We start from the raw sequence: 137,500 nt of genomic DNA, 5'->3' as shown, positions 1-137,500 counted from the left end.
CTAAGATTATTCACCATTCACCAAAAACTAGATCACCATGAAAGCAACCTTTATGACCAAAAACAACCCCTAGCATCACCAACAGAACAGCCTTCAAGAGCATTTCACTAGACTTATCGAACAGGTGAATACTCAGATAAACTCAGGTACAGTCATTTCCTGTGTATAGGCCGCAGGACAGTGTTTTATGGAAGTTAAAAGAAACAAAACCATATTACTGTAATGCCATATTAACTGCCCCCATGTATCAACCTCATAGCTGAAAACATTTAGCAAAATCAATATATAAGCCACGGCTAATAGTTGGGAAATTACGGTAAATATTTCGCATCTCACCTGGCTCCTTTTTCAGATATGTCTTTGAGAGCATTTCACTAGACTTATCGAGCAGGTAAATACTCAGATAATCTCAGGTAAATATTTCGCATCTCACCTGGCTCGGACAGAGCGAGGACACCTTTTTCCGATATGTCTTTGGCGTGGCACTCCTCCTCCTCCAGCTGGTAGCTCTCGAAGCTGAAGCTCATGACCACGTTGCCCTCGGGCGTCTGCGCAGGTGTGTGGGGCTTACGCCGCTCCACGCCTTTCGAGCCCATGGCGGTGGATCAGACCCTGCTCCGGTAGGACACAGTTGCCGGCTCCGCTCCGCTCCGCACACTGGAGGCGGCCAGGTGTCAAAAGGTCACGAGGCTGCTGAAAAAAAAAAAAAAACGCCACAATCTGGGATCAATCTGTGGAGGATCAAAGATGGTGTATCCGGGTTGAGTTGAGGTGTTTTTTTTATATCTGAGCTCATATTGTGTGTGTTACTACTGTGCTGGTGAAGCTGCTATGTGCAGATTGCCCATTAGCTACCAGAACATTTGCTTGATTTGCTTAAAATGGTACAATGTTGCCCTGCATGTTCATCAGCATCTTGAGATTACCATATGCAGAAGGACACCCCACAGCAATACAAACACAGGCTGCTGGGAGACTCCATAACAGTAGAGTTGATCACAACATACTCATGTTCCAAACCATTACAAACGAGTTCATACTGACCTCACCTCACACAAGAAAATCTATACAGGCTTGGGCTAAAATGCAAGCTTCTGTTTTGAAGGAGTATCTCTCTTCATTCTGTGTGTGTGCCAAGGTCTGTCTGTGTAACGCTCGCTCTCAATCTCACTGTCTTCTAAAGGTGCTCTACTTTTCATCCAAGTGAATTTCATCATCATTAAAAATTTGCATGAATATGCACAATTTTTTTTGCAGCAGTGTAAGCACACACATATAATATGAAGCCAGCCAATAGCCCCAGAGTTCATAAATATAAATGAGGCTCCTCTGGGCATCGTTATGAATTTGGCCTCTGAACAATAGTCAGGGGAAATTCAATAAAACGTTTTCGGTGTAACAATTAGGTAATTGCATCTGCTGTGCCGGCTCCGCACGGGTTGAGAGATGGCTCGATCGCTGGGTGTCCGTCAGCAAATAGACATTAAGCCACACTGCCTGTCAGACAGGGGAAACACAATGGGCCTTTGGATGTGATGGGTTACGTCACACCGGCCTTCAATATTATAAGACTAGCCCTGTAAAGCAAGTGAAGTGTTGCCCGCAGGCCAATTTCTGCTTGGTTAGACATGTTATTTGATGTTTCACTTCTCCATCTCTCTCTTTCTCTCCCACTCTCTCTCTCTCTCTCTCTCTCTCTCTCTCTCTCTTGCTCTCATTTGTCTGGCACTAAAATAGAGACCCCTTTTACTCAGAGATTCTGTTTTAAAAAGCAGTGTCTTCTGGAGACTCTGCTGAAGTAAATCTTCGGCTATTTCAAGTATGTGCCTGAGAATAACTCCATCAGATAATTAAGACTATTGCATTCTGCTTTGACATGACTGCAGTCAAATCAATGATTATAAATCTAATATGTGGCAAAACAAATGTATTTCTGAAAGGGTAGGCTAAACAGTGATGCGAATGATGCAGATTAAAAAACAAGGTGATATAAAAAGGCCATAGAGCAGCAAGCCATGCTCACCCCGACTTCAACTTGCCCTGGCCACACACATCACTCATCTAGTGCCTTATGCTGTTTGCCTAAGCTATTGCATGTCAACAGTGTTGAGAAAAGCAAATAGGGTAACAGTCTGGCTCTGGTCCACGCCTACCTAGCAATGGTGACTGCTTGGGGCGGTCCACATTGAAAACTACAATTGCCACCAACAGCTGGTGAACATCCGAGTGCAATAAGTCAAACAGTGCACATTATTTCGGAAAATAGCGGATAGGGCATGCAATCTGACAGTATATTTTCATTTCCAAATAGGTCCCAAAAACAAACGATGACAGGTCAGAGGAGCTGAATTTCGTGCAGGCTTACTTACAGTTCCTACCATTTTCCTAGCAATTAGCAGCACAGCAACACTGAGATTAAACCAATTTCTCCTGTATCTCAGCAGTTGGAGGCGCTCACAATATCGCACGACTCAGATAATAGCTGAGGAGAATGAAATCATCATGTGGTTTAACAAACTTCACTTTTAGTTCAGAAAATGCAACTATAAAGGTAGGCTATTAGACAATTTATAAAATATACCTTTTACAAAAATGCTAAAAAATTTCCTAGAGTTTATTTGCAGAGGTTCTGAAAATAACGCGCAAACAATTATTATCGCCTAATATGGCCTGTTCGGAGACTGGCTGGCCAACAAATGCTAATACATAGTAGAAGTATAAGATGCAGACTGGAAACAATGTTTTCCATGCTATCCTGGTAGATCACCTATTGTCCATAACCAAATTTAAACATCTCAAATAATGCAATTCACCCATGAAAAAGGGGAAAACAACAGGTTAAGGCTTACCTTCGACGAAATATTTAACGTTTAAGGTAACGTAGTGTTATCCTGCATGTAGGCTGTAGTCTGCTCCATAAAGATAATGGAAATATTGCATTAACCATCAGTTGCGCTTCAGGGACGAATCCATTGACGAGCACTCCGGCAACGAGGTCTTCAAGGTGCACACACATCCAGAACTAGCCGCTCGCGTTGTCATCCTCCCTCCCACACAGCAAAACCGTATCAACAATCTCTGCTTCCAGCAAAGGCTGCCAGAAGCCCTGCTTAATGTCATTTCGGCGATTTAAAGGGGACTAGGACGCTAGCACATTTCCAGCACATTTAGCCTCTGACAAAGCAAACACAAGTCCTGTTCAAATTGTGGGGGGGAAAATAGCAGCAGTAAATGTTTAATAAAACTGTCGTCGTCACTAGCCTTTTTGTTTGTGCCTTGATGTTGACAGGTCGATGATGTTGGTTCTTTCTTGCAGAGGATGATACTTTAGAATCCTGTTAAATAGGAGGCTACATTTGGCTGTCCAAAGCACATCTGCTGAGTAAGGTAAACAGAAATGGTAAGTGTTTTGTTTCTTGCACATTAAACTGTAACTAAGGTGCATGATGATTTGAGGACTGTGTTTGCAAGTCAAAAGTTGGCTTAACCATGGGTTCCATGTCGTCTTACTGTAGTATTGCATAGCTACTTAATAGTGTGTAGCATATTGGAGATGAGAGAGTCCATTAATAGTTAATAGTGTAGCATTTAATAGTGTAGCATATTGGAGAGTCCATTTTGCAAGAAAAAATGTAATGTTTATGTGTAGGTTCTTATCTTCCAATAAAGATGTGTTATATCACCTGCTCCGATTCATGAAAGTGCTTGGAGAATTTCATTCCAGTCACAGATAGTCACAGAAATTGTAGACTTGTAGTAAGTAGACTTAGTTATGTCTCATAATTTTGTCTTCATGAAGGCTAGATTAGATAAATTTAATATAGGCCATTGCCAGGTAGGTATTGTTAGACAACCCACAATAAAGGAAAGTAGGGAGAACAGGGGTTGTCCTAAGAGATATGGTCTACCAATAAATCATTGGTGCTGGGTCAGTATGTTTTCTTACTGTTGTACAAGTAATTGCCAGCATTTGGTCCCAGACCCACCCCCAAAGCCACTGCCATTACAAAAGCTTGGCCAGAGATCAAAGCATTGCACTGTTTTTCAGTGAGGACTGACTAGACAGAAAATGAATACAGTATGACTCAATTTGCATATCAGACAATTCTCAGATGTCCACATCAGGCATCTGTTCACAGAACAGGTCCTTGCACATGCACACTGTGGACATGCTTCACCGTCTTTGATTAGATTAGATTAAAACTTTATTGTCATTGTGCAGACAACAAGTACAAAGACAATGAAATACATTTTGCAACTTACCCGAAGTGCAAAAAAGCAGAAAAGTGCAATGTGATACACAAAGTATAGACAGGTGGTGCATAGACAGGACAAGAAATATAGTACATTGTAGTTGGTTTACAGAAGGTGGTTTAGAGTAATGTAAATTAAATATAGATATGTGCAGTGTATTAGCAGTTACTTTATGAGAGCAGTGAGCAAATCAACAGAGATGTGCAACTGGAATGTATAGTATTAAGAATGATAGATATGCAGTGTATTGACAAAATATAAGAAAAACGAAAAAATATGGATAATCATATAACCAGACATATACAGCTATGTGTGTTATTGTAGGCTACACATTTGTACATAGAACACTTTGGATGTTGAGTTTATTTCCTGCTTAGAATTTGCTCTCTCTCTTTTAGATTACCAAGGTTCATTGTTTTTACTATTGTGTCTGGTTCTCTTTTTGTTGATGGTTATTGGGGGTGGGTTGTTCTTCAGAGATTATAGTTTTACCGGTAAGCATCATTCAGATCAGTTAAAAGGTGTATGTCTATGCTGATGTTTTAAACCTTCTTGCAACAGGTGTCCTTATACCACTCCCCTGCCTTCAAAATGAACATGGCAAATAGAATACCCATTTCCAATTGCATGTAAACCTTTATGGTGAATTATGGATGGAGGTTTGAACCTAATCCTTTTGGCACAGCTGTGTCTCTGTCTGTTTGTTTTACATTTCAGATAGACCCGCTATGATTCATATTATTGTCTGTGCCCATTACGATTGGTAGGCTAGTTGTTTTCAAATGTACCTCAAGGGTAGATATTTACTCAGTCCAGTGGGGGATTTCCATTATATGAATTTATAAAAAGGTCACACAACACTTTATCACTTTCCATATTCCAATCAAATGGAAAAAATGCTTTGCTTGCTACCTACTGTGATACACTTTAAAGTTCAAAAATACTGTTTTACTGGCCAATCCCCCCCCCCCCCCCCCCCCTTTATTCACAGTATGTTTCAAAGCCTCTCATGATATTGCTGTGAGTTGTATGAGTCACAAGGAGAAATGAGCACCAGTATGCATATTTTGTCTCCCCACAGTCCTGACTTATAGAGGCTAGCATCTCTTGGCATCAGAAATACAATGTGGTGTGCAGAAGACATTTCCATACAAATCCTCCGGGGGAAATGTCTTTCAGCGGATTGAGTCTGAGTGTAGCAACCTCTTACAAATGCTCTCTCCACAGTTATTCCAATTTGCTTGACTCTTTTTGTAAATAAATGCAATTGCTGCATGTCATCGCATGTGAATGGTTATTATTTGTTTGATACGTTGCTGTAAAAATGCCCAAAAATGCAAGGCTTCTGATTAGGACATCATTCCAATGCTTACATACAGGTACTCAGTAACAGCTCAATCACAAGAGTAGACCATAAACAATTGGGTTTGTCAGCAAAGGTTTTGATCTGACACCCTGAGAGCGTGATCACATGGTGACTCTTGACTGTAGCATCTTTGATTTGTGACTTGAAGCAGAGGTGTTAAGTCTTAAGATGAAAATCTGAAACATCACAGTGAGAATAGCTTCAATCACACACATCAGCTTTGTGCCAAGGTGGAAATCTCAAGTGATGCTTTCTAGTTTTCACTTCTTCGAGAGCAAAGGCTAACAATGTGGCTCTGTAGTCTGTCCCTTATTTTGTGCTCATTACAATTTTTTGTTTGGTGATTGTTCATAAAAGATATTCAGAGGTGTTTTTATTGCTCTCATCACCCAAACTTAAATGAAATAATATCTTTGGGTCACAAAATTGTAAAAGAAAGCCTGGGATTCTTGTCAAACAAATTGACAGTGACAACAGCTTGACTCTGGTTTGATATCCTTATAATGATAGCAAAGAAGAAACACACCAACGTTTTAAAAGTAGCTTCTGTCTACCCCAGTTACACAAAAGGATTTTTCTCCATGGCCAGATAGATAGATAGATAGATAGATAGATAGATAGATATTGATCCCCAAGGGGAAATTCAAGATAGCATAGGCCATTAAAGGAATAGACAATTGACTTTAAATCTTACCTGAATATGTCTTATAGTGGTCTATTGTCCTGATTAATGACAATTTAGCAATAAGAGGGGTGCTACAAAGAACTTGGTTCCCTACCAGAATGCAGTAGCCTATGTGATTGACAAAGTTGCAACAGTTGATGCACCATACCATGTCAAAACCTCAGTCTGCTACGCTATAACATGAAATGGAATCAGGAAAAGGAACTGCACAGTGGCCTTGATCTGCAGAGGTGAAGATTTGTCGGTCTGTTCGCCTGGACTTGAAAGTGCTGAGACACACTCTGATCTATATTTATCCTGCGGGAGCTCGGACATGGGGAGTGTGGCATCCAACTGTGGCTATGCATACTGATGGTTACCTGTTTCTCCCTCAGCACTGGACTGTGAAATGAAAAATCTGTCAATAACATGTTTACCAGAGCAAACCAGGTGTAGCTCACAAGTTGATAGTTGGCACACATCAGAACCATTGCTGTTGTTAACCACATCACACATCAAATACTTTGACTGTGTAGTGCAGATTCCTTTATGACAAGCATGCATGACTGATTTGCTTAGAAGCTATTTAGCACATTGGAGGCGTGTGTTGTTTTGTTGATGTTTACAAAAAAACTATGAATTTCACAAACTACACTATAAGCTCAGGAACACTTTCAAAAGCATACCACATCCACTAAGCCAGAGTGAATGCAGACTATATAAAAACTTACAGACCCCCCCCCCCCACACACACACACACACAGTTTGTTACTTGTTAGAAGCAAAGTGATGGCAAGGGAGCTTGAGACAGAGAAAAAAAACACAATGCTTTTACATGGCTGAGATTATTCTATTCTTGGTTTGGTAGTTTCTTTCATCCAGGAGGAATCTAATTTGTTCTCCGGTATGCCTCTCCCAAGAGATTGCTTTTCCTGGTGTGCTCACTCTGAGCACACTGGGCTTGTGTCATTAAATATTCCATCCTGAGAGCCACACACAGATGGAGAGCTCTGATTCTACCAAAACATAAAAAAATATTTTAAAAAAAGGTCTCACAAAAGACTCACTGTGCTGCTCCGTCAAGGAGACAGCTTTCCTAATTAACCCTCCCCTGAAGAGGGCCTTCCGCCCCATCGAAATGACAGATCTAACGGTCATGTCTTGAGTTGTCTAAAATGCTCTGAGTCGAAGAAGATTGCTCATTGGTGGAGCTGCAGCTTGTTATGATTTTATGGGGTGGTGCTGGCGCTGTGGAAAAAAAGGAAATTCTTTGACATCTAGGTAAGATGGGAAAAGACTGTTCTTCTTACTTTAGAGGGTAGCCAGGCGTTTACGAATACATTTGGTAACACAATAATCCCAATGATTTTTCAAATTAAGAATGCAGAGGTTGAAGAGCCACACATTTTTCAGCAGTTGCCGTTTACTTTATTATCATGGACTGAAGTTAAGAAAAATTGATGGGGGATACACTGCTGTAAAAATTGCTGATATAATATTAAATAGACTGAATAGCTAATTAATAATACTTGGACAATATTCCTTTCTGGCTTGCGAATACTTGGCTACCTGGTATGTCAATAAATATGTGCAAAGTGTGCCTTGAAAGCCCATTCTGTCTATCCGTTGTGTTGCTGTGCTGTGGTATAGCCTCCACTCATATATGTATTATCTAAAATACTGTATATGAGAGATGATATTTTATGAGAGAGGCTCAAGATTCTCCACTTGAAAATAATAAACAGGGCTTCAGTATTCCAAGATCAGGTCACACACCAGATACTTTCCTGAATCGTACAGTATATACTTACAGTATATGACACAAGTGGGAGTGGGGTTGGTAAAGGATATCCCCATGCTGTAATTTGGCCATAGGTATGAGGCCAAAGGCTGCGTGCCGGGATATTGAGGTTATGCTGGGTTACTGCCACTCGTGATGACTCATGGAATGCCTCTTGTCCAATCAGAAATGAATAAAGAGTTCTACCGGATCTAAGTGTTGTATGGCTACATTCTGATACATTTCTGAAATATAATATATTTATGGATATAATATGGATTATTCCGTGCTTCACCTGAATAATCTGATTATGATAACGTGAATTGGGTACCTTTAATCAAGCTTTGATTCATGTGTGGCAGACGGGGATACTCAAAGAATAGGGAATTCATGAAACACCTGAGCAAGTTGTTCAAAGTAAAATGATTTCTGTCTCTTATAGGCAGCATTCTCCCCACTGACGTCAAACTAAAAACAGTGAATAGTCATGTGGTACTTGATATATTATGATAGTCTGCTATCACCATCCTAAATTCAATCTTTTAAGATTGAACATTAGAGTCTGCACTTTATTTCTACTGCACAAGAGGCGTGATCAGTGGATCGTTCAAATGACTAGATATTCCTTCAACCAATCAGACCAACGATCCGATGTGTCTTTTGGATATAGTTTGTGATTGGACCCAAAGGTTGTGGATAGGAAGAGGCAGGGGAGATGTGCAGGTTTCCAGTCTGAGCTGTCTGGCGAAATCCAAATTTGCCGGCAGGTCAGGCAGGGTTCACCCAGCCTATGACAGGGCTTTAGTTTGTAGTCTGTCCAGATAGTAAAAAAAGATTTGTGTTGGTAGGACATTTTAGCCTGCATTAAAAAGAGGAAAGAGCATGGCTGGGGCCTAAAAGCGCAATCAAAGATTACAGCCCAGTTCATTCCAATCCACTGTGCACCTGTACTTGAAAAGTTATGTATGGGAGACAGACAATTTCAGACAATTGGCACGTTGCTTCAAAAACACAGACTCGAAACGATGAGGCATTCCAGGGGTTTGTTTCAGCATCTCTTTGTATCATCTTGGTTCAGCACCTATGAACCACGGTGGTCCTTGACACTGATGTGCATCGGTTTCTCTCAATACGGAGAGTAAAATCTGTCACTGTGTTCATTGGTTATCATAGGTTCTACCTCATTTGTCTTCAAAGATCAGTCGCCAAGCAACCCCATCATAAAACATGAGCTAGAGCGAGAGGGTGAGGAGATGAGTTAATATTAATGAGAAATAAAACGATGCCCACTTATTAATCTGGCAGCGTTGTTTTATACTTCTTACTGTTTATGGAAAATCTTTCATGAATAAATAATACAATATGCAAAGATTAGATTAGATTAGATTCAACTTTATTGTTATTGTGCAGAGTATAGGCTATAGACAGAGAGCAGTTAGCAGTATAATATAAGACTAAAAACGTGTTATGTGCAGTATGACCACAGACAGATAAGTTGACTGGAGCATAGTCTATAGTCAGAATGCAGTATCAAGAGCAGTAGAATATGGGTATGTATAAGTTACAGTATACATTTTATATGTAAAGAGAATATATGGTTTGGAGGTAGTGCAATTGTCGGGGGGGGGGCATAGTTGAGGGGGGTTAGCTGGTTTGTTGTCAACGAGGTGCAGAGTTAGAGCTCAGTAGGGTGACGCCTGCAGAGAAGAAGAAGCTTCCTCTGACCTAACCTGCTGGTCCGGGTGCCGAGAGACCTGTAATGCCTCCCAGAGGGGAGTGGGGTGAACAGTCTGTGGTTAAGGTGGGAACAGTCTTTGACGATGCTGTGCACCTTATATGCAAGCATTGTTTGGCCGCAGTGGAGGGAAGTGAGGAAATGGTGTTGGGAAGTTTTCACCACCCTCTGCAGTGTTACCGGTCAGAGGCAGAGCAGTTGCCATATGAAATTAGTTGGTGAAGATGCTCTCGATGATGCACAGAAGTTCACCAGAATCTGAGGAGACAAGTGAACCTTCTTTAGTAGAGACACTGATAAGCCTTTTTGATCAGGGGAGCTATTGTGGGTCCAGGAGAGGTCCTCAGAGATGTGGACAGCTAGATTGAAGCTGATAGTGACATGCTCCACCTCCATCCTGTTGATGAGGATGGGGGGCGGTGTGGGCCAGCTTTTGACTTTCTCTAGTCCACAATGAGCTTTTTGATCTTCTTAGTATTGAGAGCCAGGTTGTTGTCATTGCACCACAATGTTAGGCGCTGGATCCAATAGCAGTTTTTCGCATGGGCAAAGCAGCATAAATTAGAAGGCCAAAGTCAGTCATAGGCCTACTACGAATTAAAACACTTAATTTAATTCATAACATTGTGTATATGGCTACATGTTGTTGTTCTGGGTTGTGACTAGCTAGAATAAGAGAATGTGAAATGATTCTGCACAGCAATATGAATTTGTTTTGACAATTGGTTGACAGTGTTGAGGCTGGGAGAGGTGATTTGATTCTGGAGTGGCAAATAAACACAGGACAAGAAAGAGTTGTGAGGTATAGGAGCAAAAGAGCAAAGGAGAGGAGAATCGAGCAAAAGACTAATTGAGTTATTTACATGTAATGAAATAGGCTAACATCAATAAAATGGTTGTGAGCCTCTTGCTATGTTGTTATAGCCTGGCTAGGATGGGAACACCCAGGCTAATGTTGTTAGGTAAGTTGACCAGAAATTAGGAGGGGGTCCTTAGGGTGTCCTAAGGTAGGACTGCCACTGCTGGACCTCCTCCTTATAGGCCATCTCAACATTGTTGCTGATGAGTTGAGGGTAAGGGTTGAGGAGGTGTGGTTATAAACTCGGTTGGTTGGTTAGTAGGCCTATCAGAAAAGTTTGATAAATGGCTGCTGACTTTTACTATGAAAAAAACACAGATACCCCTCCAGTTTTAATTGTTTGTCCATATCTTATTATGTGTGTGCTCATAAAATACAAAAAATAAATCCTCTATATAAACATCTCAAATAAGAATCATGCCAAAGGATATCACAGACACCTAAGTCCTTCATTCCAGAGAAATGAAACTGAATCTGATAACAGGAAGGTCATATGTTGATGTGTGATCCCTGTAAAAATGGGATATCAATGTTGGCAGACAGCAGAACAAAGAAATCTTTTATCTACTCTTCACCTGGCACTGAAGCACTTCCCTTGTCATCTCTGTCAGAGTGGGCATCTGCTCTTTGGGATGATAAGATGCTATTAAAGCAGAGGCCTTAACCTTAATCATTTTAGCATTCATCGTTACGTTAGACTGACTAACACCACAATGCTTCTCAAATCTCAATCAAGATTGAGAACGGGTCTGGGGACCTCTCATTCACTTCCAATTTCCAATCTTAAATTGGTACATTGTACTTTAACTTAGCTTTTCGGAACAACAGCAAGACTTCTTCCTTAAACAAAGGCTTTGTTTGTCTGCATTCACCCAAGCTATTGTTACATGGTCTTGTTTGCCAATTAGGGGTTTTGCTCTAATCTAATTGTGTCCACAATTTTATATGCTTTATAATTCAATGCAGTTGGAAGCTTTGGTTTATCATTATCATGTCATGAGTCAGTTATTGCTTACAATATCTCGCAGATCTTGTCTAGACCTCTTCCAGGGCTGACTGATGTTTGAGTTCTGTAAAGATGCAGAATGTTATCTGTGGTTTCTTCTCCCAAATCTTTTGATATAAAATGGTCGTTTTGTAAATGAAGTTTTCAAAAATGGCATGACTTCAGAGAACTGAGGATTTCTGGGATGAAGAAGTGGTCATCTGCGGTAAGGTTTCATCTTAATTGAAATCTCCATTTGTCCTGCGAGTTTCACTGCTTAGCAAAGTAATGAATAGCACTCGAGTCTCTGACCTCCTACATGGGACATGCAAACTATGTGAATCAGGCATGGGTGCCGCTCATACATTCTAATGAGACCCATTACTTCTTACCCAGAGCCTCTTTTCCTATTCAGTGTTTGAATAAAGCAGAAGCAAAAATGTTCGTGACTAAAGTCTAAATCCACACTTATATGATATCAGAAATGTGATGTAGCCTATGGTTATCTAAAATAAATGTATAATGTATAATCTAAAAAATGTATTCAGAATCAAAAGATTTTACTTAATGTGGTTACAATAATGTGGTTGTGCATTGTCAGAACCAGTAAACCATGTGCAAATTAATCTGATGCCAAATAAATCCATTAATACATTATTCGGCCAAAACATGCTGAGGTGCATTAAAAAACATAGATTACCCTCTCTTGCCAATATTAAAGAAGGTAAATTGTAGCTTGGGAAGAGTCCATATGTTTGTGTCTAAATAAGAGACTGGAGAATTCCCTCAATTTACCCTGATTTCTGCGTAGGCCTATCACAATGACCTTGACTATTCAAAAGAGTGAATCATGGTTCCCAAGGGGAGCAAGTGAGCAAAAAACTAAATACCAACACATTGAAATACTGGGTGATTTTCTTAAGTCAGGCTTATTTCTGGCTCTTTGCTGATAACTGAAATACACACACTGATGCAGAAATGGCTGACTGACAAAGGCTTTCATGGAAGGGCAAAAGGGCATTAAAGAATAATAGACAAAGATGGGGGGGGGGGGGGGGGGGACGACTAGGAGCGCAGTTTGCTACAGCCATGCAGACGCAGACACAGACACACAAATGACTACAACAAGGTGGTAACTCACACTACCACATGTTCCAATCGGATGTGATTGCCTTGCTGTAGCCCATATTCCACTGCATGCTCACACTGTAAGACAGCCAACGAATATTTCTGACCTGCAATCAGAAATCCATTCGGATCAGTTGTAACCTTGAAGTTGGACAGGAATTGACACCCAGTCTATGACAAAATATAGCCTGACCCAGAGACTTTGTTTGACAGCTTCAGTGAAACCCCGTTTCCCGCACAGGGCAGGAAAACATTGTTCTGTAGGTCGAAGTCTTATTACAGAGCATGGTGATAAATGCCTATGTCATCTTGTGCACCTCCTGCATCCTCAACTGAACTCATATGATCAAAATAGTCTAATCAGGATCACTCCTCTAGCACAGGAGACATTAGGCCCACAGGGTCGTTCCCATCCAAACCTTGCTTAGGGCTAATAGAGGAGGTGCACTCAATATCACTGTCGGACAAATGATCCATGTTGGTTGTTCTGCTTTTTGCCTGTCTACTGCAAGGAACAGAGGAAGATAGGGCATGCATTTTCTGCGTGTCTGTATTTCTTGCTGAACCAGGCTGTAGGCTATGCTGTCACTATGAAGAGATGCAACGGTCATTAAACATCTCCCCCATCTGGTGAGCTGATGTTTTCATTGAAAATGGATTCATGTGTCATGTTCAGTGAATATTGGAGGTGCTAATTGGCTACAGAACAGTTGACAACAATACAAAGTGCAAGAAATGATAATATAGAAATGTCATCTAGGCCTACTGTCATAGTCTAATATGACAGTAGCCTAATCTGGGTCTTTGGCCTATAACTCTTAAAAATGACCAAGATTAAATAAGAAAGCTAGGCTACATTATGTATCATTAGCCTACTTAGTGGGGCAAAATATAGACTATATAAGGCCTACTGTAATTTAGTTTAGTCCAATTCAGCATGGTGGTCAATTAGTCCTATGATCTAGGTTTCTCTGAGACCAGCCACTGCCAGTGGTACCCAAACAGGGCACTGCACTGAACTCCTCCCTCATTTTATTTTCCGTCCCATAATGCCTCCACTCCATTTTATTCCCGACATACACAGCGGTTCAAGCTGAGCAAGATGGCGGACAAAGCAGGTATGCTTGCGTATAACCTTAGAAGTCTTGGTTTTATTCTTGTATCTAGTTGATTATGAAAACCCAAACTATATAAGATATGAGCTTACCTATAATCATTGCACATTACTGTCGTGGAGGTTTTTCTCGCTGTCAGAGCTTCAGTGCGAACATTTCACTCTTAGCTGCTACAAGTCACGTCAAGGACTTTCTGTCATCCAAACTGGCTAAAGCAAATGTGTGCTAACTTGACGATTAGATAGCTTACGATGCTACCCTGAAACAACTTCCAGGGAAATCATGTTGGCTACTTTAACTGCTCCCTATCCGAATTAATACTTTTATTGTTGTCGTGAAATTATTTGAATATCTCAGTGTCGCCCTATATTCCAATTAAACATTAGTCTAAAATGTAGCTAACGATAGCGATATAGCTAACTCGCCACTCGCTAGTGCTGTCTGATGTAGACATCAGCAACCTGTCTGTAGCGGGCAGCTGCACACCACATGTTGTGCCTTTTGTAAATTAACTAGAATAATACTCACCCGTGTCTTCATAGTTCTTTAGCGTTGGTTTCTAATAGCTTTTATGTCAGTCGTAGCAGCCCAGTAGTTTTTGATACAAATATGTGAATGTGTCTATGGGAATTACGTAAGGTTAATTCGCACATGAGTCAAATTTCTAGTAAGACCACAAGGAAAGTCTGTTTTAAGCTAAAGTTGCACAATGTCAATAACATGTCAACGTCAATTGAACATGATTAACGTACTGACACACAAGCCGTTTTATGAATTACAGTATTCAATCTTTGCTTGAGAAGCCATACTGAATCAAAATGTACTGACATGGATGTTTGGATTTTTACTGCTAGGCTAGCTTTGCTATCCACAGCGTCGCATCTCTGCACATTACTGAGCTTAATACATGCATTTCTGTTTATTATAGTGGCCCTAGCTGAAAAGAGGCTTATGGACGTCAAGCTGGGAGAGTTCTTCTCCTGGCTTGGCACCAGGGACTTCACTCCCAATGGTCTACTTGGCTCAGTCCGCAAAGGTAGGTTGTTTGTCAGCTTGACGGGACAGCCATGTCAATGTGGCACATTTAATTATTGTGTTGTAAAAACAGTGTTAATTCAAGTCATTGTGCCACAGGTCAGGAAAGGTACTACAATAAATACATCAATGTGAAGAAGGGTGGCATTGGTGGTGTTGCCATGCTCCTGACTGGATATGTTGTGCTGAGCTACGTCTGGGAATACGATCACCTCAGTAAGTAGGATGTTCCATCAATAAACAGAATCCACATCTCACTCACCCCAGAACTGTCTCTAAACCTGTGTCTCCAAACATTTGCTTTCTCTGTAGAGCATGACCGTTGGAGGAAGTACCACTGAACCGCCCACATCAGGGACCACAAGGCTCTGAAGTGGCCATGTCCGCAGCAGTGTATTCACGCCACCCCTTTCAGCTTTTCGTTGTCTGTACAAAATGATAGTTGTGACCAACAATAAAACTAAAATTATTTGAATACAATGTTGTCTGTTTGGAGATTATCAATGAATCTGCCCATGGGAAAGAGGGAACTAGTCATGACTTTGGCATGCAATAATTACTTGAAGTTGGGTGTAGTAAAACGGATCATGTTTTTATTACAAATGCTGGCAATTTCATTTACAACAATGAGTTTCCTATGTTGTATTCATTTCTGGTTTCAGCCACGTTGTCTTGCATTCATGGACAACTAAAACAGCAAGTTCATGTATTGGAGGGAAGAAAAGAAAACAAATGTACAATGAATCACACCATTATGATTAGATTAGATTCCACTGAAGTTTGATTCCTCAAGTCCAGTTTGGCTAATAGTCTACACCTTAATCATATGACTTTGTTTTGTTCCTTTAAGGTAGATTCACATAGAGAATGCCTAGCTTCCTCCTGTTCTTACAACCTCCGAATGGTGACTACTAATTTGCTTTCAATTCTTTTAGTAAGGCAAAAAGGTAAAGGTTTATTTGAGCTCCAAATTGCCACAGCCCTTTCACATTACATTTCATGTTTCCAGCCCAGGAAATGAAAGGTTAGTATCACCAGTTCCATGGGTAGGAAAAGATGTGCTGTACAATATACACTTGTTCCTTGAACAAGGTGAAGTCTAAACACCTTAAGATTTTAGGCAGTTGGAAAGCCTGATCAGAGCCTTGTTTTAAAAGGCTGAATGTATCTTGACTGGCACACTGAAGGCCCTGAGATTCCAGCTCTAATTGAGATGAAAGGTGCCCATACAAAGCTACTGTCCACTGAGGAAAGCCAGATGTCCTTTTGTACACTTGTTGGCATAATGACCCTTCTCGCCACACTGAAAAAAACAAAACAATGAAAAGTGATGAGAAAGAGAAAAACATGTTGTGCATACCCAAAAGCATTAAAATACGTAAAAAGAGTAAACATTAAAATCTTCAAAAGCCGTTTACCTTGTAACAGGTGACTTGATCTAATGGACGAGGACCTCGGTTTCCCCCCATATTGTTTTGAGAGTTCATTGGTCCTATATTGTGCGGCATCCTTTGTTGGTTGTTAGAATTTATATTGGTCAGCTGAATCAATGACAGTGACGACCTGTTTGTGGACTGCATGGTCTGTTAATAGTGAAGCATAAATGATATGTTAAATGTAATTTACCAAGGTACACCATCACACACAGGCAACATAAAACAAACTTTGCTGTTATCACCACATAAGCTCTTACATATTTTTGAGTATATTTAGGAAGTTTGTAACAAACAAGACCACTGTTGCATACCTTCTGTTGAGTATGAGACTGTAGAGGCAGAGGAGGTTGTTCAGTAGCACCCATTGGCAACTCAAAACGTGGGCTGGGAAGTTAAAATGTCTACAGTTTAGTATGACACATTCGTTTCCCTGTACCCTAATGCAATTTTAAAAATCAGCAAAATTAAGACTCACTGCATGAACTTGCAGGACCTCCCCTCTGGACAGAAGCCAACAAGGTAGTTGACACAAATGACTCTTCGTGTATGTCTGTGTCTACAATCCGGGCCTAAACATAGGGCACAAAGTATAAACAAACTTGTCAGGATCTTAATTTCATATCATATCCTTGTAGTAAACAATCTGATGCCAGAAAGACATCGAGCTTACCATGTTTACAGAATCCTCGGTCATACCATGGACAGTCTTTTATCTTGGATTCAGGGTCAATGTGTAGAAAGGGACATTCTTTGTTGCTGCACTCTCCTGTTCATAGAAAATGTCACATAATAGTCGTGAAACAGTGGGCGATAAGCCATAATAAACAAGAATGAAAAGATACGGATACTAACCGAATTTGGAATAAAAATAGCACTCAGGCATCTTGGTCATGTCATACTCATGAAGGAACTCGCACTGGTCCCCCTTTTTGCATAACCCTCGAAGCCAATGTTTGCAAACCACTGTTTTTTCTCCACTGATGTGGCGGAAGGGACACATGCCACCTGTTCAAAACACCACAATAAGCATTGTTACCTCTGACACCAATATTTACATTTGGTTTATAGAACCAGTCTGCTTTTTCTACTGTTGACAACTTACCCTTCATGCAAGATGCCCTCATGAAGAATTCACATACAGCAGCACCAGATTCTGTATAAGTAACCGAAATTAATTGTTAGAGACGGCGTGCAAGACACGGGTGATGTGTAGCTCACAGAGTAAATCAGTTGGTGACATAAATCCTTAATACAGCAATTCACAATAAGCTTGCAAACGTTTTAAACACACGTACAATACAAATACAGTGGTTGTTGCCATTGCAAAATCGGTCAACTTGTAGCACTACAGTGCACAATTCTTGGATCTTTGTTATGGCTAGCCGAGGAGGCGCTATGGTTATCTGCTGCTAGGCTAATAGCGCTAATTTTAGCTAACGTTTGATACCAGGTAACTGCAAACAGGGATGAAGTTTCATACTTACTGTCCATTCCAGGAAAAGGCAACGGTTGGGCACCCAGCTGTTGCTCTACAGCAATCTCCAGATCAAATTTAAGGTGGTCAACAGTCGCTATCAGCTCCTGCATTTTGGCTGTTTTCGTTTGTTAGCTTGCTTCACTAACCAGTTAGCTTGTGATGGTGTTATTTACTGTGTTGTACTATTTGGCTAACCAATTATGCCATTAAATCTCAGAAACAACTCGCCTTTCAATGATAATTAAGATTACTTTGTTTCCAACTTTTTAATATAGCTCAACGCAATATAATAAGTACACAGCAACGACACCTATCCCAACCGATCTTCCACAGGCTTCTCTAATGTTGGGGTGAACTCTGAACTCTGAACCTCACGCTTCAAAGACAACTTAATCGAACTCTGAGCTGTCGATTGCAATTATTAACTAGAGAAAGCAATTCCAGGGAATTACGAGTGCATGAAAATTGAGACAAAGATAGAGGTGAAGTAGAGAAAAGGTTGAGGGGAGTCATAGTTATTGACAATTAACAGTTGGAATGAGCAACAAGTTAAACAGTTGAGTAGTTCAAATAGTTGAGCTATTTAATAGAGAATAATTGTGTGAGGACTTTTACTTTGAAACAGTTGTGGGCAGAGGAAACTGTTGGTGGAATACATAGCTGATGACAACTGTCGGAATGGCTAAAGAGTTAAATAGTTGCATAGTTTAAATAGTTACATTATGAAATACGGAATTATGACACTGATGACTTATTTTGAAACAGTTGTGGGCAGAGGAAACAGTTGGAGGGAGTCAAAGTTGATGACAACTGACAGTTAGAATGGCTGAACAGTTAAATAGTTGAATAGTTTTAATAGTTGAATTAAGTAATAGTGAATTATTTTAGTGAAGACTTATTTTGAAACAGTTTCAGGCAGTAGAAACAGTTGAAGGGAGTCATAGTTGATGCAAACTGACAGTTGGAATAGCCAAACAGTTAAATAGTTAAGTAGTTTAAATAGTTGAATTAATTAATAGTGAATTTAGTTTCAGGCAGTAGAAACAGTTGGAGGGAGTCCTAGTTGATGAAAACTGACAGTTGAAATAGCCAAACAGTTAAATAGTTGAGTAGTTTAAACAGTTGATGACAACTGACAGTTAAAATGGCTGAACATTTAAATAGTTGAGTAGTTTAAATGGTTAAACGATTTGATAGTGAATTATGGTAGTGAGGATTTTTATTTTGAAACAGTTTTAGGCACAGGGAACAGTTGAACAAGATCTGTAGTCTTATTATTTTGAAACAGTTGGAGGGAGTCATAGTTGATGAAAACTGACAGATGGAATAGCCAAACAGTTAAATAGTTGAGTAGTTTAAATAGTTGAATCAATTAATAGTGAATTTAGTTTGAGGGAGTCATAGTTGATGAAACTGACAGAGGGAATAGCGAAACAGTTAAATAGTTTAGTAGTTTAAATAGTTGAATTACTTAATAGTGCATTTAGTTTCAGGCAGCAGAAAAAGTTGGAGGGAGTCATAGTTGATGAAAACGGACAGTTGGAATAGCCAAACAGTTAAATAGTTGAGTAGTTTAAACAGTTGAATTAATTAATAGTGAATTTAGTTTCAGGCAGTAGAAACAGTTGGAGGGAGTCAAAGTTGATGAAAACGGACAGTTGGAATAGCAACAGTTAAACTGTTGAGCATAAATAGTTGAGTAGTTTAAATAGTTGATGACAACTGACAGTTAAAATGGCTGAACAGTTAAATAGTTGAGTAGTTTAAATGGTTGAACGATTTGATAGTGAATTATGGTAGTGAGGATTTTTATTTTGAAACAGTTTTGGGCACAGGGAACCGTTGAACAGGACCTGTAGTCTTATCAGAGCCAGCCTGAGAGAGAGAGAGAGTTCTGGCATACAGTAGGATTCTAGAAGCCTGAGAGTTCTGGCATAGGATTCTAAAAGCCTGGGAGAGAGTGTGGGTACCTGATCTGCATGGGTTACCAGATCTGCATGGCGCGTCATAATAGATGATTTGTCGCCACCTCATTGGTCTAAAGCCGAGAGTAGAATTCGGCGGGGTTAGAAGCGTAGCTGCTCAGGCGATGCCTGAAGTTAAAGTTTTAATATTTTAATATTTATAGAGGACCCTTTCACAACATGGCAAGTTCAATGTCTGTTCATTCGACGACGAAGACGAAGGTGACAACCGCGATGGAGTTATCTGACTCGAGAACGGACAATTATTATTACAAGGTAAGACATTATTGGTTGTAAAAGTATGTGCTACAGCGAAAGTGTAGTTTTATTGAGAAAAGAATCAGTTAGCAGTGAAATAGACATCCAAGTTTAGCATTATCGTGGTAAAGGTTAGCATGTCACATTCAAACCTCATCGCGGTGAAACGTGTTTGAAATAGTATTCCAACTATTGGGTTTATTTTTTGAGACTTAAGGTATCGTAGCCTACTGCTAATTGTGTGGACTCGAAATGTAAAGTGTAACTGTGCTTTAGATGCGTTAGCGTAAATCGCTATTAGCATCCTAAACATAGAAAATAAATTAGCTTGCCACTGCTGTGTAATGACATGGTATCCCTGGAAATGCTTTAAAAACCTGACCAGCCAACATACACTTATTAAGACCCCATGCATGGTGTTTCAACTATGTTGAGTCGAAATTTGAAGTATAAACATGCTTTAGGCGTGTAAACAAACCTGTCGTGATTTTTGCAAGTTAAATACAAGGAGGTGAATGGACATTTTAGTTACGTCTTTTCCAAGGGCTAGGGATCTCTCAAAATGTATTTAGTCTTTGATCAGACTTCTCATAGATATAGTTGCTACAGTTTGGAGTTGAAAATTCAAAGTGTAAATATGGTTTACATGTGTAAACAGGACACCTGATGTGTAATGTATGTTAATGAATAAGTATTATTGTGTACAGTAATGGGCTATTAGTAGGATCTAAACAGTTGATGTGTATTAGATGGATAGTGATTGAAATCTTATCTCTTTTAGAAAATGGAGCCCATTTTCCGCTTTGAGAAGGACTCAACGTCAGAGTTGACCCCTCCATAAAGGTAGTGGTCTCTGCCACTGCCCTGGTAAAGAACCCCGAACTGGTGCGCTCTGAGGCGAGGGCTAGAAGAAGGGAGGTGACCCCACCAACCACCGGCCTGCGAGCTGCAGCTCGGCCAGTACAGGGGTCAGACATTCCAGTGGCTACTCGGCAACGACGTGGGATACGCTGTGACCATCATTGTATCCCACAAGGGAGAGGGAGAAGCAGGGGACAAACCTGAAAAAGTATGTGCTGACCAGGGATGTGGAGAAGGCAGCACAACCGCCCCTGGGCACTGTCGGTCCACCTGTTGACGAGGGTCCATCGGATGCCACTCTTCTCGCTGCCGCCATGGAGGTCGACTCGTGCAGGCATGCCCCACCAGCCGTGACCCCCTTCTCCCTCTCCCAACCACCAGAACGTCCCCTTCTGGACACACCAGCCTCTGGCGCTCAGGTATGCTCAGTGATGACTTATTGTACTGTAGTGTGTGTGTGTGTCTGTGTTACCTTCAGTGCAGTACACTAAGGCCCTGTTTACCCGTCAATGTTTTTTTGCAAACGGTGATTTATTTCATCGGTTAGAAAACGTAGCAATTCTGCATGATTTTGACGACCAGCCAGCGACAGCGCAATAACCTGCGCCAAATAGTCTAGGCTACTTTTAAATCCACCACCTCCCCCTGCTAGAATAGCTAATGAACACGTACTGTAGCCTAATCAACTTAATGCAGAACTATATCCATGCGCATACATTTTGATTGAGCAGGAGAGATGGTCTGATACGCACACAGGCATACAACTAGGCTACATTCTATCCCATAAAAAAATAACTAAATTTAGGCCACTTGTGCTACACAGTAAGCAATAATACAGCACAGCGCACGTTCAATGCATGAATGACAGCGTGCTCTCTCCTGTCTCTCTTTCATAGTTCATTGCTTTATTAAGAATGTAGTTGTCCCCCGAAAAGGGGGGGTGGTGGTGGGCCAAAAAAAAATGGGTGTGTGTCACCATGCTGTACGTACTAACTAATATCTTCAGAGTTTGTCTTCCACAGATTTTTTTTTCTAGCAAGACCACCCTTGTCAGTCACTCCGCATTACTCCCGGCAGAAACAGGTGTCTTGTCCTACTTACACCCCACCCGTGGCCTGCACCTTGACGTGGTGAGTGGGCTTTTCAACTACACAGGTTTTACTTTCATGTTCCCACTGATAAGTTGAACACTATTCCCAAGATTGTTGTTATTTCATGGCAGGCCTCAACGAAAAGGACACCTACGGCTTTCACTCTGCATTACCCGGTAGAGACAGGTGTAATTACAATCTAGAGTACAATGTCTACCCAACTATTTGTGGATGATGTTACATGGCTTAAAATTCCAGACATGATAAAGTCATTAGAGAAAAAAATGGGTTAGTTTAGGCTCCTCCGACTCACTACCATTTGAAATTATTGACTGGGAGAGCCCCCACCCCCTTGCCCTTCTCAAAATGGTACTGGCAGGAACACAGTATTAACCCTATGAGCCCGACTGACGCAAAGTGCGTCAAAAAACGCACACATTCTTCTTTGTTACATTGCTCCGCGATTATTAGTCACAGCGAGATGAGACTTATTGCACGAAAGAGCAGAACCGGGGCTTTCCAACGAGACTAGACACTTGTCTGTACGATCAAGTATGAAAATGAAATAAAATCATGAAGTTAAATCAAAGTATATGATATTTACAGTCTACATTGCTTTACGTTCACCCACGCATCCAGAACTCTCGCTTGAATTACTCGCGGACCCCTTATCGCACAGACATGACACGCATATCAAATGAAAGAGGAGAAGCAGAGCTTTCCATTGATATCAAATACATCGATCATTTCGTATTATAAAATCAGACGAAGTGACAAACAAATAATAATGTCATATAGCTTCGGCTACCATTACTCTCGTTTGATTTACTCGTGAAACCGCCATCAGAAAGATATGGCACGCATGTCAAATGAAAGAGGAGAGCTAGTGCTATCCACAGATGCCATATACAACCTTCTAGGCCATACAACAGACGAAGTGACAGCAAAATAATAACTTCATTTAGCTCCACTTACCCCATGTTTTTGTGTGGCATAATAGCCTATGTTCATAATCTAATGTTATCATGTGTTTCTCTATGGCAAGTCACGTTCATAATACGGTTTTGAGAAAACTCCTGTATGGTATCCAATTCAAGACTCATACTGCATCCAAATTTGTTTGACAAATAAACACTTTTTTACATTGAGAAGACACAAAAGGGCTTAGGGCGCTCAGGAGTCTATTAATCTACTCAGGTGCTCTTCTGCTACGGGTGAGGTTAGAATCCAAAGGAAAAAAGGGTTAGCCGAGATTTTTATAAATATAAAAAGCCTTTAATGGTTCATGGCAAGGATAATTTAAAAGCACATGGGCCTACGCGTTACGCCCATATTGGCCTTCATCAGGCCAATCAGGCTTTTTTACATTTACTTTGTTCATTGCAATGCAGTAAAATATATTATAGAGAATCATCATCTGTGCACGTCATGTGTGCTACCACGCAAACAAGTCAGGTCAGATCAGCTAGTGTCACAAATATGAAGCGCAAAAAGTGTCAAAAAGTCATTTCTCAGCACTAAATCTGGAAGGCACACACCACATATTTCAGTAAATTGCTCAGCCCCAAAGTATACCTCCACCATGGTTCTTATATTGCCATTTTCGGGACAGTCAGGCCTACATAACCATGCAAGTCATGTCGAGCTGTTAGCTTGCGGTGATGAGATACACGTCAAAATGTAAGAATTTGTACAGTACCCTTTTCAAATTTGTATTATTTAAAAATCTAAATCAAATCAATGCAAGTATTTATACATGATATTGTGGCAGATCTGGGTAGCCTAGACTGTGCTGAAAAAAACAACATGTAGCATGTGTGAATGGCACTTACAATGACCAGAAAAAATGCTTCTAACTAGAGGTAGTGAAAATGCCCTTAAAACAGCTTAGGGCTCATAGGGTTAAGTCAATTAACTTGAATGTGTAGATAGGCTATAGCATTCAGACTGGATACCTAAACATTAAATGCATGCTATTTTTTTTCTTTCTAATTAATAGTTTGTCTGAAACGGTTAGCCTATAGCCTTATAATGTAACCAGCTAATCGACAGGACATAGTGTGCTAAACTATCTTTTCTCCATTTTAATTTAATTTTACAGACAGAGGTGAGGCAGAGGAGTGCAGAGAGAGGAGACATATTGTGGAGGGAAATGGAGAGAGGAGATCAGGAAAGAGGAGGGAAAGAGGTAAGACAACAGAGAATGAAGGAACAGAGATGGGCTAATTTGTGTGAGAGGGAACAGAGAGATTTCAACCATATTATTCCTTGAGTCTATTTAGCAAAGAACTTAAATCAATGTATGCATTGATTAGTGATTGCGTGACCTAGGGTGACCAGATTTGAGTTGGCAAAAAAGAGGACACTTCACTTTCTTTTGGAAAAGAACTCTTCATATGTATCCTGATTGCCTGATGCTTATGAGACCTCTTCCCGCAGAGATTAATAACCTACTAAGACAAAAACCTTATTTCAGACTCTGTTATAGACCTTTAGGCTAAATTTCTTCCACAGTTTTTAAAGCCAGTTTAAAACACTGATTGTTTGTTGGTTTTATTTTCACAGGTTGACAGGCCTCAATGAACAGTGGACAGTGAGACGGTGCTAGACAGTGGTCTACCTTTGGACTTGCACCAACGAGACATGGACACTGAAACTTGATTTCTCTTAATGAATATCTTTACAAGATGCAACACACATTGTAAAACGCTTTACATACTAATAAACATGTCAACTGTTGTTTTCTCTGGAATTGATTTGTTTGATATTGGTGGTAATGGATTTCCAGATGTATGGACAAGCTACATTTTACATGAATAGCTAACTAATCAATGCAATAATAATGTTCCCTTTGATTTCAGATTTTTAGCATGAGAAATGCAAATGATTTAAGTTTCCACTGTGGTATACCCCCATGATTAGTCATAGTCATGTTTTGGTAAATCAAACATGTAGGGTTTTTTCCACATAATTACTAGGCTGTTGCTTTATCTATCCAGTAGATGGCAGTCCAGGATAAGAAATAGAGCCTACAGACTGAAGTTAGAAGACGTGCACAAATGCTTTTTTTGTTTACATTACAAAGACGTTAGGTAACGCAGTGCATCGATGTTTTATGTTTCGAGGTTTGTCAGGTTAGAAGAAGTGTGCAATTTCATACTGCAAGAAATGCTTTTTTATTATTATTATTAAAACGGCAGTTCCTTATGGCATAAAAGGTAGGTAAACACAGTGTATCGATGTTTGTTTAAGTTACAAAAACGATAGGTAAAGCAGTGCATCAATGTTTGGTGGCTAGCTGGGTAGGCTACTTCTATGTTTCAAGCTTTGACAGGTTAGAAGCAGTTTGCAATCTAATACGGCAACAAATGCTTTCTTTGTGAAAATGTTACGTTCTCAAGACGAAAACGGTAGGTAAATAGAGCGTATCGGTGTTTGAAATTACAAAAAAGGTGTCAGTGCATCGTTGTATGGTGACTAGCTGGGTAGTTTTGACAGGCTAGACATTTGTTATTTAATACAGCAACAAATATTTTCTTAGTTTAATTCACAAATCCAGTGGGTAAAACAATAAGCTTGTCTACGTGTTGTGGTAGCTAGTAGTCGGCTAGCCGGCTAGTTTAATATTTTGAAAACGCTCGTGCGTCGCTGTACGTTGGGTCCTTCAACAGAAATCAATAAACTCAGGCGAATTATCGAACAGCAAACAACATTCTGACCAATGAAATTCTCGAAGTGTAACGGCTAATAGACCAATCAGAATGTCTTTGATGACGCGCCATGCAGATCTGGTAACCCATGCAGAACAGGTACCCACAAGAGATTTCTGGCATAGGATTCTAATCGGTGATGTCATAATCATAATGTTAAGTCTATGGGGAAATTTTGATAGTTTTAATTAAATAGTTTAAAAAGTATAAAAGTTACAAAGTTGAAAAATACAAAGCCCAAGTCACCGAAGTAAGATCTACGCGACACAGTTTGAATGAAGTTTCAAAGTTAAACCGTTGAAGCCGCATTAAAAGCACAAAAAGCGTTGAAGAATAATAATAAGAATAGTTGGAAGAACAATAGAGTGCATTTTTCATGCACTCTAATCAGCAATGGATCGTCTGTAGACAATCTTTAGGCCTACAGTCTATCATTTCAACGAGATTTTATTTTATCTATTGATGAAAAATGTTTACACTTGAATTTATATGATTACAATGTGTGGGGGGGTCGCAAAACATTGCAGGTGTATTTATTTTAGGCCTTGGCCACTCACAAACGTTAAGCCTGAAATAAAATGCGAAGATTTGGACGTAGCCTTTTATTTGCCATATTATATTTTAAACACAACAGAATATTAACACGATAACATAGAAAATGACCCGATATGAAGGAACTTTATTAGACGGGAATATATTGATTGACATTTGTCAGAGCCAAATATGGCTCTGACATTTGTCAAAGATGCCATTGATTAGTTGTAGCCGAGTCTTAAAGAGCATAGCCTATGAGCCTCAAAGTGGTGGCAAAGATTGCATCTTTGAGATTTTTTCTCATGTGAAAGATTTTTGCCCAGGTTAGGCCTACTCTGCTTTTATATAGGCCCTAGCCTAAACTAAATAGTCAATCAACAGCCTCAAACATAGGCAGGCAGAACATAAATTCTCTGGTAGGCTATAGGTTATTTACGTTGGTGAAGTAGGCTATTGTAGGCCTAGTTATTCCATGTTGAATTCCCTTGACCTTTAAGCACCCGTGTCCTGAAATAAACATGTACGTAAATTACTCATGCCTACACCCTCATGTTCTTATGTTTAACTGCTGTGTAACATCACTTACAAAGAACTGTAGAATTTGAACTGAAGCTGCCTGCACCCTCATGTCAAATTGATGATCATGCTGTTGTGGTCTTACGGCTGAACTGTTAGGCAGGAGTAAGGAGTTTTGGTCTAAAAGCAATTTAAAAAAATCTTGCAGAATCTTTGAAAACACCATTAGAAGTGCAGTTGGCGCTGGTGTCATGGCAATAGTGGGAATGACAATATTTACATGACCATGATAAAACATAATGAACAAAATTAATTTGAAGATACCCAAACTATTTCCCAAAATCACGTCTCAAAAGATGGCAAATCGATGCATTCTTTTTGTCTTATGGAGAAAGAAAATAGAAGTGTCTGCACATAAAGTTCTGTTTTGAGGAGACTGTTGGAGAAGAACAGATAAACAATAGGCTACTGATATATTTGAAGCTAGATATATTCTAATTAAACAAATAATTAAACATCAAATCATATCATCATATCATATCATTATCATAACCTAACATACATAATGGACTGGAAATGTTATAGGCTACTGTGTAAAATATTTCATGAGCATGCATGAGTGAATTGCAGAAGTGCTTCAAAAATGTCTTGAACAAAGTTTCGGTAAAGATGTTGCACCTGTTTTGTGCTGCAAGAATCTGACATGCAAACATGTGAGTAAGTGATCATGATGTTCCAGACATGATGTTGCAGACAGACACTATTTAGCAAGTGCTTCAGACAGACAACCGCTTTATGCTTATCATGTAGCCATTGTGGACAGACAACCGCTTTATGCTTATCATGTAGCCTAGTCAAATAGGTTTCAATAGTTCCCAAAACTTAGTGGTGAACCATGTCAGTTTAGTTAATTTACGCCAAAACGTATCTGACACCTATTGCTTACATGTTTTGAACATCAGCAATATTCTCAGGGAATGTTAGGTTAACAATAGCCTATAGCTTAGGCTACTGTAACGAAAATGTGTCTTTAATACTGAGGTAAACACTGAATTGTGATTTTTGTATATGTTAAACCCCTAGTGGAACTGGGATGGCAGACGCCAGGAAATGATGGGCCCCTGTAATGCACTTAACCTTTAGGGGACAGTCCCTGCAATTCTGTAAGTCGCTTTGACCAAAAGCGTTATTAGTTAAACACATACATTGCATAAGATAGGAAGAGATAGAGAGAGTAAAAGAAAATTGATTTTGTTTTTCAAAAATGTCTTTTCTTTGTCTCACCATAAATCAGGTCTGACTGAGATCTCACCTGAAAAACAGGGTTGATTATGCGGGCTATCTGGGGAGGCTGAAGTTAGCACGATATGAGACGTCCTATTGGCAGCTAGCTTCCTTTCAAAAGAAGGACGCTATATGTCACAATATATAACATTCAAAGCTATTTTAGTCTGGGATGTGTTTACTGGGTGGTAGACAAACCTCATCTCTGTGCCTTGTACCACTGACTTATACAATGTTGTCACTGTTCCTTCCAGGCCCCATCGGACAGAAGTTATGGCTTGAGAACCGCGATACCAAGACACTTCTCTAACAAGAGTGCAGTAATTCCCCACACACTTCCCTTCTGCACGGGGCTGCGAATGGTCTGTCTAGATGTAGTGAGAATGACAAGAAGCAGATGGGGTTGGATACAGAAGAGACAGATGAGGTTGGACCAAGAGATAAGCAAGTCATCAAACTCAGGTCCCCTTGGGCGCTTATACCTGTATGTGGGATGCTGCCACCAAAGCTACAGCTACCCCTACCCCATGAATCCATCATTTATTTTTGTTACACTGTTGGTATTTAGGTTTTGTGCAGCAAGAAACTGACATGCAAACGTGAGAAAGTCAACATGAAACACTTGTTGAATGTGTGAATAGTATAGGCCTATAACATTTCTTGTCAAGCAGACAGACACTGTTTAGCAAGTGCTTCAGACAGACAAACACCTTCTGCTTATCATGTAGCCTAGTCATTGTGGGAATGACAGTATGGTTTCAAATTGAAGTTCCCACACAAACATAGTGGATCATTATGTGAGTTTAGTTAATCAACAACTGACACCTATTCCTGCTTATAAGTTTTGAGCATCAGCAATATTGTCAGGGAATGTTAGGTTAGCAATACCTACAAGCTTGCACCGAAAATGAGCCAAACTGTGACTTCAATACTGAGGTAGGCTACTGTATGTAGGCTACTGTAATTGTGATTATACTGTTACACCCTAATGGCTATGGAACTGGGCAGCCAGGACATTATAATTACAACTACGCTATAGCGGCGGTCATAAATATTTGTTATTTATGCATGTACACACACACATGCAAATTATATGCATGTGTGTGTGTACATGTGTGGATGTGTGTGTGCATGTGAGTAAGGTGAGTTTAAATATTCCTAATATAAATGATGACTTTATATAAACTATAACGATGTCATTTGGGGATCACTTTCAGAGTGATTTAAGAATGCTAATGAGAATCCATTGGATTTTAGGCATCACATTCTTCAACACGAGTAAAGACTTTCTGTTGGTCAGTGTGGATGCTTCGTTTGTTATCTTAGTTATCGTTCCTGGTGTGAACAGCCCTTTATTTGGACAACCATAAAAAATAATACAAAGTAATACAATATTACAATATTGACCAAATATGCCATGCCTATTACCCAATACAAACAGGTCACACCATATGATTATGGCCATGGTGAAAGAGTTGCCAGGTATAAAAGTTTTGAAATTCCCCAAGCAGAACAGACCCTGAATATTTTTTTTTGTATATTTTCACGATTTCCATCTATCTAAGAATATTTAAACAGTCATCCACAGTTGTGAATGAGTCCATGGGTCATCAGTCTATCATTTCTCGTGGATGGGTTATGAGCCACTAGGCCTCGACAGACATGAAAATGCCCCCCCGGCCCTTACAAATATGACATAACCATCAACATATTCAAGGCACCATGTTGTGAAAGGAGATGGTAAAACAAACTAAAAAAATAAATAATGCACTGCAAAAAATGTGTATGCTATTAATCTATCAAGATTAAAAAATATTTTATGAGTTATTATTCTTTTCAGCATAAAGAGACTACCTACTGCTTTTTTGTGAAATCATTTGACTCATTTAAGAAGAGTTTGACTCTTCTGAAATTAACAAAGCAAATTTGTCCTAAAACAAGCCAATTTGGCTGCCAGTTCTGTCTTGATAAGACTCCTTAAGATAGCTCCTCATACTAAAACAGTTAATAATAATTTAATGATATTAATATAAGATTAATAAAACGTATTTTTTGCACACATAGTGTTATTTGACTGAGGGGCCCCATTCAAATACAGCATGGGTGAATGATAACATGACATATGATTGAGGGGGCCTATATCTTGTCCATACATAACATAACCTGTGTTATTTGACTGAGTTATCCTATTCAGATATCAGGGGCGGAGAACATAATGATTACACACAGGGCCTGCATGGACCTGGTAAGCCCGTTCAGTAATACATCCCTGTCGTTTCTCCATATAAGGCAAACCCTTGAGATTTGCCTTGTCATCAACATTGAAATAAGTAATCTAAGAGAACCAACCAGCTTCCTATAAAAAGGACTGATTCTGTCTTGTCAAGCTCAGAGATCAGAGGCTTCATCCAAGACTGCAGCAACCTCCAGACCCAAGCACAAGTAGCCATTCAGCCTTCAGCATCATCCACCTGGAGAGTCCCCGCGCCAGACTCTTTGCAGGTCTTCAGGTCTGTACTCAATGTCTGCTTGCTCTGCTGATTTTTTAAAGGAGAAATCTAACAAATTTTCACATATCTCTGTTTCCCAACGTCGCCAAATACTATTGGTATGAAAAAAAAGCTAAAGCAGCAAGGCAGCTATACAGTGCTCATGAACATGCCCCCAGAGTGTAGCGCTGTAGCTGTGTGACTGCTTTAGCTGCTGGTTGCAGCAACTCAAGCTATAGGTAAAACCCATTGTTTACCTTTTTTCCGTTCCGTTCCCACTGGATTTCTCCTTTAACTAACATTTATTGCTTATTTATTATTAAGAATATTGAGATCGATGTTATTACAGTGTACACTGTACACAGCAATGTGACTTCTAACCCATGGCATCAAAGCAAAGTTAGTTTGCAGACCCGTCTTGGATAAGCTTTTGGACAGATAAAACTGTGATTATGTGTTTATGCATGTCTGCTCTATGCATCTTTACTGCAGGGTGTGCATTGAAATGCACAAGATTAGGGATGTGACAATGTACCATGAATTGGCTTAAACCCCATACCAATGTGTGAAGATTTCAACCGGTTGAGAAAAAAAAGAGAAAAAATAAATCCCAATTTCTTCAGAGTATATACGTCAGTGATGATTGGAAATAATAGTTGGAGTTAGATTGATCAAAAAATGATTCTAATTTAGAAACAACCTCATCAGGGAGCTGGATTAGACAGAATTCATATTAACTCTCAGGTGGCAACAAGTTGAGACCTTGTGTTCCTCTTAGTTTATATAAACTAATATGCTTCAATCATGACTTATTCAGTTAAAATTGTGAGAAAATCTGTATTGTGAATTTAAAATTGTGAACCGCACTAAATTGTGAGTTGACTCATGAGGAGCCATAGCACTCAAAGAGTCTCCCAAAGAAATGTATGAGGCCGTAACACAAATATAGCAGTTGTCTACATATATCCCGTAGGCCTACCTTCCTCCGCCAAAAGTTGCATGAATATATATTGTGCCAATCATGTGGTATGCTGTGAATACATCTTGCCAATCATGTTTTGTGATCTCGCAGCTGGATGCGAGGTTCGTGTCTTGGTCTGGTAGCCTTGCGCACAATGCGTTTCTGCCAGAAATAGATACCCAAAGTGTCCAAAGTGTCAAACAATATGGCCGCCATGTGGAGAGGCTTTGATATTCTATTAAATCTGACTTGAAACCAATACAGTATATTTAATTTTTTTATAACAACATTATTTGACTGAAACCATAGCAAATATTGTTTGACACTATGATAATGAATTCTAAGTTATATTGTCCAGTGACTGAATAGCTGACAGGACATATGAAAGCATATCTGAGGTTTAGACCTAGCCTTGATCTTTCCCCTATCCGATTTGTTACTGGTTGAGCCCAACACTACGCCACAATAAAAGCAGTTTTGGTAGTGTATAGAGCATCCTGACAGTATAAGTCCATAGCAAAACCAGTATATTTTACACCTAGAAAAGACCTTGAAATATGTGGTTCACAAGATGTAATTGTACTTGCACAGCACCATAATTGTTCTCTGTTTTAGGATTCTGAATTGGTTTTATGGTAAAAAGCCCTGCACTATGAAACCTGCAATTCCCATACTCAAATAAAGATACATAAAAAAAAAGGGGGGGTAATTGTTTAACTCAATAGCATGAAGTAATTCTTATGTTATGTGTCTTGCAGTCATGATGTCGTTGAGATGGCCAGCGCCAATACTGTTGGCTTCACTGATCTGTCTTTACGGGATGCCTTCCTGTGCCTCATCACAGTATCACATCGCTGACGACCCCAACCATCACATCATCAAGAGAGACTTACCTCCTAACAGTCGAGCCCAAACTGATAAAATCCTAAGTGTTGCAACAACCTCTCTGTCTCTATTTAATGAGGTGATGGGCAAGATTGACACAGAGAAAGTGACAGGTATTATGAAGGGCCTTGCCAGTTTTGCCAGCCTGGCACCCGGTATTGGATCCGTGATCTCCTCTGTCATCGGCACAGTCTTGGTTTTTATCCCTCAAGAGGATAAGGTGCTGAATGAGATGAAGAAAGGGTTTGAGGAAGTGAACTGGAAGCTTAGCTCTATCTCGATGCAGATTTCTGATCTTGAAAAAGATTTGAAATACTACAACTACGCCACTGCCCTACTTAGACACGAGGAAAATATCATTAGTGCCTGGAAAAAGTTTGACGATTTCTTTATGAAGCATGTATTTGACAACGACAATGACAAGTTGGACAAACTCTTTATCGAGTTCTATCAGAACACACATATTGAGAACAGTGTACGCAGCCTTTACCGTTCCCTAACAGTTCCAGTCGGGCAGACGTCTCTCGCCAGCAACTTCAACGAACTGTTGAAAGAGAAGTTTAAATGTGACATTAGAAAGATAGGAAAATATCACTTACATTTAAGCACTTTGCTGTTTAAGGGGATGGTACTTCAGCAGTTTTACAATAGAAAGAGAGGTCTTAACGCACTTGATATAGAAACTAGTCTTGCCCAGCAGTTCAAGACTGTCTTTGAGGCTCAAAAGGCCACTTTGGAATACTGCGAGAATAACTATGAAAAATACCTTAGGGATGACGTGGAGCAGATTGCTAGAGAACTCCATCCTGATGAGAAGAAAGCAATAGCTGAAAATGTGAAAAAGCATCTGGATGGGAAGTATAGTTGGTATAATTGGGTGGTGTTTGTATGCACCAAAGATGACTTAAAAAAGAAAAATGTAATTCTGTTTGAAAATCCGATTGAAATCACAATAGACAATATCATAGTAGCTGTATTCTACACTCTGAAAGCAGAGATAACGAATAAAAATGAAATTACATTCATAGTCGATAAATGCTTTCAAAGCCATCGTAATTGTGAACTTCAATGCAGGCATAGCTTGGTTCCTGATGACGTTTGGATTCCTGAAGGTTGGAATGTCTGGCCTACTCATATAACCCTGGCAGATTATGCCAAAGTAACATATGCCACATATTATGATTATAATTTTGAAGAATACCCAAAACCAGATTACCAAAAGAAGTGTTATTATGATAGATATCAGTATACAATTTCTGTGTATTACTCTCGTAAGCTGCCAGTTGGCTGTAACAAATGTTCTAACAAAGGACAGTGCATGAGGGTGCTGAACTCCAACGAATGGCGTTGTGACTGTCAAGATGGCTATTATGGAGACACATGTGAAAACAAAATCGATACAACAGTGACCAAGAACATTAATAAATTGTTAACACCATTACAGGCCAATTAGCGACTTACAGCAATATCATAACATTTCAGCTATTAACATTTAAACATTTAACATTTAAGATAGCTACAGCAATAGAACATCTAAGCTATTAACATCTAAGCCTTTTAACAGAACTAGCAACAGCAGTGTAACATTTAAAAGTAATAGCGCTGAGGAGACTTGCTAGAAATCACCACAGCATCTGTCAATGCTAGTACTTTAGGATAGAAGTCTTTTTTCCCTTTCCTTCACTCTCTGGACGATGTAACAATGCAAATTTCTCCTTTGGGAGACAATTAAAGGATTATCTGACCTTAGATAGCCTACAACTTTTTTTGTCATTGCAGAGTACAAGTAGGTCTACAAAGACAGTGAAATGCAGTTTGTGTCTAACCAGAAGTGCAGAAAGTGTAATGTGATACACAAATAGACAGTATTGGTTTAGAGTAATGTAAATTAAATATAAATATGTGCAGTGTATTAAAAGAGCAGAATAAATATGGCTATGCAATATGAACAATTTGAACAACATGCACAGATACTGTATGTCCCACCTTGTGATCTCCTGATGCATTTTTTTTGTTGATATCACATAACATATCTAAAATAATTGAAAATGAATAAAATTTCTGAGAAAAAGACAAGAGGGTGTCCAAGATTATATGATATATGATCTGTATTTGCAAATGGCACACTAAGCTATTTTCAGTTTCAGCATATCTTCTGGATCCTCTGAGGGTGCACTCATTTGGGGTGATGTAATTCCAAGAATTTGTTCAGAGTTTGATAAATAAGCGGTATACACAGAATGTCGTTGCAAACGGAAGTTCGAGAGGAACTTTGCCACGCCTCCACTTCCTATAAACCCAATCCCTTAGTCAAGGCTCACCTGCCGGCGCTACTGTAGCGTTGTTCTCGCTCCCAACCCACCACCTCCCCATTCACCTCCCGTTCGCCTCCCGTCTCACTTATGACGGGGGTGCTCACAGAGATCATTCTCACCAAATGCTGCCAGCACATAGCCTGACGAGCCAGACCCACATCAAGGGGCGTCTAGATTTCTAGGCTAGCCAGCACAGCCAGTTTGGTGTGATCCAGCGGGGCACTTCAGGACCCCGGCCAGCGACCTTGCCCAACTTGCTATCTCCGCCTAACTATAATCATACTGTTCTGGGGCCGGTTTCCCGAAGCCTTCTTAACGCTACGTAGTTCGTAACCTCTATCTTAAGCTCTACCTTAAGTACCTCACGCATTTCCCGAAACCTTCTTTGCTACGAATGTCTTTCGCACGTCGTTCGTTGGTAAGAGTGGTCTGGAGCACTCTCAGACCTCTCTTAGCTGCACCAGCAATGTTTCGACTCGCGACGCTAGTCGCCGCCACTGTACCCTACAGCAATTTCCGTTACGCATGCAACTCATATGATACAAAATCACTATTTTGGTTCGCCAATGATTTTATGTAAGTATGCTAATTTAGAAAATAAACTGCTCACAAAAAGTAAGGAAACTTGACTTTGGCCCATTATATCTCCCTTTTAGTAATACCAACCAGTAAAGTGTTTCATATCATTTTTATCGTTGATTTGTCACCTTTACAATGAGGTATAGCTTGTAAGCATAGGGCAATCATGGGATGAGCAACACAAGCAAACGTGTAAGTAGTGCCAACGAAAAATGTGCCAAAATGGCCTGTTATGCTGTTGGAATTCACCTTTGTTACTTCAAGCATTGACGATTGCACTCTCCCACAGAAATGAGGAAAACAAAACATGTTAGGCATACATTTGTTCATTTTATACTCAGTGTCAGGGTCCTCAGTAGCGTGTAGAGGATCCATATGCAGCCACAACAGCTTGGCACCTTCTTCTCATGCAGGTCACCAACCTGGCTACATTCTGCTGTGGGGTGACATCTCCCTAACTCGAAAGACAGACCTTGTTATCATTGAAGGCAATCATCATGCAGTTAGATACCGGGATGAGATTCTGGAGCCAGTGGCAATTCCATATCTCCAGAATATGGGACCAATTGCCATCCTCCAGGATGACAACGCTCGCCCCCATAGAGCTGGGATCATCAGAGAGTACTTCCAGAATTTGGGAGTGGAGAGGATCTAATGGCCTGCCGTGAGCACTTGTGGGATCAGCTTGGGCATGCTGTACGTGCCAGAGTCACCAACAAAACCAGGTTGGCTGACTTACAACAGATCCTTATCGAGGAATGGAATGCCATCCCACAGCAGAATGTAGCCAGGTTGGTGACCAGCATGAGAAGAAGGTGCCAAGCTGTTGTGGCTGCATATGGATTCTCTACACGCTACTGAGGACCCTGACACTGAGTATAAAATGAACAAATGTATGCCTAACATGTTTTGTTTTCCTCATTTCTGTGGGAGAGTGCAATCGTCAATGCTTGAAGTAACAAAGGTGAATTCCAACAGCATAACAGGCCATTTTGGCACATTTTTCGTTGGCACTACTTACACGTTTGCTTGTGTTGCTCATTCCATGATTGCCCTATGCTTACAAGCTATACCTCATTGTAAAGGTGACAAATCAACGATAAAAATGATATGAAACACTTCACTGGTTGGTATTACTAAAAGGGAGATATAATGGGCCAAAGTCAAGTTTCCTTACTTTTTGTGAGCGGTTTAGTTTCTGGAAATGTTTTCATGCAAATAGGAAACGTGCACGCATTTGAAAATAGTTAAAAGCGCTTTATTCTTTGCTTCCCCCCACCGTCCTACAATGTTTAGGCCTAATGTGCGGGCTTGCTGTCATGTTTAATGTTAACCAATGGCACACAATACTGAATGAGGATGTTGGTCAATCAGCTGTGATTAAAAAATGTCTACATAGCCTATTTCAACTAGAAAAGCACAAACCTCCCCCAAGCAAACACATGTAGCCTACGCCTCCTGCATCCAGACGGTGATACGAATCACTCACAAAATTAAATAGTTTCTTCCTTGGGTCATTTCAGATCTTCCCTGGAAATTTAATCGAAATCCATCTTTAACTTTTAGAGTTAGCCTTTCTTGCAAACAAACGGACAAACAAACAAACAAACAAACAAACTAGAAAAGCACTCAGAGAGCGCAGACCTCTGCTTTCAAACATGAAGCGTTCGAATCTTTTTATCCATGCGGGAAACAAAGTAACACACCAACAAACAAACCCAGATGAAAACATAACCTACTTACCTACGTAGATCATTTAATTTCTAGACTACGTTTTTTATCATCGTGTGCTAATAAGTTCATCCACGTTGAAGTTGCGTGAATGTTGTGGGGGCGATAGGCTATTATAAGCAATGGTTTTGGTGCAAAGAACACTTTCATAAGTCTGTCAAGTCTCCGCGTGAAATAAAAAATCGATTTCTGAGCAATCGATGTCACCTAATTCAGCACCTTCATGGTGGACAGTGCCTTATACGTCGGACGTAAGGAGCTTTTCGTAAGAAGACTCCTAAGTGATAGTTCGGGAACCACGACTAGAAAGGTAAACAACTTTGGTAAGTTATACCTTTGGAGTCTTCGTAGCTCGCTAAGAGTGAACGTTATCGGGAAACCGGCCCCTGCTACTTAAATTGCAATATTCTCACAGCAGGTGCAGTTTAAGTCTGGTCCCCTTATTTCCGCCGCAATTATTTGATGTCTGGCTACTTGCCTGGCCTCCGCAGCAGGTCATGATGTCAGGTTAAGCTTCAGGGGTGCCTGACTGACTGACTGTGATGGTATTTGTCATCCACCTACAGCTTGCCTGAATGACAGGCATGAAGTGTTGGTCTGTGCTAATGCCCAGATTACGTTTGTGAATCTGATGAAAGACTGGTGATATTTTAGAGCAGCAGCCATTCAATTTAGTCTTCCTCTCCTCGCTAATTATATCAAAACATACACACAAGCCAAATATGACATAGCACTTGGAGATAAACAGCACCTACAGTTAAGGCCAAAATTATTACCCCGTCTTGTGAAATCAGATATAGCCTAATCCTTTGTTTGCCTACTTAATACATGAAAATTACCATTTCCAAAAATGTGCATAGTTTATATGATTACAAAAGAGCAAAGACAGCCCACAATGTTTGATGATATTTTTTTTTTACTCATGCTCTGATTTGTGACAAAAAAGGAAGAATTTACATGTTTACAATTAGCCTATTAGCCCCCAGGGGCCGGTTTCCCGATAACGTTCACTCTTAGCGAGCTACGAAGACTCCAAAGGTAACTTACCAAAGTTGTTTACCTTTCTAGTCGTGGTTCCCGAACTATCTCTTAGGAGTCTTCTTACGAAAAGCTCCTTACGTCTGATGTATAAGGCACTGTCCACCATGAAGGTGCTGAATTAGGTGACATCGATTGCTCAGAAATCGATTTTTTATTTCACGCGGAGGCTTGACAGACTTTATGAAAGCGTTCTTTGCACCAAAACCATTGCTTATAATAGCCTATCGCCCCCACAACATTCACGCAACTTCAACGTGGATGAACTTATTAGCACACAATGGTAAAAAAAACGTAGTCTAGAAATTAAATGATCTACGTAAGTATGTAGGTTATGTTTTCATCTGGGTTTGTTTGTTGGTGTGTTAGTTTGTTTCCCGCATGGATAAAAATTCGAACGCTTCATGTTTGAAAGCAGAGGTCTGCGCTCTATGAGTGCTTTTCTAGTTTGTTTGTTTGTTTGTTTGTTTGTCCGCTTGTTTGCAAGATAGGCTAACTCTAAAAGTTAAAGATGGATTTCGATTCAATTTCCAGGGAAGATCTGAAATGACCCAAGGAAGAAACTATTTAATTTTGTGAGTGATTCGTATCACCGTCTGGATGCAGGAGGCGTAGGCTAGGCTACATGTGTTTGCTTGGGGGAGGTTTGTGCTTTTCTAGTTGAAATAGGCTATGTAGACTTTTTTTTAATCACAGCTGATTGACCAACATCCTCATTCAGTATAGTGTGCCTTTGGTTAACATTAAACATGACAGCAAGCCCGCACATTAGGCCTAAACATTGTAGGACGGTGGGGGGAAGCAAAGAATAAAGCGCTTTTAACTATTTTCAAATGCGTGCACGTTTCATATTTGCATGAAAACATTTCCAGAAACTATTTTCTAAATTAGCATACTTACATGAAATCATTGGCGAACCAAAATAGTGATTTTGTATCATGAGTTGCATGCGTAACGGAAATTGCTGTAGGGTACAGTGGCGGCGACTAGCGTCGCGAGTCGAAACATTGCTTCTTGCATGGACTCTTGCTTTAAGCACGTGCCACAGATTCACATTATATGAAACAAACATAGACATTCGCTGGCAGCTTTTTGGAGATAGTTTGCTTGTTGTTAATCCTTCACCTCCACAACAAAAGCATTTTCATTATGTAGGCTACAGGGGGGATAAGTAGGCTACGGAAAATTAGAGGGGTCATTGCATTGCATTTTTGCCATATATCCAGAAATCATGTAGGCCTACTAATTTTACTCATATTTAGTAGTCTATATTGTGTTCTCAGTTTAGTAAATCATTCTCACAATATACATTGTTTGCACATTTTACTAAATAGTGTGCTCATTGTACTAAATTGTGCTCTCTTTTTAATGGTTGAAAATTGAGCGCACAATTCAGTGAAACGTGTGCACAATATTGTAAAATGAGCACACAATATACTAAACTGTGGACACAATAGTAGTAAAAATGAGTGCACAATTTACTAAAATGAGTGCACATTCTCTTGACATAAAAAATATCTTGCAATAAAACCTCCAGATACAGTAAGTCACAAGAGGTTTATAATAGACCTCTGAAGTTCCCCTACAAAAAAACTTCCATCTTTGCCCATATAAGGAGAATATAATAGAAGTCATTTTTGTCCACTACTGTGGAAATTCATCTTTGGCCCCACAACAAATAGCACAAAGACTACACACCAGGTAGGCCTACAACATAGCAACACATAGAAGACTTCACAGCAGGTGCATATAGCACACACAAAGTCTGCACAGATAACAGAGACATGGAAATGTGCAAAAAGATTTATCTCAATACTGTAAGTTAATCAGTGTTCAGTGGGGGCAAGGAGTATGAATGATAGAACTCATAGATTATGTTGATTTAGCAAAGTATAGTGGATAAAATATTTCTTTAAAATGTTTCTGCTTGATGCCTGTATCTTCTTCCCGAAGGGAGTCTTTCAAAAGTGTGATAGGGTGGATGTGAAAGGTCCTGAACTATCTGGCTTTCCTCTTAGTGTGAGTTGTGTACAGTTCCACTGCCTCTGGTAGTTCAGTATAATTTTACTGGACATATTTATAATCTTTGTGAGCTTACTCTTGCTCCTAGCCCCTAAATTCCCATACCAGCATGTGATGTATGAGATGACACTTTCCAGCAGACTGGAGGCCATCCTCAGGACTTCTCTACTAACGTCAAAGCTGTTGAGTTTCCTTAAGAGAAACAATCTTTGGGTTGCCGTCCTAAAAAATATGATCTATATGTTCAATAAATATAGGTTATGGTCTAGGATAGTACCTAGATATTTAAAGCTGCAGACAACCTCAACATGTTTGTCCCCAATTATAACTGGCTGACATAGGTTGTCCATTCCTAGTTGAATTTTGCTACCCTAACCCCCAGAGCTAACTTGCAACGCAACTTGCCATAGCTGGTTAGCTTCAAATAACACCGAGATCTCCTTATATGGGCAAAGATGGCAGCTTTGGTTACTTTTTGTAAGCAGAGTTCAGCAGTCTATTTAACAGCAGGGTAAAATATATATTGCAACTCTAGAGGGAGCTCTACAGGCACTAAAAATACCTACTGTAAACCTGGATCTTAACTTGCGCTGTCAATGTCTTGTACAACGGTTGCAATAGTGGAAACATGCAGGTGACAGATGACTATGGCAGTAGGCTCATTCGACTTGATGCAGATCTGTGTAGCGCTGTGCAGAGACAGGACAGACAGAGGTGTGCGTGAATAGCCTCAAAAGTAAATGTAGCCTTCCTCCTGTTAGTCCTAGCAAGAGGACAGCACAGACGCCTCCCAGAGGGCAGCATTCAAACTCTGCATACACGGGTAGAGTCTTCTAAGACGCAGTTGGCTTTTCTGTTGCCTTGTCATGCAGTGATGTCAGGGACTGAAGAGTTTGGCCAATGATTTGTGCACAACACTCTGGAGGTGTTTCTTGTTTTTGACTGAGAGGGAGTGAAACCAGCATGTTGATGAAAAGGTCAGTATACTTCCAATAAAGGAGGTGTAAAAAAATTTGAGAATCTTCCTGCTCACTCCAAAGGAGTATAGTTTCCTCAAAAATACTGCTGCTGTTGAAATTTTCTAAGAATCACCTCTGCGTTGGAGTCAAAATATATTGTAGTTTGTCATCAAGGATTTCTGCTCCTCCTCACTTTTGGCATTATTGTAATTTTATGTTAAAAATCACTTCAATTCACAAGTGTTCAGTCTGCTACAGGGCCTGCTCCTACTAGGTCACATCAGATTTCAATTTAAGACATGAATTAAGGTTGATTGTTACACATTGTTTACAGTAACTTTATAGCTTTAGAAACTCAGAGACAACATTTAAAAAAGAGAGAAGCTTGAATGTGTCAATGCTTATCAATTGTACTATGTGCAGTGATGTCTGACAAAATAGTTATCTTGCCTTCTCTAACATAACATATAGAAATTGAGTGTCGAAAGTGGGGTGCGTCACACTCATGCCGGCGATGCCTGATGTCCACAGTGCTTTATTCTCATCGCACCATCCCACATTTCTTTGCATGCACTGATCATTTCTTGGAATTAGATTCTTTAGTTTTAATAAACAGGACAAGAAACCACATTCTTATATCACTTTTATATTCATTCTATTGGTATGTGAGGATGATGGTGACATGAGCATAAAGTTCTATCACAGAGTTTAAAAGTTTAAACTGTCATGAATCAGCATCAATGGCAACTTTATCAACGGTCATCGGTTTCAACTTTCTGCTTATCATTGCATTTGCTCAACTTACCTTGCAGCTCTGCATATAGCATTGGTAGATAAAGCCACTGTGCAATTTCCCAAGACCACAATGACACAGAACTTCACTTTTTGAGTCTTTTGAAATAAGCACCAAACGGATTCATATGTATTGTGTGAAAGTGTCTCACTGAGGTCAGGGAAACTTCTAGAAGATTTAAATACAAAATCAGCTCAAAATTAAATAAGTAATAGTGGGAAAAGACTAGACTGACCAGATCGCTTCTTAATCTCAGGTTTGTGGGTTCTTCCAGGCTAGGAAAAGACTGCCACGTGAGGAAGAAATAGATTAGCAAAAAAAGGATAGTTATAGAAGGTATCTGAATATTAAATGTTAAGTATACACTCTCCCTACTCACATGCACACACAAGAGCACATCCACACATGTACACACATGCATGTTCACACTTTCAGGTGTAGGCTATAGCCTATCAGAGAAGGCTTCTATAAGATCTGCTTTAACAAAACAAGTTACCAACCTGACAGATCTTGAGCAGTTGAAGTAAAGTTGAGTAAAATTGCAGTAGCAAGTGAAGCCTCATTGAGACCTACAGTATATCCACACAGACTTTAATTAGCCTACAGCCAAAGGTGCATCTACTAAATGCTATTGAAGGGAGTGAATATATATTTGTAATGAATTAACAATACTTTTTGTAGAAATATTATAAATAAAAAGGCCAAATTCAATTGATTAAGATTCCATGTATAAAAGCAGTAAAAGGGGAAATATCCAAGGGGGTGAATACTTTCACTATAACGGCAAAAATGTATTGAAAGAAAATTGAATATAAACTAGAAATGCAATTCCAAGGAATTACCAGTGCATGAAAATGCAAAAAAATTATAGATAGATAATGTAGATATGGTTACTAAGGTGTAGCTAGGGTAAACATGGTGGTTGCATAGTTTAAAGAGAGTTGATAGTGTTAAGGTAGACATTTTAAAGCTTTAACATTCCTGTTCTAACTTAACTAATGATTTCTAACAGGTATTCTAAAATGTTAACTATGCTAACAATGCTAACCAGGTTGATAAGCTAACTTAGCTGATGATTTCTAGCAGTAATGCTAAAAATGCTAATAATGCTAACAATGCTAACCACGTTGATTAGCTAACTTAGCTTATCATTTTTAGCAGTTATGCTAAAAATACTAACTATGCTAACAATGCTAACTAGCTAACTTGCTACTGAGGACTTTTATTTTGAAACATTTGTTGATAGGGTATCCATGGCTGCCACTATCAGGAATAAAGAAGTTACTGTAGTAAAATCATGTTGGTTGCTATGGAAACGGTCATAAATGCTTAATTTTGATGGTTGCTCTGTTGGTTGCTAGGTACATGGAGGTCTCATGTAGTTGACTGGAGGCATAGTTGATGATAACTGACAGTTGGAATGGTTGAACAGTTAAATAGTTGAGTAGTTTCAATGGTTAAATGATTTAATAGTGTATTATTGCAGTGAGGACTTTTATTTTGAAACAGTTGTGGACAGAGGAAACAGTTAACAGGATATGTAGTCTTCTGAGAGACTGTATGCTTAAAGCCAGAGAAACTGACAGTTGGTGCCCAGGTGGCCGGCCACCTGGCCTAAGATTCTAATTGCTGCCGTGATGTCATAATGAGCAATGTTAAGTCTATGGGGGAAATTGTAATAGTTTTTAACTAATAGTTTAAAAAGTATAAAAGTTACAAAGTTGAAAAATACAAAGCCCACATCGCGTAAGTAAGACCTACGCGACAAAATTTGAATGGAGTTTCTACGTTAAGCGGTTGAAGCTGAATTGCGTGCGTTAGAAGAAGAATAACTAGAAATGCAATTCCAAGGAATTACCAGTGCATGAAAATGCAAAAAAATGTATAGATAGATAATGTAGATATGGTTACTAAGGTGTAGCTAGGGTAAACATGGTGGTTGCTAGCCTGGCACACCCTCCCAGTGACGCAACGCCTTCAGGCTTTTGCTGCTGGTCTGGTCAACTGCTCATTGAGAAGGATTTCTGAGTTCCCGAAATCTGCGGAACTGCCCCCTTTGGTCGAGAACCAATCAACTTTGAGCAGCTCCAACGGCTCTGGGTAGAGGCGTGTTCAAGGCAGAGGAAAGAGTGTTGTTATTGGTTTAAACTCGGCAATCCGCTTTCTGACATCTACCAGTAGCAAATCGAGGCACTTAAAGGAGGCGGGTAAACCAGCGCTGGCAAGAAACCGTGTTAGCACAGGCTGTTGGTCAGACTAAAGTCTCGCAGAGCCTTTGAAAGTCGATGGTAATCAGGCTAGGTGGTTGCATAGTTTAAAGAAAGCTGATAGTGTGAAGGTAGACAGTTTAAAGCTTAAACATTCCAGTTCTAACCTAACTAATGATTTCTAACAAATGTTAGAAACAGATGCTGTAAACAGATGTTAACTATGCTAAGAATGATAACCAGGTCGATTGGTTAACTTAGCTAATGATTTCTAGCAGTTATGGTAAAAATGCTAACAATGTTAGCATTGCTAACTATGTTAACAATGCTAACCAGGTTGATTAGCTAATTTAGCAAATGATTTCTAACAGTAATGTTAAAATGCTAACTATGCTAACAATGCTAACCATGCTAACCAGGTTGATTAGCTGACTTAGTTGATGATTTCTAGCAGTTATGCTAAAAATGCTAACAATGTTAACTATGCTAACAATGCTAACTAGGTTGATTAGCTAACTTAGCTAATCATTTCTAGCAGCTATGTAAAAAATGTTAACAATGCTAATTATGCTAACTAGCTAACTTGCTACTGAGGACTTCTATTTTGAAACATTTGTTGATAGGGTTTCCATGGCTGCCACTATCAGGAATAAAGAAGTTACTGTAGTAAAATCATGTTGGTTGCTATGGAAACGGTCATGAACGCTTAATTTTAATGGTTGCTATGTTGGTTGCTAGGTAGATGGAGGTATCATGTAGTTGACTGAGGCATAGTTGATGATAACTGACAGTTGGAATGGTTGAACAGTTAAATAGTTGAGTAGTTTCAATGGTTAAATGATTTAATAGTGTATTATTGCAGTGAGGACTTTTATTTTGAAACAGTTGTGGAAAGAGGAAACAGGATATGAAGTCTTCACAGAGAGATTGTATGCTTAAAGCCTGAGAGAGAGAGAGCTGCTGCAGGTGGGGCTGGCCACCTGGCATAAGATTCTAATTGCTTAAATGCAATTCCAAGGAATTACCAGTGCATGAAAATGCAAAAAAATGTAGATATGGTTACTAAGGTGTAGCTAGGGTAAACATGGTGGTTGCATAGTTTAAAGAGAGTTGATAGTGTTAAGGTAGACATTTTAAAGCTTAAACATTCCTGTTCTAACTTCACTAATGATTTCTAACAGGTGTTCTAAAATGTTAACTATGCTAACAATGTTAGCTGATGATTTCTAGCAGTAATGCTAAAAATGCTAACATTGCTAACTATGTTAGCAATGCTAACCACGTTGATTAGCTAACTTAGCTAATCATTTTAGCAGTTGTGCTAAAAATGCTAACAATGCTAACTATGCTAACAATGCTAACCAGGTTGATTGGCTAACTTAGATAATCATTTTTAGCAGTTATGCTAAAAATGCTAACTATGCTAACAATGCTAACAATGCTAACTTGCTAGTGAGGACTTTTATTTTGAAACAGTAGTTGCTAGGGTATCCATGGTGCCCATTATCAGGAATAAAGAAGTTACTTTAGCAAAATCATGTTGGTTGCTAACTTAGTTGATGATTTTTTGCAGTTATGCTAAAAATGCTAACAATGCTAACTACTCTAACCATGCTAACTAGCTAACTTGCTAGTGAGGACTTTTATTTTGAAACATTTGTTGCTAGGGTATCCATGGTGGCCACTATCAAGAAACAAGAAGTTACTGCAGTATAATCATGTTGGTTGCTATGGAAACGGTCATAAACACTTAATTTTAATGGTTGCTATGTTGGTTGCTAGGTACATGGAGGTTTCATGTAGTTGACTGGAGGCATAGTGGATGATAACTGACAGTTGGAATGGTTGAACAGTTCAATAGTTGAGTAGTTTCAATGGTTAAATGATTTAATAGTGTATTATTGCATTGAGGACTTTTATTTTGAAACAGTTGTGGACAGAGGAAACAGTTTAACAGGATATGTGTAGTCTTCTGAGAGACTGTATATGCTTAAAGCCAGAGAAACTGACAGTTGGTGCCCAGGTGGCCGGCCACCTGGCGTAAGATTCTAATTGCTGCCGTGATGTCATAATGAGCAATGTTAAGTCTATGGGGGAAATTGTAATAGTTTTTAACTAATAGTTTAAAAAGTATAAAAGTTACAAAGTTGAAAAATACAAAGCCCACATCGCGTAAGTAAGACCTACGCGACAAAATTTGAATGGAGTTTCTACGTTAAGCGGTTGAAGCTGAATTGCGTGCGTTAGAAGAAGAACTAGAAATGCAATTCCAAGGAATTACCAGTGCATGAAAATGCAAAAATAGATAGATAATGTAGATATGGTTACTAAGGTGTAGCTAGGGTAAACATGGTGGTTGCATAGTTTAGAGAGTTGACAGTGTGAAGGTAGACAGTTTAAAGATGAAACATTCCAGTTCTAACTTAACTAATGATTTCTATTCATGTTAAAATGTTGATTAGCTAACTTAGCTAATGATTTCTAGCAGTTACGCTAAAAATGCTAATTATGCTAGCAATGCTAACTTGACTAACAATGACTAACCAGGTTGATTAGCTAACTTAGTTGATGATTTTTTGCAGTTATCCCTTTATAGGGCACTCATTGAAATCTTTGGAAATTCTAAATTTTAACTTCAGAAAGTTAATGGGTGATGTTTCAGGACATAAATAATGTTTTTTTTTTTTTTTTTTTTTTTTCATCTTGGCATAGCAAATCATGGTCAATGAAGTTACCATATATATGTCCTTGCCCGTCTGGGGGGGGAAAAAAACAGAGGGTGAATTTGAAAAAAAAATCTCCGATTAACACCATACTTGACACAGAGCATCCTCAGCTGATGCCTCACCAACCCATTTCAGTTTTTTCTTCGGAACTTTTACCGTTCGCCCGTAACAGCCAATTTTGCCCATTTTTGCCAATTTCGCGAAGCCGCCAGACAGAAAGTGAGCTTATATCTCAGCAACCCCTGCATGTATCAAAACCAAACTTGGTACATGGACTCGTGTACCATGTATCTTTTAAATATAATTAAATGGCATGAATGGCATATACAGGTGCCTAGTACTATGAATGCTATACTCCTATGTACCAGTGTATAAAAACCGAAATACAACTATAATCACTAAATTACCACTTATATTTGCTCATAATTGTGTTTTATCACTAACCAGTATTGAGTCATTAAAATAAATGCACACAGTACTAGGTTTCACACTAACAATAAGCACCTGTGTGCCATTTAATAATATTTAAAAAAAGATACATATATCAGGCATATGTGTAAAAATGGACACTTGTGCCACTTATGTGAATAGGGCGTATGATCAAATATAGTGCATTTAGTTTTTAGCCAAACAATAAGCTCATTTTTAAAAATGCTATGCAAATAACAACAATCTCAATCTTTAACACAACTATTCAACCAAATAATGTGTGAGTTACATCAACTTACAATGTTTAGTTTTGATGCTATTATGATAGTTGTGGGATGAGCCAGGTTCAAAAACCTAAAATATGTGATTTCTGCCAGATGGTTGTGTTTGAGGTGCTGTAGTCCACTGCTGATTGGTCAGATGCTATGATGTCAATATTTGTAAGATAGCTTGATCTTCCCTAATTGGCTGAGAGAAAACCACATGACTCTACAACTTCAAATGGAGGCAGGGGGAGTGAATTTTCAGTGTGTGCGGAAGTGACTACATATGGTTATTTGCCCCATAAAGGGTTATGCTAAAAATGCTAACTATGCTAACCATGCTAACTTGCTAGTGAGGACTTTTATTTTGAAACATTTGTTGCTAGGGTATCCATGGTGGCCACTATCAGGAAACAAGAAGTTACTGCAGTATAATCATGTTGGTTGCTATGGAAACGGTCATAAACGCTTAATTTTAATGGTTGCTATGTTGGTTGCTAGGTACATGGAGGTTTCATGTAGTTGACTGGAGGCATAGTGGATGATAACTGACAGTTGGAATGGTTGAACAGTTAAATAGTTGAGTAGTTTCAATGGTTAAATGATTTAATAGTGTATTATTGCAGTGAGGACTTTTATTTTGAAACAGTTGTGGACAGAGGAAACAGTTAACAGGATATGTAGTCTTCTGAGAGACTGTATGCTTAAAGCCAGAGAAACTGACAGTTGGTGCCCAGGTGGCCGGCCACCTGGCGTAAGATTCTAATTGCTGCCGTGATGTCATAATGAGCAATGTTAAGTCTATGGGGGAAATTGTAATAGTTTTTAACTAATAGTTTAAAAAGTATAAAAGTTACAAAGTTAAAAAATACAAAGCCCACATCGCGTAAGTAAGACCTACGCGACAAAATTTGAATGGAGTTTCTACGTTAAGCGGTTGAAGCTGAATTGCGTGCGTTAGAAGAAGAATAATAAGAAGAACTAGAAATGCAATTCCAAGGAATTACCAGTGCATGAAAATGCAAAAAAATGTAGATATGGCTACTAAGGTGTAGCTAGGGTAAACATGGTGGTTGCATAGTTTAAAGAGAGTTGATAGTGTTAAGGTAGACATTTTAAAGCTGAAACATTCCTGTTCTAACTTAACTAATAATTTCTAACAGGTATTCTAAAATGTTAACTATGCTAACAATGCTAATCAGGTTGATAAGTTAACTTAGCTGATGATTTCTAGCAGTAATGCTAAGAATGCTAACTATGCTAACATTGCTAACTATGTTAACAATGCTAACCACGTTGATTAACTAACTTAGCTAATCATTTTAGCAGTTGTGCTAAAAATGCTAACTATGCTAACAATGCTAACCAGGTTGATTAGCTAACTTAGCTAATCACTTTTAGCAGTTATGCTAAAAATGCTAACTATGCTAATAATGCTAAATATGCTAACCATGCTAACTTGCTAGTGAGGACTTTTATTTTGATACATTTGTTGATAGGGTATCCAAGGCTGCCGCTATCAGGAGTAAAGAAGTTACTGTAGTAAAATCATGTTGGTTGCTATGGAAACGGTCATAAACGCTTAATTTTTATGGTTGCTAGGTACATGGAGGTTTCATGTAGTTGAATGGAAGCATAGTTGATGATAACTGACAGTTGGAATCGTTGAACAGTTCAATAGATGAGTAGTTTCAATGGTTAAATGATTTAATAGTGTATTATTTCAGTGAGGACTTTTATTTTGAAACAGTTGTGGACAGAGGAAACAGTTAACAGGATATGTAGTCTTCACAGAGAGATTGTATGCTTAAAGCCTGAGAGAGAGAGGGCTGCTGCAGGTGGCGCTGGCCACCTGGCATAAGATTCTAATTGCTCAACGACCCGATTGTGATGTCATAGAGGCCAATGTTAAGTCTATGGGGAAATTTTTAATAGTTTTTAATTTATAGTTTAAAAAGTATAAAAGTTACAAAGTTGAAAAGTCATAGCAACCCGATCCATTAGAATACCTACGTTGCAAAGTTTGAATGAAGTTGCTAAGTTAAACGGTTGAAGAGAAATTGCGGTTAGAAAAAGTGGTAAGCGGAAATATAATAATAAGAAGCCTAGGAAGAACAGTACAGTGCATTTTCATGCACTGTAACTAGAGATGTAATTCCAAGGACATTACGAGTGCATGAAAATGCAAAAATGATGAGGACTTTTATTTTGAAACAGTTGTGGGTAGAGGAAACAGTTGAACAGGATATATAGTCTTAAGAGAGCCAGAAAGCCTGAGAGAGAGTTGCTGCCAGGTGGCTTTGAACACCTGGCTTAAGATTCTAATTGCTTAACGACTTCATTGTGATGTCATAATCCAATGTTAAGTCTATGGGAGAAAAAATGTTTTAAAAAATTCATATAAATTAAAAGATAAAGTTTACAAAGTTGAAAATTACATAGCTGAAGTCACCTAAGTAAGACCTACGCAGCGCAGTTTGAATGAAGTTTCTACGTCGAACGGTTGAAGCTGAATTGAACGCACAAAAAGTGTCTGAAGAATATAATATCGATAAGAATAAACAGCATAACAGTAGAGTGCATTTTCATGCACTGTAACTAGAAATGCAATTCCAAGGAATTACCAGTGCATGAAAATGCAAAAATAGATAGATAATGTAGATATGGTTACTAAGGTGTAGCTAGGGAAAACATGGTGGTTGCATAGTTTACAGAGAGTTGATAGTGTGAAGGTAGTTTAAAGATGAAACGTTCCAGTTTTAACTTAACTAATGATTTCTATTCATGTTAAAATGTTGATTAGCTAACTTAGCTAATGATTTCTAGCAGTTACGCTAAAAATGCCTATTATGCTAGCAATGCTAACTTTACTAACAATGCTAACCAGGTTGATTAGCTAACTTAACTGATGATTTCTAGCAGTAATGCTAAAAATGCTAACTATGCTAACAATGCTAAATTTGCTAACAATGCTAACCAGGTTGATTAGCTAACTTAGTTGATGATTTTTTGCAGTTATGCTAAAAATGCTAACTATGCTAACAATGCTAACTATGCTAACTAGCTAACTTGCTAGTGAGGACTTTTATTTTGAAACATTTGTTGCTAGGGTATCCATGGTGGCCACAATCAAGAAACAAGAAGTTACTGCAGTATAATCATGTTGGTTGCTATGGAAACGGTCATAAACACTTAATTTTGATGGTTGCTATGTTGGTTGCTAGGTACATGGAGGTTTCATGTAGTTGACTGGAGGCATAGTGGATGATAACTGACAGTTGGAATGGTTGAACAGTTCAATAGTTGAGTAGTTTCAATGGTTAAATGATTGAATAGTGTATTATTGCATTGAGGACTTTTATTTTGAAACAGTTGTGGACAGAGGAAACAGTTTAACAGGATATGTGTAGTCTTCAGAGAGACTGTATGCTTAAAGCCAGAGAAACTGACAGTTGGTGCCCAGGTGGCCGGCCACCTGGCGTAAGATTCATTTTCATGCACTAAAAATAATAATAATAAGAAGCCTAGGAAGAACAGTACAGTGCATTTTCATGCACTGTAATTAAGACTTCCAAGACATAAACTATAACAATAACAACATGAAGAATGATATCATTGGAGATCACTTTCAGAGTAATTTTAAGAATGCTAAAAAACTGACAGCCAATGAGAATCCAACAAATTTTAGCCACGTATTCTTCAACACAAGGAAAGACTTTATCGTTGGTCAGTGGATGTTTCGTTATAGTTAGTTCTCTTTATAGTAAAGCAACCGTAGGTTTGAGAAAGGTGCTATATAAATTAAACTTATTATTTCTTAATTATTATTATTATTATTATATTGTCCCTGGTGTGAACAGCCCTTTATATGGACAACTCTGGGGCCCAGGCATGTGCGGCACATGTTGCAATGCGCAATATGTCGAAAGTCTGAGAGGCCAGGGCATTGGCACGGTGTGTCATCTGGCCTGGGCAAGAGTTGCTAATGTTCATTCACTTGATAAAAGTATGGACGTGCTGATGTTAAATGACAATGCACAACTAGCTATTTATTAGGGGGTTTAATGACTGTTTTGAGTTAACAGAGGGTTTTGTCTCTCAGGCCCTATTGCACTGGTACCCCTATAAGACCACTCGGATTTGAGTTTGAGACTTTAGGAATATAAAGAACAGTTAGCACTTATATCATCCCCTTCTCAATGGCCTCTTGTCTTCTCTCTCAGCATGGAAGTAGCTCATTGCAGCAATATTAAGATGAAAAGATTTCATGATTTCTCTTAATTTTCATATGAACGAGAGGTTGTGTTTATTGTGTGTGTGTCTGTGTGTGTGCATATCATTCAACCTTTAACACATTTGTAATAAAAACATGTCTAATTGCATGATTTCCATGCTTATCTTAGCCTGACAAGCCAGACCCACATCAAGATGTAGGGTCTGGACACTCATCGTAGACAGGGCGCAATCGGAGGGGTGGGATAAACAGTTGTTTTCAAATTCCCTCCCCGCAATAGGATAACGCTAAACGAATCATCTTCTTGTTTTCAAGTAGCAGGATGCGTAACCTTCCCTCTCCACGCAATAGGATAACGCTAAACGAATCATCTTCTTGTTTTCAAATAACAGGATGCGTTACCGTCGCAACTTCTGGTCGCATGTCAGTCACCATTATGTTAAGCCCACCCACCGACTCTATACACGCTGTGATTGGAACGCTGGTGCTGGGGGTTCTCAGCTCCCTGGCTCAATGGATCGTGCCTAGACTGCCCCGCCAGCCAAATTACATTTGCTGCCGCTAGGGGCGTCTAGATTTCTAGGCTATGCTTATCTATCATAAATGTCGAATGTAGAATATTTAAACATACACAGTAACGATTTTTCGCGATTGTAGCAGTATTTTACTGTAATGCACGTAGTAATATACCGTTTACTCCAATACAGTAGCCTACATTACTGCTTAATTGTAGCAAAGGATTGTGGGTAAGAAACGGATACTTCTGTACAGTATGTTTGTACTTTAAGTCAATTTACTGTACACATCACACAAGAAAATTCAACTCATATTTCAGCCGGACAATGCACAAGCAGTGCAGCTGCAAGCACAGTTATATTGTAGATCCTGTAAGTTTTTTGTATTCTTTTGTGATTGCAGATTCATTCTCAGGATCAACCCCGAAGGCTCCAAGTCTCACACCACCAAGAAGACTGGTAAAAAAGTGCAAAAGAAAATCTGCAATGTCAACCCAGTTGTGGCGTCATTTATCAGAGAAATAGTGGACTTTAATTGGCAGAATTTTTAATATGCGTCAACCTCCATCCCATTGGTGCTACTCTGTCTTCACAGCTTTCCATTTGTACCATGCCATGAGATCACAACAGTGTGTGCTCTCCCCTCTTTCTTTTTCTCTAACTCTGTCCCTCTTTCTTTCTCTCATGGGAGAATTTGTAGGCCTATATGTTGTATTTGTGTTTTCTTAAAGGTATTGCAATTAATCTGGGTTGCCCAGGATGCAAAACAACAGGATAATGATTGCCTGTAGCCAGCAATGCTGAAGCTGCCAGAGCAGATTCGAAATGTGATCCTCCATAGCGAAAACAGGCGCTTTGGTAAAATCTACAAAATTAAGTTATTGTGCTCACATGAACGGCCATAAAATAAGCCTTCCAACGATGTTGAAGGAAGGAATGACTGCTAATGTGTTGAATCTTCACCGGGTTGAACAGTAAAACATATGCTATCCGCGAAATGAGTTCACGATATGAAACTGTAGACTGTACATACTGTCGAATTATGCGAAAACGTGAAATTCAACATTTTAACCCGGAAGTTTGTTTATTGTGGACTTTCTCAAAATAGTATTGTGCGACAAGCGACTGTTTTCGCTATGGAGGGTCACAAATGAGACAAATAGTCAAGACCAGACCAATCTTCAAAATTCAGGTGTCAATCACTCTTGCATCCTAGGCAGTAGGCAACCCAGAAAAGAGGCTTAAAACGAGTATGAGTATGTTGATCTTTGTGCCTTAAGTTTTTGATTAAATCAAATATTACTGATTTTGATTGTGTATCTTTTTCACTCACATTTGTTTACCTTGTAGTGGGCACTTTGTTTAAATTTCAATTTTTAAAAGGTTCTGCTATCTGATTGTTTGCTAGACAACTTACTGAAATCAAATTGGTTGGGTAATACAAAGCCTTTGTGAAGCCTCCCTATACTGCAACAAAATGCAATATTGGTATTTATTTTTTTCAGCCTATTAAATAGATGATAATACAGCAATGGAGTAATAAACACTGTAAATATGAGTACAATAAGACCAAACTTAAGTTATTGTAAATAAGATTAGGGACAAAGTTACTGTAAATAAGATTACAATAAAATTACTGGCAGTTGGATGCCAGTAAGTTACTGAATCTGTTACAGTAGTATTGTAAACTGATACAGTAATCATACTGTAAATGATATTACAGTAATTTACTGGCATCCAGCTGCCAGTAAGTAAAAACTACAGCAACCTTTTTACAGTGTAGTCAGCACAGTTGTCAATGAATTTCTCATGGACGGATTATGAGCCACTGGGCACAGACATGAAAATGGCCTGAGGAAGTTAGAAACACAATGGTAGGGGAAAAAATGGAAAATAACACATTAAATGATGTACAGATATGACCTAACCATTAACAGATTCAAGGCATCGTGTTGTGAAAAGAGATGGTAAAACAAAACATGATTATTACCAGGGGCATCGTTAGGCCTATTTTGGGGGTGCTGAAGCCACCCTAATAGTATCAAAAGCCCCCTTTATATCCTTGTTATAAAGGCTCACATATGCAAGTATCACATCATACTTTCCTAGATATGGGTGGCCTATACTGTCTTGAAAATGATATAGATGGCCCTTACAAATATATAGGACTTACCTGGTTTAAGTGTCATAGCTTAGTCTAGGGTGCAATTGTTTTGGTTTGAATAACCTATTGATGATTGTTTGATGGATTACTGAACGATCACATAAATGAACACTAGTTTGTAATAGCTAGGCTATTAACCTATAGTTCAACTGAAAAAAGAGCCACAGGAGAGGAAGGGTGAAGAGAGAATGCAGTGTGTAATTTCTCAGTTTGTCCATCTGTTCTCCATTCTGTATTCTGCAACACATGCAGTAAGCGATGGCTCAAGAGAGGATTATTACGCAAGTCAAGTCAGTGTTATGTAATCAGGTTTCACCTTTGCACGCCCTTTCTCTGTCAGATACAGTATGTATCATCATCAAAATGCAAAATCGATACACGTGTGAAAATTACAACTGATTGAGAAAACAATTTTTCTGTGCTTTCGTTCTTCCATTTGGGTCTCTGATACTTGTACAAATACTCCAGGTGCGAAACAAAATGGATCCCCACATCATCACATACCCTTCACCATACCTATTGGCATGGTTTTGTTTCAGTTAGTCTAATAGCTAATAGTTTGATTTGCATTGAGAGATGATCTTATGGTTATGGTTATCACACTGCAAAAACTGATATAGTTCACAGAATTTGAGTGAATTAGAACAATTCTGCATGGAAGATTGGGCAAATATTCCCCAGGTGTGCAAAGCTAATAGAGACATATCCAAACAGATTGATGGCTGTAAAGCAAAAGGAAGCTCTACAAATTATTAAATCAGGGCATTTATTTTTTAAATTAATTTTCATAACTGTTGTCCTTTTTTCATTATTTTGATGTTGTACAGCTACATGTGTAAACAAAACTTGAAATATATTTTTTAAAGATTATTTTTTGGGCTTTTTATGCCTTTAATTGGATAGGACAGTAGAGAGAATGACAGGAAGTGAGTGGGAGAGAGAGTCGGGGTGGGATCCGGAAAGGACCACGGGGCGGGAATCGAACCCGGGTCGCCGGCGTACGGTGCAGGTGCCCCAGCTAGTTGCGCCACTGCCGGGGCCAAACTTGAAATATATTTTAAATGGGTTTTGATTTCAGGCTGTAAGACAAAACTGGAAATGTGCATCTCCGTGGAGGAGCTGCAAGAGTGGGCTTGCTCACCAGGGGGCAGTGATGTAAACGCCTGAACAGTCCCCCACTCATTTCAATGGGGAAACGCCTCTGGTGGAGCCTGGCGGAATTACAAGGGTCTGCAACCGGCAGCCATCCGACATTAAAGGAACCGTATGTAGGAAATGTATTTCAATTAATCATAAAATGGCCCTGCTATGTCACTAGACATTTAAAAATCATGCTAATTTCAAATACTTATATCACTGACAACAGTAGTCCGGCCAAGATATTTTCATTTAAAAGTGAAGTTGCAGCCCTCAACTGATGTTGATGTTGTTATGTTGTGTTTTGGTTTGATGCGCCGCCCTACACTTATCTACGAATCACGAAGTCAGTAGTATTTCGCCATCCGGGTTGCCAGCTATGCTAGTTACCACCATAGACAGCTGCAGCTACAAACGTGTTGGATAAAAAATGTAAATAAAACAAAAAATGTAAATAAAACAAGGATTTAGGAGATTGAGGCGGCTGAAAACGGAGAAGAATTTGAAGACAGACGTCAGTGTTGTTAATTTGCTCCTGGACAGGTAAAGATTCATCAGTTTGGCTAACTTACTTGTAGGCTACTGTAAATGGACATTTTAAATAGCCTATTCATGACAGTTGAACATATTATGCAAGTTGGTGCAAAGTATGTTGGCCATATGGAGGAGGTGGGTCATTGAATTGAAAAGGTAGGCTAAGGAATTGTTTGGGAAATAAAAGCAGCTAGTAATCATTGCTAACGTTAGCAATGCATTATCAGAGCTTGTTTCTCTGTTTTTATGCTGAGAAAAACAGCACTTGCCATTGAAAGCTAGCACACTGTGAAAAAAAAACTCTTAAAAAAACAGTAAATTTCCGGCAGCTGGGGCGCCAAAAAAATACTGTGAAGTAACAGAAAATTACTTTCTCGTAAAAATACGGTTATTTTCCATAATTAAAATACAGTTTGTAGTTGTAATTTTAAAAGGATTTTGCCTCATTTTCATGTTTTTAATGTTTAATTAGAAACATTTTCACATTTCAAAACAATGAAATTACCTACAAATATGGTTAATAAATGTTGTATTACGGATAATAATGCTTACATTTACAGAAATGTGCTGTTATTAGTTGGTTTTCATGGATATTGGTTGTATTATAATTCATATTTTATGTGATATAACAGTATATGACACACAAAATTATGTGATTCATCTTTCAAAACATGTCGCAAAAATGTGGAAAAACATGATATTGGGTTTACTATTGCAATAATTTACTGTTAATTTTAATTTCCATTTAATCCCATCAAATTCATATTTAGAGCTCCCTCCCCAATAACACCATATGTTAGAAACCCTTCCGCAATAATACTAACATTATTGTAGGGCCCGGGTTTCTCCAGCAGTGCCTCTGCAGACACATAATGCAAGTAAGCATTGAGTGCCCAACTTTGTGACACTGCCAAGGGGGTAGAGGAATGCTATTGAAAAAGTATTCAATTTCGCATTGCACCCAAGAAGAAACATACATATACTCCAAAATGTCCATGTATTTTAGTCATGGTCCTCTCTATAGTGGTAATCCTGACAAATCCCTTACACAGTCATTTTCTGTGGAATGTTCAATCAGTTGTTCTATGACATACAGTGCACATCCCAAAAAGCCACAATAAAGAGTAATGAGGAAAAATTAAACATTATAAACAAGAAACTAACACTTACCCATAATCCCTAACTGCTGTAGGCTACTGGGATTCAGCCAATGTGAGCCCTAAGGACTAAGGACTAAAGACTTAATTGATCTCAGGTGCTAAGTGTGTGAGGCCTCATAGACCTCTGAAGTTCGCCTACAAAAAAGCCACCATCTTTGCCCAAATAAGGAGATCCGGTATCAGATTTTTTCTATGGGAAAATAACATGGGGATTTTCAATTATTGCACCTGTTGAACTCTGGCGGGGATGATGACATTGGAAATGCAGATGTTTTTCACTACATAGTTTTGTCCACTGCCGTCTAGTGGATACTGTGATCTTCGGTAGGTGAAGACGGCACACTTTGATCTTTGCTACCCCAGAGCTAACTTACCATGCAACTTGCCATAGGCAGTTAGCTTCAATTAACTCCCGGATCTCCTTATATGGGCAAAGATGGCAGCTTTGGATCCTTTTTGTAGGCGAACTTCAGAGGTCTATGCAACTTGCCATAGGCAGTTAGCTTCAATTAACACCCGGAACTCCTAATATGGGCACATATAGAATCCAATGCTGCCAAATGTGCCCATATTAGGAGTTCCGGGCAGCATTGGATTCTATTTAGGCGAACTTCAGAGGTCTATGGGCTCAGATAGGTATTTGAGATTGGGACAGCACTTCACAAGATCACGTGTCAGTATAGTTGAAAATCCAATGTTGATTCAACGTAAAACAGAGGGGACACTTTCAATATCACTTCAACATTAGGCTTCAACATAGTTTCAATGTTTCAAACCATATGAAATTACGAAAGATTTTTTTAACGTTTTTCAATTAGAAATAAATGCATTTCTGATGGGTTTTTTTGTAAAAGAACATGAATATAGTGTTTTTCACTGTTACAGTGATTTCTTGTTGTTTCAAATTTGACATGTGAAATCACAGTCTATTTTTGTAAAATAAATGGCATTTCCAAAAATAATTTATTCCAGACAAAATCTGTAAAAAAACACAGTAAAATCCTGACATATCACATTTATTTTTTACAGTGCAGCCTACTGTACGTTCCTGCTGCAGCTAGCTGGCAACCGTGACTCAGGGGGGAGGGGGAGGCGATTCACCGCTCTACAGTATTTTTAAAGTAATTGCAGTACTTGTTTTGGCCAAAATCCTACATACGGTTCCTTTAAGCAACCTACACCAGATCGGGCCTGAACCGCGTCGATAGCTCAAACGCTCTAGTAGGAGAAAAGGCGTTCTTAAAAAAACGGCGAAGAAGAACTTGCTCTGCAGCAAGCCCACTAAAAAGCAACTATTTCAAGGCACTAGTGGTGATCTGTGTGATCTGTCTTACTTGACTGAGGGGCTCTATTCAAATATCAAGGGTGAATGATAACATGACCCATTTATGATTGAGGGGGCCTATCCATACACATATCATATAACATAACCTGTGCTATTTAACTGAGTGGTCCTATAGTCAAATATCAGGGGTGGAGAACATAACAATGACTTCACACAGCGGCTTGAGCTTCAGGGCCCCTTGGCCTGCATTGGCCTGGTAAGCCCGTTCAGTACACGTTGAGAGTAATACATCCCTGTCGTTTCTCCTTATAAGGCTACCTCTTTAGATTTGCCTTGTCATCGACATTGAAGAAAGTAACTTAAGGGAACCAACCAGCTTCCTATTAAAGTGACTGGTCCTGTCTTGTCGAGCTCAGAGATCAGTGGCATCCTCCAAGACTGCAGCAACCTCCAGACTGTCACAAGCAGCCATTCAGCCTTCCTGCCGAGGAGACCAGCAGCATCCTCCACCAGGGCCTCCGAGCCTCTTTGCAGCCTCTTCAGGTCTGTATCTGCTTGCTCTGCTAAAGGAAAAACCAAGCAATTTTTCACATAGATTTCTGCTTCTCAATATCATCGAGTATTGTCGGAATACTCAGTACTCAGTGACCTCCAGAAATGGAGATACGTGAAAAGCCGCTGGATTTCTCCTTTCACTAACATTTATTTGTTTATTTATTTATTAAGAACATTTAGATGTTATTACAGTGTACACTGTACCAGGGGTGGAAATTAAAATTTGAAAATGTGACAATCTATCAGCCAATAGCAGATTTCTGGTGAAATTAACCAGCCACTCAATGTTAAAATATGACTTTGTGTCTGAAATCTACCAGCCACTCTCACATTTTACCAGCATTTGGCTGGTGGCTGGTGCTAATTTCCATCCCTGCACTGTACAGATTAGCAATGTGACATGTAACCCATAGCCTATCAAAGCAAAGCTAGTTCACAGACCCCATTCTTGGATGAGCTTTAGACAGATAAAAACCGGTAAGGCTTTTGTGTGTTTATGCACGTCTATCTCCAGGGTATGCATGTGAATAAGTAAAGAGTAGGGATGCGACAATGTGTGAATTGGCTAAAACTCTATACAAATGTGTGAAGATTACAACCGATTGAAATAGAGCATAATTTGATGATTGGTTATAGGAGAAAAATTGGTCACTATGATAATTGGTAATAGTAGTAACATTGGAGTTAGAATGGTCAAAAAAATATTGTGATTGAAAACCTCATCAGTCGGAACAGACAGAATTTGCATTGTGTAACAAGTTGACACCTTGTGTTCCTCTCAATTTATATAGGCTAGATAAATGAATATTTTTCAATCATAATTTGTCTGCAGCTTATTCAGTTAAAATCTTGAGAAAATCGTACTGTGAGCAAAGTGTCATTAGATTTTCATTTCACTTCAGATGTATTTTCGTGTCACTTCATTTATTCAATATGAACTTAAAGTTGCTTGATGAATTTTGTTAAACGATGTGCCTTGAAACTCAGTTTACAGTTTGCCTCTCTCATCACTATTTTGTTAGCCTAATACAAATAAAGTTTATTGAATTAGCTATTTAAAAAACAAAACAAAAAACCCTGAAAACATCTGAATAGAGTAATTGTCAATGGTCATTGGTCTGTGATTCATTAACTTTTTAACAGGTTTTAACAATATCATAACCTGGATTGTTTGACAGGTCCCAGATTTTCGTTGTCTTTGTTGTAACTGAACTCTGCACAATGACAATAAAATTGAATGTAATCTAATAAGATGATTACACACATTATATTGATAATGTTTGTTTTTTTAAGTCAATATGACCGCGAGGTAAATTGCAGCGAGGGTGACGAGTTTTTGTAAATGTTTATTTATTAACTAATTTATTTATTATTTGTTTTATTATTTATTTATTTGTTTGTTTTCACTCATTCCGGGGGATCGGCAAGTTAAACAAAAACTGTTCACATTGTGCCAATCATGTGGTATGTTTGAGTACATCGTGCCAATCACATGTTGTGATCTTGCAGCTGGAGCGATGTTCATGTCTTGATACGAAGCCTTGCGCACATGCATTTGCGCCAGAAATAGATACCCGAAGTGTCCAAAGTAATAGCCTATGGCTGCCGAGTGGAGGGACATGCCAAAAAGGACTTTGAAAGTATATTAAACATGACATTAAATTCATTCACTTGTTTGTGTATAGAACATCCTGACAAGTATAGAACTTCATAGTAAAATCAGTATTTTTTAGACAGCAAAGACCTTGAAATATGTGTCACAAGATACAATTGTGCCTGCACAGCACCATGATTGGATCTGTTTTAGGATTCTGAATTGGTTTTATGGTTAAAGGTCTGCACTATGAAACCTGCAATTTCCATACTCAAATAAAGATAAATAAAAAAGAGGGAATTGTTTAACTCAATAACATGAAATAATTGTTATGTTATGTTTTTTTGCAGTCATGATGTCGTTGAGATGGCCAGCGCCGATTCTGTTGGTTTCACTGATCTGTCTTTACGGGATGCCTTCCTGTGCCTCGCCACCGAACCAAGTCGCTATCTACCCCAATCATCACATCATCAAGAGAGACTTACCTCCTAACAGTCGAGCCCAAGCTGATAAAATCTTAAGTGTTGCAACAACCTCTCTGTCTCTATTTAAAGAGGTGATGGGCAAGATTGACACAGAGAAAGTGACAGGTATTATGAAAGGCCTTGCCAGCTTTGCCAGCCTGGCACCCGGTATTGGATCCGTGATCTCCTCTGTCATCAGCACAGTCTTGATTTTTATCCCTCAAGAGGATAAGGTGCTGAAGGAGATGAAGAAAGGGTTTGAGGAGGTGAACTGGAAGCTTAGCTATATCTCAATGCAGATATCTGATCTTGAAAAAGATTTGAAATACTACAGCTACGCCACTGCCCTACTTAGACACGAGGAAAATATCATCAGTGCCTGGACAAAGTTTGATGATTTCTTTATGAAGCATGTATTTGACAACGACAATGACAAGTTGGACAAACTCTTTATCGAGTTCTATCTGAACACACATATTGAGAACAGTGTACGCAGCCTTTACCGTTCCCTAACAGTTCCAGCCTGGCAGACGTCTCTCGCCAGCAACTTCAACGAACTGTTGAAAGAGAAGTTTAAATGTGACATTAGAAAGATAGGAAAATATCACTTACATTTAAGCACTTTGCTGTTTAAGGGGATGGTACTTCAGCAGTTTTACAATAGAAAGAGAGGTCTTAACGCACTTGATATAGAAACTAGTCTTGCCCAGCAGTTCAAGACTGTCTTTGAGGCTCAAAAGGCCACTTTGGAATACTGCGAGAATAACTATGAAAAATACCTTAGGGATGACGTGGAGCAGATTGCTAGAGAACTCCATCTTGACGAGAAGAAAGCAATCGCTGAAAAGGTGAAAAGGAATCTGGATGAGAAGTATAGTTGGTATAATTGGGTGGTGTTTGTATGCACCAAAGATGACTTAGAAAAGAAAAATGTAATTCTGTTTAATCCGATTGCAATCACAATAGACAATATCATAGTGGCTGTATTCTACACTCTAAAAGCAGAGATAACAAATAAAAATGAAATTACACGAACAGTAGATAACTGCTTTCAAAGCGATAGTAATTGTGAACTTCCATGCAAGCATAGCTGGTGGCCCGAAGCTTGGGGTGGTGATAGCGAGACTATTCATATAACCCTTGAAGATTATGCCAAAGTAACACATGGCACATATTATGATAATTCTGATGTGGCCCCGAAACCAGATTACCAAAAGTCGTGTATATATGGCTATAGGTATATAATTTCTGTGTATTACTCTCGAATGCTACCAGTTGGTTGTAACAACTGTTCTGACAAAGGACAGTGCATAAGGGTGCTAAACTCCAACGAATGGCGTTGTGACTGTCAAGATGGCTATTATGGAGACACATGTGAAAGTGAAATCGACACAACAGTGACCAATAAGATTAATGAATTGTTGAACACCAGTGAAGGCGAACTTGAATAATTCATGAAACAAGCAGAAATTAATTTGAAGTAGCCTAATTAACTATTTTGAATTTAAATACATTTGCATACCATTTATTCATTTGATAGACGCGTTCATCCAAAGCGAGTTACAGCAACATTTAAGCTATTAACATTTAAAAACATTTAAGCTATACAGCTAGCAATTTAAGAGCATTTAAGCTACAACATGTTTAAGCTAGAGCTATACAGCAATAGGCTATAAGAGCATTTAAGCTATTAACATTTAAGCATTTTAACAGAACTACAGCTACAGCAGTGGTACAACATTTAAGTTGTGCTGAAATCAGCTAGAAATCACCTCAGCATCTGGAGGATAGATTCAACTTTATTTCCATTGTACAGAGTATAAGTACAAAGACAATGATATGCAGGCTGCGTCTAACCAGAAGTGCACAAAAGGAAAGTGCAATGTAATACAAGTACACAGGATAGTGTAGACAGTAGCATGCAAAGGGTGGTTTAGAGTAATATTAACTAAATATAAATATGTGCAGTGTATTAGCAGTTGAGAGCAGAATAAATTTGGCTATGTAATATGAACAATGAATGAAAGTATGTCCTACCTTGTGATCTCTTGATGCATTTCTGTTGTTATCACATAGGCCTCTGTCTAAAATAATTGAAAACGAATAAAATTTCTGAGAAAAAGACAAGAGTGTCTGAGTTTATTATCTGTATTTGCAAATTGCATAAGAAGCTGTATTTTCAGTTTCAGCATAGCTTGGGGATCTTCTGAGGGTGCACTCATTACATCCCAAGAATCTGCTCGAGTTTAAGACATAACTCCACACATAGGAAGTAAGCGTTATACAGATAAATACTAATTTTGTCAACATTATATGGACAGACTGTGATGGTATTAGTCATCCACCTACAGCCAACCTGAATGTCTGAATGCCCTGAATGTGAATCTGCCCTTATTAGTTTTTCTCGATTGTTAACACACATTTTCTGAAAACATGCCTCATACTCTCAGAACTCTAGTCTACACACAAATCCAAAACAAAACACACAATGGGCAAAACTCCTCAATTCTGCAAAATGAGACTTTACCTTTAAAACAATGTACTTTCTCCTCAAAATGGTCTTTTGTTCTCAAAAGACACACACAAACCATCATTATATCAAGACATTTATAAGGAGTCGAACACTGATCAGTGCGATAAATTGAAAACACTGCTTCTCCATTCATCATAATGACTTGGGCCTTTTTTGTCCAGTGCTACAAACAGGAGATAAGCTGATACAGTAAGTTGATATGCTTACCCTATCAATATTTTGAATATGATGAATATGTTTTCTATTAATTGGGGGCCAAGATGCAAAGCTGCGAGGAACCCCTAGTGATTCTACGCTTTCTTATTATTATTACACACCTCTGATTGGTCGATTTCAACCCTACAGTAAAAAGTTCTGAAATTTGGCACACATATTCTACTCACAACTCTAAGCCCTTTCACCAACTTACAGACTCCTAACCTCAAACCTCTAGCGCAACCAACAGGTCAAAAATCTTAATTTTTTTAACAACATTAAGGCAAGTAACTCTGCAATGCTTATCAAGCTGAAACTTGCTCAGTGTATTAAGGCAAAAGGTATAGCCCCACCCACCAATTAACAAGACTTTTCCACAAAAGCTGTAGCGCCACCAACAGACCAAGGTCAAAACTTTAAAAAAGTTTCACAGGTCTCAAATTTCATCCGATTCTCACCAAAATTTGCACACACCATCTTCAGACCATGCCTTCTTATTGCATTGCTTTCTGGAAGAATTGACAAAATTATTTGCCCTTATCAGCCAATCAAAATCGGCAGCGAAGCCGCCACACAGACATTAAACCTATATCTCTGGAAGCCATAGAACCATACAGCAAAAAGTTTTGAAATTTAACACACATATTCCTCTATGGCCAATGACCACTTTCCCCAATCTACAGACTCCAGACCCCAAAACTCCAGCACCACCAACAGGTCAAAATGTACACATTTTTTAACAACATTAATGCATAGCTCTACAATGCTTTGACCTATCAAGCTGAAACTTGCTCAGTGTATTAAGGCCGCGTTCAGACTGCAGACGAATCTGATTCAAATCTGATTCCTTCTCATATCCGATTTTTAGGGCTGACTGTTCACACTGCCTTTAGCAAGTGTCCAAATCGGATATGGCTCTGTTCAGACCAAAGATTCTAGAGCGGAGCGCTCTATGATCTTTGGTTCAGACTGGGTCACATTAGTAACAGATCCGATAGGTTGCTGTAGCAACGAAAACAAACATTTCTGCCATCAGGAGGAAATACTTGCTAATTTGGTGTGATTAAACATAGAACAATACAACTAGGTGAGTGTTCATTGAATGCATGCATACGTGTGCGCATTTGCGCGACAGAAACCGAAACTAATCAGTGGCAAGCGCCGCTTCAAACTGTTGGAAGGCTATTTAATTATTTAACGGCATTTAATAGAACAATGTGGATTCTTGCAACTTCCATAGAAACAGAGCAGAGACTGTATAATGCTCTATTTAGCATTGAGTATTGTTAAGTCAAAAGACATAGCCGTAACGTTGCTCCACAACTCGAAATAGGTGGGCGGTCACGCACGTAAAGTCACGTCACAGACAGTCAAATCCGATCTGAGTGTTGGGAGCTGTTCAGACTGAGACACATCTGTCCATATCCGATACGAATGCGATATGAAACTACCTCCTGGATGTGGTGTGCAACCGTTTCGCAAAAAATCGGATTTCATGTGACCTGTCACTGTTCAGACTTCAAAAGTGACATCCGATACAAATCTGAATGGGCTAAAAATCGGATTTTGGCTGGCAGTCTCAACGCAGCCTAAGGCTAAAGGTTTGGCCCCACCCACCAATTAACAAGACTTTTCCATGAACGCTGTAGCGCCACCAACAGACCAAGGTCAACACTTTCAAAAAGTTTCACAGGTCACAAATTTCATCCGATACTCACCAAAATTTGCACACTGCATCTTCAGACCATGCCTTCTTATTGCATTGCTTTATGGAACAATTGACGGAAGTGCTCGCCTCTAACAGTCAATCCAAATTCAACAACCAATCCACACAGGAAGTGAACCTACATCTCAGCAAGGCTTTCACGTGTCAAGACCAAACTCAGAACCCAATTAAGAGAAGCCTAAATAACTTTGGTGCCCTTTGACAACTGTGGGGGCGCTATAGTAACAGGAAGTAGGCTCATATCTCAGCAATGCTTTCACGTATTGAAACTAAACTTGGTATGGACTTGGGACCCCACCCTGAGGACGCACAATACATTTGGTGTACTCTGACCACTAGGGGCGCTATAATTAGCAAAACTTTCTCGTACACTAAATTTGGTGACATTTGAACACTAGGGGCGCTATAATAAACAACACTTTCACCGATCGAAACCAAACTTGGTACACGGACTCGGGACTACATCCTGGACGCACAATAAATTAAGTGACCATTGACCACAAGGGGCACTAAAATTAGCAACATTTTCTCATATTGACACCAAACTTGGTACATGGCCTTATGAGCACAACCCAAGGACACACAATAAATTTGTGTGCTTTGACCTATATGGGCATTATAATGACAGAAAGTAGGCTCATATTTCAGTAATGCTTTCATTTCTCTCTCTCTCTCAAACCCAGACACAAGCACACAAACACTCCTCTATGGTGGTCGTAGGGTGGGGGTTCCCAAGGACACACACACACACACAAAAAAAAGTAAAAGTAAATAGTAAAATACAGTAAACTGTGTAGGAATACAAAGTAGGAATACTTTCCCCAAATACTTGAAACATACTTTATTTTTACAGTCCTACAGAACAGACCACAGGCAATACTACTACTGCGCTCATTGAGCTGAATTGTATTGTACGGTACTGTACTGTATTGATACGCAGCACTGCAATGTTCTAGTGGCTCAGATCTTACCAGAGATTACGGTCCTTGGCCTCCCCATCCTCCTCCTCTTACTCTCACTCCTCTGGCTCTGCCTCTGCCTGTACTGTAATACTGATTGCTAAGACTGTGTGACAGGTGTTTGCCCATCTGATGAGTCAGTGTGCATGGTAGGGCAGTTAGCTTTAGAATTTGAATGGCAGTGCGTTCTTTGTGAAAACAAGAGATTTTCTTCATGAAAATTGTGTCTATTGCACAAAATTGTGTGTAGTGTTTTGAAAACTGCAATTTGAGTGTAAAGCAGAAATTGTGTTTAGTTCAGCAGAATCGGTTCAGGAGGTTGGTGCATGAGCTACATATGGGAATTGTGTCTCAAGTACCAAAAATTGTGTCTAAACAATTGAGAAAAACTGTAAAGTTAAATGTTTGAGCAGATTTGCAGCAAACTTGTGGATGATTTATGGGAAACAAATGAGTTCACTAGAAAATATTGCCAGAAGTTTGCCAATGTTGGCCACTATAGAGGCAAACTTCAAACAAGTTCTGGCAATGAGTTTAGTTGCAAATGTGTTTGCCAGTGATTTGCCACATAGGCCTAATTTGCGGGGGGGTTACATGGGTTATGACCCCCCCCCCCCCCCCCCCAAAAAAATCATATCCAGCTAATATAACTCCCCCAATATCATCACATAATTCTAAGAACTATATTGTGTGGCGGAATAACATTGGGAGCACTTAGACTCTGCGCAGTAATATCCTCACTCCAAAGTGAAACTGAAAGTGCAAGAGTGAGGATATTACTGCACCACAAAATATACAGTAGTTATCCCTCTTACCTACTTAGAAATGCACCATGTTTTATTTTGTCTCACCATACTTGGTCGTGTGACTAGTAACTCTATTTTAATAGGGAAAACATGGAGATGTTTAGTCACTTCTAACTTAATCTCTGTTTGGATCCTAATGAATGCATTGGGCTAGCTAAGTGCTATCAAAGTTGCGCGCGTGCCAGAGCCAGTGAGTGCACGCATGAAACGTGAGAGGTATGTATCAACTCGGGAATAACATAGTTTAATATGAAAAAACGGTGAAGTGTTCCTTTAACAGCAGGGTAAAATATTATCTCGAGGGAGCTCTACAGGCATAAAAAATACCTAAACCTGCATACAGTCCTCGGCATAAGTGAATACACCCATGCTAAAGTTGACTTCAAAGAGGAATAATAAAATAAAAAAAGATGTTTTGGAAATTAATTTCCAATTATTGCCATAATTTAAATAATGAGGAAAAATCGAACCCTTAGGACACCTATTTTCTTTGTGAATGAATAATATATTGTAAATAAATGTTCTTCCGAGGGGGCATATACGGAGGCCCTGAACCGCAAGTGAAGGTTTTTTATTTTTTAAGATGTTGTCTTGTTATTTCGAGATCATATCTCATTATTTTGAGATAATACGCATATGTTCTTTTAAAAAAAGGACAATTAAAAAAAAATCTTCCAATTTTTTTCCTTCAGATTATCTCATTATTTCGAGATAATATTTCTTAATTAAGCTACTATTTCAAGATAACACTTCTATTTTACTGTCAGATATTATCTCATTATTTCGAGATACTTAACATCTTGAAATATCGACATAATATCTCAAAATAACAAGATAATATCTCAAAATAACAACTTAGTATCTCGAAATAACGAGATGATCTGATTAAAAAATAACAAGTTAAAATCTAAATAATAATTTCTTCACCTGCGGTTCAGAGCTTCCGTACATACGTGAGGCAGGCAGATTTCTATTTTTAAAGGCCAGTTATTTCATGGATCCGGGATACTATGCATCCTGAAGTTCCCTTGGCCTTCGGAATTGAAATAGCCTCACATCATCACATACCCTTCACCATACGAGATTGGTATGGTGTTTTGTTTTTTTCAGTTAGCCTATTAGCTGGTTTGATTTGCATTGAGGAATTGAGCTCAATGAGCATGAAACCAGTTAATCCATGAAATAACTGGCCTTTAATATATATATATATGTATATATATATACAGTATATACCTGCCTCTATGAGAATTTATCATAGGGGTGTACTCACATATGCCCCTGTATTTTAAGGAGGAACATTTATTTACTTAGGATATATTATTTATTCACAAAGAAACTTGGCGTCCTGAAAGGTTGGATTTTTCCTTGTTTTTTTTTCAATTAAAGCATTAAAGGGTCACTGCACCCTAAAATAGGTTTTTTGAGCTGTTGATTGATTGAAAATACTTATAAGTGGTGAACTGTACTATTACCAGGGTTAATATTGACAAAAATCGTGTTTCTCGACAAAAGTAACATTTTGTCTGATTTTGTATTGGAGATATTGCTCTCTCACGCATACTACCGTTTGAAAACATGCCATGGCATGTTGGTCCAAAATACTACTGGGATGCTGACGTTGTCCTGCACTTCTAGTCCGACACTACGTCACCGGGTCGTTACAAATTAGGACTGAAACGCCCCAACACCTGCTGCCCTGATTAGCCTAACTGCGATAAGCCATGTCTGCAGCACTCATTCCCAGATTGACACGAAATCACCATTGTTGATTGGTTGCAGCAGTGCTGCACTCTCTCTCCAAATTTCAGAACGTCTCGCCCATTTTCAAAGCCGTTTTCAGAAATGTGAAGTGGGTGGAGTTATGGGGTGAAGTGACTCTTTAAGATCAATTTCCAGAAGATCATTTTTTATTCCTCTTTTAAGTCAACTTTAGTATGGGTGTATTCACTTATGCTGAGCACTGTGTCTTTAATTGCAGTTTTCTGTTCATCTTTACTTATCGTGCTGTCAATATCTTGTACAAGCTATGTTCTTAGTTTCTATGCCAGTGTATAAAATTCAATTGAATTGAACTGAATTTTACTCTGATTTTATCAAATATTATTACAAATATATTACAATTATTTTGTGGCGTCTTATTTTATGCGGCCCCTGAAAACCCAGTGATTTTTCTGTTCGGCCCTCTTGGTACTGAAGTTGAATAGCCCTGTTGTACATAGTCATCTCAACATCTCACTTCTTTAGGGACAGCCTCATTCGACTTGATGTAGATCTGCGTAACGCCGTGCAGAGATTTGATGTGATGCTTGGTGAGTTGAAAACAATGCATACTGGTATACTGTTCCGACTTCATCAATTCGGAGAGGAACTTACCATGGTGTCACCAGTCATCATTCTCTTTTTAATAGGGGATTCGACTTGATGTAGCCACTGGCTGCAGTCTTAAGATGACCGCATGATGTGATTATTTCTGAGACTCTGATGATACGTTTCCAAACCGGAATTGTGCTTACGTCATGGTTGAAAATGTATCAGAATAATCATGTTATGCAGTCATCTTAAGACGGCAGCAGGCGACTACATCAAGTCGAAACCCCTTATTGATTAAGGAGGAGTCACATCAAGTAGATTGCAGCTGATTCTTGGATGAACCGCTGCAGGGGACATCCATCCATTTACTATCCTGCCTGGCTGGCTGTACTAGTCTCTGCCTGTTCAGAGTTGTATATTGGATGATTTGTGGCTTCTCATCTCGGCTGTTCTCCGTGGGTTGTTTTATTCAGAGTGCTAGATTGGAGGTAACGGGTTAGATGATTTTCCACCACTCTTCTCCCGGTCAGAATTTGCAGTTAGCGTTCCCGTATGAAGTCAGCCACAGTTCATCTCGAATGAGCCTATTGTTGCTTGTCCATCCTGGTATAAAGCCCACGCAAACGATTTGATTGGCCTGATTTTGACTGGGCATATAGCTTTCTCAACGGACTGACTTCAGATCAAATTTCCTAAACTCAAACTTTGTGGACAGGGTCAATTCGGAATGACTTCCAGCCAAATGATGATGAACAAGTCAAAACGAAAGGATAATACAACAAAAAGAGTTTTATTTCAAATGACAATGCACAGTGGCATGAGAAATAATATGTAATAAAGTAAGACTTCACGAAAATGAAATTTATATATAAAAAAAACCTTGATCACAACCTCTCATGATATACACTACAGACCTACAATCTGGAATGGAAACCCAAGTGTGGGCAGGGTTTTTTATTTTAAAAACATACAAATCAAAATTGAATGAGCCCTGATGTCCCATTGAAGGCATCTTGAGTTTCATCCAGAGCAGCCTCTGCATCCACAATGTGTACATTCGATGATGCGTCCCTGAAAGAGATACAATAGAAACAAACTGTCAACTACTCTGACCAAAAGTTGCAATGACTAAAAAAAAATCACAAACAGGCTTAAAGAGGCTTACCACTTCGAGTTTGCTTTTGGGAACTCTGCAAATGCAGTTGGTTCCAAAGTTGGTGTCCCGAGTCTGAATACATCTCAAACAGCACAGGTTTTCATAACCTTGTTTCTTCCATTTCGCAATGAGGTTTTTATCCGCATATCCCTCCTTTATGCAATAATCGTACAGCTCTAGGACAATAATATTAAGAATAATTACACGTGTTTCTGAGAAATATGAGCAATATCCCGCATGTTAAGTATGCTTGTTAGAAAGTACAGCTTACCTCTACTGATTGCCTTTCTTTTATAAAACAGGTCAAAGATGTACCGACTGCGCTGGTGGTGCAATCTAAATATGGGCCAGAGGGATTCAACTTTACGTTTGCCTTCATGAGGTTCTGTTTCAGCTGCAAATGAAAACAATGGAATTATTAATCGGCAATGCTCAATATAATCAGTTAGCTCGTTAGCTATCGATTTTGAAATTAGCCATAGGCTACCTAGGCTACTGTTTATTTGTTTGCTAACCGAGGACGCATCGTTACTCACACGTTAAATCGTCTTACCTTCTCTCATTTTTTGATCGAGCTCATCCAAAGTGGGTTCAATTAGCTCCCAACCGTCCGGAGGAGGCTTTCTGCTCCTCTTCACTTTCGGCATTTTCGTAATTTTATTTTAAAAATCACTTCAATTCGCAAGTGACCAGTCTGCTACAGGGCCTGCTCCTACGTCACATCAGATTTGCGTCAGATATTTTGGGACCTTTCTGTCCTAGTGTCTCACAAAATACGTCACAGTATTGAAATAAGTAAATTCTCAAAATACACTGGGCATATACAATATGATTTGATATATGGTGCATATTTTTTAAATAAAATATGTTTTAAAATTACCATCAATTGTCTTTCGTAAAGATTCGTTTAACATCTCTGTCTTCTGGCACTGGTATATTGCATCAGTTTAGAAGTCCTTTCGAGTGCCTGAATAAAACCAAACGTTTCAACAATGTATCTGCCACTTTCTGAAATAATTTTCCACGTATATTGCAATATTTGAATTTAATTTTAAAATACAAAGACAGAACTGAGATATTGTAAACGTATGATTGTAGTGTGGCATTCTTTTCTCAAGGAGAACAGATAGGTAGCTTCACTCAAACGATCATGCTCATCAGTGTAGTAATACTGTCTATGGTAGTGACCAGGTTGCGATTAGCTTGCAACATACTATTTTGAGCGTTTTGGAAGGTGTTTTTCGTTGACGTGTTTCACAAAACGGTTGTCAAAGTATATGGTTCAGAATGCCGAAAGGAGGTAAGGAAAGAAATGTTATATTTGAACATAACGTTACTGTTTTAGTGTGTTATCCATTTTTATAACATAGTTGGCTATCTCGAGGATAACAAACTGCTGTATTGAGGAATGTGGACAGCAGTAGCTGTAGCCCAGTTCTCGTTATATAAACAAGATTGATGTATTTTAGTGTCGGTTTGCTTTGACTTAACAGCTTTCTTTTGATATCTGATTAATGTAATGTAGGCCTACCTTACTATACGTGTGTTAGTCTGTCAGGATGTTGTCAGGCTCATAATAGCCTTACTGTCATGTCACCAACTGCATTTGTTTAAAGCCCTTTCAGTTGGTGAAGATATTCTATTAATGGGTCTAAATAATGTTATTTCAGGCAAGAAAGGTGGCCATAAAGGTCGTATGAGGACGTACACAAGTCCTGAGGAGATTGATGCTCAGATGAAAGCAGAAAAAGAACGAAAGAAGGTCGACAGACATTTCTATATGATAAATGTGTCAGTGATGAATGTACATTTGATAAATGTTCACTAATACTTATCCCAATACAGAGAGAAGAAGAAGAAGGGGCATCAAATGATAACTTGGCAGAGGAGAAGCTTCAGGGGTCTGGCTCTGATGACAGTGAAGATGAAGGTAGTCAGGTTAGTTGGGCTAAATGTTCATAAACATTTTTGTTTTGTTTTGAATTTGAATGCTGTTTTTAACCTATATATATTTAATTTCTGATTGTAGAAAAAAAGGGGGTTAGAGGGGTTAATAGAAATCGAAAACCCCAATCGTGTGGCACAGAAAACGAAGAAAGTGACTGACATAGAGCTTGAAGGGCCACGACAGCTGTCAAGAAGAGAAAGGTAACCTAACAGTGTCCATAACAGTAGTTATTGAATATAGTCATTGTCTTGTTTTAATGTCAACGGCAGTGTATTGTTGTGCTAATGTCAATATATGATACTGACTGAAATGTCTTTCTTCGTTTGCCTTCTTTAGGGAAGAAATAGAGAAGCAGCAAGCCAAAGAGAGGTATATGAAAATGCATTTAGCGGGAAAGACGGATCAAGCAAAAGCAGACCTAGCTCGGCTTGCGATCATTCGGAAACAACGGGAGGAAGCTGCACGGAAAAAAGAGGAGGAGAAGAAAGGTGAGTCTCATAGGTACAATAGGCAGCTTTCAAGACACATCAGTAGAATGGTGTGAGCAACCCCGACTGTCCTCAGTGTCTGCAGTTCTGCAGAGAACACACATTCACTGATTATCAAAGACATTTCAAAGTAAAGTAACTAGCGCTTAATTAAAATATGATGCAATCGAAAGCTCCATGTCTTTTATACTTTAGAGGCTTAGTAATAGAGATGCCTGTGTGTGTGTGTGTGTGTGTGTGTGTGTGTGTGTGTGTGTGTGTGTGTGTGTGTGTGTGTATAAAGTTAACAGATTATTTATAGCCTATACATGAATCATAACAGAAAAAAAGATAACAACTCGAAAACAGCTCCCGTCTATAACTTCATGTGCTTGACATTTTGTTTCTTTTGCACTTGCATTGACTCAAACAAATACTGTTTGGGGTGTGTGTCCTCACTAGTTTTCTATGCATTATATTACATTATGGCTGACGCTTTTTAACCAAAGCGACTTACAACATGGTAAACATTTTAAGCTTTTTTAATGCTTTTCTAAGTTTTTGTTTCCTAAAGCAATTCTAACAACAATTCTAGGGGGAAAAAGTAGAGTGCAATAAGTATAAGTGCATCAATGAGTGCAATTGGCCGGAGGGGGAAGACGGCTGGAAAAGTCCGACTTACAGTATGCATTAAGCATGTCGTATAGTCAGTAGCATGTGCTAAAGTGTGTCAGGATGTATAATACAAAATTTGCTGTTGGGCAGTGTTAGTTGATATGTTATATTAGAATAACAAATCAGATGTACTGTGGTGTTAATCTCGGCAGTTTGTGCAATGAACAAGTAAGCATATGTGCATCTCTTAATTTCAAGAATGAAAAAGTCTTGAAAAGGTTCTACTCAGTTCAGTTAAATAACTATTGTAGCAGACTGACCTTAACATTTTGCTGAAGTGATTAGTAAAGATCTACAGTAACCTTTGCTTGATAGGCTGATCAATGCAATAACAGTGCAATGGTGGTTGAAACACTCCCCAAACACAAAGAAAACCAAAGCAAAATATATGTGTAACAAAAAAAGTTTATTTCATTCTAAACCATAGATACAAAGGTGTAGAAGGGCATTAGTAAGGTTAAATTTAATTATAATCAGCTAGTAATCAGTCCCTTTTCAGCCCATTGATTTGATCCCTACACGTGCCATTCACTATAAGCTATTTTGCTTTGGTGTGAAAAAGATGACGTCACATGCAAAACATCAATAGTCTCATTTACAGATACATTCTGCTTGTTTTCCTCTCCAGGTATAATATTCAGTTATAACTAAAATGCCTTTCTTCTCCATTTTCCTTGCAGCCAAAGAAGCAGCAGCTGCAGCAGCAAGAGGAATTAATTCTTTATCCTTAAAATAATGATATATGAACAGACCAATGGTCATGCACTTATGGACTGATGCTGAATCTGCGTTACATGATCTTAACTATTTTTAAAGAAAAGCAAGGATATCCACTGTAGTATATGAATGTAAAATATTTAAAGATGATGGAAAGAAAAGAACCAAAAGCGTTTGTTACAGACATCTATCTACCTTTCAGTTACTACACTTTTACTAAGGTTGCTAACATGATGCATCTATATACCCTGTTTCATTGAAACACAACATAAATATTACAGCTATTGGTGTATTGAACCAAAAGCCACTTTGCCTGTAAACGAGATTAATCTAATTACTATACTTATATTGAGGAAATCATGGTGAAATTTATTGTCGGCGCCCTCTGGAATGTTGGACGCTTAAGAACTATGTTGGCTATGTCAATGGTAAAAATATCGGGGAAGTGATCGGGGTAAATAAATGTTGCTCAGAGTTTTAATGAGTTTGTGATTCCATGACATCTGTTCATAAAAGCCAATGAACAGTTGCTAAAGATTTTCACGATCAGAGAATGTTTTTGAGATAGCTGGGGAAAGTAAAAGATTTTTGCACTTTTTTGCAAAGGTTCCTTGGTTGAACTCATGTTTGGTCACAACTGTCATGTTCACATTACCAGGCTAAAGTGATTTGAATCAGATGTTTTCCCCTTGTGACTGCATGAATGTACCAAATCTGATCCGACCAATCCGATTTGAGTCACTTTTATTATATGTGGCTCTTGACTGGATATATCTGATTTGTGGCCGAGCAGATTCTGGTTAGAGTGCCTGCATCTTTTTTGCCTATGGGCCCTGTGCACTAGCTTACTCGAAGTCAGTAAACCAGTTTCCTGTTTGTTGACATCGCTGTCAACAAGAACCTGAAGAGAAGTGCTTCAGTTACATCAAAACATGTGCTCACTGAAAATCCTTCCCTCCTTATTTTGTACAGCCACTGCATATGCTGGCCTTTTTAGGAAAAAGGTGGAAGCTAATTAAATCGCTTTTTATAACAACTTGATGCTGAGCAGATTGGCTCAAAGCAGTGCTCCTGGGAAACGCACACAGACATTATATGACTCGTGTACAATGGATTTCTTTTTTTTTTGTTTCTATTTTTTATTTATCATTATTATTGCAGTTCAACATGGATACGACAGATACTCGTGGATAAAAAAGAGGGGGAAAGGATAGATAATGATAATAAAAACAACATTCAAAAATCACACACAAAGGGGAAGGAAGTGACCACTGCCTACAGAACCATCACTGCAGTATAAGTAAGAGACCGTTTGAGAAAATAAAGGGCATCTTTGATCCACTGTGTTAATGTTGGGGGGTTGCTTTCTTTCCATTTGATAAAAATCAGCCATCTAGTGATGAGAGCAAGAAGTACATTTTGTTGTCATCACTTCTCTGTACATGTAATATAAAGATTTCACCACCATCAACTTATTTGTGAAAGGTGTACATCTATGCCCCTATGGTATGTTGCAGTCACTGTGTGATTAATTAGGTGTGCTGGTATGCTGGACATACTTTATATAATTTCCTTTGACTTTTTATTTATTGCACTATTAGGCTGTTGTAAAAAGTAATTTTCTCATGTGTGGGATTTAATACAGTCTCTGTATCTTTAAAAGCAATGCTATCAAATTGTGTGTGTAATGTCAAATGGTTATAGAGTACATTGTATCTCTTATGTTTTGGTACAAAAAGCACTCCTCTTTAGGTGTTTGTCGACAGCCAGTGCATATTCATGCTCCTTTTTTGTTTAAGGGTTTCTGATATCTCCTGTTACAACAGCAAACTCCCCGAAAACAGCAAGTGTGTGTGTGTGTGTGTCTTTTTGAAAGTTCTGTTTAAAGGTAATTTGTTTTAATGTCTCTATGGCCAAATTTGGAGATGAGAAAAAAATCAGTTTTGAAGTATGAGGGTGCTTTGGGATCATTTTATCTTGTTTGGTGGATTTGTCTGATTTTCTAGCAGCATGTAGGCCTACAAAACCTTCTAGGTGTGCTCACCTATTAGCCTACTTTAGGTGAGCACACCTAAAGTAATTTGCAGATTAGGCCTAAGATAAAACTAAATGAAAGTTGATAAGAAAATACAACCTGTTATACATCGATTTCATCAACTCTTGTGGAAAAGTCTATAAGAAAGCAACGCACTATTTATGTTCAGTCAGTAAGGTTTTGCTCCGAAGTCACTGGTCACTCCCATAGACCTAAAAGAAACGACAAAGGGGTCTGTCTGTGGCAGTGACATCTGCTGAACACGCCTTCTTATGTCATGATTGGTCCATGGTTTTCGCGGACTTCATAGTAGAATTCGGCAGACAGAACAAGTTATTGTAGTCTCTGCCGCGGGAACTGCTGAAAGGTAAGGGATACCCTAGATCACTTGATACGAATTATGTATCTTTTCAATGGTCTAGTTGCCTGTGATAAAGAGTAACCGTTGTAACGGTAGATATTATGTTTGTAAAAAAATCATTCTCTCTCTTTTGCTTGGTTGGTGTCATTTGTTGAAGTAACGTACTTCAACAACGTACATAATATACATCATCACTCGTATAGTGGACAGACAAGACGTTGGTTATGGTATCCATTCTGTTCAAAGAGTTGCATCAAAGTATTTTTAAAGCCTCCTCATATAATTAAGTGTCTGTGGTTGCATCATGTCGCATGGTGTCCACCATGTCCACTAGTTAGTCCCTAAATGGGCTCTGATAGTACGCTAACTTTTACCTTAGGTAACCTTCTCGAACAACCCAGGAAGAACTTCCGCGGGAAAGTGTTAACCGACGTGAATTTGAAGCGACTCGTTAAATAAAGAAATGTTTAAGCTTAGATCTAGCCTTGTTTTGTTATTCTCAATTTTTAATGGATATCACGAGAAGTCTGCCGCCCCGGCCAGCTGCAGTTTGGTTGCATCATGGGTGAAGGTTAAAATATGTTCATTTGATTGTGGGGGAGACTATGCTGCATGGTTTGCTGTCGTCTGACCCGAGATTTGGCAGGAAAGTTAAATCACTACTTTGTAACTACTTTGTAAACTTTTCCGAGGACAGATGTTAACGATTAACGCATTAAAGCTTGTTTCTAACGGAACGGAATTTTACTCCATGGGTCAACCACTGAATTGTTGCATAGTTATTGCCCTTATGTAGCGGTCTACAAATCAGCGAATGCAGTTCCTAGATGTATCATTGTTTGTCGCCTGACGAATTTCTCTTCTTTTACGGTGGAATTTCAGCAGCACACAACCAATCATGGATTATTCGAACGGTCACCAAATTGACAATGACACGTGGGATTCTCACAACAAAATGATGCTGGAACCGCTGTGTACCAATGATCCCGAGGTTAGGCTTTTTATGAATTGCTCCTGTGTAGTCATTTCTAGATTAAGACATGTGTGTTACATAGGATGACTACACTACACTACTATAATATACTACACTAATATATAATTTGGTCTTGACTGGTATCTTTTAATGTTACTCTCAGCAGTGACAATCAAGTTTAGTCCCAATTTGATATATTCTAAAATGTTCTCCGTCTCTGATCATCATGGCTGAAGGTGTTTGAAATAATCAAGAATGAAAAAAAAAGGCAGACGTATGGGCTGGAACTCATCGCCTCAGAGAATTTCACCAGTCGGGCGGTCTTGGAAGCTCTGGGCTCCTGCATGAACAACAAATACTCGGAGGGTTACCCTGGCCAAAGGTGATACTTTGTGTCCTGTGCACAGACACACCATGGTCTTTGGCTTGGTCTGATAACATCATTCTATTACAATTTTTTTATGTGATGTTGGCCTAGTTTGCGTCATGATGGTGCAATACTGATTGACCCAAGTAAATATTTTTCAGGTATTATGGAGGCACTGAGCATGTTGATGAGCTGGAATTGTTGTGTCAGAAGAGGGCTTTGGAAGTCTACGGCCTTGACTCTGATAAATGGGGGGTCAACGTTCAGCCATACTCAGGTATGCTACCACAGGTGACTTGGTATGACCAAGGCAACATGAGGTTAGATAAACACTGAGGGGGTAACTTGTTTGTTCCACTTTTGGTTGTGATTTAGGTTCGCCGGCAAACTTTGCTGTATACACAGCCTTAGTAGAACCCCATGGCAGAATTATGGGCCTTGACCTTCCAGACGGAGGTCACCTCACACATGGCTTCATGACTGACAAAAAGAAGATATCGGCAACCTCCATATTCTTTGAATCTATGCCATACAAGGTGAGTGTGATGTGCAGTAATTCTTAGTGCATGATTGTTCTCCCGTAACCTCATATCTTTTTACAAAATGATTAACTGTTTTTGAACACTGTTTACCTCAGGTCAACCCGGACACTGGTTACATTGACTATGATCGCCTGCAGGAAAATGCCCGCCTTTTTCATCCAAAGATGATCATTGCAGGTACTTGTAATCATGTTGTTCTTAGTTTTTTTCCCCTGCTTTTCTGCATTGTGTACACATACATCCAACATGTAATCAGATAATTAAAGAATAGTTCAAATAAGTGAAGTGAGTAATTTACATACCTTCATTAGGATTTTCACTTCTAATTTGTTTGTTTGCTATGCTTACTGTGACAATAAGATCTTTTTGTCTTTTAGTCAGTTAGAACAAATGATTGATTGTATACCTCACCAGAGTGACCAGACTCTACTATCATTTACCAACTTTAAGAGACAGGAATTATGTGTGTTTATTAGTATCTGTTGTTATGATGGTATTTCTGAATATGTGGTCACATCACTGTGCTCTACATTCTACAGGCACAAGTTGTTACTCGCGCAACCTGGATTATGCGCGCATGCGAAAGATAGCGGATGAGAACGGAGCGTATCTAATGGCGGACATGGCCCACATCAGCGGCCTGGTTGCAGCCGGAGTGGTGCCCACTCCCTTTGAGTACTGCGACATTGTGACCACAACCACACACAAGACACTCCGAGGCTGCAGATCGGGAGCCATCTTCTACAGGAAGGGTCAGTACTGCTGAAGAATGCTCCTTTTTGTGCATGATGAGGTATGCAGGATTACATGCACACATGAGTGCTTTAAGGTGAAATGGCATGCAGAGAGAGTGCAAAGAGGCTCATTGTAGTGCATGGAGTGGACATTGGAGGTACTTAAGATCCATTCATTGCAGAGAAAGCCTGACAAAGCTTAAATGAAGGGTCTCCAAAAGCTACCTGACAAACTACCAGTAGCCTTCCAAACTTTTGAGTAACTTTACAAAAGTTAAAAGAAAAATGTACATCAATCTGAAACCATTTGGTTAGCCTATTTCAGTCTCCTCAAATTAAAACATCCTGCATTCATCAAACACAAATTCCTTACTGTGTCCGTTAAGTGTCTATTATTAAATTAATTGCCCTGCTAGCTAGTAGTTAGTCTTCTCCTGAAAGTTGGTGAGGTAACTACACTGCATGATATAAGTTGGATTCAGTATTTGTGAACTAAACATTGATTAGGTCAAAAAGTCGAGTCAATAAGATCATTAGGAAACATGTTATTCAATGCAGTTTGGTGCATAATCAGTTACCTAATCGAGCCAGGGGTCACTGGCTGTCTGAGGTCTTTCACATCCCACCCTGTGGCCCTGATCTCGCAGGGCTACTAGTACCTACTAGATGTCCAAGTAGCATGAGTCATCATGTAAAGCAGCTGTTCAAATAAATTCAGTTACTGTAGCCTTATCCTCTGTCAAACTGTCTGTGCAGTCGCAAGTGTTAGTGGGTAAGCAAACTCACACCAAGGTTACGTAAGGTCATATAATTCTGTCACTGAGGGGACTCTGTCAAATCATTTGATTTCAGGGGTACGCAGTGTCGACCCAAAGACTGGCAAGGAGACCATGTTCAACCTGGAGAGCCCAATCAACCAGGCTGTATTCCCAGGGCTGCAAGGGGGTCCCCACAACCACGCCATTGCAGGTTTGAAATCTCCCACATGTCAAACATGAGAGAAATGATCTACCAGACCCCTGGTGATAAGCTGAGGCCATTTTGAACGTGTGTGTTTGTGTGGTACTTGTTTTGATGTGTTTTTGATGGTTCCTCAGGAGTTGCTGTGGCACTGAAACAGGCCCTGACCCCAGAGTTCAAAGTCTACCAGAAACAGGTGGTGGCAAACTGCAGAGCTCTGGCATCCACACTGATGAACAAGGGCTATAAGATTGTGACAGGTGAGTGCATTGTTTGTCTTTGGACAGAGGTCTCTTCTCGCATGATTCTGTACTAATGTAATATTCGGTAATCTTGTCAAACTACCCTTTTTGTTTTTAGTGAGACCTTTTTACATAAATATAATTTCAGGACATTTATTCTTCTGGAATATTGAATATATATCAAACTATTTTTATATTGGCTGTTGTCATTCACCAGTGTTGAGCCAGTCTTATACACTCGTGAGGCCAAATGATTCAGGGCAGGGCTGTACGCTAAGCTTTTTCACTAGGAGCGCAGGTGCTCCTAAATGAAAAAGTTTAGGAGCACAGAAAAAAATTTAGGAGCACTATGAAATTTCCTTGAAAACCTTCTTGCCTTAAGCAGGATACAGATCATTCACAGCAGTGGCAATCATAGTCTCTGCTCAAACCCTACACACACAGAAAATGGCTTGTCTTGTTTCTATTTCATATTTTGAATTCAGAATTTGTATACATTTTGTTATCAATTTATAGCATTTTAGGATCTGCATAATTACTTATAGCTTAAAATATTCAGTAAACTGAATACTTCATATTGATTACACTGTAATGATATTACAGGGGTGGTGTGTAGGTCTAATTGAGTGCCTGTCACTTTAAGATGTACGTGAACATAATTAGGTTTCATTCGGTTTTAGGAAAAGAGTCAAGCATAGTTCAAGGATACATCATGTTTTCATTAAATAACTTAAATGTTCAAAAAACTAACAAAGGTAAAGACAAATATTTCTGGTGTAATAGAAAAGATGAGTGTCCACAGTCCAGTAACGTTAACTTCTATGATTTAGGTAGCCTACCATGGCATGGCATCGTGAGTTGTCACTTTTTCCTTGGTCATGTTTAATTGGCTGGGTGCTTAACTTACTCTACCATGACTCGTCTTGGAGTTTGGTAGGCTATACTGTATCTGTTATATCCAATGAGTGACAACCAGAACTCAAAATAAAACGTTACGGTATTCTCCTGATAACATTAGTGGAATGGAATTAATGTGAATGTAACCTCCATACAAAGACGCAGAGTGGCTATATGATGCGCACTTTTGCAATGAAAATTTTCCGCCTTTGTAAAGCAGGTGTAGCCTACACCAAATCGTGGTTAAATCCATCATTTAGACAACAGAATCAGTCGGATTTCTCTCATAGAAGTCAACCAGGCCAATGTCAAATGCAGGCTGGGGTGAAGCTAACACGGTTTCCACACCGTGTTTATCAACCGTGATAATAATAATATTTGAAATGAACACGGTAATTGTAGGCTATATAGTCAACATTCTTATCATGGTTTGCCGTTTCAACGGTAGGCTAATCGCTACAAAGTCACCAACTGATAACAAACAGATTGAAGAAAAAGAAGAATGGTTTTGGAGTGACATTTCTTGCGTGTGTGAGAGACAGCGAGGTTGATGCTGAAAGCTTGAGTTTCCAGCCAGGAGCGTCAGAGTTGTCAACTATGAAATTTGTATACAGATGCGCGAAAATTGTACTAGCCTATACTTTGATCCACTTGGTGTGGATTTTTAGGAGCAAAATGCGAATAAAAGGGTTGAATTCAGTACTCGCACCTGTGCTCCCATTTCATATTTTCAATTAGCACAAATATATATTTCCTCGCATTTGCGACGAGGTGCTCGCAGTGTACAGCCCTGATTCAGGGGATTACTTTTTGTTTTTGTCTCCAAGTTCTCCACACCAGTTATCCAGTTAACTTTAGCATGGTCCCCACCCTTAAGCTAAAGTTCATCATGGTTGTATCCAGACAGTATATTAATCATTCATCAAGATTGATTGTGTGAACTGTTGTGTAATTGTCACACTTCTTATGGCCACACGGGGGCAGCAATCAGTAACAAAGACATACAGTGGGAATTCCTCACAGCTCATCGGTTTCTCCATGGTGCATTGCTGAGTAGAGGCGCGCAATGTCTAGTCACATGTCTGTTGATTTGAAAGCATTGGTGTGTTGCATATTAACTAGGTGGAAAGGTCTAAAACCTGTTTTCAACAATAATTTGACAATAACTCCGGGCACAGTGCAGTGCTTTGTGTTTGTCAGTGCACTAAATAAATCCTTCCTCTCCTCCAGCCCAGCTGGCTTGTTTACTATTGTTAGTCCTCTGAAATAATGATGCAGCCGGGCACTCATTTCCCTCTTTGCTTCTAGGTGGCTCTGACAATCACCTTATCTTGCTTGACCTTCGACCCAGCGGCAGCGATGGAGGAAGGGCAGAGAAGGTCCTGGAGGCGTGTGCTATTGCCTGCAACAAAAATACGTGCCCAGGTGACGACTCCGTGCAGTGAATATTTACCAAAACAATTGAGTGGATAGTGGCATATAACTGCATCATAAATGACTTGGCATCAATTTCTCCTAGCTTTCATCATGGTCAGTGCATTGCATTGTGTTTTTGAGATCTCGCCCGGCAGTGTTACTGGATCTCGCCCGGCAGTGTTACTGACTTCACTTGTTGTTTGGTTTTAATGAAGGAGACAAAAGTGCCCTGCGGCCCAGCGGCCTGCGTTTCGGCTCGCCGGCCCTCACCTCCCGGGGGCTCGTGGAGGAGGACTTCTGTCAAGTTGCCGAGTTCATCCACAGAGGTAGGCTCTTTACGGGAGGCCATTAAACATTGATGAGAGAGAGAAACTGAGGGATGAGCAGGAAGACCCCCCTCTAGCGTCATCATGCTAATGTAACATTTACAAACAGATGGATGGGACTTATATGTTTATTTTAATTCCCTCCCCCGCTACTCACAGGCATTGAGCTCACCATCGAGATCCAGACCAGCATGAACCCCAAGGCCACTCTGAAGGAGTTCAAGGAGACGCTGGCCCAAAGTGAGAAGTTCCAAATGAAAGTGAAAACGATAAAGGAGGACGTTGAGGCTTTTGGTGGCAAGTTCCCCATGCCTGGACTTCCACAGTTGTGAAAGGGCTCTCTTGTTCTGTCATTTCTGACTCTGCCTTGGTTACTGTGTCATAGCATTTAGCTTTCGTATGACATTGATACGAGGTAATAATGGGTTCTGTACACATTCCACAGATTTCTTTAATCAGAAGTTGGATGACATACATGTTACATTTGAATTGTTTCGAAGTCTATTCATTTTCCTCAGTGTTTGTTTACATTGCATAGAAGGCAAGGTGCATGGCAACAAACCAACCTGCTGATTCTCTGATAATAGTGCACTGCAAATATTTTGAACTTGACTGTTTCTGCTAAAACCCTGCATTTAATTAGCTAAATTAAATTTACACTGACATTAATTTCAAATTATGTGTCGTGTGTTCCATTGTTATATTTGTATTGCATGTTTCCTTCCTCATGTTATAAAACACAGCACTCAAGTTACAATATCAAAGAACTGGTTGTGCACAGGAAATGTAAATCGGGTTTGTTTTTAATGAAAAGTTGATAGATAGTACTGATTATTTCACAGTGGAATAGACATCCATGGACTGGGACAAAATGAGTAACTATTTAACCAGCACTGGACAAATACAAGGCTTACGTTTCACATATCAAGTATCTCCAACTCAAAATCACAATATTTCTTTATAACATCAACTTGGATACAAGGCAACAGCATGAAGGATGGGCTACATAGGGGGAAAGTTAAATTAAAGATGACAGCAAAAAATGCAACATGCTTACTAGTATGGCTTTTTAACACTTAGTGAATTTTGTTCAGTTGACTTATGCTTGTATAGTCCAATTAGTAGTCCTACAGTCATAATTGCATCAAAACAAATAGCCTAAGCCATGGTATGGTTGAAACATAACCAATGCAAACATTTACATACAGTGCCTTGAATTCTGGCCACAACTAAATTTAATACCTCACAAAATATCTTCAGCTCAAAACATCCAGCATAATGATGTACCAATAAGTCCATGTCCGTACTCATGCTGACATCACTTGCACACAATTCTTGGACAACAATGACTATCAAATTCAACAGTAAGTGCTTCATTGGATGAATATTCACGACAATAAGGTACGATGGAAACAGGAATGTACTTTTTCCCACTGAAAAAGTTGTTTCCCCAAACATGCAACATTTTGTGTAACAGATGTACCCTACTCATGTTTTTGTCTTCATGCATAACGTTCCTGTTCCTTTGTATCCTGATTACGTCACAGAGGACAAATTGGTTACTCAACCTATTTTGTTTGCCTTAAACCTCGGTCGGACTGATAGGCTAAGTAAGATAGGAGGGTCCATGTGCCTCCACAGCTTTTTGTCACTAATCCAATTCAGTCCTCGTCAAAAGCAGAACGTAATGTCGCACAGTGCCTACGAATAGTTCTACAGATCTATGGAGTTTGTAATGATAAATTTCAATAATCAATTATTGACATTTCAAGAGTCAACAATGTGTCTTGTATGATTGAACATCATATTAGGGTGTACTGCATGGCTTTGTTCTAAAAAGGAGACGCAATTACTAGAAAAATGTAGGGAAAAAATTTAAACAAAATCAGATGACAGCTAAGATGACTTAAGTTTTTCATTGTTGTTGGGCAGTAAACTATTTATTCTTAAAATTAAAATATTCATAGAAGTGCATATTCATGTATGATGACATACCATATATCTGTATGAAAAAGTAAGGCCAACTGTAATATCTTAGGCTGATCAGAAGAACGTCATTCCGGTGAGTATAGTGATCTGTAAAACATTGCTGTGCATAAATTCACTTAATGGTCATTCAAAAGAAAGAGGTGTAAAAAATATAACCTTTAAATTTAGCTTGATAAAATATCCATTACAGCAGTTAGGAGTAGTTGAAAAGGCAAAAGCTTGTGCAGACTTGGGCAGCTGTGAAAATGGTTCACCCTCCCAGAAACATACCAAATTTCTTTCCCAAAACACTTGTGGAGAGATCATAGATGACCATTACACGACTTGTGTTTCTCTCATTGGCACAAGACATCAATGTCAGTCATGACGTAAATTCCACTGATTACACACATAGATAGAGCGAAAAACTACTCTATCCACTTGTGCCTTCAACACAAGCGAGTGCATCAACAGCATAGAGGAACATTGCTCTCCTTTCCTCTCCAATGCACAGCCCTCAGAAAGCTTCATACATTAAAAGCATTAGTGTGAACCGGTCAGCAAATAACACACTTATGACAGTGTAAAAGAGATACTCAAAATCACAAGTGATTGACTGTTTAAAGCAGTCATGTCATGTTTTTTTTCTTTTCTTTTCTTTTTTTTTAGCTGGAATGCCTGTTAAGATATCTCCTTTAAAATGGGATGCAAATTAAATAAAATCACGCTCACAATTTCTTGGTCTCCTGATTTCAACAGATGGGGTAAACACAAGCATCTCGATTCAGCACAAGGACACATTCAGAATTAAATCTTGTACAAATAGCTGGTGGTGTAATTAAAACGCAGAACTGATTGGCTGGCTCCCTTGGAAGGCCCCTGAATGTAATGCTGTTTGATGAGCTCACTTAGGAAGTGTACGATTTTGCTCTCCTCCTCACTGTAGCCCAGATGATGCAAAAAGCTAGTCCTGCGCGCCACGACGGAGTCTTCATCCTCCGAGCCGACGGGGAGGTGGAGGTGGTGGCAGAACGTGAAAAGAAATGCCTTGGCGGTGAGCTGGGTCAGCATACTCTGGACGTGGAGGAAGTAAGTGCTTCCCCTCTTGATCTGGGTCCTGTGGTCGGCCATGTGGCCGAGCAGAGTGCCTTTGTACGGAGGGCACCGCATTGTCTTGTTATCAGTGTCCAGAATGCCTATGTAACGGCTGTAGCGGCTCAGAGAGTGGAGGATGCTGGATCCTGTGGGTGATGCCATCCTACAGAGACGCAGCATTCAGTTAGAGCCAAAACAAACAAAATCACATCACACCACAAAAATTCTTATTCTTGAACATGCTGCATGATATATACAGATGGGTTAAGACCCACCTGTACATAGAAACCTGTTAATAACACTGCAACCATAACAAATAAGGATCTTGATTTACAACACGGTTTCTTTTTGAATGGTCATAATGGAATTGGATCATTCAAATATAATTTTTCTCTGATTTAAGTCTCATTACATTACCTCTGAAGACCGATGAGCTTCCATCTGTGTAGGTCAGTCAGTTGAAATGGTGTCGAGAGCCAAGGCTGTACAGTTTCTCCATACTTCCCAAGGTTGGGCACAAAAATAGACAATGCGTTGACCAGCTTTCTCACCGTGCCTTCCTCGACTCCCAACACCACTAGAGTCCGTCCGCTCAGGAGGCAGAATATGGCTTGCTGCGCAAAGGGGTATTGCCGGATGAATTTCAGGGTGCTCTGCCCTGCCCTCTTCTTCTGTTTCAGGGTGACCGGGTTACCATGGCAGAATGGTGATGGTGCCCGGTCCGAACTGGTGGACGTGCTCATGTAGCTGGTAGTGTCAGAGGCGTCCTCGACATTGATCCTGGCCATCTCCTCCGAGAGCGTGTTTGAGTTGAGCTCGGGGAGAGACAGGCCTGTGGAAGGGCTTTCTAAGGCAGGCTCACCTAAAACATAGTCCCCCTGGATTGCAGGGTCCCTCTGGAGTAAAGACAGAGGTTCATGTTTCACCACTGTGTCCCCACAGCCATCGTGCGGCGGCTTGGACAAGGGCTCCTCACTGATGAAACCTTCCTGCCCCATACAGCAGGCAGTATCCACTTGAACAATGCTCCCAGTTTGGTACATGACCGCAGCATGGTTCATGGCCGTGTCATTTTCTAATAAAGGAAATGTACCGACGCCTCCATCTGTCTCAGTTTGAACAGAGGGCAGTTCATAATATGCACTGGAGAAGTCAGCTGCATCCTGGTCCAAAAATGCACTGTCAGCTATGGGAGTACATTCCTCAATGCCAGCGTTCGTACCCACTTCTACAGTATCTTGATATTGCATCTGTAGGTTGCCTGGGCTTATAGCCTCTATGCTTCGGTCACTACTGAAGCTCCCTTTTGTTTCTGTGTCCGCAGCTTCCTCAGAGGTTTCCTGAGTGAAATCGGAGGGGCTGGACTCTGGGGGGCCCTCTGCCAATTCAGGCTCCGTCTTGATTTGAATGGTGTCCAGACAGGACGAATATGATTCCAGGCTCATCGGTTCTGCACACATGTCGGACACCGAGGGTGGTTGGTTCACCACAGGGAGACCAGCTGCCTCATACTGCTTTGTGGGTCCCTCTTCTTGCCATCCCTCTTCCTCCTCAAAGAGAAAATTGGTTACTTTCTGCCGCCTGACCAGAGCTCTGTCTATCTGACTGGTGTATATGTAGCAAAGATCCCCTCTGAAAGACCGTTCAATGAGTTTCAGTTGATCCATAGTCTGATGGAAAAAAGTGGACTCGCAAAGCTCTTCCAGTGTTTTCAGACGCTTGTCAAAACATTTCGCAGATTTTGCTTTGATGAGCTGAGGTGTGTAAGACGGCTTCTGGTCAGTCTCGTCTCCTGCTGCGGTCTTGTCTTCGAGGTCAGAAGGTATGGATGAGAGTGCAAGGTCTACATCGGTCGTGTCGGTGGGCTTTTCTGGTTCAAACGCAACACATTCAGGGTCTTTCCGCTTCCTGCTGGGGTAGGACGTGATCTGCCTCAACAAGTCTTTGTGTTCATATATGGACTTTTCAACATTAGCCAATTCATTAGCTTTCTCAATGGCCTGCGTGGAGTAGCAGCCATTGTTCATCTTTTGCAACTCGGCCTCTTTGTGGACAACTGACCTGGTGTACTCCAGATCTTTCAGTTTCTTCAGCAGTTCGTTCGCAAAAGCTTTTCGGTTCCCACATTTCAAACACTCTGAGGCTCTGGAGAACTCAGAAGAGAGCTTCTGAAACTGCTGCATGATCTTTCTCTCATCTGCAGAGATGTACGCCATGCAGAATGGCCTGACAAAGCCCCGTGCTTCCAGATCATACAAGGTCAGATGATGAACATAGGCAAAGGCACCCTCCTTTGAGTCCCCCAGAACCACTTTAGAGTCCTCCACAAAATTGAGCTTTGGGTAGTTGGACCCTGGTGGGTGACCAACGAATGAGGCTTGGTAGTCCACAGACATGATGCGCAGTGAGAAATAATTAAGGTCAAATGTACCACATACTTTTGAGTCATCTGGAATGGTGAGCAAGGGTTGTGGACCCACTTGTTCAGAGAACTCGGAGATGAGGATGAAATCCTTGGAAAATTTAGCATAGGTGGTCTTCGTCCATGGATTCGTAGCATGGGTGAACAAAGGCACGGAAAACTCCTCTGGGAGCACATACGGATCCGGATAGAGCTCTCCAAAGTCATCTTCTTTGGTAAAAGCCACCACGTCTGGTGAGCCGATCATGTTTTCCCAGTGTGCGGAACGACATTAGGAGAATTGCACGTCTACAGCTCCTTCAGTGTGTATGCTGTGTGCTATAGTGTGCATCAACACAGCAGTCGGACGACGGTCACGTTGCATTATTAATTAAAACAGGGATATATCTAGACGATAAGGGGCTAAGACTGTGTTCGTAATTGCTGACATATGTGATGGGATTGAATGCCAAGCCATGTCTTCAAGTAATGTTACTCACTCAGTAACTAGCCAGCTAGCTACATACTGTCATAAGAGCTTTTCACGTCAGTAAGGTTGTCCATACGTAACATTTTTTTGCTAGTATTCAAAACTAGCCTCAATGTCTCTAACCTTTTGTAAAATCCAAGGAATTGAAGACATCACAAATCCAGCTGTAATGTTTGCTTTCCAGAGAATCAGAGCGACCTTCTCCGAAAATGTAGTCCGTGGTAATAATGAAAACTCAACATCAATTCAGCATCAAGCGACATCAGCCATATTTAAAGCGAGTGGGCAGTGGTTCATTCTCACGTGACTACATCAGGGTCTCAACAAGGAAGTATGGAAAATGTGCTTAATTGTATTCATATGTCGATACGAATATGTTCACGATTGCCGATAAACACAGAATAATTGAACTGTTTAAGTCTGAAAAATTTGTAACTACAGAATACGAGAAAATACAAACCAATTTTACGCCCCCGTTAATAGCATTACGGCAGGACATTACGACAATTGCTGACAGGCGCCGAATTTGTAAAACGGGCTAACGTTAGCGCATTGCCCAGTTAAATATACGTCCTGTCACAATCTGGCATTCAATTTTGTAGTCTGTAAGTAGTACATCAAGTGAAGTACGAATATTTGAAACTGATGATTTTGTTTCCTAACGTGGTAGCTAGATAGCTGGCTAACCCGGGTAGCTAAAGTTAAATTAGCTAACGTTAGCTCGCTGCTGCAGCTAGACCTTTTGGACACCTGTGGTAGCCTGTTAGCCGCACAACCTTGCAAGATACATGCTAGGCATTTTTATGCGATTTAAGGAAAATTGTAATAGCCTTAAAGAATGTAACTACTTGCACTGTCAGCAAGTAGATTATGGTAATCAATGTGATTAGATCACTGTTTAAAGTGAGAAGTGTGTTGTTAGTGCAGAGGCGATTTTGTCAGGAAGGGTCAGAAAACATGATCAGACGAACTCAGATTAAGAAAGTTCTGTGCGTTGCTGAGAAGAACGATGCAGCCAAGGGGATATCCGAGATCATGTCAAATGGAAGGGCAAGAAGGGTAAGCAGCCTTCGAGGCCTTCTCGTTCCGTCATCGACTCTGTATCATGGGCAGATCTGTGTGCATCTTCACTTTTATGTAGTGTCGTTCCCTTGTTTATAACGTTTTTGCTCTCTGTGTGCTTGATCACTTTTAGAAAGAAGGATTGTCCGTGTACAACAAGTTGTATGAGTATGAGTATAACTTGTTCGGACAGGTAAGGTTGTCCTCTAAATAGCAAATATTCTTTGTTCTTACACTATTTGAACTCACGGTTATATTGTACGTGGCTTGTTACAGGATGTCTCTGTGACCATGACCTCAGTGTCTGGACATCTCTTAGGTTTGGAATTCACAACTCCTTTTCAAAAATGGTGAGTTGTTTTTGTGCTAGTGCAGCTAGTGACATGGTACAGTGTAGGGATGCACCGATCCGACTTTTTCAGTCCCGATACCGATACCGATGCCTGGGCTCTGCGTATCGGTCGATATCCGATACCGATCCGATACCATTGTTAATTAATAAACTGTATACCTCACCATGTGGAAAAGACTAAAGGCATCAGGCTTGACTTCATTCTTCATTCTTTCCCTAACTAAACATTACTTTCCTAAAAAAATCTAACAAAATAACACTTAGATATAAAGGTAATGTATTATTATTATTATTATTATTATTATTATTATTATTATTATTATCATCATCATTATTGATTATATTACTAGTATTAAAAATAAACAGTTGTACACCAGCAGCAACTTGGAACAGCATTCAAATTCAAGTTCACAGTTATTACTAAAAAAATAAATCTAACAAAAAAACAATTTTGCAGATAAAAATCCCATATTAGTGACATACATTGAAACACCCCTGCCAAAATGGTGTCACCCGCGAAACCCCTCTATTTACTCATAGTGGTACGGTCCCGCAGTTTCCCCACGATAAACTAATTAGTTCACACGAAGTTTGAATGGTGGTAAACGGTAGAAGTTGTACGTTATATCTAATAAATTATACGTTTTTGACAGCCAATTTGAACATTTGTCTTTATACCAAGAACAGTTTATACAGATGAGATGAAAATGACAATGTGTTTAGTTTGAGTAGCCTATTTTGTTGACTGTTACACATTAACGTGTTGCCTAAATGCAACAAAACGCATGAAGATCGTAATTAATCTATGACAAATGGTGGTTAGTATAGATATTCTTTTGATCCTATGATATAAATGTGGTATCTGTATTTATCCCATCCATGAATTTAGACACTCAGAGCACACAGTGAGGTGAGGCACACTCTAACCCGCAGCAGTGAGCTGCTGCTACAGTGGCGCTAAATGGCTGGTTGCGCGTCATATGGCTCAGCCTTTTTTTGAGACTATATTAAATTCGGATCGGCCCATGGATCGGCTCATTTTTTCCGATCCCCGATCCAGCTATTTTGTTCATATCGGGGCCGATATCCGATCCAAATATCGGATCGGTGCATCCCTAGTACAGTGTCCTAATGACGACAGCCACAGTGAACTGTTCCATGTTGGTCTACAGGCACAGCTGTAATCCAGCTTTATTGTTTGAAGCAGAGGTTGAAAAGTATTGCCCAGAGAACTTCATACAAATAAAGGTATAAAGTCAACTCAGAACTTTTATAAAAATATAAATTGCAAGTCATCATCCGATATGCCAAATGAACTTTCTTGGATTTATTGCGTTCACATTCAGAGGACTCTAGAGAGAGAGGTTCGACAATGCCAGGCTCTAATCATATGGACAGATTGTGACAGAGAGGGAGAAAACATTGGCTTTGAGGTCATTGATGTTTGCAAAGCAGGTGAGTGTTTTTTTCCAGTGTCTAAATGTGGTCCGTAGAACTGACCTATGCTCATGCAACCTGAATGATTGAAGAAAACAACAGCTGATGGTTTGAAAATGGTTAGTGAAAACAAAGGTTTCAATATAATATGTAACTCTCTTGCAGTCAAGCCAAACCTCCAAGTTTTCAGGGCTCATTTTTCTGAAATCACACCCAACTCTATCAGGAGAGCATGTGAGACACTGACAGAACCAAATGTCAACATCAGTGATGCAGTGGATGTCAGACAAGAGCTAGACTTGCGAATTGGTAAATAATTTTTGTTCATTCAATTGTTTTGTTATTGGTCAATAAGGGCACAACACAAATGATATGTGATATTTTTAGACATGTGTTGTGTGATATATTTGACTATAAAGTATCCCAAAGTATCGCTGGAATTATTAAAACACATGTGTTGTTAATGAATTGTAACATTGACACTTACTTTTTTTCCTCCAGGGGCAGCATTTACAAGGTTTCAGACTATGCGCTTACAGAAGATCTTCCCAGGATCTCTGGCCAATCAGCTCATAAGCTATGGCAGCTGCCAGTTTCCTACACTGGGATTTGTGGTGGAGCGGTTCAAATCTATCCAAGCTTTCATCCCCGAGACCTTCTTTAAAATCAAAGGTATAGTTGCATTGTCAACAAGTTCAAATCTATCCAAGCTTTCATCCCCGAGACCTTCTTTAAAATCAAAGGTATAGTTGCATTGTCAACAGGTAGAGCAGGGTACTGTAAGTAATTGGGTTACTAATATATGCCAATGCATGGTGTAAATTGAATGCCTTTCATTTACCTGACACTCTTAAAAGAAAGAATGCGATGTAGTCATATTAACAGGGTATGTGTACTGAGAGAGGACATGTCTAACTAGAAAAGCACTCCGAGAGCGCAGACCTCCGCCTGTATTGTTCTTCCTAGGTTGTCATACATTTGAACCTAAACTATTCAGATCGCCACCACGTGGCCATACCATGCCATTACACAACTACTAAGCGAAAAAACATAAACGGCTCCGGAATCCCGACGGTGTTCCGGATCACTCCCAAAATGTAATCGTTTCTTCCTCATTTCTGACCTTCCCTGAAAATTCATTGAAATTCATTGATGACTTTTTGAGTTATCTTGCTAACAGACAGACAGACAGACAAACAGACAGACAGACAAACAGACAAACAAACCCCGGTGAAAACATAACCTCCTCGGTGGAGGTAATAAGCAGTTTATATTTATCTTGAGACCAGACACTGTGCCACTGATGAAGAACTTGTTAACAATCAATCAATATGATTCTGGGATTGCAGACAAAGGTGTATATGACTGGCTCTGCGCAGGAATGTATGCATTTTTGTTTTGTTATTGTTTACTCTGAAATAAATGAAGTTCTCCATTTTTCAGTTGCCCATGAACCAAATGAGGAGGAAACGGTGGAATTTAGTTGGAAAAGGAATCGTCTCTTCAGCCATACTGCCTGCCTAGTACTCTATCAGATTTGCATGGAGGTGGGTCTGTCTTAAGTGAAGGAGTAATGTAATCTTCCAAAAAGTCAAAGAAAAATGTACTTCAAGTTCGAACTGGAATTTACTCTAATGATTTTGGTGCCATAATCTGTTGTGGCAATATAATCTGAATGTGATATTGTCCTAGGATCCCACTGCTACAGTGGTTGCTGTCACTAGTAAACCTAAAAGTAAATGGAGACCACAGCCTCTTGACACTGTTGTAAGTATTAGTACTCAAAAACATAACATGACTCCCAAACAACTCCTTGGAGGTACATTCTTGAGATTTTCATGTATATCTTCAGGAACTTGAGAAAGCGGCCTCTCGCAAATTGAAGATCAATGCGAAAGAAACCATGAAAATAGCGGAAAAACTCTACACTCAAGGGTGAGTCTGTAGGTTGTCTGTTTTACAGAGCCGATGGCAACATGAACACATCTTGAAAGCAATAACTAATAACCCCTCTGCCCCCACCCATCAGACTTATCAGCTATCCCCGCACTGAGACCAACATCTTCCCAAAGGACCTCAACTTGACATCCCTGGTACAGCAGCAGACTCCGGACAACGAGTGGGGGGCATTTGCGCAGGGCATTCTGGACAGGGGTGGACCCACCCCTCGAAACGGAAATAAATCTGATCAAGCCCATCCCCCCATTCACCCCACTAAATACACCAACAGCCTACAGGTGACAATGTAGTGTTATGAGAGTAATGCACTTTATATGAGCAGGGCAGTGGCATTGTAGTAGTTAAGGAGCTGGGCTAGCGTGCAGTAGCCTGAAAAGTTGTGGGTTCAATTCCTGGCTTCCACCACTGTGCCCATGACAAAGGCGCTTAACCCCATGTTTCCCAAGGGTCAATGTAATATAGTTGGCATAATGTAAGTCACATTGGACAACAGTGTCTGCTAAATTGATAAATGGAAAATGGAAATATATGTGTATAATAATGTGCTTTCCGTTTGAGATGTTGCCACACTTCATATTTTTTCACAAAATAGATAGCCTTGTTTTACACTACTGTTTCTTTTTTGTTGTAACAGGGTAACGAAAAGCGTCTGTATGAGTTTATAGTCCGTCACTTCCTGGCTTGTTGCTCCCAGGATGCCCAGGGACAGGAAACCACAGTTGAGATTGATATAGCTGAGGAGAAATTCTCTGCAAGTGGCCTTATGATCATCGCCCGGAACTATCTAGATGTTTACCCCTATGATAAATGGTACACAAAGGTAGGCAAATACATTAGCAACAGACAGGTGATCTTGTGAACGACCAGCAGTATTCTGTTATAAATTACATAAAAAGTTCCTGTTAAAAAAGTTCCTGTTAGTTCCTGCACTGTGTGTGTGTAAGAGTACTTAAGATTTGAACAGAAATATTCCTTGGTTTGGGGACCATTTATGATATAGTCAAAATCTGAACAAAATCTGAGGCGGTGCAGCACCAGCCGTATCTGATTTAACATGGAATGATCTGTATGGATTTACTCATGTGTGTTTCTGTCCTAGATAATCCCAGTCTATGAACAGGGGTCTCAGTTTCAGCCGTCGGCCATAGAGATGGTTGATGGACAGACGAGCCCACCACAACTGCTGACAGAAGCTGACCTCATTTCCCTCATGGAAAAACATGGCATTGGTACGACTAAGCTCCTCTGAAATCACAAGAAAATTAAATGCAGAAAGAAACACAGACATTTGTAGTATATAGTTAAGTGGCCAATGCAGTATAGGAATAGAGGCTGTTTAACCTCGGCTAGTACAACATGTGTTCACAAACGCTTTGTACCTGCATGTGTGCATGAAGTACTTGGGGCTCCATATCAAGTGTGGATAATGAGTCAGACAAGTGTTAATGACTTTATCTTCTAGGCACCGATGCCACACATGCTGATCACATCGAGACCATTAAAAGCCGAATGTATGTTGGACTGACTCAAGACCAGAGATTTCTCCCAGGGGAGCTTGGCATGGGCCTGGTGGAAGGTCAGCCCTTTCTGTTCTACATTGTTTTGGGAAACACAAATGTAATACCAGTAAATAGGTTGGTCCTAAGGTTGTTCTGAATTTGTGCACTACTTCAACATGTACTACTAAAACAGCTACACTGGATTAAGGGTCACGTGTGCTTAAATATTGTTGTGTTATAAAACTTTGGCAAAGATTATTCACAAATGACCTCTCGTTAAAGCATGCATGTGTCTGCCAAAAGTCCCTGTGTTTAGTGCAAGCTGCATTTAGTGTAGTGGTTCTCAAAGTGTGGGGCTGTCCCCACTAGTGGGGAATAGAGACAGGTCAGGTGGGACGCGATGAACAAGATAATTTTTTTGTTGTTAATATGTTTTGTTGTTTTTTTTGACAAGATCGATTCAAAACAAAATAGCCACACACAAACATAGGAGTCATAAACAGACCAACATATGAATTAAAATAGCATAACAATTGTTGGCTTGAAAATAACTGAAAAAGTTTGAGAGCCACTGATTTAGTGTCACACAGTATCCGTAGGAAGTAGAGGAAATACTGTAAAAATCTGATATTTTTTAGTTTTGTGTGAACTACCCAGGTGGTATGTCTTTTCTCCCCCTCTCCCTGGATGGATTTATAGCATATCCTCTATAACTTGCAGGTTACAACTCCATGGGCTATGAGATGTCCAAGCCGGACTTGAGAGCAGAGCTGGAAGCGGACCTTAAACTGGTCTCCGAGGGGAGGAAAGATAAAGCCTCTGCCCTGCGACATCATGTGGCCAAATACAAGGCTGTGTTCATCGAATCTGTACAGAAGGCAAAGAAGTAAGTTCAACAGTCAACACCCCTAAAATGCCTCCTTTGATTGTTTTCTGCTGGAGGAGCAGTTGAGCAGAACAGTATATCTAAAAAGCATTAATGACATGCTAGATCTGAAGAATATTTTTAAGTTTTGATTTGTTTTCTTTGCATACATCAAGCAATTGTTAGCCAGCTCCTGGTTAGTTGAACATTGGAGCAATATGACAAACTATAACTGGCCTGACTTTCATGCTTTCAAACTTGATGAAAAGATGCTGAACAAGATGAACCCAATCAATTCTAGAGTTGGCCTAGACAGAGCAACACTGAGTTATAGCGCCTCTCTAGTTGCATATGTTTCTCATGGCTGTAACCATTCCTCTCCTGTTGCGCTGGCAGGTTGGATGAGGCTCTATCTAATTACCTGGGCGAGGCACAGGAGTACACAGAGCAACAGCAGGAGCTGGAGTTGCCCATGCCTGTGAGGAAGTGTCCCAGCTGCAATCGAGACATGGTCCTGAGACAGAAAAAGGACAGCACCACGTAAGACACACACACACACACACACACACACACACACACACACAATTAAAAAAAAAGATCAGGGGCCTCGTGTACAAAGACTTGTGTGGAATTCATACTAAAACACTGCGTATGTGCAAACCAGGAAAGTAGTGTACAGACAAAAAAAATCTGATATATATGAAACTGCATGTGTGCAGCATTCCGGGCAGCTTTGTACATCCCAAATAATGTGAAGTTAAAGGAGAATTCCGGTGTGATATTGACTTAAAGTGTGTTGAAATATGATACCGAGTGTGAGCGATTGTCTCAGAGCTGATCTCGACCTGTCAGCTGTTCTCCGAAACCCGGCGGTAGCTCAGCAATAGTAAACCAGGTTTTCAACGTTAGTGGCTCGGGCATCGGCTTATCCATGCAAATAAATCACTGTTTTACACCATTAATGAGGCTCAAAGTAGCTCCACACTTTATTGGTAGACTTCTGAGGGCCCTGACATTTAAAACGAGACATCGAGAACTTTGAAAAAGCACTGGTTGTTTACTTACATGACTGTTTATTCAGGCAGTCACTTTCGAAAGTTTAGCGGTAGCAGCCATCTTGAATTTAATCACGTGACTGATTCGTGACTGGTTCACGTAATCGCTATGTCTATAGCCGTGTTCAAGTTCAACTCCAAATGACCTTTTGCAGCAACGAGAGCTGCCGGTGGCAGCAAGGGCGGGGATGCAAACGCTGCTATGAAGTTGTACACTCTCTACTTCCCGTAGTGTAGACTTGGCTAGACTTGACCATGTGACGAATCACGAGGCACGGACCCGCACGAACTCTTGTGGATATGGGGAGGCATCTAAACACCTGCACACACGTCAGGGATGTAAAAGCCAATTAGGGCAAAGACCTGACGTCATGAAGGCAGGGTCTAGGCTCCGCTGCTCTCCGCAGTACCTCCAGACCGGCTGCTCTTTTGCGGAGCAGCCGCCTGGCCACGCCTTGCTCCCGCGATAAGTTGAGGCCATGTGATACCGACTGCCGAGTCGAAAACACGCCCATCTAGACCATCGTGGACAGATTTTTAACCACGTGCATCTTGTGCTGCGCAGTTTTTGTGCTGCGCAGCCAACTTGAACGCGCCTAATGCGTGCACTAGTCATGAATCAGTCACGTGACTAAATTCAAGATGGCTGCGACCGGTAAACTTTCGAAAGTGACTGCCTGAATAAACAGTCATGTAAGTAAACAACTAGGGATGCACCGATCCGATATTTGGATCGGATATCGGCCCCGATATGAACAAAATAGCTGGATCGGGGATCGGAAAAAATGAGCCGATCCATGGGCCGATCCGAATTTAATATAGTCTCAAAAAAAGGCTGAGCCATGACGCGCAACCAGCCATTTAGCGCAGCTCACTGCTGCGGGTTAGAGTGTGCCTCACCTCACTGTGTGCTCTGAGTGTCTAAATTCATGGATGGGATAAATACAGATACCAAATGTATGTCATAGGATCAAAAGAATATCTATACCAGTGTTTTTCAACCTTTTTTGAGCCAAGGCACACTTTTTTCATTGAAAAAATCCTGAGGCACACCACCAGCCGAAAATTTTAAATAAAATGAAATTTTATGGAAAATGAAATTAAATAAAAATCTGTAGCCTGCATTAACGATATCAAGTCATTCTTGTCAAAGTGTCTTGAATAGGAATCAAATGAACACAAAGACAATTATTTCTATTCACTCTTTTTTAGACCACTTTGGAAATTGGATAATTTCCCACGGCACACCTAACAATGTGTCACGGCACACTACTGTGCCACGGCACAGTGGTTGAAAAACACTGATCTATACTAACCACCATTTGTCATAGATTAATTACGATCTTCATGCGTTTTGTTGCATTTAGGCAACACGTTAATGTATAACAGTCAACAAAATAGGCTACTCAAACTAAACACTTGTCATTTTCATCTCATCTGTATAAACTGTTCTTGGTATAAAGACATGCAAATGTTCAAATTGGCTGTTAAAAACTTATCATTTATTAGATAAAACGTACAACTTCTACCGTTTACCATCATTCAAACTCCGTGTGAACTAATTAGTTTATCGTGGGGAAACTGCGGGACCGTACCACTATGAGTAAATAGAGGGGTTTCGCGGGTGACACCATTTTGGCAGGGGTGTTTCAATGTATGTCACTAATATGGGATTTTTATCTGCAAAATTGTTTTTTTTGTTAGATTTATTATTTAGTAATAACTGTGAACTTGAATTTGAATGCTGTTCCAAGTTGCTGCTGGTGTACAACTGTTTATTTTTAATACTAGTAATATAATCAATAATGATGATGATAATAATAATAATAATAATAATAATAATAATAATAATAATAATAATAATACATTACCTTTATATCTAAGTGTTATTTTGTTAGATTTATTTTAGGAAAGTAATGTTTAGTTAGGGAAAGAATGAAGAATGAAGTCAAGCCTGATGCCTTTAGTCTTTTCCACATGGTGAGGTATACAGTTTATTAATTAACAATGGTATCGGATCGGTATCGGATATCGACCGATACGCAGAGCCCAGGCATCGGTATCGGTATCGGGACTGAAAAAGTCGGATCGGTGCATCCCTATAAACAACCAGTGCTTTTTCAAAGTTCTCGATGTCTCGTTTTAAATGTCAGGGCCCTCAGAAGTCTACCAATAAAGTGTGGAGCTACTTTGAGCCTCATAAATCGTGTAAAACAGTGATTTATTTGCATGGATAAGCCGATGCCCGAGCCACTAACGTTGAAAACCTGGTTTACTATTGCTGAGCTACCGCCGGGTTTCGGAGAACAGCTGACAGGTCGAGATCAGCTCTGAGACAATCGCTCACACTCGGTATCATATTTCAACACACTTTAAGTCAATATCACACCGGAATTCTCCTTTAAGCACTATACTCCACCCTCTCTCCTCCCTCAATCGCAATAATTTTAGTATGCTAACTAGAAGGCCACTAAAGAGCACAGACCTCCGCGAGGACAAAATGGCCTATCCCATACAACTCGCACTTATAGTTAAGTAGGCCTACACATTTAGATGATCCTGTCCCGTAGGCTACTGCCATTTCTCACTGGAATACCCTGTTGAAAAGAAATACCCTGTGGTAAGTAGCCTACTAAGGTTATTTTCAGAAAAAATGTAAACTATCGGAGAGGGGGAAATACGCTTACAAATGTTCAAGGCATGGGCAAATGCGTGTGGCCTACCCCATTCATCACATATTTCGTGGGAAGCGCTTATCGGTTGAATGAATCTCTGACAAGGTTTCACATTCCCTTTTAATTATTCTACTAATAATTCTACAGTTGTCATTAGATGCTGTAGGTTGTTGCATAACTTAGCAGCATTTGTGCATATTGCATGTTCGTGTCCACTTGATACTCTTGATACTCTATGCAGCTTCGTACATGAGCACCCTGGTCTATTTACAGAGGCAGATGGTAAAGTAAATTGAGTTTGATTCTGACAAGTAGTCTACTATGTCACATATAGGTAGTATTGGCCTGAAATTAAAACATTACTGCTCTTTATTTAGTATCCATTGTGATGTTGAGAATGTTTATCTGTCTCCCTCACTCACTTCCCTTTGCAGGAAATTTCTGTCGTGTACGGGATACCCCGCCTGCAAGTCAGCCGTGTGGTTCCCAGACACTGTGCTGGAGGTCAGAAGAGACGACAGCGTCTGTCCAACTTGCCGGCCTCATCCTGTGCACATGTACGAGTAAACATTTATGCTTAATCATTTACCTTTCAATTACGTGTGTGTGCATGTATATATATTTACACATTTAGCTGACTTGTACGTAGTAGTATGCAAAACAAGATTATGAAGGGTACAGTTATTTTCAGTAACAATTTATCCTCATCATCACTAACATATCTGTGTGTTTTCATGGAATTTAAAAGGGCGTACAGGATAATATGTTCTGTGTATTTGTAGGTTGAAGTTGAAATTCAGGAGGGGAAGCCTTCCTCCCATGATGCCCTTAGAATTTGTGGGTTGCATCGGTGGATGTGATGAGACTTTGAGAGAGGTGCTGAATCTGAAGTACCTGAGGCCAGGTGGTGGAGGTGGAGGAGGAGGACAAGGCAGTCAATCCAGTTACAATGCCCCACGTCAGCAGTCTCAACCCAGAGCCAACCCAGGACCAAGGCCCAGTGCTGGCAGCAGTAGACCCCCCCCTTGGGCTGAGACTGGCAGGCCATCTGCTCCACCTCCCCCTGCACCTGTCTGGTCGAGCGAGCCACCTGCCGCTGTCCAAAACGACGCCACGGTGTGCAACTGTGGTCAGGACGCCCTTCTCCTCACCGTGCGCAAGGAAGGTCCCAATCAGGGTCGGCAGTTCTACAAGTGCAACTCGGGCAACTGTAATTTTTTCCTGTGGGCAGACCAGCCAAATGACCAGGGGACAAGGCAGACCACAGGGAGGAACCAGCCCCCTCGACCAACCCCTCAGCCTCCCAGGCCATCTCTTGGGTTTGGCAACACAAACACAAACCAAAGGTTTGGGAATGGCGGGTCTGGTGGTGGAAACGGAGACGTGACCATGTGTAACTGTAATGAACCGGCCGTTTCTAGAACAGTGATGAAGGATGGGGCCAATAAAGGGCGCATGTTTCACACCTGTGGGAAACCGCGAGAGCAGCAGTGTGACTTCTTCCAGTGGGCCGAGAGCGAGAACGTCCCACCACCAGGTATAATACTTGGGCACTCCACCCTTGATATAAAACAATAGTTTGTCTGGCTCGTAACTGTTTAAAACATAAATACAATTGGACAGTTCTGTAGTTCACAATGTAGACATACTGTGGCATGTATTCTAAATATGTTCCTTTCTAAATCTCTCCATCAGTCTCAAGAGGTTTCAACAGTGGAGAAACAGAAAGAAGGGGAAGAAAGACAGGACCTCCGACAAAAGCCCCGGGGGCCAAGAGACCCAGGACTTGTGGGACATGCCATCAGCCTGGACACACACGAACAACTTGCCCCCAGAACAATTAAGCAGGATTCTCTGAAACATGATGAATGTAAAAAAAAAAAATATTGGATATTGAATTCAAATCAGGTTTATAGTTGCCTTTGAATCGCTATGCCATTGACTTTTGATTTCCTTTCTTAAATTATATCAAGCTGTATTTTACATAAATATTTCTGTTGAATTGGTAAATAAATGTAAATTAATCTGTCTGTGTTTGATATTTTGCATTGCATATTTCTATAACATGGAACGATTCATTAAAGTGTCTGTAAATTCTGAAATCATGTTACATGCTAATACTGAATTTTAAGGATACGGTATACGTTAATGCAAGCAGGGGGGGGGGGGGGGGGGCATTAATGAGAATATTCAAAACAAAATTATTTAGGCAGTGTTGTTGAAGGGCCACGGGATCACATTATTAATCGAACATGGGGTGAAGCGGACTGTACCATTTTGAGTAACGGGTGTGTCTTTTCCGGCAGCTGCTGTCTGCAGGGTCTGGTCAAATTCTTGAACACTACCAGAAATAGCCTGAAAAGTCTCAACCTGAATCCGTGATGGCTGCTACAGGAGTTCTCCCCTTTATCAGGGGGGTAGACCTAAGTGGGAACGATTTTAAAGTAAGGCCCTTTTGTCCATTTGTCGACTAGAAGTTACTAGTTTGTATTTAGGTCGGGTTAGGTTTCGTGTTCTCGTGAATTTTAGTTAGCCTTCGCTAAAGGGCTTGATAACTGGCTAACGTGAGCTAGCTGTGATAGCATAATACAAGCTGATAACGTTATCATGTAGCCTAACTTAGCTCTCTAGCTAGCTGCTAGGGCGGTAGCAAGCGACTGTCAAAAATGGCATGGGAATATAAGTGTTCTCTATGTAAGGCATTTTAGTTTTTTTTCTCAGACTTTGGATATTTAAAAGTAGGAAGCTAAATATTGACACCTCTTTCTGGAATATGTATGGCTTCCCTCATAACGTTAGTGTCTGGGCGAAGACAGGCGTAGCACATCAAAAGTTGGTCGGTTAGCTGACGTTAGCTGATTGATTACCACTTCTATTGTGCCGCTGACCTGTTATAAGTTCATTCTATTATTTTAAATACGCAGATATGCTGTAAGCAATAAGTGAACGAAGAATAACAAAGTAGGTTAATATAGCTCAAGTGTTCCGCTTTCCGATAGCTGTTTCAATAGCTAACGTTATGGCGTTTCTCAACATTGTGCAAGTTGGTGTTAGCAGTCTCTGTTAGCCATCCTGTCTGTTGTGTTTATATTGTCTTTGGTGGAGGATCTTTTGTAGTTATGATACCTCACGTTATGTATGCTGTATATTTAAGGATATTCAATCACTTCGACAATACTGCCAAAGTCCTGTTGGACAAGTTGTAGGCTATTTGTCAGTGTGAGAAATAACGTTGTATTAGAGGCACACCCACAAGTGAGTCAGGAAACGGCATGACATCATTTCTTTTTTGAACGTTTCAATCCATGGGTTTGTAGTATGTCACCACCAAGCACATAAACTTCAGAAATGGTTATCCTGGCGTTTGATTTGACTCTTAACCAAGATGTCTTGATTTCAGGGGGGCTACTTTCCGGAGCATGTAAAATCTATGTCCAGCCTGCGATGGCTGAAGTTAAACAGAACAGGACTTTGCTATCTTCCAGAGGAGCTGGCCTCCCTCCAAAAGCTGGTGATTACAGTATTTTTAGCTATTTTGAATTACACTACTACTATTATTTTGATTGTTTTGTTTCCATAACTTCTTTTCTTTTTTTTCTGTCAGGAACATTTGTCAGTGAGTCACAACAGCTTGACAACCTTACATGGAGAGCTCTCCAGTCTTCCCAACCTAAGGGTAATAGAAATAATCATTGTGGCAATCTTAGGCCAACATGGACTATTCGTTTACAAGTCTGCATAGTTTAGCCTGTACCAAGACCTCATATGTGAATTGTGAGTGAGTTCTTTAAGACATAATCCAGATTTTCATAAATGTATGCCTCCTTTTTGACACCAAGGCTGTTGTGGCAAGAGCAAACAACTTGAAGAACACAGGAGTTCCAGATGATATTTTTCAGCTGGATGACCTCTCAGTACTGGTATGTAAACATTCCCCCTTTCTTGAACCACATACTGGGATTTTGTCTTGGAGTATCACTTGTTAATCTGTTAAATGAGCAACTTCTCAGTTGCCTGTTTTCATTGCCCTTGTTGCGCTCTTCGATTCTGTGACTTGTTTAATTTTATGAGGACGCTCCTGTGTGAGGAGGAACAGCCAGATCTATAACCCAGTCTATTTATAACAAAGATACTGCAGGGCTTAAACTATTTAGGCATCGTGCCTGAATTCAGGTCTTGGCTGGACCATTTACAATTTGAAAACAGGAGATTATATATGACTCCTGTTTGATAACTTCAGGTACAGACAATTATATTACATATTGCATTAAGCTATTGTATGTTCTTCTCAGGATTTGAGCTATAACCAGTTGACTGAAATTCCAAGGGACCTGGAGAATTCTAGGAATATGCTGGTTCTTAACCTCAGTCACAATGGGTGAGCAACCTCTTAGCAACCTACGTGATAGACATGGTTATCATATCAGTCATGACTACTCTGTGCTTTGATGTATGTACTATCTAATATTTAACTTAATTTCTCCCACTTTCCCTCTCTACTCTAGCATTGACAACATACCAAACCAGCTGTTCATTAACCTAACTGATCTGCTGTACTTGGACCTAAGTGACAATAAATTAGATAGCCTGCCTCCCCAGATGAGACGTTTGGTTCACTTGCAGACGTTAATACTGAACAACAATCCTCTCATGCATGCCCAGTTAAGGTAAATAATAGCCGTTGTTGACATACAGCTAGTTATTAGCATGCTACAAATGCATGTGTTATTTGTTGAAAACATGCCTTACTGATTTTCTTTTTTTGTGAACAGGCAATTGCCAGCCATGGTTGCTATTCATACCCTACATTTGAGAAACACGCAACGCACTCAAAGCAACATGCCCACCAGTTTAGAAGGCCTTACTAATTTAGCAGGTATATACACATGTTCTTTTCAGAGTGGGACACAAAACAGGCTAAAGCAGAACCCCAACCTGGTCTGCTGACAATTATGTTGAAATCGAGCCATAATTCCTCTGTGGTTATAATAGAAAGCTGATGTCATGAACAGAATGCAGAAAGACAAGATTAGTTCTAAGATGAAACTGGGCATATTTTACATGTAACAATGCCTTCACAAGCTATTCACTAGGACTAATATTTCAATACTGATCTCTAACCCTTGATCATTATGTTGGGGCAGGGGTGTGTGCGTGTGATGGGTGTAGATAGCATTGTGTTACAGCAGCATTTACTGATGGGTATTAATGGGTATTTAATGGGTGATGAATGTTTGCATACAGTACAACTGTTGGATGCATTGTATTGCATGCAATCGGGAGATCAATAGAAATCACTCACTGGAGATCATATGTACTGAAGGCTATAGCTGTGTAGTTATTAATAGCAGTGGCATACCACTTAAATTGCTAATGCTATAAAGTATGAGTATGGTACCAATCTGTGACTTATGTGTGTCCCTTATTTCCAGATGTGGATCTGTCCTGTAATGACCTTACTAGGGTACCAGAGTGCCTCTACTCCTTGGCCAGTCTGAAGCGCCTTAACCTGAGCAGCAATCAGGTCTCTGAGCTCTCCTTATGCATTGATCAGTGGACACAGCTGGAGACACTGAACCTTTCCAGAAATCAGCTCACATCACTTCCGGTAATGGCCATCCTTGCTGTTTTTCTATGTCTGAAGCGACCAGATTTTAAGATTATTATTTGTCAGTAGTACTTCGTAGTTGGCTAGATTACAGTGCTAGAAGGACTGCTATTGAATTGTAAGATCATTCAGGTTTGAGAGACTACTCTAGCCAATTTCCGGAGATGTTGAGCATTCTCCTTGTGTGGTTCATTCACAGTCTGCCATCTGCAAGTTGGCCAAGTTGAAGAAGCTGTATTTGAACTCTAATAAGCTTGACTTCGACGGATTGCCGTCTGGAGTTGGGAAGCTGTCAAACCTGGTGGAATTCATGGCTGCTAATAACAACTTGGAGCTCGTACCTGAAGGGTTATGCAGGTGTGTGTTTCTGATGCTTTGTCTTGTCTTGATGCTGTACAGTTAGCTGTGGTGTATTTACCTGTCTTGACATGTCACTTATCTCTGCAATAGGTGCGGCAAGCTGAAGAAACTTGTGCTGAACAAGAATCGCCTTGTGACATTGCCAGAGGCGATCCATTTCCTTACTGATTTGGAAGTAAGAGTGATCAAAACTGTTAAACAGCTTCTCAGGGCACTTGGAGGCTGACAGCAGTAGCCCATATCTGTGTTGTTTCTCTTGCCCAGTAATTACATCACCGCCCTCATAAATATCAAGAGATGGTGCTACATCTGTCCCCTATCTCTTGGGACGTGATTGTTATTTCTCTTTGTTTGTAGAGCTCTCTTTGTATGTTGTGTTTGCTTATGTTACTTGGAGATGTTGAGATAGATGCTCATATAACTTTGAACAAAAGCCGTTGATGATATTCCCCGAGATTAGAGCAAACAAAACGGAAAAAATGGTAGTTGTTCGGAAATGATCTATCCTCCAGGTTTTATGGAGTAGTGTGTAACTTAAATCTTGTTTATAGGTTCTGGATGTCCGAGAGAATCCTAACCTGGTGATGCCTCCAAAGCCAGTGGACCGGACAGCTGAGTGGTACAACATTGACTTCTCCCTGCAGAACCAGCTGCGTTTGGCTGGAGCCTCACCGGCCACCGTGGCTGCAGCAGGCGGAGGTATTGTTTAGGTTTTTTGAGTCTCAACTGCCATTGTTCTTTAATCAATCTAACTGTGTTCTTGAAAATTGTTCACATTTCATGACAAATAGTGTGCATTCAGTTAACTTGTGACACACACACACACACACGCACACACCTACAGATGACCTTCCATGTAGGCCAATTGGCCAACAATGTATGTAACCCCCATCCCCCAATCCTGATGAGTCTCTGACTCTGTTATGCCTGTTGGATGTATAGGAACCAGTCAGCGAGATCCACTCGCCAGGAAGATGAGACTGAGGCGACGCAAGGACTCTGCTCAGGATGACCAGGCCAAGCAGGTGCTGAAGGGCATGTCGGACGTGGCCCAGGAGAAGAACAAATCCATTGAGGTAAGAATATACAGCGCGCTCAGTCAGCACACACGCGTCGCACGCACAGGGCAGTTACCTCACTTTTGTGTGTCTTGAGATAATGAAAAATGAAGTAGAACATTGCTGATGCAAGTCCACCTTATAAGGCCTCTATTTTAGGATATTCGTCATGGTTGCTGGATGGCACGAATAGCACCAAGGTCACGTTTGGTTAAGCTCTTAGAGAGTTTAGATATCTTTTACAATTAATTCCAGGAAAGATGTCCTCGTGATTATGTTCTATGAACAATAACCACATGAAGTGAATTTCGACTAAAGTCAGACCTTGGTCTCTTGGTATCATCAGGAAAACGGGGACGCAAAATATGGGGACCTGAAGACAAAGCGCTGGGACAAGCAGCTGGAGAAGCCTCAGCTGGACTACTCTGAGTTCTTCACTGAAGATGCCGGTCAGATCCCTGGCATGCAAATATGGCAGATTGAGAACTTTATACCTATGCAGGTGGAAGAGGCCTTCCATGGAAAGTTCTACGAAGCTGACTGCTACATTGTGCTCAAGGTTGGACCCACCACCAAGTCTTTTAACATGTATTTAACATGTTCTGTTGTTCATGTAACATGTTTAACATGTTCATGTATCTCAAACATGTTTTCATGTTCTTTCTGTTTGTTTTCCAGACAAGCTTGGATGACAATGGTGCCTTGACCTGGCAGATCTTCTATTGGATTGGGCAGGAGGCTACTTTGGACAAAAAGGCCGGCTCTGCCATCCACGCTGTCAATCTGCGCAACTACCTGGGAGCGGAATGCCGGACAATCCGCGAGGAAATGGGAGATGAGAGCGAGGAGTTCAATGCAGTAAGTATAGTACAATGACCCCCTTTTTGACAACTCTGAGGATGCAAAAAAATCCAAAAACAAGGGAGTGCTTTCAGCTATTGTTTTTTAGGTTATTTGTTATCGATTGTTGCTTCAGGCAGCGGCCAATGTAAACCAAAACAAGGATACAGGATTCACAGACCATATGATTGTTGTGTTCTATGCATTTCACCATTAGGCGATATTAATGATCTAGTTGGTGTACCCTGTACACGTTACTTACTTGTTTGGTTTACACAATGGCCACAACCTGAATAAGGGGGATTCTCATCTGATTCCCCATTAATATTGTTGGTGACCAAAATGTAAAAAGAAATGTGACCAAAGTTCTCATACATTATTACAGGAAATATTGGTATGGTATGCATAATGCTGCCATATATTATTTTTGGCTGTAGAGCATTCTGAAAACACCATTTTCATTTCAAAAGGCTGACTGGAACACTCAGATAGCTTAGGATGATTATTGACCTAGTTGAGTGAACTCAATTCACATGCTTGTGTCCCGTAGGTGTTTGATAGTGAAATCTCATACATTGAGGGCGGAACTGCCAGTGGATTCTACACTGTTGAAGACACGCAGTACCCAACCAGGTGAGGGGGAGACGTTGCTTTGAAGACTTAAGATAGAACAGGTGCAGAGCACATTCCACTGTTACTCACCTTAAGCTTTGTTTTGACTACAGGCTGTACCGGGTGTATGGAAAGAAGAATATCAAATTGGAATCTGTCCCTATTAAGGCATCTTCACTCGACCCACGGTAAGCCCCTGACTATCTCTAATCCTCCCCTCTGTAAACAAGACTACCGATTGGCCCTTGCGGCTTTGAGGCCCTTGTCATGCTTATCTCTTGCCTTGTTTGTCTCAGGTTTGTCTTCTTGCTGGACGCTGGCTTGGAGCTCTTTGTGTGGAGAGGTGCAAATGCCACACTCAGTGGCACCACAAAAGCCAGGTAGGCCCCGCGCTAAGTTGTGAAAATACCTCTGTTGTGGTCTCCAGTGCTGCCACCAATAGTGACTCCCAATATACTAGTCTAAACACAAGTAAGATTTGCCATACAATCCTGTCAGCAGTCAGATTTCCATTCCCCATCAATGAAATATTATGTCTGATCCACTAATATACTGTGTTGTTTGTAATAGTTGATATTTTATTATTTTATTAACTGAACAACAGCATTATATTTGATCTTACCTAAGAAGTGAAGCCATAGCGCAATGTTAACACCATATTGTGTCATCAGCCTTGTCACCAGTTGAGTCCACCATGTTTTGTTGATCGTAAACCTAGATAGCCATGTTAAATCACAAAGAAAAATAGTTGCGCTTAGTTTTCCATGACCGTGGAACAGTTTCATCCTTGTTGTGTCCCAACAGATTATTTGCAGAGAAGATCAACAAGAATGAGAGAAAGAGCAAAGCTGAGATCACAACACTCATGCAGAATGCAGAGCCCCCTGAGTTTTGGGAGCCACTTGGAGGTCAACCCGAGGAGATCAAGAAGCATGTTCCCGACGACTTCGCTCCAATTCGGCCCAAACTTTACAAGGTCTGGAGCTCTCTGTGCTCTCTTGTGATCCACACAGGGCTCAAAGTTTGCACGCACTAGGCGTGGGCCTGGACATTTAAGATTTGAAAACAGATAAATATATATATACAGTGCCTATAGAAAGTCATCATACCCTTTTGAAATAGTTACTTTTTTTGTCTTACAGCCTGAAATCAAAACCCATTTTTAAAAAAATCTTTTCCAGTTTTATTAACAAATTTAGCTGTACAACATCAAAATAATGAAAAAAAAGTAAACAGTTCTGAAAATTAATAAAAAATGAAAAACTATAATAACAGGGTTGGAAAAGTCATCATACCCCTGACTTAATACTTTGTAAAGCTCCCTTTTGCTTTCATTACAGCCATCAATCTGTTTGGATATGTCTCTATTATAGCTTTGCACACCTAGATAGGGGAATATTTGCCCAATTTTCCGTACAGAAATGTTAAAATTTAGTCAAATTCTGTAGGGAATGGCGATGGACTGCTATCTTCAAGTCAATCCACATATTTTCTATAGGATTTAAGTCAGGGCTCTGACTTTGCCACTCAAGGATATTCACCATCCTATCCTTAAGCCACTGCTTTGTTCTTTTGGCAGTATGTTTAGGATTATTGTCGTGTTGGAAGGCGAATGACCTCCCCATCCTCAGCTGTCTAGGAGAGGGACGCAGGTTTTCCTTAAGAATGTGGGTGTACTTGGCAGCATCCATTTTCCCTTCTATCCTGACCAATTGCCCAGTTCCCGCTGAAAAGAAACATCCCCACAACATAAAGTTGCCCCCACCATGCTTCACACTAGGTATGGTGTGTTTTGGGTGGTGTGCTGTGTTGGTTTTCGCCAAACATTGCGCTTGGAGTTCAGTGCAAAAACACATCTGGAATATTCTGCTACCATGTGGAAAAAGCTTATATGGTCAGATGAGACTAAGATCGAACTTTTTGGAGACTAAGATTGAAGTTTTTGGACTGAGCTCCAGGCGCTAACCAAACACAGTATACACACCCAAACACACCCAAAACACACCATACCTACTTTGAAGCATGGTGGGGGCAACATTATGTTTTGGGGATGTTTCTCTTCAGCGGGGACTGGGCAATTGGTCAGGATAGAAGGGAAAATGGATGCTGCCAAGTACACCAAAATTCTTGAGGAAAACCTGCGTCCCTCTCCTAAACAGCTGAGGATGGGGAGGTCATTCGCCTTCCAACACGACAAAAATCCTAAACATACTGCCAAAAGAACAAAGCAGTGGCTTAAGGATAGGATGGTGAATATCCTTGAGTGGCAAAGTCAGAGCCCTGACTTAAATCCTATAGAAAATATGTGGATTGACTTGAAGAGAGCAGTCCATCGCCATTCCCTACAGAATTTGACTAAATTTTAACAATTCTGCACGGAAAATTGGGCAAATATTCCCCTATCTAGGTGTGCAAAGCTATAATAGAGACATATCCAAACAGATTGATGGCTGTAATGAAAGCAAAAGGAAGCTTGACAAAGTATTAAGTCAGGGGTATGATGACTTTTCCAACCCTGTTATTCTAGTTTTTAATTTTTTATTAATTTTCAGAACTGTTGACTTTTTTTTCATTATTTTGATGTTGTACAGCTACATTTGTAAATAAAACTGGAAAAGATTTTTTTTTTAAATGGGTTTTGATTTCAGGCTGTAAGACAAAAAAAGTAACTATTTCAAAAGGGTATGATAACTTTCTATAGGCACTGTATATAACAGCTTTGAAAGTTCTGATAAATCCAGGCACATACTGTACGCTTTCCTCACTTTGAGCCCTGTTTGCACCTTGTTTACCTCATCAAAATCAATTCAGTTCTGGTGAATTATTAGACTTGTTGTTTTAAACAATTGTTCCTTTAGGTTGGACTGGGCTTGGGATACTTGGAGCTTCCCCAGATCAACTACAAGCTCTCCGTGGAACACAAAAACAAGCTCAAACTGGATGTCATTCCTGAGCTCAGACTGGTAAACATCTTCTGACTGGTCTATACGCTCAAGTCAATGTAGTCAATAATAATAATAGTAACAAATGAAATAATAGTCCTAATCAAGATAATAAGTTAATCATGTATCTCTTGCTCTGTGTTTATGTTTGTGACCATTCTGACTCACTCTCTTGCTGTTGTTTTCAGCTGCAAAGCCTGCTGGACACCAAAGGCGTCTACATCCTGGACTGCTGGTCTGACGTGTTCATATGGATCGGACGCAAATCTCCAAGGCTGGTCAGAGCAGCTGCGCTGAAACTGGGACAGGAGTTGTGTAGCATGCTGCACCGGCCCAAACACGCTGTGGTCATCCGGAACTTGGAGGGGACAGAGAACCAGGTAAGCCCTGGGTTTAACAAGGACATGAGATTTCATAGTATTCTTTCATTCGGTACATCGCAACTATGTCATCAGTGAGACACATGAAGAAAAAAGAAACTGCAAAATACTTGTTCAAACAATAAAACTAATTACAGAAATTACAATTCAACCTAACAGGAAAAGTTTAAACCAGTTCTTTTTTTTTTTTTTTCCTTTTTTTTTTTTAATGATGCTGCAGATTTAAAACGGTTTAACATTCATATGGCTATGTGGAGGCAGTGGTTCCACTGATTGTCAACATTCATTCAATCATTATTTCTTGTCACCTCAAACCCACTTCTAAGGTGTTCAAGTCCAAATTCAAGAACTGGGATGATGTGCTGAAGGTGGACTATACTAGGAACGCTGAAAGTGTCCAACAGAAAGATAACCTGTCTGGTAAGGTGAAGAAAGATGCCGAGAAAAAGGATCAGATGAAGGCAGACCTGACGGCCCTGTTTCTTCCTCGACAGCCCCCAATGCCCCTCAATGAGGTAACCAATCAATAACCGGTATTTTGTAGTGTTCTGACATTTTACATTATTAATCACATCTTTTGCACCTCTATCAGACAGAATGTCTACCAATATATAAACGCTGTGGTGTTCACACCAAGTGTATCAGAAATGTTGCTGCAGCAGAGCAGACACTTTCCTCCTAAATAGAGTTTTCCTTTGTTAATGGCTGTAAATCATTAAAGATCAGAAAGCAGATTAGTAGTTACCAGGAAGCAGTCGCGTCATCTTGTTTACCCTTGGTTGCCATAGAGACAGAAAGCAGGGGAAACTAGGCCTACTATCTTTTCACCTAATGTTAACTCATCGACAGAATGTAGTAATAGCATTCATTCAGTTTCTGTTACTTTATGGTACGGTACATGTGTAACCTCCACTATCAACCAGTTTTTTTCAATACATATTTCGGCACAGAACCTAAAACTATAGGCGCCCCCTAGGTCGCTCATATGACTGAGGCAGTGTGGCTGCTCTGAAATGTTCACATCTGGGCATCCAAAAGAAAACATGTAACACACAGACAATGTGTTCAAGCCATTAGTCTTCAGTTTTAACTCTTATCTCTTCACTCAGGCTGAGACGATGATGGAAGAATGGAATGAAGATTTGGATGGAATGGAAGGTTTTGTTCTGGAAGGGAAGAAATTTGCACGCTTGCCAGAGGAAGAGTTTGGTCACTTTCATACCCAGGACTGTTATGTGTTCCTATGCAGGTAAACATGGCTTGCTTTTGTCCTGCAGTCCACAATTCTAATCCAATACGCAAACCAATGACTCAGACCTGGATGTGATTTAATTAGCTTTTGAGCTCTACTGGCATCAACGTTGTACCAGAATTGTGTACTGTGGATTTATTTCAAGAGTGCAGAACCATCCTCTTAAGTAGCAACTTGTATTATTTTTGTTGTCAATAGACAGTGCTAATTTGATGGGGTTTTTTTATGGTGATTGCCCAGGTACTGGGTTCCTGTTGAGTATGAGGATGATGAAGAGAAAGAAAAGAAGAGGAACAAAGGGGAAGATGATGCTGATGACGAGGAGAAGCAGCCAGAAGAGGACTTCCAGTGTGTGGTGTACTTCTGGCAGGGCAGGGAGGCCTCCAACATGGGCTGGCTCACATTCACCTTCAGCCTGCAGAAGAAGTTTGAGAGTTTGTTTCCGGGCAAGTTGGAGGTGTGTGTTCCCTTTTCAATCCCTTTTCAATTTTTTTCCTGAGCAGTGATTGTAGAGATTTAACTATGGGGTGTCTTGGGGGTTGGAGTAATATTATATTTCTGTTCCAGGTGGTCAGAATGACCCAACAGCAAGAAAACCTCAAGTTTCTTTCTCACTTCAAGAGGAAGTTCATCATCCATAAAGGGAAGAGGAAGTTAAAGGTGGACAATGTCCAGCCAAGTCTGTACCACATCAGGACTAATGGCAGTGCCCTGTGTACTAGGTAACAATAAGTTACTCCTTACTAACTGGTTAGTTACCAGTGAATGTTGGCAAAACATTTTCCTTTCTGTTATGGATGGACAGTGTTAATACCCTTTTCTTGAATTTCAGGACGATTCAAATACTCACCGATTCAAGCAACCTCAACTCCGAATTCTGCTTCATATTGAAGGTAATATTATTTGTGCCTATGCCCTGTTAGCCATTTGAGTGTCCTTGACCAGTGTCCAATAGCTGTTTGTTTGACTTTCTCCAGGTGCCATTTGAGAGCACAGACAACCAGGGAATAGTGTACACGTGGGTTGGCCGAGCCGCAGACCCAGATGAAGCAAAACTCGCTGAGGACATCATGAACTGCATGTTTGATGACACGTATAGTAAGCAGGTAAAATGAATAATGAGCAACAAAGCTGATCGAGTTAACCATCCTTTAAAGAAGACATTTGGTAGAAAATATTAAAGAGACGTGCTGACCTGTCACCATTCTAACCATTACTAGGTTATAAACGAAGGAGAAGAGCCTGAAAACTTCTTCTGGGTTGGCATTGGCTCACAAAAGCCTTATGATGAGGATGCTGACTACATGAAATACGCAAGACTCTTCAGGTTGGTATCCTATTCATTATCCTTTTTTTTTTTTTTTACAATTTTGTGGTGGTGTTTCTAAAGGCAATTTAAGGGCAAAAGAAGGGACTGGCCTTGATTATGTGTTTGTTTACTTGCATGATTAAGGTGTTCCAATGAAAAGGGATACTTTGCTGTATCTGAGAAGTGCTCAGACTTTTGTCAAGATGACCTTGCTGATGATGACATTATGCTTCTGGACAATGGAAAAGAGGTAACCATTTGTTTATTTCTCTGGGGGGTTATGTAACTGTTTCAGAATTATTTTGCATTGCACGTTTCTTTGGAAGGAGGATGTTTTGGTCCACAAGTCACTCAGTGTGTGTTTGCAGTGTCTATCTAGCTTTGTTCGTGAGTCTTTTTGTCTATGTCTATGTTCTGTCTTTCTTTCTTTGAGTGTAAATATAAAAACATGCAAGAACACTGTGTTCATTTAGATGTTTTAATGATGCCATGGTGTTTCTTATTCCCTGCCAGGTTTACATGTGGGTGGGCACTCAAACCAGCCAAGTGGAAATCAAACTAAGTCTGAAAGCTTGTCAGGTGAGATCAAGCAGTCAACATTTCAACATCAACACACCTAATAATCCTCTTTACTGTACACTGAAAACAGGTCGGCTGTTCAATACGCTTGGGAATATGACCATGCTATATCCTGTCATTTGTATCAGGTCTACATCCAGCACATGAGGTCCAAGGATTCGGAGCACCCGAGGAAGCTCAGACTGGTGCGCAAGGGCAACGAACCTCATTGCTTTACGCGCTGCTTCCATGCTTGGAGCACCTTCAAGACCGCTCCTGCATAGAGCCCTCAGGAGGTCTTTCACCGCCGACCCTACAGCCACCTTGCTCCCCAGCCCGTAGACATTTACACTGCAAGCAGCCCTCTGTTCCCATAGAACATTGCAATATATATATATATATATCATCACCTTTCTTCACAAGCTTTATATACATGTATGGTACGTTTGCTATGGATTTAAACAATAGAGTTTATTTTTACGTGTTTGGTGGTTAGCCTGCAAAGGGTTGTAGAGATCATTTCAGAGGTCAGATGCAATATCTTAGAGCTCATATATTTTTAAGTGATATCTTCAAGGGATTGTTCTTTTTTTTTTCTTACAACATATCCATTAACAAACAACAACAGAAAGAATTTATAATGAATGTGTGGAAAATGGAAATGGTGTATTGATGCTTCAGCGTCTGCAGAATAGCTTGTATAAACTGCTGTGCATATATTTCTGTTGAATGTTTTTGTATTTTTTATTATTTTAAGAGTTCCATATCAAACACGTTTTAGAGGCTTTAGTCCACATTATGGAGACATGAGAAAAGATGCCTATAATGAAAAGCACAAAGGAACCCCCCTGTCTTTGTTGGTTCATGCATTCATGTATGTGGTTTGTGCCATTAACAGCTAATAATATTATGGTTTTGGTTATTTTGCATGAAAATGCCGTCCTAGCAATTATGTGAGACCTTGCCCCACTGTATGGGAAGATGACTGTGCCAAGAATGACTGGTGGAGAAATGGCTGGGTTTGTAAGGGGCTGACTTCCCCCACATACATTGTGATACAAGGAGCATTTTGTTACGTGGTTAAAAGCCCCTTAACTGGCTCTCTCCCCAAAATGTACGGCTGCCTCAAGTCAAGTGTAACTTTTAACATTGCCATGATGTAAGAAATAAAGTTAAGTCATGTGGTCTTACCAGGAGATTACAAGTGAGAGATATTTCTGCTATCTAGAAACAAACCAGTTTTGTTGTGCATTCAATATTTCACCACTTTATATTAGGAGGCAAAATATGCTCAAAAGCCACTGTAATCTGCCTCATTTTTTGTCCCACATCCTCTTTAATCTCTAAATAATTATGTATTTTAATTGCATTTGTAAAATATTTCTTGCCTGTAGACCCACCTGCAGATGCTCTATTTATGTATTTTATATGGAAATAAAGTTTCCTCTGAAATATTTTATATCAAGTGTTTCATTTACTTTTCAATGAAAAATACTGACGTACGTGAAAATGTCGCTGTTTTGCGCATGCGCACTTTATTTCCTATACGCATAGAAGTAGCCCCTGCGACCGTTGCGGAAACCCCAAATGATACTCGACTGTGTCTGTGTGAGGTTATTTTTGTCGTTGGGTTGAAGACGAATGGCGGACTCGGTTTGGTGATTGAACGGTTGGATAGAGGAGATCATCGTTAAAGATGTTTTTGTAAATATATTTTAATAAAATCAGTTCTCTAAACGCTCGTTTTGTTTTGTATACGCGAATCAGCCCTTCTGCTAGTGTGACTACATGCTAGCCAATGTTAACTTAGTCAGCGTACGTCGTTTTTTGTTTTGGAAACGTCAAGGAAGCCAGGAGGCCATTTTGAGGCCTTGTGAAATCAACGAAGCCTTCACGTCTGTAATTTCCTTTCTTTTTTCATGGTTGTGTTCTCCGAGGAGCGTGTGACTTGGATATCTGGACTTGCGTTGACATTGGACTGGGTTGCCTAACTTGGTGGCCAATACATGGTTGCTCAATTGACCATTTGGACTTTTCGGTCACTCGTTCAAGGGACTTTAAACGAAACCTGATGCCAACTGAGATTTCTACAATTGCTTTCTTGGAACTGTTAACATTAACGTTAACTTTACGGACAGTTGAGCAACGACATTTCATTGTATCGAAAATTGGGACATTTTTATTTTGCGGTGCTTCATTCTGAAAGCATCGCATGGACTCTTGTGACGAATGCTTCTGGAAGATCATTTGTTGTCATGGCACTGATTGTGGCGAACTGAAAAAAAGAATTTATTCAAGATACAAATGACAAGGTTTCTTAACCATTGAGTTAGTTGTAGGTAGTACACATCCGTGGGGAATACACCCGCTAATATTTTCTTTATATTTGTTGATTTTACACTAGTTCTGTCTATTGTTGGGTGGGTAGAAAGCTAACTGTGGGTAGCAAGCTACCATCAACTTGCCACCCGCACAATTTTGGCCATGTTTGGGGCCGAGATTAGCAGTTAGCAAAATGGGGAACCCATAGGGTTTGTTGCTAGCGCATTAGCTCGCATAGCTAATCGACTGGTTTTGTGTGTTTTAGCATTGTATGCAGACTGTCGAACAAGTTAATAGAGCCATTCTAACATAACCCACATTCGAGATATAGTTGACATTATTTTTGTTGGTTAGCAGCTAATCGATAGCAACGAATTTTTCCAACATGTCGTGTGTTCATTACAAGTTTTCATCAAAGCTAAACTATGACACGGTCACATTTGATGGCCTTCATATCACGTTGAGTGATCTGAAAAGACAGATCATGGGCCGGGAGAAACTCAAGGCTGCTGACTGCGACCTACAGATCACCAACGCCCAGACGAAAGAGGGTAAGTTCCTAAACCACATAAATGATTAACGTTAAGGTGATTGTTGAGCTACATTTGGCATGAACAAAGTTGGCCAACACCATCGCTAGCCTTCACTAGGCCCATCAAGGCTAGCTAATAGTAACAACGTGGGCTAGCGTTTACATTTTGGTTGCCTGATCACAAAGGGTGACCGTCTTCATTTGACCAACTTCTCAGGGTTAGCCAGTCCAGTGGGTGTCGGTATGGACTAATCAGATTGTCCCTCTGTGAATTCAATAAGGGTGCTGTGCTGCATAAGGTGAATCAGCAGCAAGTCAATGTATTGGCACATGTGTGTAACGGTAGTTACATCAGCCTGCACTAGCTGTGCTAGCTAGCTCTTAGCCATCATGGCTTCTGCTAGCTTGCTAATACATGCACTGAGATAAGCCCATATCCTCTCTGACCGCCATTACAGAGTATGCCGGTTGATCACATTATTAACTTGCCCGATTTGAGTACATTAGATTGTCATCCTTACATATAAACAAAATGAATGAAGACCTTTTGAGATGGCAGCACACATTCTTTTCTGTTTGATATTAAGTAACGTCAAAAGGTGTGTGATTGCCACCTGACATACCATTAGCCAAAGCGTTCTGGGTTTGTTAAGATTAGACTGGGGAATTAATAAATAAATGCTTTGGTTGACCCTGGCACGGGTTCCTTTTGCCAATGTTACAACGTTTGTCAATACACCTAATCCTCTGCTCACAAAATGAAAGTCTGTTTTGTCGTAATTAAACGTTACTGTGTGTTAATGTACTGTGTGCTATTCTATGTTTTTCAGAATACACTGATGATGCAGCACTTATACCAAAAAATTCTTCAGTCATCATTAGACGTATCCCAATTGGTGGTGTCAAGGCAACAAGTAAAACCTTTATTATGTAAGTTGAAAGGGTTGAAATGTTAACTTTAACTTGAATAGTAAATCTTGTATAGAAAGAAGCATATGTTTGCATCTAACAGTAATTACAGTGAGATTATCATATAAGTATCAGGTTAGTAACCTTATCATATAAGTATCAGGTTAGTTACCTTTTTGTATTTTTGCATCTCCCTACAGTGATCGATCAGAAACTTCAAGTGGACCATCAAAAGCAGTATGTAAAAAAACACTCCCTTTTGTTCAATTCATAAACTACACTTTACACTCCACAGTATTTTTGTTCAACAAATAATACACTAGTTTCATTTGCAGTATAAACCTAGCCCATTTTAACCCAAAACCACAATGTGGTGTGTGGTGGTAGTGTTTTATAACATTGTAATGTTTTGAGATGATGCTTCTATCATTTTTGAGCATAATACCGTAATATGAAAAGTGTTAAAAGTGCATGTCACTGCACTGTATTTCACATTGAAAACCAGGTTATAATTGAATTCTGTTGTACAGAATTATGTATTTGATCATTCAAATTCTGATGGTTATTGAACATGGCATGTTCAGTCTGTCTGTCTTTGAAGTGTTACATCTGTAAAAGTTTTTTTTATTTTTAAATAAAAATTGTGTTTTGCCTTTAATTTCTCTTTGTATCACATAGCTCAATGTCTGACTTTCCATGTTTAAAGACTTTGGTTATGATAAGGGACAAGTATCTATGTTATATGCCTGTTTCTGTGCCCAACTGTATGTGCTAAATGGATTAGGAACAACTAGGACTCATCCTCATAAGACCTTTCATGTAGTTATCCTAATCTCAAATAGCTAGGGTGATGAGCAAGCTTTGTGTATTTAATGTTAAAGCATTGATGGAATTGATGTATTTTCACTCCTACCATGAACTCTCACTTGAAACCGGAGTAATATCTGTAGTATATTAAAGGAAAGGACCCTCATTGATTGTGCATCATAAAAAAGAAAAAGAAAAAACATAAATTAGTAATAAAAACCGTAATTAGATTTTGTAGCTTGCACCAATCGTGGTTATTAACGATAGGAAAGACTCATACTAACATGTTATGAATGATCTATATGTAAATTTATTTATACAACCAGGAAGATGCCTATTCCGATCATTTTTGGTTTGCAGTATTATTTATGTGAAGTATTGTGCATTGAAGCATGCCGCTTATAATTGCACATGGATTCTTACAATAGACTTGTGATTAGTGTTGCGGATGTTGTGAAAAAGAGTCTGTATGTCTGGTACATTGTGGAAGTGAAATGAGATGGTAGATTTCTTTTGAAAAGATTGAAACTGGGTTTTGATGTACATTACAAGCCCCTTAGTTTTTAAGTATTTCGAGATGTAGAGAAATTCTGATAATTTAAATTATTTGGTGGGGTGGGGAGGGTTAAGGGTTGTGTGTTTCTTGCTCTTGCTGTAATTTAACAAAAACATGTTATTTTTCAAAACCTGCTGCTAATATATCTGCTGCCATTGTCGCATTGTTGGTTTACTTGTGGGACGTGTACATTTGATCTCTGACAAAGGGTTGGTCTGATTTCATTACTGACATAAATCTTGCTCACGTAGCTGATGCATCGCAGTTAATAAGTTGCCGAGCTATGGATTTTTGTACCATGGGTATTTGACAAGTGTACTGTTTACACAAACTGAAAGGTTTCAGTGCTGTGTATGATGATGAACACAAACTTTTGTCAATAAAATACCTCTTGTAACTTTACTGGATACCTCTTGCAAGGCCCTGTGTGTTCACTGGTGAGAGCCTTATCTGGTCTGGCAGCATATTCACTGTTCATCTCTTGCAGACAACCGTGTTCGCTTTCTTGTAACCAGTTTAGTGGAGAGTTCTGTTTAGATACTCCATTAGTTATCGAGCAGCTCTTCCCAGTTAATACCTATGTATAACATTTTTTTCTAAATGTTGTCAGTTCTTGTATGATCGTAGGAGAGACAGATATTTTTGAAACATTTAAGTAGTTTCCCTGCCAGATGGAAATACCAGATTGTCTACAATATTAGCTGTCATTTTGTTTTCTTTTTTTCCCTCTGTTTTTCTGTAATATTCTGCAGTACATACATTCAATACCACTGTGTTAATTGTTTGGTGCTAAAGTCTTTGAAGTCCTTATAGGGTGCATTCTTTTCTGCCTCAGTTTTGGATGGCCAGTGTCTACCAGTGGGGCGACATTCCACTTTGTTCCTTATTGCAATAGTAAACTTGTTTTGTCTTCTAATTTCTCCGCAAACAGATTGATGATTCTCCTTCAACAATTTCATTGGCCCAGCTCTCAAAGGTATATCATTATTGCCCTTTGTCCGTCACTGTCTTTGAACTGTTTCAAATGCAATATTTGTGGATATGTCTGTCCATGACTTAGGTTATTTCTGGCTCGTTATTGTCTGCAATTACTGTTTTGTTGTGATAATTGAAATTATGTTAATTGCCATTTGTGAAATTTGCTTAAAGGTTTCATGGTTGGACATATCCCCCTGTAGTGTTACATAAACAATATCTGTGTGCCAGTTCACTGTGTCCCATGAGATGTTTTATGTTCTGTAAATGATCTTGTGTTGTCGTGTACATGTTATGTGGTGACACTGTAGTGACCATATCTTTGTTTTGGAAGTAGGGGGAATGTATACCTTCAGTAGACAAGTGCAACTCAAGGCCTTTGTGTAGCAGAAGAAATTATTTTGCGAAATCGGAACTCTTTACGATTAAGGCATTTTTGCCATTGGCTTATTATGTGCTTAATTAAGTTTAAAAAATGTAGAACTATTTCTTCTGCTACATGCCGCCATTCTAATCATCTGTTAAATGTTGTTCACTAACGAAATGTTTTGCAATGACTGAAAGCATATTTGAACCTTACAAAGTTTACCTCTGTAAATGTGAAAAGGGAATCTGATCAGCAAGAGTATATTATTTAATTATACACCTCCAGGTGGTTGTCGAGGTTTGCTCATTGACGGCTGAAATGCTGCTGTTGCTGATCAGTGTCCGTTGAAATGCTGTGCCCATTGTCAGTGTTTTACCCTTGTGCATGCCTTTATCCTGTAAAGAGTCAGCTTGTGTGCTTCTCTGCTGCTGTGGAGGGGAGTACACTTAAAGCCTTGCGTTTGCCAAGCCAAGTCCTTTGGCTAGAAGATGGGAGCTTTTTGTCCCTCAACTCAAAACTTTTTCCCTCTCCCCTCGCTTTTTTTTTGTCCTTTTTTAAAAAAAAAAATCATTCCTGGGCCGTGCACCCCACTGAAGAGATTATGTCCCTACAGTTCTATTTTTCGGTGTGAAACAAAGACTTTTCCTCCAGAGCTGCATCTTTTTTTCCAAGTTACCCCTTGCACAAAGGACTTACATCTGCGCTGATCATTTTTACTATATAATGATATGTGATTTATCTGAGTACTTCAGATACTACAGGCGATACAATACTGCACTTTTTTTGTGTCATGGACATTTGGAATCACTAATCACTGTCCTCTTGTCTTGGCTGCCGTTAGTGCCATTTTGAATCTGATAATCTGTATACATAATTAGACATGTGGAACAATAATTTTCCTTCTTGTGTAATTGTGGTTTTATTTATTTATTTATTTTGCATTGAGGAGAATCCCTTCATACTGAAGCACCTTTTAATATTTTATATATATATATATTTTTTGAAGTAATGTGTGTTACTGGGTGAATAAACGGCTTAACCATTTTGCTCTTTTCATGTATGCGTGGAATTCAGCAGCTAAATCTCTTAGACCCTGGGCATTACTGGGAGCGATGAGTGTAATATGTCTTTGTGGAAAATATGCAAGTTCCTGACATTCTGCGGTTTATTTTTTAATGCAACTAGTGTCAGTGCTTTGCTTTGGCACACCATAGCTAAACAAGCTGACAAGTCAAACTTAATCTCAAATCTATCTGTCAAAGAAATGTCAATTAAAACGTTGAAAGTGCTCATACTCTGCCAGTTTGAACAGGGGCTAACAGGCAAAAGAGATGTGTAATAAACAAACCAAATTTAAGGCTCAAGGTACTCCCCGACCACTTCCTATTGGAGAGCAACGTTCATGGAAAAGGCAACCCGCTACTCTTTACAGGATACGCGTGCGTTTCAGGAATTGAGTGTAGAAACTTAATGCCATGACCATTTTGTCTATGAAAACATTGCCTGTTAAACAGACCGCCAATCTTGCGGAGGCGAATGCATCTGAGGAAGATAAAATTAAAGCCATGATGTCACAGTCCAATCATGACTATGATCCCGTGCAGTAAGTATGTTTTTCTCAGTAATGCTCAAGTGATTTGACTGTGTGGGGAAAACCGAGTGTAACACAAGCCTTGTTTGAGCAGTTACATGAAGAAGCTTGTAGGACCTCCTCCTCCAAACTACACTTGCTTTCGATGTGGGAAGAATGGACACTACATCCGCAATTGTCCAACAAACGGGGTAAGTGGGTTTTCTTTATATTTTTTTTTCACCATTTTCTTCCCATTGTCTCTGTGGGTGTTTTAAGCAAAGTCTGTGTATCCATTAAATGTTGTGTTGTGTATTTACCCTCTCAGTCTAACCTGAGAAGTAATCATTTATCATGTCTTATTGGCCAGCAGGACAAAAGTTTCGAGGCTCCACAACGTATCAAAAAAAGCACAGGAATCCCTCGAAGCTTCATGATGGAGGTGGATGACCCAAGCATGAAGGGAGCGATGCTTACAAACACAGGCCGCTACGCCATCCCCACCATAGACGCGTAAGAGAATATTGAAATTGTGATCGCTAATCCTAATTTACTTAACTGTTTGTTAAGTGGTTTGTACAATTCAAAATAATTATGAGTTATGGTGTACCTGGCATAGTATATAGTTTTACTGATCATCTGTGCTAGATATATTTAGGTACCAATTTGTAGCTGTCCATACTTGATTTTAAATATCCTTCTGTCCCTGCACAATAGGGAGGCCTATGCTATCGGGAAGAAGGAGAAGCCGCCATTCCTCCCTCAGGAGCAGTCGTCATCCTCGGAGGAAGAGGACCCTGTTCCGGACGAACTGCTCTGCCTCCTCTGCAAAGACCTCATGACTGACGCAGTGGTAATCCCCTGCTGTGGGAACAGCTACTGTGACGAATGTGAGTCCTTTCAGGTCAAATTTAGCTTAATCACAAGTTAGTTAGTTTAGTTTATTTCTTACAGGGAACAGAGAATACAGAGAATATTAATCACTTAAAATAGAAAAGATGCACTGTACCACTGTACAAGGTTAAGTTCTGGGTGATCTGATCTCATAATTTGACACTCTCTATTTTCTCTTGTGTTTTTCTCTGCTGCTGCTGCTGCTGCTACAGGTATCCGTACTTCTTTGCTGGAGTCGGAGGAGCACACCTGTCCCACCTGTACCCAATCAGACGTCTCCCCAGATGCCTTAATCGCCAACAAGTTCTTACGCCAAGTAAGACCCTGAAGTGATCTCTCTGCCAAATATTTCAGATCAACTGTCTTCCTGTGTTTAGGTTGGCATGATTGAAAAATAGCATGAACTATTTAATTAATTGATCATTTGACACACATTTTCTCCCTCACTAGGCGGTGAACAACTTCAAAAATGAGACCGGGTATACCAAGCGGATCAGGAAGGCCAATCAGGCCCAGGCGATGGCGCAAGCACCCCAGCCCCGTCTTCAGCGCCCCGTCCAGGCTGTCCGGCCCCCCACCTCTCGCCAGCAGGACCCTCTGATGGCCAACATGCCGCCCCGGCCTGCGGCTGCCAACACCCCTCCTCACGTTCCAGCAGCAGCCGCCTCTGCGCCGGCACCGTCATCTGCCACCCAGCAGGCTTCCAGCACCCCCCCTCCATCCAGCACCAACCCCTTGGTGAGCAGCAGTGCCTCCCCCAGTGCAGGCAGCTACAGTCCTGCAGTGTCCTCTCCCCCGCGCCCTGTCAAGCAGGAGGACATCCCAGTCCCTAGGTGAGTGATATTCAGACTTCCATTACCCACTTCTGTCTTGCCATTTATTTTTTTTTTATTTTTTTTTTACAGTGCTTTAATTTTTTTATTTGGGAAAAGTATGTGTTTTAACATTTGTATTTTTATCCAGCAGGGAGCCTGACCCAATGGTACCAGTACCATCTGTGACTGTCTCCACTGATCAGTCTGGTCCACCTCCTCTCATTCCAAAGGTGAGTGTCCGCATTAGACCATGTCATTATATAAAATGACTTAAGTTGGATCTTTTTGGTTAACAACTCTGCATGTCTCTAGGGATTCCAGGTTCAAGTACTTGGACAGCCACACCAGCTTGGGCACTCTATGCAGAGATCAGGTGAGATAAACAGTATGCCTTTGTTGATGCCTTTGTCTTGAATAATAATGATCCAACAGTGACTAGTAAAACTGCTAGTTCTGACATTGGTGATCTTTTCAAAGGCCACCCAGGAGGACCACCACCTGTGAGATCCAGTGGCCCCAGGCAAAGTGGTCGATCCGGATGGGATCCGTAAGTGCTGACACAATGCTGTCCTGTATGATCTCTTTGCTCTTCAGTCCAGTGCTTGGGGCAGCCGTGGTGTACTGGTTAGCGCACCGGGCTTGTAACCGGAGGGTTGCCGGTTCGATCCCCGACCAGTCCACCATGGCTGAAGTGCCCTTGAGCAAGGCACCTAACCCCTCACTGCTCCCCGAGCGCCGCTGGTTGGGCAGGCAGCTCACTGCTCTGGGTTGTGTGATTCACCTCACTGTGTGTTCACTGTGTGCTGTGTGTTCACTAATTCGGTTAAATTGGGTTAAATGCAGAGAACTGAATTTCCCTCACGGGATCAAAAAAGTATATATTCTATTCTATTCTATTCTAAACTAAGCCATTATATATATATATGTGTTACAGCCCCTCTGGTAGAGGAAGGATGCACAATGACCGGCCTCCACGCTCGCAAGCACCCCCTGTGCAGCCGCCACCACAGCCACCCCAACAGCAGCCGCAGCAGCCCCCACTGCAGCCTCCTCCTGTGGCTCCCCACGTGTTTGGGGTCGCTCCTCCCGCCCTCTATGCCCCACCTCAGCTTCCCATGCCTCAGCCACCGAACATGGTGCCCCCACAGTACCCGATGCCGTTCAACCCCGGCCAGCCGCCTGCACCCAGCTACAATGTCCCCCCTCCTGGTTATCCCCCAGCCTTGCCCAATGTGCCTGCTCCTTGGGTGCCACCCGGAACCCAGCCTCCTGTAGCTACCCCTGTGCAACCAACACCGTTCCTGTCCAGGGAGGAGTTCTACCGGCAGCAGCGGAGGCTTAAAGAGGAGTGAGTGCTTTTTGAATAATTAGCCTGCCCTTTGAGGACTCACAAAAAAACAATGTGTCTCTCTTTAATGCTTTTGCGAAATTTCATCTCTATTTTGTGTTCTTGGTGATGTAGCTTGTTGACTGTTGTTTCCCTTTTCCTGTATTTTAACTATCAAGTTTTTTCCTTCTTCCTTGGTAAATAGTTCGCAATGTCGATTCGTTAACACCAGGGAGAAGTCTAAATTGGAGAAGTTTACCAATGACTTTGCCAAGGAGCTCCTGGAATATAGAAAGATTCAAAAGGAGAGGAGACGATCCTATTCTAGGTTAGTATAAGTCAATTTGAGTATTATTCTGTATGTTGTGACTGTCATATATTATAGGAAAATTGATCATGTTATTCTTTTCACAGGTCCAGGTCTCCATACAGAGGCTCATCCTACAGCGGGTCATCTTACAGCTACTCCAAGTCTCGCTCTAGGTCCCGTTCGAGGTCTCGATCATACTCCCGATCGATCAGCCGCTCTCGCTCCCGGTCACGCTCTCGCTCCTATTCTCGCTCGCCTTACTCCCGCCGTGGAAGGCCCCGCAGCCGTAGCTACCGCTCCAGGTCCCGATCGCATGGCTACCATCGCTCCCGCTCCCGTTCCCCCTCGTTCCGTGGTCGAGACAGTGGGCCAGTGAGTAGTGCGCCCTACCGGTCACGCTCAAGGTCACCACCACCATACAGGACCCACAGCCCCAACAAGAAGCTCGGCCCTCCACCACTCCTTGACCTTGACCGTGACCGCAAGTACCCAGGGCGGTATAGAGACCCAATCCCATACGACCTCAAAGCCTGCTATGGACGGGAAGTGGATATGAGCGACCCCTATGAGAGGGAAAGGTACAAGCAGTGGGAGAGGGAGTATCGCGAGTGGTATGAGAAGTACGGAAAGTCCTACCACAACGCTCCATCTGATCAGCCCAGAGGCCGGGCACCCTTAGTGTCGAGGGACCCGTACACCCCTGAGCGTTTGCCCTTGATGCGCCAAAGAGAGAATTCTCCCTATGCACGGGGGCGCAGAGATGACTACTCTCCACCTTCCCAGGGTCACTCAAGCAGTGGAAGCGGAGGACCTAGAGGTCGCAACTCAGCCGCCGCCGCCGCAGCGGCAGCGGCAGCAGCAGCAGCCGCCGCAGCAGCACTCACATACCAGGAGCGGTGTGCTAAGGAATATGGCCTCCTGCCGTTACCCACTGCTGGGCCCAGCAGAAGGAGCATTGGCAAGGAGCCCCTGAAGGGGCCCAAAGACAGAGAGCCGCTCCTCAGCAGTACAGCTGTCGACCCCAAAGGCCTGAAGCACAAGAAGCACAGAAAGAAGAGGAAGGGTGACGACGGCGATATGTTCAGCCACTCTGACTCCATGGACGACACGAGAAAAGATGAGCGCAAAGGGGATGGTCCTCTGATGGCCTCCAGTCGTGATGATGCCACGCCGGTCAGAGACGAGCCCATGGACGGCGCTGCAGTTCCTTACAAAAGCGCTTCAGACAAGGAGAGGAAAGAAAAAACAAAGGGCAAAGTAGAGAAGGTGAAGCGGAAAACTGAGAACAGTGCCTCAAAGAAAGAAACATCTGGGAAGGCTACCAAGTCCTCCCGGGATAAAGAGATGGACGCGGAGCGTGATTCTAAGACTTCTCCGTCCGAGCCTCCTTTCAAACGAACCAGAGAAGACCCTCCTCACAAAGCAGAGACCATCAAGCCATCGTCTTCGGTGAAAGAAGAGAAGGCTCCATTGTCTCGCAAAGTACCAAGACCAGCAAAACACCATCAAGACTCTAAAACGGTCAAAGATGAACCAAAGGCCAAGAAGGACCTGGTAAAAGACTCGACAACCAAACCAGAGAAAGTTCTGACCAAAGAGGTTAAGTCAAAGAGGGACATTGAGAAAGCCATCAAGACTGAGGAGAAGCCATCTGTCAAGACAGCCGAAATCAAGCAGGAGAAAAGGAGAAGGAAAGATGATCCAGGTTCAGGCAAAGAGCTTGATTTGAGCTCCGTGAAGTCTCCACGAGTAGATGTTCCTGATATGGCCAAGGGCTCACCAAAGCCCAAAGCTAAACCAGAGACTGAGAGGCCATCGGACAAGGAGAAGGAGAAGGAGAAGGTAAAGCCTGCAATCCCACCTCTGATGGACATCAAACCAGGGCCTCTGAGGAAGATCAAGATCAACCGTGAGATTGGGAAAAGGATCAGCACGGACACGGCACCTTCACCTGAAGCCGTTGACGTCCCCCCAAAGAGCCGACCCGACAAGACGAGGGGAAAGATGCGCCGGAGAGTGCAGGCTGCTGACGGTTCGGTCCTGGTGGACTACACGAGGTAAGAAATCAAAAATTCATGTCCTGTTGTATCTGAATTCTGTTATTGACTAGTTGGTCCCCAAATCATATGCTTAAAATGCCTTATCTAATGAAGTCATCGCTTTATCTGTTTGTAATTCACAGCACTAGCTCAACTGGAGGTAGTCCCATCAAACGGATGGAAGACAAGGCCGATTTGAGAAAGACCGTAGTAAAGACCCTTGAAGAATACACCAATGACCGCACTTCAGCTGCTGAGGATGAGATTGTCTTGATCCAAGTGCCACGCTCCAAGTGGGAAAAGGAGGACTTTGAGTCAGAAGATGATGAGTCAAAGGAAATGGCACTGAATCGCAATGGCAGTCGTGCTGGATCGGATGCCCCTCAAAAGCCACTCCCTACTACTTCTGCTGTGAAGGTGAATGATCAGGCAACACCCCCAGCAGAGAAGGCTCCTGCTGCTTCCAAGGAAAGCCAGATTGAAGCCAAGCCAAGTAAAGACTCCACACCTACTGACCGGGAGAGGGAGGAGAAGAAGGAGCCGGAGAGAGACAGGGAGAGGGATAAAGAAAAGGAACGGGAGCGGGAACGAGAGAAGGAGAAGGACAAGGAGAAGGACAAGGAGCGGGAAAAAGAGCGAGAGGACCGAGAGCGAGGGAGGGAGAGGGAGCGAGAGCGCCCTGCTTCTGACCGCGAGTCTTCCGAGAAGAGGAAACCCCTCGGGTCCAATGGTGACCGGGACCGGGAACGAGAACGCACCCAGGAACGAAGCAGTGACCATGGCAGCGAAAAGGGCTCCTCATCCTCGACCCAGTCTTCCTTCCGAGACCGACAGTCAGACAGACCTGATCCAGCCTCCCGCAAGCCTGTCGGCAGGGATCACACCGCTGCCTCCTCCACTGACCGCAGGGCCGACCACCGCTCGGGTGGCCGGGATCACCCCGATACCAAACCCAAAGACGGCAAGCCTAGAGAGCCCGCTAGGAGGAGGGATTCCCCACCTCCCGTTTCAAGAGGAAGGGACCGGGAGGCTCACACTGACGCGGCCAAGCGCTCCTCCGCCAGCGATGCCCACAGTACTGAGCCAACCGACAGGCGGCAGCACCAGAGCGCGCCCGAGTCAAAACGTGCTGCTCCCGAGGAGCACAGGACTGAGCGGCCGGTGAGCAGAGAGGGCCAGAGCACAAGGCATGTGGACAGTCGCCCCAACCGGGAACGGGAGCACAGCGGCCACCGCACCCCTGACAACAGGATGTCTTCACCTGAAGTTCGGGTCGACAGTGCAAGAGGGCCCCCCGCCCCTGCCCCTGCCATTGCTACATCACGGGTGGAGAGAGATCACCCCAAAGTCAAGCCCCCATCAGCCCGTTCCGCACGACTCTCGTCCGACCTGGGCCGGGAGACGGACGAGGCTGCTTTCGTGCCGGACTACAGCGAGAGCGAGAGCGAGGCCTCGGACACTGAGAGCAGGGCGGAGGCTAGAGGACGAGAGCGCGAGGGCGACAGCAGCGCCTCGCCCAGCCAGAGCCAGAGTCCCGCCGGCAGCCACGCTCGCAGCAGCAGCGCCAGCTCCACCGGGAGCCAGCCAGACAGCAAAAAGAAAAAGGACAAGAAGGAGAAAAAGGAGAAGAAGAAGCATAAGAAACACAAGAAACACAAAAAGCATAAGAAGCACGTGGGCAACGAGTCCGACGCGGAGCAGAAGGCACAGAAACACAAGCATAAGAAAAAGAAATCGAAAAAGAGCAAGGACAAAGACAAGGACGAGAAGGAGAGAGCAGATGACCAAAAGGAGGATAAAGTGTCTGTATGAGAATATTCAAGTTGAACCTCGGACATTATCCACACTTTTTCTTGTTTTGTTTTATTTTTTATTTCTTAAATGTGGATGTAGATATGCAGACTTTACTTTCTCCTCTAGCAAGGACTACTGCTCTGCTCAACATTTTCAGACTTTGGGAACTGCTCACCAACTTAATCTTTGACCATGCTCATATTGAATGCAGTTGTTATGAAGTTTACTACTTGAATGATTAAGATTGATGCGTTCTCTTAGACACCTAGGGCTCCTTACAAATGACTGTTTTAATTTTGTTTTATGTATTTATTTTTTGGTTTCCTCAAGTTTCAATGAATTTGGTTACAATTCCACATACCATTTAAAAAAAGAATAATTTGAACAATATGTTGTAGAGGAAGCACTTTAGAGATGTGAAAAATGAATGTTGCTGCCTTGTTGCAGCTGGAAATCCATGCCCTTTTCATACCTCGTATCTTACATAGTCTATTGAAAAAAGAAGAAGAAATCATATCATAATTATGCCATTATGAAAGCATTCATACTTGTGGAACTGGATAGTGATCTTTTGGCATCGGGCACATAATAAGGGTGTGGGCTGATTTTTGCACTGTGAATATTTCCTCTACTCTGAAAACAAAATAAAAATATTTTATTTTACATAGCCTTCACATTTAATTTAATTTAGCTGTTTTTTGTTTTGTTTTGTTCTTTTTTTGAGTTTTGAAGGTTAATAAAGTTTTTTTGCAGCAAATTAAAAAAAATCTGCTTGTCTGTTTATTTATGTACTGTACAACTAAGTCTCCAGTTGGTTGAATTAGTCTTAAATGCTACCAGGGGAGAAGTTTGAAGTAAAAATGGTCAAGTTTCAAGTTAAAAAGAAGTGTCGAAATATTGACAGTGGTCGGCAACTATAGCCTACTTTTGTGGATATTGTTGATATATATTTATAGGTTATTGGTTTTTAGCTGTATGAATTTGCGAACACCGTCGTGGGCTGCTGTCTTCAAACTTAGAAGTCCATGGTATAGTCATTGCAACACCAACAGTATTCACCCTTTTGGTAACTAGCCGAATTACCCTTACACGTTTTCTACTCGTTGCTCTTAAAGAGTTAATGTGTGTAAAGATTACAGATCTTAACAGGAGAGGTTTAGAACATTACGTTCACAAGTGTTCACGTGCCTGGCAATTTCTCATCTTACCACGAGGTGGCGGGCGACGACCACATCGATCCTGTGTTGAGGTCATGCGTTCCATTAGTGAGATGGCAACCTGCAGCGTAGTCAATGTGGGACGAAGCTCGACGTTGAGCAAGTGGTTCAGATAAGTTTTCAATTTCGTTGTATTTTAACATAACATAAACTAATTCTCCCTTCTTCCATATCCATGCAGCCATATCGACCTCATATCATCAGTGCGATACCACAGCCTCTTGACATTCTAGCTAAAATATCATACCATGATAAGTGGAACTCCGGCATGATGAAGCACGTCAGAGCACAATGTATGTTGGAAGCCATTGATATACGCTCAGCCTAAAAAGCACTACCTCAACCCTCATCCTACCCCTGAACTGAGGGGAGTAGTGCCTTGAAGGCACCATTGAGGGCATATAATACCAAAGACCCTAGAGCTACTATGGCTCTATGGACATCTGAGACGAATGCGTTTTTTTGCCATTAGTTTAAGGTTAAATACAAATAGGCCTACAGTGCACATGACTGTTGTGTTAGTTCATTTAAATTGAACTGTAGGCTAAATTGCATCATCATCATCTATTCTAACGCCTACTTTTAATGAGCATATTTACAAAAGCAAAAATGTAGGGGTTATGGGCTAGCCTACTATTTATCAGTTACTTAGCTCGATGCATAATACTAATGAATAGGCCTACTTGACCTTTCCACAAGGTCAACTTTCTAAACTCAAATACCTTCCATACAAAAATACCCTGTGTGTAGCCTACCAGTTTTCTGTTGACCACTAAATGTTGAATTATATGATTGAAGCTGAAGTCCTGTAGTTCTAAAATGAAACATTGGAGGATGCAAATGACAGAAAGGTTTTGTAGTAGGCTAACAATTAGTGTTGTTTCAGTGCTGGTAAGTCTGGTCAGTAATAATAACATTTTGTTATCCTGCATATGTTTAAGTTATACTGTACAGACTGTATGTGGATTAAGTCAACAACAAGAGAAGAAAATGAAGGGCTCCACTTTAAAGGAGAGAAGGCTCTGTTGTTAGGATCTGGCACCCGAAGAGTTTACTCTCCATCAATCGGCATTTTCATTCGTCTCCAGCCACCCCCCCTGCAACCATATCGGGCGCTTGCTGACAGAGTGTGCTAGTCTGCTGCTGAAGCCTGCCTTCTCACGGCTCCCAATCTGCCAGTCTTGTCTGCCCTGCTGCCAGGTAAGGACTTTTATGCACGCACTGTGGGAACATGTCGCTGAAATAGGACAAAGGGGTGGTGTTGTAGATGCCCCCCCTCCCCTCCACCGCCATCCCCACCTCCACCCCATGTTAGATTCTGCCATCTCTTCAGGTTTAGTGTTTCGCTGTTAACATGGCTGGGGCTTGACTGTAGGCGAACGTAGGTGTTGTGGTGTGGTCACATGGATTAATAATGGGCAAGAGGGATGCAAATGCTGTGTTGTCTGTGTTGGTGCTTGAAAACCTGTCCACAGAGCTGTTGCACAAGGCTGCAATCCAGCAACTCGTATAACCCCAGCAACCTTTTATGACCCCCACCCCCCGGGGTAGTTGTTTGTTTGTTTTTGTTTAGTTTATAACAGATGACTGTCTGAAATGTTCAACTAGGTAGGACCACGAATGGAGAGTGGTCTGAAGGTTGTGTCATCACTGTTTATGGTCAGCTCCCTTGGTGCTTTTGTTATTGTGGTCGTGTTTATGCTTGCCACCCATCAGTAGAGAGAACAAGTTGCGAGAGCTTTGCCACTTGCATGACTGTGGTCAGCACATACACACACACACACACAATCAATTTATACAATCTTGTCAAAATAGCTTGCTCTCTCTCTCTGTGTGTCTGTGTGTGTGTGTGTGTGTGTGTGTGTGTGTGTGTCTGCGTGTGCGTATGTGTCTGCACTCTGATTATGTCGTACACACTAATCCATCATAAAATTAAAAAAAAACATAACATGAATTTGTTCCTATCTCTGTATGCCTGCCCTACAATCATATCATTTGTGCAAACCCACAGCCTCTCTTGATAGGATATCAAAAATACCATATATAGACATGTTATGTTGCACAAATGAGGATTAATCATTCTGTAGAACATCAGGGTGTACAACGGTCTAATGACTGGCATGAGTTTTTGTGTTCTTTTTGAGGCTATTCAGTACTGTTAGTCTGGTCGTATTCCAACACAGCGTCTGTCTGTCTCTCTGTCTGTCTCTCTGTCTGTCTGTCTGTCTGTCTGTCTGTCTTTCTGTGTATCTGGCCCCATTCTCTCTTGTGCCTGATGTGTTTGTAGCTCACAGATCAGGAGGACCTGCCCACCACACCACATAGCACAGCGGTGAAGAAATCTCAGCGTGCTTGCACCGATATCGCCAGAGCCTCCCGAAGAACGCCAGCTGAATGGTTTGCTTCACTCACTGTTTCTATGTCATCATCCGACTGTCTGTGGTGTTATTGTCACTCAGATTTAGCAGGCTCTTTATTGTTTGTTGTTGTTTCGTGGAGTTTTATTTTGTCAGGATGTCTCAAGTTCTCCTCGTGCCCATATCGGTCGGTGTGCTTCCTTTGTGTTAGGGATGTGTTTTGGTGCTGCTGTCTCCAGGCTTGGTGCCAAGTCTGCCTAATTAAGATTAAGCATATGCAGATCGGCCTTGTTTTGGCTAATAACAGCTGCAAATGCGTATTTGTCTTGCGTGCGGTCTGTTGATTGGCAAAAGGTGTGGGTGCGGGTGGGGGGTGGGAGTTGCTATTTCATTTATTTTTGTGAGTGCCTGTGCTGATTGAGGGGATCTTTGAGCTCATTCTTGGGATCTCGGATTCACTGATGAAATTTTGTCTCACATTTGATTATGAATATATACAGTCTGATGTTATTTGTTAAAATGAAGCATTCAGACGTCTCCTTCCTGTGACTCAATTGCCTCCACTTGGGGGATTTCTGATCATAAACTGTTCATAAGGAACGACAAATTGCTTTTGTCATTTGTGCTCGTTAAGACCCATAATCCTGATTTGACACTCCATCCTCTGTGGTTTTTATCTACCTCAGCCAGTAACGGCTCCCCTGGGCACAGAGCGAACCTGTAATGGGTTGGGAAGGAGCTCTGTGAGCGGATGGGTGTCTGGCTGTAGTTCACATGTTAGGAGCCCTAAATCTCCTCCAGCCTGTTTTAGTGCCCTGTTGTGTTGTCTGAGTCCTTGGCATGTGGCCAAGTCTGTCACGTCCTTGAAGAAGCTCAGCCTAGTCGTTGGAGGCTCGTCTCGTCACCGCGCGCGTGAAGCAATGGCTACAGAGAGCCATATGCCTTCATCATAACACCCAGAGAAAGAGTGTCATTGTCTTCATATACCTCCCAGTGTGTTTTTAATTCAGTCCCGCTTGAGCATTTAATCGGCAGCAGTGTGCCACAGTGCTATTTTCCTCATTCCATTCACAATGTATACAACTAAAGTCACACCAGACAATGGAACTCAAACAGTGTTGAGAGTCAAGTCAGAGTCACAGAAGGTCTGTTTCTGAACTCTGTAAACCTTTATAGCAATCAACTGTCTCTGCCAATGGGTTATAGTTTGTCGGATAATTGAAAAAAAAAAAATCAATTACCAAGTGTGTTCACTCTTCACATGGACTAAGAATGCACGTTAAGGGTGCATGCCTGCAGCAGCGTACACACACTTGTGTTACACGTTTGTGTTCGGTCGAACTCTACCAGTTTGAGTGTGTGCCAGGGTAACCTCATTCCCTGGCTCCGTCATGCTCCGAAACTGTGGGAGGCTGAAGGGTCCCCCACCTCCCTCAGGGCAAGAGCTCGATGCCAGGGAGACTGGGCAGGCTTGTTGGCCCGATGGTGGAAGTCCTGTCACAGTGTGCTCTCTGTGAGTTGGACGTAGCACCTCATACTGCCTGGCACACCTGAGCACTCTTCACAGAGGGAAAAAAAAGCCTGCCACCCCTACACTGTAAACTTCCCCGAGGCCGTGAATCACTTTCTCCCCGACAACAAGCAAGCCATCTCTGTCAGCCAGTACAGGCAGGCTGATAGGTTGCTACGGTGTACAGTAGGGAGGAGGAGACAGGGGGAAAAAAGAGGGAAATCGATAGGAGAGTCTAACAAAATGATTCAGCTATGATTTAAGAACTGCCTGGCTCTGTTGATTGGTGTTGTGTGTGAAGATCTTTCTAAACATTTCATGAGCAAACTGTTTGAAACTCAAAAGATGTTATGGTAATTTCTTCCAAAATGGGATACTTAGGTGAATCACGATAGTTCCCATCCATTTTCATAGCTAAGTATTCAGTTACATATCGGCATACTTTTGTGGTAAGCCAGCATTCACTTTAAGCTTTGAAATAAAATGCCATGTCTCCTCTCACTGCAGTTTGTTTGATACCCTGTAGGGAAATACCAGACAGCAGCATTCAGTTGTTTGGGTTTCTCTAATTGACAACACTGGCCTCAGAGTGTTGCCTGTAGCAAACAGATGTCTTTTTTTATCAACTCCCCAAGCTCCCCTGACTTCTTGTTTTGCACAGTGAGTGTGAGTGTGCAGCTTGGAGCAGTCATAACAACCTCGCGCGAAGGCAGAAGAAGCATCCTCTTCAGAGGGCAGCAGCGCCTGTAAGTACTCTCCTTCCATCACAGAGTGTCTTCCCCATTTCATTTCATACGCACGTCTTTCCTCGAGGATCAGAGTATACACCTACAGCATTGCTTTTCATGAATACGACTCACTCTTCCCTAACAACAGTACAAAAAGTAGTAAGCAGTGATGTTTGGGGTACCATGTCTGATTTGTTTTGTGTGTGTGTGTGTGTGTGTGTGTGTGTGTGTGTGTGTGTGTGTGTGTGTGTGCGTGTGTGCGTGCGTGCGTGCGTGCGTGCGTGCGTGCGTGCGTGCGTGCTCCTCTCCTCTGCAGCTGTTATTTAAAAGCTCATGTGTCTTTCTCCTTTGCCTCTCTGGGGGCATTTGCTCATTGTGTTAGTGATGGCAACGAATCCCTGGTGATGGGGTGTGGTGCACGTTTCTGTGTCTTACCGATAGAACAAGGCCATGCTCTGGGACTCCCTCCCACCTTGGCAGAGTCATTAGGCCATAGGCTAGCAGAGGTGGAAAAGTCCAGCTTCAGAAAGTAAAAGTCCTACCACATATCTGAGCCAACCATTCACTTAAAAACCAGTTGATTCTAATTAGCACAACTCTTCAGCCAGGTAGAACAGCTAATAGATGAGATCACCTGTGTTAAGTGCACAGGTATAGAACCAATACTTGGTTGGACTGTTACTTTCTGAAGCTGGACTTTTCCACCTCTGCAGGCAAGCACACTCTCTTGGCTGAGAAAGGGGGCATGACCCACAGAGCCTTGCCTGCCTACCGGAGTGCACAACTCCTGCAGCTTATATAAGGGGGAAGATCGCCAAGGTTACTCTCTGTCATGATGAGATGGTGGTGGTGATGCTGATGAAAGTGCTTCCCAAAGACGTACCTGTATCTAGGGGCAACAGTGCATGCAACAGATGCGGCTCTCTTCCTGTTGATGATTAGCTGCCATAAATACCGTGTGTGTGTGTGCGTGCGTGCGTGCGTGCGTGCGTGCGTGCGTGCGTGCGTGTGTGTGCGTGCGTGCATGCATGTGTGTGACCATGTGATCATAGTCAGATACTGGAAACATGCAGGTAAGACTGTGTGTGACCTAACTTCATAGGGATTCTCCTAGCTCATGCATTCAGAAGAATAATCTGAGGGCAAACACCTCCTAGTGTAAAATACTCAATTGAATCTGCTGAGGGTGATGAAAAAGGTGTCTCTCAAAACTCTTTCTTTTTTTAATTTTGTATTCAGAAACAGATGCCTCCCTGGA

The 137,500-nt window shown here is 40.6% G+C and overlaps 12 protein-coding genes across 18 annotated transcripts in view; 8 read left to right on the top strand and 4 right to left on the bottom strand.

The window, feature by feature from the left end:
- slc29a4a (solute carrier family 29 member 4a) overlaps positions 1 to 3,043 on the bottom strand; it is a 16,033-nt gene extending 12,990 nt beyond the window's left edge. For both annotated transcript variants that reach the window (XM_062531392.1, XM_062531393.1), the window contains exons 1-2: positions 2,850 to 3,043; positions 434 to 693 (exon numbers count right to left, since the gene is read on the bottom strand). In XM_062531392.1, coding sequence (XP_062387376.1) covers positions 434 to 596 — 163 coding nt within the window. In that variant the 5' untranslated portion in view covers positions 597 to 693; positions 2,850 to 3,043. The remainder of the gene's footprint in view (positions 1 to 433; positions 694 to 2,849) is intronic.
- Positions 3,044 to 13,769: 10,726 nt separating this feature from the next.
- Positions 13,770 to 15,401, top strand: atp5mf (ATP synthase membrane subunit f). The gene is made up of 4 exons (XM_062531365.1): positions 13,770 to 13,889; positions 14,815 to 14,922; positions 15,021 to 15,137; positions 15,234 to 15,401. The coding sequence occupies exons 1-4, from the start codon at positions 13,874 to 13,876 to the stop codon at positions 15,260 to 15,262; spliced, it is 270 nt and encodes an 89-aa protein (XP_062387349.1). The 5' UTR covers positions 13,770 to 13,873; the 3' UTR covers positions 15,263 to 15,401.
- Positions 15,402 to 15,492: 91 nt separating this feature from the next.
- On the bottom strand, positions 15,493 to 18,184 carry cpsf4 (cleavage and polyadenylation specific factor 4). 2 transcript variants are annotated; one of them, XR_009938606.1, is made up of 8 exons: positions 17,842 to 18,184; positions 17,460 to 17,510; positions 17,210 to 17,362; positions 17,028 to 17,123; positions 16,833 to 16,926; positions 16,669 to 16,741; positions 16,340 to 16,484; positions 15,493 to 16,224 (listed from the first exon to the last, which is right to left on the bottom strand). XR_009938606.1 is itself a non-coding variant. In XM_062531363.1 (8 exons), the coding sequence occupies exons 1-8, from the start codon at positions 17,942 to 17,944 to the stop codon at positions 16,156 to 16,158; spliced, it is 804 nt and encodes a 267-aa protein (XP_062387347.1). In that variant the 5' UTR covers positions 17,945 to 18,184; the 3' UTR covers positions 15,493 to 16,155. The 2 variants fall into 2 exon arrangements, 1 of the variants encoding a protein (XP_062387347.1); XM_062531363.1 differs by having other exon boundaries at positions 16,340 to 16,504.
- A 12,266-nt stretch (positions 18,185 to 30,450) lies between these two features.
- LOC134076027 (uncharacterized) lies at positions 30,451 to 34,447 on the top strand. Its single transcript, XM_062531038.1, has 2 exons — positions 30,451 to 30,562; positions 32,261 to 34,447. The coding sequence occupies exon 2, from the start codon at positions 32,263 to 32,265 to the stop codon at positions 33,838 to 33,840; it is 1,578 nt and encodes a 525-aa protein (XP_062387022.1). The 5' UTR covers positions 30,451 to 30,562; positions 32,261 to 32,262; the 3' UTR covers positions 33,841 to 34,447.
- Positions 34,448 to 58,925: 24,478 nt separating this feature from the next.
- On the top strand, positions 58,926 to 63,197 carry LOC134076352 (SE-cephalotoxin-like). The gene is made up of 2 exons (XM_062531358.1): positions 58,926 to 59,021; positions 60,978 to 63,197. The coding sequence occupies exon 2, from the start codon at positions 60,980 to 60,982 to the stop codon at positions 62,540 to 62,542; it is 1,563 nt and encodes a 520-aa protein (XP_062387342.1). The 5' UTR covers positions 58,926 to 59,021; positions 60,978 to 60,979; the 3' UTR covers positions 62,543 to 63,197.
- Positions 63,198 to 70,391: 7,194 nt separating this feature from the next.
- bud31 (BUD31 homolog) lies at positions 70,392 to 71,521 on the bottom strand. Its single transcript, XM_062531362.1, has 4 exons — positions 71,330 to 71,521; positions 71,048 to 71,170; positions 70,786 to 70,952; positions 70,392 to 70,691 (listed from the first exon to the last, which is right to left on the bottom strand). The coding sequence occupies exons 1-4, from the start codon at positions 71,421 to 71,423 to the stop codon at positions 70,641 to 70,643; spliced, it is 435 nt and encodes a 144-aa protein (XP_062387346.1). The 5' UTR covers positions 71,424 to 71,521; the 3' UTR covers positions 70,392 to 70,640.
- A 383-nt stretch (positions 71,522 to 71,904) lies between these two features.
- pdap1b (pdgfa associated protein 1b) lies at positions 71,905 to 75,064 on the top strand. The gene is made up of 6 exons (XM_062531361.1): positions 71,905 to 72,076; positions 72,447 to 72,538; positions 72,622 to 72,714; positions 72,806 to 72,924; positions 73,061 to 73,212; positions 74,547 to 75,064. The coding sequence occupies exons 1-6, from the start codon at positions 72,064 to 72,066 to the stop codon at positions 74,600 to 74,602; spliced, it is 525 nt and encodes a 174-aa protein (XP_062387345.1). The 5' UTR covers positions 71,905 to 72,063; the 3' UTR covers positions 74,603 to 75,064.
- A 1,690-nt stretch (positions 75,065 to 76,754) lies between these two features.
- Positions 76,755 to 116,667, top strand: flii (FLII actin remodeling protein). Of its 2 annotated transcripts, XM_062531356.1 has the most exons (31): positions 76,755 to 76,759; positions 102,661 to 102,738; positions 103,695 to 103,805; positions 103,899 to 103,970; positions 104,134 to 104,214; positions 104,587 to 104,672; positions 104,800 to 104,961; positions 105,067 to 105,170; positions 105,727 to 105,902; positions 106,102 to 106,259; positions 106,353 to 106,437; positions 106,814 to 106,961; positions 107,205 to 107,338; positions 107,667 to 107,879; positions 107,999 to 108,178; positions 108,711 to 108,793; positions 108,886 to 108,960; positions 109,069 to 109,152; positions 109,577 to 109,748; positions 111,631 to 111,735; positions 111,903 to 112,094; positions 112,421 to 112,609; positions 113,204 to 113,343; positions 113,587 to 113,803; positions 113,914 to 114,068; positions 114,179 to 114,239; positions 114,324 to 114,452; positions 114,567 to 114,673; positions 114,800 to 114,905; positions 115,169 to 115,234; positions 115,363 to 116,667. In XM_062531356.1, exons 2-31 carry the CDS (start codon positions 102,676 to 102,678, stop codon positions 115,495 to 115,497), a joined length of 3,789 nt encoding a protein of 1,262 aa, XP_062387340.1. In that variant the 5' UTR covers positions 76,755 to 76,759; positions 102,661 to 102,675; the 3' UTR covers positions 115,498 to 116,667. The 2 variants fall into 2 exon arrangements, with proteins under 2 accessions (XP_062387340.1, XP_062387339.1); XM_062531355.1 differs by lacking the exon at positions 76,755 to 76,759 and having other exon boundaries at positions 102,588 to 102,738.
- On the top strand, positions 76,957 to 84,112 carry shmt1 (serine hydroxymethyltransferase 1 (soluble)). Of its 2 annotated transcripts, none has more exons than XM_062531360.1 (12): positions 76,957 to 76,985; positions 77,862 to 77,970; positions 78,189 to 78,334; positions 78,481 to 78,596; positions 78,695 to 78,855; positions 78,957 to 79,038; positions 79,401 to 79,613; positions 80,448 to 80,564; positions 80,693 to 80,815; positions 83,003 to 83,119; positions 83,326 to 83,436; positions 83,596 to 84,112. In XM_062531360.1, exons 2-12 carry the CDS (start codon positions 77,878 to 77,880, stop codon positions 83,766 to 83,768), a joined length of 1,452 nt encoding a protein of 483 aa, XP_062387344.1. In that variant the 5' UTR covers positions 76,957 to 76,985; positions 77,862 to 77,877; the 3' UTR covers positions 83,769 to 84,112. The 2 variants fall into 2 exon arrangements, with proteins under 2 accessions (XP_062387344.1, XP_062387343.1); XM_062531359.1 differs by lacking the exon at positions 76,957 to 76,985 and adding an exon at positions 77,474 to 77,544.
- Positions 84,224 to 89,652, bottom strand: smcr8a (Smith-Magenis syndrome chromosome region, candidate 8a). Its single transcript, XM_062531357.1, has 2 exons — positions 86,917 to 89,652; positions 84,224 to 86,662 (listed from the first exon to the last, which is right to left on the bottom strand). The coding sequence occupies exons 1-2, from the start codon at positions 89,166 to 89,168 to the stop codon at positions 86,212 to 86,214; spliced, it is 2,703 nt and encodes a 900-aa protein (XP_062387341.1). The 5' UTR covers positions 89,169 to 89,652; the 3' UTR covers positions 84,224 to 86,211.
- top3a (DNA topoisomerase III alpha) lies at positions 89,706 to 102,322 on the top strand. The gene is made up of 19 exons (XM_062531350.1): positions 89,706 to 90,449; positions 90,586 to 90,645; positions 90,729 to 90,802; positions 91,977 to 92,052; positions 92,151 to 92,259; positions 92,407 to 92,550; positions 92,743 to 92,913; positions 93,685 to 93,788; positions 93,934 to 94,008; positions 94,094 to 94,176; positions 94,271 to 94,478; positions 94,835 to 95,020; positions 95,300 to 95,429; positions 95,663 to 95,776; positions 96,420 to 96,585; positions 96,961 to 97,104; positions 100,729 to 100,851; positions 101,077 to 101,831; positions 101,990 to 102,322. The coding sequence occupies exons 1-19, from the start codon at positions 90,261 to 90,263 to the stop codon at positions 102,136 to 102,138; spliced, it is 3,060 nt and encodes a 1,019-aa protein (XP_062387334.1). The 5' UTR covers positions 89,706 to 90,260; the 3' UTR covers positions 102,139 to 102,322.
- A 121-nt stretch (positions 116,668 to 116,788) lies between the features above and the next one.
- On the top strand, positions 116,789 to 131,197 carry rbbp6 (retinoblastoma binding protein 6). Of its 3 annotated transcripts, none has more exons than XM_062531352.1 (17): positions 116,789 to 118,086; positions 118,898 to 118,997; positions 119,177 to 119,213; positions 121,271 to 121,315; positions 123,196 to 123,284; positions 123,367 to 123,463; positions 123,625 to 123,764; positions 123,969 to 124,141; positions 124,358 to 124,461; positions 124,596 to 124,978; positions 125,109 to 125,190; positions 125,273 to 125,333; positions 125,438 to 125,507; positions 125,895 to 126,308; positions 126,493 to 126,615; positions 126,702 to 128,654; positions 128,780 to 131,197. In XM_062531352.1, the coding sequence occupies exons 1-17, from the start codon at positions 117,921 to 117,923 to the stop codon at positions 130,446 to 130,448; spliced, it is 5,706 nt and encodes a 1,901-aa protein (XP_062387336.1). In that variant the 5' UTR covers positions 116,789 to 117,920; the 3' UTR covers positions 130,449 to 131,197. The 3 variants fall into 3 exon arrangements, with proteins under 3 accessions (XP_062387336.1, XP_062387337.1, XP_062387335.1); XM_062531353.1 differs by having other exon boundaries at positions 123,622 to 123,764; positions 125,112 to 125,190; XM_062531351.1 differs by having other exon boundaries at positions 123,622 to 123,764.
- The last annotated feature ends 6,303 nt before the right edge of the window (positions 131,198 to 137,500 follow it).

The sequence above is a fragment of the Sardina pilchardus genome, chromosome 3, assembly GCF_963854185.1.
Source record: "Sardina pilchardus chromosome 3, fSarPil1.1, whole genome shotgun sequence".
Taxonomy (NCBI): Eukaryota; Metazoa; Chordata; class Actinopteri; order Clupeiformes; family Clupeidae; genus Sardina; species Sardina pilchardus.
The sequence above is the reverse complement of the archived record's forward strand: the minus strand, read 5'-3'. Positions and strand labels throughout refer to the sequence as shown.

What these genes read in the sequence shown, in the direction of transcription:
- atp5mf (XM_062531365.1), top strand. An exon ending in ACTTGGCTCAGTCCGCAAAG is followed by an intron (nt 14,923 to 15,020) that starts GTAGGTTGTTTG and finishes ATTGTGCCACAG; the next exon opens with GTCAGGAAAGGTACTACAAT. An exon ending in CTGGGAATACGATCACCTCA is followed by an intron (nt 15,138 to 15,233) that starts GTAAGTAGGATG and finishes CTTTCTCTGTAG; the next exon opens with AGCATGACCGTTGGAGGAAG.
- cpsf4 (XM_062531363.1), bottom strand. Translation starts at nt 17,944, where the DNA reads ATGCAGGAGCTGATAGCGACTGTTGACCACCTTAAATTTGATCTGGAG. An exon ending in GAGGGCATCTTGCATGAAGG is followed by an intron (nt 17,363 to 17,459) that starts GTAAGTTGTCAA and finishes TGTTTTGAACAG; the next exon opens with GTGGCATGTGTCCCTTCCGC. An exon ending in CCGAGGATTCTGTAAACATG is followed by an intron (nt 16,927 to 17,027) that starts GTAAGCTCGATG and finishes CCCTATGTTTAG; the next exon opens with GCCCGGATTGTAGACACAGA.
- LOC134076027 (XM_062531038.1), top strand. Translation starts at nt 32,263, where the DNA reads ATGATGTCGTTGAGATGGCCAGCGCCAATACTGTTGGCTTCACTGATC.
- LOC134076352 (XM_062531358.1), top strand. Translation starts at nt 60,980, where the DNA reads ATGATGTCGTTGAGATGGCCAGCGCCGATTCTGTTGGTTTCACTGATC.
- bud31 (XM_062531362.1), bottom strand. Translation starts at nt 71,423, where the DNA reads ATGCCGAAAGTGAAGAGGAGCAGAAAGCCTCCTCCGGACGGTTGGGAG. An exon ending in AAGAAAGGCAATCAGTAGAG is followed by an intron (nt 70,953 to 71,047) that starts GTAAGCTGTACT and finishes TTATTGTCCTAG; the next exon opens with AGCTGTACGATTATTGCATA. An exon ending in CCAAAAGCAAACTCGAAGTG is followed by an intron (nt 70,692 to 70,785) that starts GTAAGCCTCTTT and finishes TATCTCTTTCAG; the next exon opens with GGACGCATCATCGAATGTAC.
- pdap1b (XM_062531361.1), top strand. An exon ending in CAGAAAAAGAACGAAAGAAG is followed by an intron (nt 72,539 to 72,621) that starts GTCGACAGACAT and finishes ATCCCAATACAG; the next exon opens with AGAGAAGAAGAAGAAGGGGC. An exon ending in AAAAGAGGAGGAGAAGAAAG is followed by an intron (nt 73,213 to 74,546) that starts GTGAGTCTCATA and finishes TTTTCCTTGCAG; the next exon opens with CCAAAGAAGCAGCAGCTGCA.
- shmt1 (XM_062531359.1), top strand. Translation starts at nt 77,489, where the DNA reads ATGGATATCACGAGAAGTCTGCCGCCCCGGCCAGCTGCAGTTTGGTTG. An exon ending in TGTGTACCAATGATCCCGAG is followed by an intron (nt 77,971 to 78,188) that starts GTTAGGCTTTTT and finishes TCATGGCTGAAG; the next exon opens with GTGTTTGAAATAATCAAGAA. An exon ending in CCACAACCACGCCATTGCAG is followed by an intron (nt 80,565 to 80,692) that starts GTTTGAAATCTC and finishes ATGGTTCCTCAG; the next exon opens with GAGTTGCTGTGGCACTGAAA.
- smcr8a (XM_062531357.1), bottom strand. Translation starts at nt 89,168, where the DNA reads ATGATCGGCTCACCAGACGTGGTGGCTTTTACCAAAGAAGATGACTTT. An exon ending in AAGCTCATCGGTCTTCAGAG is followed by an intron (nt 86,663 to 86,916) that starts GTAATGTAATGA and finishes GCGTCTCTGTAG; the next exon opens with GATGGCATCACCCACAGGAT.
- top3a (XM_062531350.1), top strand. Translation starts at nt 90,261, where the DNA reads ATGGTAATCAATGTGATTAGATCACTGTTTAAAGTGAGAAGTGTGTTG. An exon ending in ATGATAAATGGTACACAAAG is followed by an intron (nt 95,021 to 95,299) that starts GTAGGCAAATAC and finishes TTTCTGTCCTAG; the next exon opens with ATAATCCCAGTCTATGAACA. An exon ending in CATGGAAAAACATGGCATTG is followed by an intron (nt 95,430 to 95,662) that starts GTACGACTAAGC and finishes TTTATCTTCTAG; the next exon opens with GCACCGATGCCACACATGCT.
- flii (XM_062531356.1), top strand. Translation starts at nt 102,676, where the DNA reads ATGGCTGCTACAGGAGTTCTCCCCTTTATCAGGGGGGTAGACCTAAGT. An exon ending in TGGCCTCCCTCCAAAAGCTG is followed by an intron (nt 103,806 to 103,898) that starts GTGATTACAGTA and finishes TTTTTCTGTCAG; the next exon opens with GAACATTTGTCAGTGAGTCA. An exon ending in CTTAACCTCAGTCACAATGG is followed by an intron (nt 104,673 to 104,799) that starts GTGAGCAACCTC and finishes TCTCTACTCTAG; the next exon opens with CATTGACAACATACCAAACC.
- rbbp6 (XM_062531351.1), top strand. Translation starts at nt 117,921, where the DNA reads ATGTCGTGTGTTCATTACAAGTTTTCATCAAAGCTAAACTATGACACG. An exon ending in GCAATTGTCCAACAAACGGG is followed by an intron (nt 123,464 to 123,621) that starts GTAAGTGGGTTT and finishes CTTATTGGCCAG; the next exon opens with CAGGACAAAAGTTTCGAGGC. An exon ending in CCAACAAGTTCTTACGCCAA is followed by an intron (nt 124,462 to 124,595) that starts GTAAGACCCTGA and finishes CTCCCTCACTAG; the next exon opens with GCGGTGAACAACTTCAAAAA.